Source organism: Scyliorhinus canicula, chromosome 13 (genome assembly GCF_902713615.1).
Source record: "Scyliorhinus canicula chromosome 13, sScyCan1.1, whole genome shotgun sequence".
NCBI classification, from domain to species: Eukaryota; Metazoa; Chordata; class Chondrichthyes; order Carcharhiniformes; family Scyliorhinidae; genus Scyliorhinus; species Scyliorhinus canicula.
Window position 1 is genome coordinate 92,387,376 of NC_052158.1, and position 144,179 is coordinate 92,531,554.

At 45.5% G+C, this 144,179-nt stretch overlaps 2 protein-coding genes across 3 annotated transcripts; one reads left to right on the top strand and one right to left on the bottom strand.

Annotated features, from left to right (window-relative positions):
• The first annotated feature begins 4,113 nt into the window (after positions 1-4,113).
• gfm1 (G elongation factor, mitochondrial 1) lies at positions 4,114-100,603 on the top strand. Of its 2 annotated transcripts, none has more exons than XM_038815142.1 (18): positions 4,114-4,268; positions 8,617-8,769; positions 13,664-13,796; positions 20,984-21,188; positions 32,167-32,283; positions 41,096-41,246; positions 42,682-42,836; positions 44,133-44,217; positions 45,955-46,092; positions 47,130-47,231; positions 51,748-51,804; positions 54,612-54,749; positions 82,201-82,283; positions 94,325-94,487; positions 95,600-95,744; positions 96,675-96,835; positions 97,949-98,002; positions 98,289-100,603. In XM_038815142.1, exons 1-18 carry the CDS (start codon positions 4,194-4,196, stop codon positions 98,418-98,420), a joined length of 2,247 nt encoding a protein of 748 aa, XP_038671070.1. In that variant the 5' UTR covers positions 4,114-4,193; the 3' UTR covers positions 98,421-100,603. The 2 variants fall into 2 exon arrangements, with proteins under 2 accessions (XP_038671070.1, XP_038671071.1); XM_038815143.1 differs by lacking the exon at positions 4,114-4,268 and adding an exon at positions 5,177-5,197.
• On the bottom strand, positions 83,705-90,349 carry lxn (latexin). Its single transcript, XM_038815144.1, has 6 exons — positions 89,918-90,349; positions 85,442-85,510; positions 85,071-85,239; positions 84,793-84,929; positions 84,637-84,699; positions 83,705-84,530 (listed from the first exon to the last, which is right to left on the bottom strand). Exons 1-6 carry the CDS (start codon positions 90,140-90,142, stop codon positions 84,051-84,053), a joined length of 1,143 nt encoding a protein of 380 aa, XP_038671072.1. The 5' UTR covers positions 90,143-90,349; the 3' UTR covers positions 83,705-84,050.
• Positions 100,604-144,179: the final 43,576 nt, after the last annotated feature.

The window sequence follows — 144,179 nt, forward strand, 5'->3', positions numbered from 1 at the left end:
CTCTTTTAAAGGATCGTCCCTTCAGTCTGAGTCTGTGCCCTTGGGTTCTAGTTTCTCCTACTAGTGGAAACATCCTCTCCATGGTCACCCTATTCAGGCCTCTCAGTCATCAGAAAGTTTCAATGAGATTCCCCCCCTCATCCTTCTAAAGTCCGAGTACAGACCCAGAGTCCTCAACCACTTCCCATATAACAAGTCCCTCATTCCGGGGATCATTCTTACCCACCTCCTCTGGACCCTCTCCAAGGCCAGCACATCCTTCCTTAGATATGGAGCCCAAAACTGCTCACAATATTCAAATTGGTATCTGATCGGAGCCTTATACAGCCACAGAAGTACATGCCTGTTCTTGTATTCTAGCCCTCTTGACATGAATGCTAACATTGCATTTGCCTTCCTAACTGCCAACTGAAATTGCATGTTTACTGATGCACGATCAATTGCACGAAAGACTCAGATTGGTACAACTGTGGCTTTATTACAGTCAGATGCATGGCCTCCTACTGCAGCTGGCAGAATGGCTGATCAGGAGGAGGTCATGCATATTTATACGGCTCCTTGTGGGCGGAGCTAGCCAGCAGGGGCTACCGGCGAACCTGTAGTGTAGGTCTTACCGTACATCCCCTAATACAGGTGCACACAGTTAACACAGTGGATCACCACATTTACCCCCTGTTAAAAATGAGTCCGGCAGTGGTGGCGTGGAACTATATACAGATTTGCGAATAATTTACAGAGGGGAGGGCAAAAGTATATGTCCATCTTGTAGTCTGGTGCCCGTCAGAGGTTAAGCCTGTCCGGTGGTTTGACGGTTCGCTGGGAGCGACGTAGCGGTGGTGGCGAAGTCGGTGCTGGCGTCAGCGACGTCGGTGCTGGCGGTGTTGGTGTTGGCCAGTAGTTGGATGACTCCGGGAGCGTGCTGAAGTCTTCCTCGTCCTGTAGCGTGGGTAGGGGAAGGAGGGAAGGACCTGGTGGGGCTAATGCTGGGAGTGCCGGGGGAGGGGAGGGTGGCGCATGGGTGGGGAAGTGTGTGTGAGTGGAACCTGAGGGAGCCAGGTCCCTGAGTGAGACAGTATCCTGGCGGCCGTCGGGGAACTCCACATAGGCATACTGGGGGTTGGCGTGGAGTAGGCGTACCATGTCCACCAAGGGGTCCGCCTTGTGGAGTCAGACATGCCTATGTAGAAGAACCGGTCCTGGAGCTGCGAGCCAAGTCGGGAGTGACACCCGGATGTGGACTTCCTGGGGAAGGTAAAAACACGTTCATGGGGTGTGTTATTTGTGGCGGTGCACAGTAGAGACCTGATGGAGTGCAGTGCATCCGGGAGGACCTGCTGCCAGCGAGCGGCTGGGAGGTTTCTGGACCGTGGGCAGGGGAAGGAGGGATGGACCTGTAGCTGGACGGCCCTCCAAACCGTCCCGTTCTCCCTCTCTACCTGCCCGTTTCCCCGGGGATTATAGCTGGTCGTCCTGCTAGAGGCGATACCCCTGCTGAGCAGGAACTGACGCAGCTCATTGCTCATGAATGAGGATCCCCCTGTCGCTGTGGATGTAGTCGGGGAAACCGAACAGAGTGAAGATGGAGTTGAGGGCCTTGGTGACGGTGGCGGATGTCATATCAGGGCATGGGATGGCGAAGGGGAACCTGGAGAATTCATTGACCACACTGAGGATATATGTGTTGCGGTCGGTGGAGGGGAGGGGAGGGAGGGGCCCTTTGAAATCTATGCTGAGGCGTTCAAAGGGGCGGGACACTTTCACCAGGCACGCACGGTCCGGCCGGTAGAAGTGCGGCTTGCACTCCGCACAGACCTGGCAGTCCCTGGTGACTGTCCGTACTTCCTCGATGGAGTAGGGCAGATTGTGAGCTTTGATGAGGTGGTACAGTCGTGTGACCCCCCGGGTGACAAAGGCTGTCGTGCAGGGCACGGAGTTGGTCTACTTGTGCGCTGGCACATGTACCTCAAGCGAGGGCGTCTGGGGGCTCGTTGACCTTGCCGGGGTGATACAAAATCTCGTAATTGTAGGTGGAGAGCTCGATTCTCCACCGCAAGATTTTATCATTTTTGATTGTGCCCCGCTGCGTGTTGTTGAACATGAAAGCTACTGACCGTTGGTCAGTGAGGAGAGTGAATCTCCTGCCGGCCAGGTAATGCCTCCAATGCCGCACCGCTTCAACAATAGCCTGGGCCTCCTTTTCAACAGACGAATGTTAAATTTCAGAGGCATGAAGGGTGCGGGGAAACAATGCCACGGATCTGCCTGCCTGGTTTAGAGTGGCGGCAAGGGCAACATCTGAAGCGTCGCTCTCTATTTGAAAGGGCAGTGTCTCGTCTACTGCGTGCATCCCGGCCTTGGCTATGTCTGCTCTAATACGGGCGAAGGCATGTTGTGCCTCGGCCGTGAGGGGAAATTGAGTGGACTATATAAGTGGGCGGGCCTTATCCGCGTAGTTTGGGACCCACTGGGCGTAGTAAGAGAAGAACCCAAGGCAGCATTTGAGGGCCTTGGGGCAGTGAGGGAGGGGAAGCTCCAAGAGGGGGCTCCAAGTAGTCTGTTTTGGACTACGTAGCCAAGGATGGCTAAGCGGTCTGTGCGGAACACGCACTTCTCCTTGTTGTAGGTGAGGTTGAGGAGAGTGTCGGTGTAGAGAAATTTGGCAAGGTTGGCGTCGTGGTCCTGCTGGTCGTGGCCGCAGATGGTGACATTATCTAAGTACAGAAACGTGGCCCGCAGTCCGTACCGGTCAACCATTCGGTCCATTTCTTGTTGAAACACCGAGACCCCGTTAGTGACTCCGAAGGGAACCCTAAGGAATTGATAGAGCCGACCGTCCACCTCGAAGGCAGTGGCTGCCAATCAAAATTGTCGTTCTCTGCTCCAGGATCTCGGCCTCGTGGTAAGTACTGGAGCCTCTCTTATCGTGTTGTTGGTTTGTTTGTGTTTTCCTCGCAGTATTGTCCGAATTTGTCCAGGACTGCCTGGAAGTCGCTCCTGCTTTGCCCTTTGGAGAACTTGAATGTTTTGAATATCTCTTCTGCTCTGGCACCGGCGATGGTGAGCAGAAGCTCTGTCTTTCCAGCACGGCCACGTCTTGTAGGTCTGCTGCTACCAGAAAGATCTCAAACCTTTGCCTGAATGCACGCCAGTTTGCGCGGAGATTGCCATGGCACTTGAGCCACTGTGGAACCGGAATCTCGATCATCTTGCCTGGGTGTTGTTGCTGGTTGTCACTGTTTGCTGAGTTGTAACTATATGGATTGAAACAGTCACTTGCTGGTACCATGTCTTGTTATGTTCTTGGCGTAGCATAAGCTGCTTGATGTTCACTTTGACAAAGGAAGGTACAGACGTGGAGTTACCTTCAACACGTTTATTAAACTATTTACAATTCTCCTACTCGGATTCGCCTCTACTGTTAATCCTTCTATAGCTACTCAGACTGACGAACCAGTCTGCTACAATCCACGTGGTGGGTGTGATGTTGAATCAACCCTGTGTCTGTACCCACTGAGAGTCTCCACTGGAAAGAGGAAGATCATGTGTGCTGCATCCTTTATGTATGGGTTGGTGTAATGCCCACCTGTGGTAGTGTCGCCTCTGTGTGTATTGTGAATGCCCATTGGTCGTGTCCTATCTTACTAACTTATTGGTTGAGTGTCTGTGTGTCATGTCTCTGGTGCTCCCTCTAGTCTCTAGCTAGTCTACGTGTACTTACATTAACCCCTTGTGTATCTACAGTGATGCATATCACCACACTCCGCCCAGAAGGGGGCGCACAATTTTGAGACAGAGAGGTACTCCGGCCGGCAGGGGGCGCACTGTGCCTAGGAAGGGAGGTTCTCAGACCGGCAGGGGGCACACTATGTGGAGACAGAGAGGTACTGCGGCCGGCAGGGGGCGCATTCTGCAGAGACAGGGAGGTACTCCGGCCGGCAGGGGGCGTACTGTGTGGAGACAGGGAGGTACTCAGGCCAGCAGGGGGTGCACTGTGCCGAGGAAGGGAGGTACCCCGGCCGGCAGGGGGCGCACTGTGCGAGGCAGGGAGGTACTCCGGCCAGCAGGGGGCGCACTGTGCGGCGACAGGGCCGGCAGCGGGCTGACTCTGATGTTGGGACCATCTTTCCGGTGCGGCCGCCAGTCTGACCTTTCCCAGCGCCAGGAGCCGGCGAGCGTGACAGGAAGCGGCTGCCATGTCTCTGCTCAAAGCGGCGCGGATACTGGCTCAGAAGCCGGTGCGGGACGCGGCGTCCCGCAGCCTCGGCCAGGTGGGATGGGCCGGTAGCTGCGTGCGGGGAAAGGGGCTGAACTCTGACTGATGTCCCGTCCACTCTGCCGGGAGCGGCCGGAGGGCCCCTCAGGGAGGGATTATTATTAACCTCCCTCCCCCAGCTCAGTCGCCACTGGGCCCTCCGCGCGGGTTCAATCCGCTTTCCTTTCCTACGTTTTGTCGGCCACTTCCTTTCTCTTCCCGGGGTATTGGCGAGTGGCCTGGACGTGGTTTCACAGGCGGAGCGTGTCCTCTGCTGAATTGCCCAAGTGGCTGTGATCGGCAGGAACTGAAGTTTCAAAAGATGATTTGGTCTTGGGGCAATTTCAAAGTTGGTGTTGAACATGTGCAGCATTTACATCTGGGGTTCATTCATTACTAATCAGGACAACCATAACCGTGTATATTTTATTAAACACGCTCACAACCTGTCCATTTACTTTCATGATTTACACCCAAATATTTTCGGGTCTCTTTACTCTTGCATTTTGTTTTGAGTTATCCCCTCTATTGTTACCTCCATGTTCTTTCTATCAAAATGAATAATTTCACATTTCTTTGCATTGAATTACATCTTCCACCTGTCTGCTCATTCCACCAACATGTCTGACTCTTTTTGAAGTTTGGCTTTATCCTCGCAGTTCGCACTGGTTCCAAGTTCTGTATCACGCACAGACTTTGAAATTATGCCCTGTCCACCAAGATCAAGGTCATTAATATATATTAGAGAAGATGGCTGGTTTGTTACAGGGTTACCTTGTGTTGGAGCGATTGGGAAGCAAGGGATGTTAATATCACTAGCATGGCCAGAATGTGTTGCCCATGCCTAATTGTGCTTTAACTGAGTGGCTTGTGAAGCCCTGTCATGAGGCATTTAAGTGTCAATCATGCTGCTGAGAGTCTGGAGTCACATGTAGACTACGTTGGGTAAGGATGACAGATTTCCTCTGAAAATGGTTGGAAGCGAGATAGGTTTATATCTATAATCATTTGACCATCACTGTTATCTAGCATTTTCATATTTCAGATTTATTTAAAAAAGCAAATTACAGCAGTTGTTGGAATCTGAAACCAAAGAGAAAATGCTGGAAAATCCCAGCAGGTCTGTAGGGAGAGAAAGTGCTGACTTTTCGAGTCCAGGTGACCCTTTGCAAAGTTCAGCTGATTTAAAGTGAAAAGTCTGACATCAGAAGTTTGGTGACATGTTAATACAGACTTTACAGCAATAGTGTTCTGTTAGCTGGATACTTGAGAGATAGTCTGGAATCTTGAATACCTGTTGCATTCTAAGGCATTCAATCTTTCTGAAAGGAGAGATTGAAATCCTGTAAGTGGATCCTTGGTGAAGGCATCTGCGAGAAATGAAATGAAATGAAAATCGCTTATTGTCACGAGTAGGCTTCAATGAAGTTACTGTGAAAAGCCCCTAGTCGCCACATTCCGGCACCTGTCCGGGGAGGCTGGTACAGGAATAGAACCGTGCTGCTGGCCTGCTTTAAAAGCCAGCGATTTAGCCGAGTGAGCTAAACCAGCAAAAGCGTTTGGGAGAAGAATCTGAGGTGTGTTTTTTTTTTAGAATAGAGTTTGGAAACACTTGTGTGGAAGTCAGAGGTCCAGTAAGACCAATTGGTTGACAGTGTGACATTTGATGAGAAATCCTCAGAGGTTACATTGGGGGACATGTGCCACTTAGTTTGAGTGTGACCGCATTCTGCCTATCGGCTTATATGGATTGTGCTAGAACAATAGAGTATAAAACGTAATTTGCAACTTGTGTTATTCTTATAAATCTTTGTACATCCGTAAAGATATAGGTGGGGTGAAGGAGTGTATCTTTTCATGTTTCATAAATATTTAATTTTTTGGTTTAAAGTTAATCTTCATCTATGACTAAACAAATAAGAATAAAAGTTAGGGTCTATTGAACCTGCGTTCCATTCTGGGACCTGACTGTCCAGTAGCAGCATCAATTGTAACAATAACCCGTTGCCATATAGCATGGGTTTCCTCCGGGTGCTCCGGTTTCCTCGCACAAGTCCTGAAAGAAGTACTTGTTAGATGAATTGGACATTCTGAATTCTCCCTCTGTGTACCCGAACAGGCGCTGGAGTGTGGCGACTTGGAGCTTTTCACAGTAACTTAATTGCAGTGTTAATGTAAGCCTACTTGTGACAATAATAAAGATTACTATTATTATAAGCTTTACAATCCTAACACCTCACTCAGACTTGGAGACTCATTGGTATATAAAATTATGAGGGAAATAGGGTGGATAGAAAGGCACTTTTTCCATTAGTAGAGGGGACCAGTAACCAGGGAGCTTAGATTTAAGTCAGGGGTAAAAGGCTAAGAGGGGAGTTGAGGAGAAACCTTTCTCACCCAGAATGTGGTGGAACTCACTGTCTGCAAGAGTGGTTGAGTCAGAAACTTGAGTAACATTTAAGAAGTATTTGTATGTTTGTTTGCACTGTCACAACCTCCAGGGCTCCGGGCTAAGCGCTCTAGAATGGGATAAGTGTAGTCAGATCTGCGTTGACTGGCATGTTCACAGTGGGCTGAATGACGACCTCCTGTGCTGTAAAAATCGATGAATCCTTTCTGACCATACGTTTTAGAGTTTGAGATATGTTCACTGCAACTCAAACTTGGTGAGCACCAGTATTGTTCTTTTTTAGGAATGTATGAGCAGGGTGTAGCCCCTTGAGCCTATTTCCCCCATTCAATGACACTGGCTTTTGTGATCTAACTCCTCATATGACTATACCTTTAATTAGAAAAAAATGATCAATCTCTGATCTAAAGTTAACATTTGTCTAGCCTTTTTGTTTGCAGTAGACAGTTCCATATTTCTACCCTTTTCTGCATAGATGTTTCCTAATTTCACTCCTGAAAGGTCTGGCTCTATTTTCTATACTGTGCCTCCCAGTCCTCGATTCCCCAACCAAAGGAAATTGTTTATCTCTATCTATTCCCCTTAATATCCTCGAAACTTTGATCAAATCATCCTTTAACTTTCTAATGTCCAGGAAATAGAGCCCCAATTTGTGTTTTCTCTGCTCATCATTTAACCGTTGGACTCCAAGCATCATTCTGGTAAATCTGTGTTGCACACCTCCAACTCCCAAGATGGCCTTCCTCATATTTGATGCTCAGAATTGCTCATAGTAAATCTGATTAAATATAACAGCGTTATTATCCGCTGATTATCCTGATTTAACGAGTTCATAGAATAAATGTTGAATTCGAGATTTGTAGACAGCCTTTATTGTAAATGTATAAAAAGAAGGTGAGCAGAGCTGGATCGAGGTGCGGGGTGGGAAGTTTGGATTGGAAGGGTTACTTTGTCCTCACTATGATCGCTGAAGGCCCCATTTAACTTTTAACTTTCTTTTTGAGCACCCGTGCTTGAATCCTTCTTGGGCCAAGGCAGACTGTATGTTATTCTGATGATGACTGGATTTATCTGGTCGGGGTGGACTTTTCTCCTGATATCGGTTTCCCTCATTGGCTATTTTACCTGATGGGTGGAGTCTGGTAACTTGGATCCTTATTTCTCTCACTTCTTGCTCTTTTCCTGATTCTTTATGGGAGACCCTGGGTCCAAAGATTGAGGTATGAGTTTTAATTGGATGTGGAGCAACCAGCCCTCTATGAGTATTGTAGCCATATGATGGTTGTCTGTTCTGTCCTGGGTCATGATAGGGGTTGGATTGTGCTGTGGGGTATCAATTGTAATGTAATTCTTCCCACTCCCCAGCACTCATGGTTTTTTTTCCTCTCTTGTTTTTCTTTGAAGTGATGGGTACATAGCTCTGTCTTGTTGACAGTATCCTGTTTTGATGCAGAGAGGTCTTGTATCTGTGAAGGGAATGTTGGGGATGTTTGCAATGACTCCTGTTATGTGCCGTACTTGCTTTACTTTGATACTAATACCTTTTTTTCTTGTTCCTTGTTTTGCTGCGGTGTTTATAAAAATTTGAAAATTAAAAACAATATTTTGGGAAAAATCTCCATTTCTGTTTGTTGTATTTAGTTGTTATGCCATTAATTGGGTTTTAGTAAAATAATACTTCACATTTCTCTTTGCTTTCTCCATCCTAAAATAGGATTGCATATCTGGGGAACGGCTGTAGTGAATGTATTTTACCCCTAAGTCTTATTAACACATCATCAATAATGTTTTAATTTAGAAATTGGGCTTACATATTTCTTTTTGAATTTCAAGCCATGCTCCCAGCACACAAGGCAACAACAATTGAACAGAGAACCAAAGTAATTCAGGGAAGATGCAAAATCGTCTCTCGCTATTCAGTAACAATCAATATTTCTTCAATCTTTTCTTTCAGATTCTTATAAACATCTGTCGACAATGTTCATCTGAAATCTTGCCCAACAAAATGATTCGGAATATAGGAATCTCTGCACACATTGACTCTGGGAAAACCACACTGACTGAAAGAGTTCTGTACTACACAGGAAGAATAGCAGAAATGCATGAGGTACTGTGAATTTTATTTTGAAGTGTTCCAATACATAAAATATTTTTAACCTGATGAATAACCAAGTTCCAGACAGTTCGAATAGAAAGTTGAAACTATTTTGGCATGACGGTTGAGCAGAGTACGTAAAGATACCTTTGGCATGAAATTCCACCAGAAAAACAATTAGACGTTTCACATCTTTTACCAGACTAATTCTTGTGAATCAATTAAGTCTGTTTCTTCAATTACAAAGCCGTAAATAAACTCTCACGTTTGCTGCCCTCCCTATCTGTGACCTAATTTTAAAGCCTGGCAGGTATGACAAGTTTTTTGATTTCCAAATGAGTATGAAATAATCCTGGAACCTCACTTGGGGTTGTGCAAATAAATAATTGTATGGAGTATATTTTCCTTTTGATCAAAAGCATCAGGCTGGTGCTAAAGTGATCTCTGAAAAAATGGTATCCTGCAATTTGTTAATTTGTCTTGTGATGAATAATATTCACTCAATTATTACAAAATCAAATGTCTCTATTTTTACCATTGAACTTTATAATAATGCTTGGCATTAATATTTTTGTTAGGCTAACCACTTTGTTAGTTTTTAGCTTAAACCCTATTGGGTTTATTTAAACAACCGCACCCATACCTACTGTCACAGCTTCCAAAGTCAGATCGGCCTTCTTGAAAGTGAACCCTTGGAAAGCAACCTGACATGGTCCCTGGTCATGAACTTAGATCCTGCGCGGACCAACTGGCGGGTGCATTCGCGGACATCTTCAACCTCTCCCTATTCCGTTCCGAAGTTCCCATCTGCGTCAAGAAGACCACATCACAACGGTGCCAAAGAAGAACCAGGCAACGTGCCCTAACGACTACCGTCCGGTGGCCGTGACATCTATCATTATGAATTGCTTTGAGAGATTGATCATGAGACACATCGTGATCTAACTCCATACTCCAGAATGCCTAGATCCACTGCAATTCGCATACTGCCACAACCGGTCCACAGCGGATGCCATCTCCTTGGTCCTACACTCAACCCTGGGGCATCTCGACAACAAGGACTCCTATGTCAGACTTCTGTTTATTGACTTCAACTCCGCCTTCAACACCATAATCCCAGCCAAGCTCATATCAAAACTCCAAAACCTAAGACTTGGTCCTCCCTTTGCAACAGGATCCTCGACTTCCTGACCCATAGACTACAATCAGTAAGGATAAACAACAACACCTCCTCTATGATAGTCCTCAATACCGGGCCCCTGTAAAGCTGCGTACTAGCCCTTAGCCCTTAGAACCTAATGGTGTGGTGTAACGACAACGAACTCCCTCAAAGTCAGCAAAACTAAAAAACTGGTCATTGACTTCAGGAAGCAAAGTATCGTACACACCCCTGTCTGCGTCAATGATGCCGAGGTGGAGATAGTAGACAACTTCAAATTCCTAGGTGTGCACATCACCAACAATGTGTCCTCATCCACCCATGTCAACGCTAAGACCAAGAAACCACAACAGCGCCTTTACTTCCTCAGGAAACTAAGGAATTCTGGCAGGTCCCACACTGACTCTTAACAATTTTTACAGATGCACCATAGAAAGCAGCCTATCTGGCTGCATCGCTGCCTGGTTTGGGAACTGCCTGGCCCAAGACTGTAAGAAACTACAGAGAGTCGTGAACACAGCCCAGTCCATCACACAAACCTGCCTCCCATCCATTGACTCTGTCTACAAGTTCCACTGCCTTGGGCAGGATAATCGAAGACCCCTCCCACCGGATTATTCTGTCTTCCAACTTCTTCCACCGGGCACGAGATACGAAAGTCTAAGAAAAGGCACTAACAGGTTCAAAAACAGCTTATTGCCTGCTGTTACCAGACTCCTGAATGACCCTCTTATGGACTGAACTGATCTCTTCCAAATCTTTTCTACTCAGTAGTACCACACTCCATATGCTCAACCGATGCCTGTACCAATGTATTTACATTGTGTATTTTTAAAAATTCATTTACAGGATGTGGGCGTAGCTGGTTAGGTCAGCATCTATTGCCCATTCCTAGTTGCCCTTCAGAAGGTGGTGGTGCGTTGCCTTCTTTTTTTCTCTTTTTAAAAAATAAATTTAGAGTACCCAATTCATTTTTTCCAATTAAGGGGCAATTTAACGTGGCCAATCCATCTACCCTGCACATCTTTTGAGTTGTGTGTTGAACCTGGGACCTCGGTGCCGTGAAGCAACAGTGCTAACCACTGCGCCACCGTATTGTCATGTAAGTTGCCTTCTTGAACCGCTGCAGTCCTTGAGGTGTAGGTCCATCCACTGTGCTGTTAGGGAGGGAGTTCCAGGATTTTGTCCCAGCGGCAGCAAAGGAACGACAATATATTTCCAAGTCAGGGTGATGAGTGATTTGGAGGGGAGCCTCCAGGTGGTGGGGTTCCCAGATCTCTGCTGCCCTTCTAAATGGTAGTGGTTGTAGGTATGGAATGTGTTGTCTAAGGAACCTTGGTGAGTTACTGCAGTGCATCTTGTGGATGGTATACTCAGCTGCCTCTGTTTGTCAGTGGTGGAGGCTTTGAATGTTTGTGGAAGGGGGAGCAATCAAGCGGGCTGCTTTGTCCTGGATGGTGTCTAGCTTTTTTAATGTGGTTGGAACTGCCCTCATCAGGGCAAGTAGAGAATATTCTATTACACTCCTAACTTGTGCCTTGTACATGATGGACAGGCTTTGGGGGTCGGGAGATGAATTACTTGCCGTAGGTTCCCAGCCGTTGACCTGCCCTGGTAGCCACAGTATTAATGTGGCGAATCCAGTTCAGTTTCTGATCAATGGTAACTCCTAGGATGTTGATTGTGGGGGATTCAGCGATGGTAATGCCATTGAATGTCAAGGGGCGGTGGTTAGATCCTCTCTTGTAGGAGGTAGTCATTGCCTGGCACTTGTGTGGCATGAATGTAACTTGCCACTTATCAGCGCAAGCCTGGACATTGTCCAGGTCTTGCTGCATTTGGACATGGACTGCTTCATTATTTGAGGTGTCGCGAATGGTGCTGCACATTGTGCAGTCATTCGCAAATGACCCCACTTCTGCCCTTATGATGGTAGGTAAGTCATTGATGAAGCAGCTGAAGATTGTTGGACCTAGGACACTACCCTGAGGAACGCCTGCTGTGATGTCCTGGAGCTGAGATGATCGACCTCCAACCACCACAACCATCTTCCTTTGTGCCAGGTATGATCTGACCAGAGGAGAGATTTCCCCCCGAATTCCCATTGATTCCAGTTTAGCTAGGGCTCCTTGATGCCATACTCTGTCAAATGCTGCCTTGATGTCAAGGGCAGTCACTCACCTATGGCATTGAGCTCTGTTGTCCATGTTTGAACCAAGGCTGTAATGAGGCCAGGAACTGAGTGACCCTGGCGGAATACAAACTGAGCATCTGTGAGCAGGTTATTGCTGAGTAAGTGCCGCTTGATAGCATTGTTGATGACTCCTTCCATCACTTTGCTGATGATGGAGAGTAGACTGATAAGGCAGCAATTGGCTGGGTTGGATTTATCCTGTTCCTTGTGTACAGGACACACCTGAGCAATTTTCCACATTGCCGGGTAGATGCCAGTGTTGTAGCTGTACTGGAACAGCTTGGCTAGGCGTGTTCAGTACGATTGCCTGAATATTTTCAGGACCCATAGCCTTTGCAGCGTCCAGTATATTTATACATGTCCTATGTTTGTTCGTGTATGGACAAACACCATTAGCATTTCAGAAATGACCTTTCATCCCTTTTTTTTAATTTGGGAAAAGATCATCAACCTGAAACTTTAACTGTGTGTGTCTCTTTGAAAATGTTTCCTGCTTGCTGAGTATTTCCCACATTTTCTGTTTGTGTTGATGGTAATTCAAGTTGATGGTAATTCAAAGTTAACTTTTAAAGAGTTTTTCTTTGTGATAAGGAGGCTTGATCGGGCCACTACTTATGATTAAGAAGTTCAAAAGGTGCTGTGAGAGTCCCACATGTACCATTCCGTTATGACATTTTCCTTTTAATGGCCCGAGGGAGTAACGCTGTTGTATTGGCTTTATTCAGATTTGTTGCTGTTTGCACAATGACAGTCACCGGATAATAGTGCACTTCCTAAATAGCTAAGAAAACTCTCTGACATAGCATGATCAGTAATGGAGTATTTTCCCACTCTCGCATGAGCTCCAGCAAGTACCTCACGTAACAATAAAGTTGACACAGCAGCACTTTAATTTTCACTTTTTTGAACTGTTATTTAATTAAATCTGAAAGAAGTCTAACCCTGACATAGCAAGGTTTGTGAGTAGCTTTATTTTCCTTCTTGGAGTTTTTACAATCCTGGGTAATTGCTTTAAAAAAAAATATCAACAGAGAATGACAATTTCTCACAGGCAGCAGTAAAAATACATGTAGCTCCATATTTGTCTTCTGGGATAGAAATCTCTACTACATAACTACTTAATGCCTGGCTGCACCTGTGACACTCTTGGTCAGGAGAGAACTCTATATATGCTTGCGCGTGTGAACAGTTCCCCTGCACACCGGTAAATTATGATTGCATTGATGATGTGCAAGAGAGCACCTACTTCCTTTGAACATTTAATGAGCTGTGCTTCATTTTGGAAAGTATCCTTGGAAAAAAAACAATCAATCTTTTCAATGCTTGATAAACCTTTGCCAAAGTCCAAAATGGTACTCCAGGAAACCTCTCCCCACCGCATTGGAGTGTCTGATTGAAACCAAAACCATAATCAACTTGTGTAAGATCCAACTTTCTGGATTACAGATGCAGGCAAAGTCCAAGATTCAATTCAGAATTAAGGTATTTAAAAAATAATCTTTAATTCACTAACTTTTCTGTGTTAAAGGGATTCTGTTGCTTCTATTTTGCAGGTGAAAGGAAAAGATGGTGTGGGTGCCATAATGGATTCCATGGAACTGGAGCGACAGCGAGGAATCACAATCCAGTCTGCAGCTACATACACAGTATGGAAGAAAAGGAATATCAATATAATTGATACACCAGGTGATGTGTGAGATGAGGATTGATTGGTTGGAGCAGGTTTGAATAAATTAGAAGGAGGAAGAATGAAAGTAGAAATTAAATGATATGAGAAAACAATTGTGAAAAAGAAAGTAAAAACGGGCGAGAGATTATGCAGTGATTGCTCTGGTGCGTTCTGGAGTATATTCCCCCCTCCTTCCCCCACCCCCAACAAAAACATGTTTTGTGCTTTGGGCTTCAAAGGAAGGTATAGCCTTTCAGTCTAATAGAAAAATCAACTTGCTCGCTATTATACACTGGAAAATGTTGCTTAAAATTTCTTCCATTGCTCCTCTACTGAAGTCAGCGATAAAGGGACGCAATGCTTCCCTCAAATGACATTATTCGTATGAGAGCTTCAGCGTTGGTGTGCATCAATTTCCACATGTGTATTATGACTGTTTCCCTGGTAAGGTTCCCTAAATTAGTTGCCCCGGGTGAGATCCATCAATTTTTTTTACTGTCCGGGTGTGATACCAACAAATTGTTTTCCCCGGGTGAGGAGGGATGAACTGACTCCCATTCTTTATTTGAACCTTCGCTGGTAACAGCAACATTGATCTAAAAAGGATCCCTCCTTTTGTGGATACCTTTTCCCAATATTTATGTTTTAAGAGGAGGGAATTTAATCAGGATTTCTTGAATTAAAGAAAAAGTGAGTATTAGCTATTAAAGGCAAGAAAATGCTGAAACACATTCAAGTACATTCATACAGATTGGAAATGAGAATTATTGTGATCCCAGACCAGACCCTAACAGTGGCTAGGATATTGGACCGAAACCCCAATATTTTAGTTTATTTGAAAGAATGAATCATTCCAGGCGAAATTGCATGAAGAAATAGGGCTTAGTTATTTTTAAAACAAAACGTTATTGTGACTACAACATCAAATTTTGTTAGCTTCAAATAACCCAAAAAGTGCAGCTTATAGTTTACTCCTTAAAAACTACGACTCAATTTCCCATTAAACAGCAAGAAAAGAAATATACAGCTCTCAATCTATCTTATTGTGAGAAAATTGTGGAGTCCGCATCAGGTCGATCAGAATTCACTCTACCCCACAAATCTCTCCTCCAACCTCCTCTCTAATGCTTTCAAAAATGTCTCTCCAAGCTGAAAATGAATTATCTCTGCAGGCTGCAAAGTATATTAACTCCCCAGGGACTTCCCAGTCAACTCCCAGTCCAATAGCCTTGACTGAAAAACACATCCCTTGGTCAATTTCGCCTTATGACTGCTAAAAACACCCAGATCCTGCAAAACAGAATTATATTTTAAAAACATGACCATGGCAGTCAAACACACTCTAACCCCAGGCTTTTAACCCTTAAATTGTCCAATACTGAGAACCCAATATTCTTAAAGTCTTCCAGTCGTCACAGAATTTCGTCCAAAGTAAGAAAGAAAAAGAAAGGCATGCAAAACATTATTTGACTCATGGGGGAGTAGATGACTGAGCATAGTGGCCACTCTGATTTGAGATTACAATAGCATTGACCTCAGTAGGCGAATAGTCAGTGACAAAATTCCAGTAGCACTGACTTCAGGTGAACAGTCAGTTTAGAGATTCCAATGTTCTGCAGTTTGGTGGAGAAGCTTCCCTTTTTCCCTGTTGTCTTTGCTGACTTGGCTCACTTTAATCAGAGAGAAAGAGATGGAGATATACCTGCAAAAAGCTTTTTCAGGGGTGCCGTTGGCTGGATTTTTGCTTCTGCCACACTCTCTGATACCTTGAGCACTAGTTTACACACACACACATGGCAGTTTTTCACTTGGCTTTTATTCCCGTCTTGAAATATTCCTGAAGGCAAAATTCACAATTCCATCTGGCCCGTACTCATAGGATATTTCTTGATGAGATGATATTCATCTCCAATTATATCCCATTGTTTCCACTGGAGCTGGCAATTACTTTCCAGATTCAAAGTATCTTGTCTCCAGGGGCGGCGCGTGGCGCAATGGTTAGCACTGGGGCCACCGCGCTGAGGACCCGGGTTAGAATCCTGGCGCTGGGTCACTGTCCGTCTGGAGTTTGCACATTCTCCCTGTGCCTGCATGTGTTTCACCCCCACAACCCAAAGACCTGTAGGTTAGGTGGATTGGCCACGCTAAATTGCCCCTTAATTGGGAAGAAAAATAATTGGGTACTCTAAATTTATAAAAAAAGAAGTAACTTGTCTGGAAACGGTGGGATTTCAGCCACTGACTGACTGACTGAACATCCTCTGCCATCTTTGGCTTGTATATCCATTTTAAACAGTTCCATATTTCTGGAGGTAATTCAGTGTTTTTCCTTTATTAGGACAGCTGACAGCATACAACTCTAGTCAGCACCACTTCTTTCAACCCCATCACTGCCTCTAAATTATGAGATTTTTATGACATCCAGTACTGGATGAGCAGAAATTTCCTCTAATTGTATCATGGGAAAACCAAAGCCACTGTGATCATTCCCCATGACAAACTCCGTTCCCTAGCCACTCATCCCATTCCACTCCCTGCCAACTACCTGAGGCAGAATCAGACTGTTGCACAACCTTGGTGTATTATTGATCCTGAGATGAGCTTCTGACCACACATCTGTGCTATCAGTAAGACTGCCCATTTCCACCTTGTTCATGTTGTCTGGCTCTGCTCTTGGAGCAGTCCATCTGCTGAAACCTTTCTACCTCTGCACCAGCCTTATCCAAGCTTTTCTCTTGTGGGGTGGGAGGGGGGGCAATTGGATTTTTTTTCTCACTCAATAGGCTGGTGAGGAAAGTTTGGAAAAGTAATATTTGACATTGGAATAAACAGAAGAAAATACAGAAGAAAACTCAAGTGTTGTGAAAGAAAATAAATCCGAGTAGATGCTAAGCAATGCTGAAACATTAATTTGCTAAATTAAACACTGTACCTCGGTACAAGTGACAATAAACATATCCAATCCAATCCAAAACTAATAATGAAAATGACCCAGAATTGCATATGTGTCTCCCCAGCCCATTCACTCACTCAAAGGTGTTTTGGTGGGTTGGTGAGCAAGAGAGACATGTGACGAGGAGTAAGGCGCACGGTCTCATTCACACACACAATGCTGTCATTGCGCCACCCAAGCCACCCCCCCAACTCACACTCTCTCTCACACACACACACATACACAAACTCTCACTGCCCCTTACGAGCCCACAAACACGCACTTGCTTCCCCCCCCACACATAAACACGCACTCACTGCCTCCCATGCACATACACAATCACTCACTGCCCCCCCCCCCCACACACACACACACACACTCACTGACCCCCACATACACACTCACTGACCCCCACATACACAAATATGCACTCTGCCACCCCACACACACCAACACGCACTGACTGCCACCTTCTTGGGAAGTCACTTAGGTTTATAAATTACTACAGTACAGGAGGAGGCTTACCATGTCTGCTCCGACCCTCTGAAAGAGCACCCAATCTATACTCACGCCCCAGCCCTATCCCACTAACCCTATCCAAACTCACTAAGGGGCAATTTTATTATAGCCAATCCACCTAACCTGTACACCTTTCGATTGTGGGAGGAAACTGGAGCACCCAGAGGAAACCCACACAGACACAGGGAGAACTTACAAACTCAATAAACAGTCACCCAAGTAATTGAACCCGGGTCCCTGGCATTGTAGGCAACAGTGATAACCACTATGCCACCGTGCCGACCAGTCGAGGATTACTTGCTTCTGGATTCTGCAGTGGCTGAATAGTCCAATCCTGGATCCGCAGACTCTGCCACAGGTTTGGCAGATAGTGTTTGATGAGGTGGGTGGATGGCAAGCTCTGGATTCTCTGCGATGCTCGAGGTGATTGGCGTCTTTGCGGATGCTTTTCCAGTCTCCATTCTAAGACAAGCAATTCCCACATGTCGATGGGGTGTTCCATTTGTATAGGGAGGCTTTTAGACTGTCCTTGTAGAATTTCCTCTTGTCTAGTGATCGGTCCCCATTGCTGAGTTTGGAGTAGAGCATTTGTTTTGGGCAATGTGGCCATCCCATCGCAGCTGGTCATGTATGACCAGTGCCTCTATACTGGGGATATTGGCCTGGGAGAGGACACTCATGTTGGTATGCCTCTCCTGTCAGTGGATTTACAAGATTTTACACAGGCAACTTTGGTGATATCTCTCCAGGGATTTGAGGTGTCTGCTGTATATTGTCTATGTTCCTGATGCAAACAGGAGGGTGGGAAACACAGCTGCTCTGTAGACCATGAGCTTGATGCTGGGTTTGAGATCTTTGTCTTCGGGTATCTGAAGACTGCACTGGCGTATTGGAGTCGAACTCGGATTTCATCATCAATGTCTTCTCGTGTCGAGAGGAGGCTCCCGAGGTATGGGACATGATTCACATTGCCCAGGGGCTCACCATGGATCTTAATTGTCGGGGAGCAGTTTTGTGAGGCAGGAGCAGGCTGCGAGAAGATCTTTGTTTTCTGGATGTTTAGTCTATGGCCCATTCTCTCATGTACCTCAAGTGAATGTGTCGCCGATGGTTTGTAGCTTGGCCTCTTGAGTGTGCGCGCACACTTTTTTTTAAGAGTACCCAGTTTTTTTTCCAATTAAGAGGCAATTCAGCATGGTCAGTCCACCTAGCCTGCATATCTTTGGGTTGTAGGAATGAGACCCACGTAAACACGGAGAAAATGTGTAAACTCCACATGGGCAGTGATCCAGAGCCGGGATTGAACCTGGGTCCTCAGCGCGTGAGGCAACGGTGCTAACCACTGGGCCACCTTGCGCCCTGAGTGTGCGCGCACACAGGCGTCATTTGCGTACTTCAGCTTGGTGAAGTTGGGGTGGTGTTGGTTCTGGCCTGGAGGCGTTGAAGGCTGTACAGTTTCCCGTTTGTCCGGTAGGTTAGCTCCATTCCAGCGGGGCGCTTCAGAGTGATGGGGTAGAGCGTTGCTGCAAGAAAGATGGAGAAGAGATTTGGTGTGATGACTCAACCCTGTTTGATCCCTGTTTGCACATGTATTGGTCTGTGGTGGTTCCATTGGTGTGGATCACGGCACGCATGCCATCGGAGCAGGCAGAGAATGATGACGTATTTCTACAGGCAGCTGAATTTGAAGAGGACGTTCCGCAATCCCTCACGGTTGACAAAGTCAAAGGCCTTTGCGAGATTGAAGAAGGCCATGTGCAGAGGTTGATGCTGCTGTCTGCACTTTTCCTGGATTTGTCGTGCACTGAAGATCATTTCTATTGAGCCTCTTGATGGATGGAAGCTGCACTGAGACTCGGTGAGGAGCTCTACAGCCACTGGGAGGAGGCGGTTGAGGAATATTCTTGCAATGACATTTCCCCTGATGGAAAGTAGGGAAATCCCTTTGTAATTTCCACAGTCAGCCTTGTCTCCTTTCTTGAAGATGGTCACAATCGAGGCATCTCTGAGATCACCCAGCATGCTCCCTTCCAGAGCTGGGGTTGCGCTGTGATGGTGGTGGGGTAGAGTGTTGCAGGATGGCATCCCCCTCTTTGCATGCTTGTTGTCCCCAACCCGTCCATGCATGCTCGCTCCCCTTGCTGCAATAGATAATTCAAACGTTCCGGGCAAATGACTGCACTTGTCTTGTCCAATCATAGGCTGTTTCCTCCCTGCATTAGCTGATCATTGGCTCACCCGAGAGCCCATCAACAACTGAAAGTATGGAGAAACAATTGGAGGATCAGACTCTCAGCATTTTTCAAAATTGTCTCCATGAGATCTTCAACAGCCTGTGTCCAAAAACGTGATAGGCCACATGAAGGTGCCTCAGGGGCTGCATCCGGCCAGAGGTTGACGAGCCTGCTCTCGACTTTACAATTGCCGTGCACACCTGACTAATCTTTCACATTGTACACAGAGTTTCATTCATCCGTCCTAAACTGGCTCTCAGTTCAGGAACACCTTGATTTTAAAATTCTCACTCTTTTCAAACTCCTCCATGACCTCACCCTTTCCTATCTCTCTGATCCCTTCTGGCTACACAATGCTGCAAGGCACCTTCTATTCCTGGCTTCATGAACATCCTCGATTTGAATTACTGTTGGTGGCAGTGCTCTGTTATTTCACCTCTAAATCTCTACCTCTGCCTCCTCTTTTAAGATGCATCTTAAAGCTTAGTTATTTGACAACTTTTGGTCATCTATCTTAATATCTCTGTTTAAGGTTATTTTATAATGTCCCTGTGAAGCATCTCGCATATTTCATTGTTTGATATGCTAAAAACGCCATCGTTATTTTACTATAGCAGTGTTTTACAGGCGAGATTAATTTAATTCTCTCAAATCCACGTACGTATCATTCCAACAAATATCATTGGAGATAGGAACCCATTTTGTTTTCTACCTAGGAGTTGAAGAGAAATTATGCAGTTCAGCCTAAGTCTTTTATTTGAGACAAATTAATTCACTATAGGTTAGAGATTGAATTTGGGACCTACCTTGGTGGAAGGAAGGACAACATGCTGTGTATTTACATATAGAGGTTTCAAGGCAGTGTTAAAAGTCTTTTAAAAATACTGGTAGTAAGTCATTATTGAAGTATCTGCACAAAGAATTGGTTTCTTGTAGACATTTTTACCTCTTGCTATTCATTGAACATTGGAGATTGAAGCAAATCAGCAGTAAATTCTATTTATGTAGCACCTTTTGACATGGCGAAAGAAGCCAAGAAGCATTCTTGGGCGTTATTAAACAAAATTTGGCACAGAGCCACAGCAGGAGATGTTAGGAAAGATGACCAAAATCTTGTCCAAAGAAATAGGTTTAATGGAGCGTTTTCGTGGTGGAGTGAGAAATGGGGAGTGAATCCAGAGTAGAGGGTCTTGGGGTTGAAGGCCACTCAACAGTGGAATAAAATCATGGCTGCACACGAGACCAGAATTGGGGGAGCAGTGAGATCAGGTTGTAGGGCTGTAGGTGCTTACAGTGATGGAGATGGGAAACATGTAGGGATTTGATCACACATTGCTTCAGAAATTGAGTTTGCATTTCTATATTTCTAAATCTTTCTAGAAATTATTAATTTACTTGCATTTTTAATTTTGTCCTTGACAGCACAGAATGCCAAAGAAGTGTGCTCGAGCCATTCTTGTACCATAGCAAGTCAGATATTCATGTTCATTAATCACACTTTGTTTTGCTGCTTTTACAGGTCATGTTGATTTTACGATAGAGGTCGAGCGTGCACTAAGAGTCTTGGATGGAGCAGTTCTGGTTTTGTGTTCTGTCGGGGGAGTTCAGTGCCAGACAATGACTGTAAACAGACAGATGAAGCGTTACAATGTTCCATTTTTAACGTTCATAAATAAGCTGGACCGGTTGGGAGCTAATCCTAATCGAGCTCTTCAACAAATAAGGTTTGTTCTATAATGTGAGAAACTTTAACAAACTGGCTATTTTAATTTGTTATAATCTGATATTTCACATGAATGCTAGTATTTTCAATTTTCTGCCACTTGCTCCGACATTCGGAGTCAGGCCAATATTTAAATTGGGGAATAGGTGTGTTGGGGAGTATGCGGGGCAGGGGGGGAAGATGACTTGCAGTTTAGTGTGGCATTTGATGCACACGGTCAGGCAGCAGGCTTGAACACTCTGTTCATCATAATTTGCCTGATACAGAGATGTACAGTCAACTAAGTTTGTGCTTTATGGAGATGATATATATATCCCTTGCACAGACTTAGAAACTGGCCATTTAGGGGGTCATAGCCAAGCTACTGGCACCCACAGAACTGTAAGCGTAAGGGAATAAAACAGTGAATAAGAGACAATGGGTAGATGGACACCCATTATTTAGTTAACATGGCATATTCATGTTTGAACACAGTGCAGGGAATTTGTACCATCTACAAGATAGATGTAGGGAGACAAGATACAATCTACAGGGAATTTGTACCATCTCCACACTGGCAACAGTGTGTACTATATACAAGATGGACTGTGACAACTCAACAAGGCTTCTTCAACAGCACCTTCCAAACCCGTGATCTCTACCATCTAGAAAGACCAGGACAGCAGGCACATGGGAGCACTGCCACCTGTAAGTTCCCATCCAAGCCATACCCTATCCTGACTTGGAACTTTATTGCAATTCCTTCGCCGTCATGGGGACAAAATCCTGGAACCAGCTTTCTAACAGCAGTGCTTGTACCTACACCACATGGAATTCAGCGGTCCAAAAGGCAGCTTACGACTACCTTCTGAGGACAATAAGAAATCAACAATAAATGATGCCCGTACCCATGAAAGAATAAAGAACAAGGGGTAGGATATGGTTTTGAAACTGCAGTTTTGCATAAATGAATCACCAGGTTGTGAAGGAAGTGCTGAGTATAAGCTAGCTGTATTTCCCACGACAAAGACCAGATGATCCACAAAGATACTAATATGTGACACCATATCAAAGTAAGACTTAACTTCTTTTGTTGCTGGGGTGGTGACGTGAAATAGTTTGTAGCATTTATGACATTGCCTTCAATAAATCGCAAGATTGAAATGAGGCAACCCATCTGAACGCACCCTTGTGATGAGGTATTTGGACAGTGGCAAGGAAATAGCAAAGATTCACTAAATAGCATCACAAATGATACATTCTGATGAGCTTTTGTTAATGTCATATCAACTTGAGGTGCTGCCTTTAATGTTATGTGAACCTGTACAGTATTAAGTTCTTCTGCTCTTCCATAGAATTGAGCCTGCTTTCCACTTACTGCATAATTCTGCTGCTGTTTTTTTGCATCACCTCGCAGCTTATTCCTGATCATATAACTGTTCATTTGCAGTTTCTTTTGGTAGTTCAACACCACTCCCTCTTGGCCTATATCCAAATAATTGGTACACACAGTGAACTATCCCAGAATAGAACCCGAAGGGACAGCAACCACTTATAAAAGACTGTCTGTTACACACTCTGTTTTCTCCCTTCTGACCAATTTTGAATCCAGTTTGCTCGCCTCGCATGTTTCCGTTCATCATCCACTTCTCTAGCAATCTTTCACTTTGTCAGAGGATTTATTAAAGTCCATGAGTGTTTCATTGACTGCGGTTCCCACATCTTCTATATCTGTTATCTACAGAAAGAATTCCGTAAGGTTTGTCAAGCCAAATTGTTCTTTTGAAATTTGTGCTGGCTACTTACCACTATTTTCCCTTTATCCAGATTCGTGGTAACCTCATCCTTAAGTGTAGACTAAACGTTCTCCATGCCACAGATGTTAAACTAACGATTATTCAATTAGCTCCATCTCCTTTTTAAAAATGGGCGCTAGATTTGGCTCTTTGAAGGCCTCTGACACCCATCCACACTGGAGGAGCCCTGAAATATTATTTTACGCCCTCTATCACAACTTAATCCCTCAGCGCTTCAGGATGTATCCTGTCGCGCTCGCACTTTATCTTCCATTCATTTACAAGAATGTACATTTTCCCTCTTTTCCATTGAAATATCAGTCATCTCATAATCAGCAACTTCAAAGTTCATTTAATCTCCAATATCATTCTCTTTGATATAGATCAATGCAATTTTTTTGATAATCCTCTATAAAGTGACAATCCTCTTCTCTTCGGGGTTTGGGGGTGGGTGGGGGATGCGGGGGAGAGAAATCTGATCTCACTTTTAATGAGGAAGGAGTCCTGCAAACGTTTTGAGAATTCCATTTCCTTTTCTCCATTTACTCACTCTTTGTCCCAATTGATATGGGTCACTCCCAGAATAATGTTATTTTCTTTCTACTTATTTCTCTCATCAGCCTGCAGATTTCATCTTCGATTTCCTTTCCACAATTTGGAGATGTGAATACACCTCCACAATACAACAGTTCTTTTTATTATTTTTGAACTCCAACCTTGGTGGCTCTTGTATCCTTTCCTTGTCCACATCAATCATCACTGGAGCATTTCATGTTTCTTAAAACAATATTGCCACTCCATTTCCTTCATCTTTTCTATTGGTCCTAAACAATGTTCTCTCAAGTGGATAGCACTGTGGCTTCACAGCGCCAGGGTCCCAGGTTCGATTCCCTGCTGGGTCACTGTCTGTGCGGAGTCTGCATGTTCTCCCCGTGTCTGCATGGGTTTCCTCCGGGTACTCCGGTTTCCTCCCACAGTCCAAAAGATGTAAATTTAGGTGGATTGGCCATTATAAATTGCCCTTAGTGACCAAAATAAAGGTTAGATGGGGTTATTGGGTTACGGGGATAGGATGGAAGTGAGGGCTTAAGTGGGTCGGTGCAGACTCGATTGGCCGAATGGCCTCCTTCAGCACTCTATGTTCTATATGTTTATTTTCCATATTTGTCCAGTTTGCAACCAAATTGCTGTTGATGCTGTTCATCTAAATTACTACCACTAGGTGGCAGGTTGAGACTTAACAAAAGGTGCTGGTGACATCATAAGGCTATGCAATACTTTACAGAGCTGAAAGTTGTATGGCCAGTTAATTATTAGCAGGGCATAATTTGATAGGTCTGTAGTACTTGATAAACTTTACTCTAAGGGGTCTTGTCTATGAGAGGCTTGTCAATAGAATACACTTTCATTGTTTCTTTTGCCTTTCTTTGAAGGACGTAAGACTCAATTCCACAGGTTGTGTTAAATAACTTCACATTTATGCACTATGATAGCGTCTGTCATTGGGCTGTTTGAACCTCTGGATTGTTGCAGTTAAGCCTTGTCCTTCCAGCAGAATTTGCTAGCAAGCAGTCAGAAGCAGACATTCTGATCCTATTTCTTTTATTTTTCTTCTGCCTCTTTTGGGACCCCCTTCCTTCAGAATTGTAGTAATCCACGGGAGGCAGGAGTTCCGTCACCACACCAATATTTATTTACAATAACGATATTACAGGAGCAGCTACAAACAGTGCTGCTAGACTGCTCACAAAGCCTACACAGGTGATTATATGGGCCTCCTCAATGAGCTACCATTGAGGGAGCTCATACTCCAATTGGCCAACCAATAAAGCCAATTGGAGTACATTACACCCCTCCCCCCCCCCCCAAGGTCCGAGGAATTCCTGCCAGCTAGCATTCCTCTGAGCTTCTTCCTGCTCCTCATGTCTGGGTCTGTCACCTCTATGTCGTCCGCCGGGTCGTTCTCCGAAGTGGGCGGGGTGTACCTTATAGGTGCCCGTCTTTTCCTTGACGACCTCCTTGGAAGTTGTTCTTCCTCCACCTCGGGGAGAGGTGTCGCGGCGGCCTCGTCGAGTGTGTCCATCTTCGACTCTGATGAATGGATGACGGGGTCTGGAGGAATTGCTCGGGGCTGGGGTGTGGGTATCCTTTCCGTCTGGGCTATCCCAGCTTGAGGTGGTCCTGCTTCGCCTGCCTCCAGGTGTGGTTTCGCTGCCCTTATTCTAGGTGTTTCTTCAGCACCTTACCTCCTATTGAAACCTCATAGGATATGGGCCCTGTTTGGGACTCTACCGTGCCGTTGACCCACGTTGGTCCATTCCCATAATTCTTGACCCAAACCGGTGCCCCCACCTGGAAATGTCTCTGCTGCCGACTATTATCATGCCCCCTGCGTTGGGCCTCCTGTTGTTTCTTCACTTTCCCCATTAAATTTGGGAAAAGGAGACTCAGCCTCGTTCGCAGCCGCCTTCCCATTAAGAGTTCAGCTGGCGGTATGCCCGTTGTGTAATGCGGTGTGGTCCTGTAATCAAACAGCCAGCGGGAGAGCTTTGTGTCTATTGACGCTGCTGGCTGCTTCTTGAGTCCCGCTTTAAGTGTCTGGACTGCTCTCTCTGCCAGGCCGTTGGTCGCTGGATGGTAAGGGGCCGTTTTGATGTGACGGACTCCATTTTCCTTCAGGAATTTTCCAAATTCCCCACTTCTGAATGCCGTTCTGTTGTCCGACACCAATACCTCCGGAAGTCCATGTGTTGCAAACGAGGCCCTGAGCTTTTCAATTATCGATGCTGTGCTTGCCGTGTTTACCCGGTGGACGTCCAACCATTTGGAGTGCACGTCCACTATCACCAAAAACATTGAGCCCATGAAAGGGCTGGCGTGGTCAATATGCAGGCGGGTCCACGGTCTGCCTGGCCATTCCCACGGGTGCAATGGCGCCGCTGGTGGCACTCTTTGCCCATGTTGGCACTCCTGGCACCGACGTACCAAGGCTGCTATGTCTGTGTCCAAACCTGGCCACCAAACGTAGCTTCGAGCTAGCATCTTCATTTTAGACACTCCTGGGTGTCCGTGATATAACTCAGTTAAGATTGCCTGACGGCCCTGAGCTGGGACGATTACCTGGGCTCCCCATAATAGGATACCGTCTTCTACGGTTATTTGGTCCCTTCTGCTCCAGTATGGGTGCATCTGGGGCTCCACTGGTCTTTCCAGTTCCCCTGTTAGCAGTAAATGCTTCACCTTGGCTAAAACTGGGTCTTTTTGCGTCGACAACCGAATATGTTGTGCGTCTACTGGTAGGGTGTCCAAAAAATTTAGAGTCATTGCTGTCTCCTCTAATTTTGGTATTTGCGGCGGAATATCCGGGAGGGGAAGTCTGCTCAAAGCATCTGCAAGTGCTACTCGCGTCCCCGGTCTGTGCTCCAGAACGTATCTATATGCCGCCAGTAGCAACGCCCAAATTTGGATTCTAGCTGATGCAATCGGGGGTATTGACTTGTCTTCTTTTAATAACGCCAATAACGGCTTATGGTCCGTCACTATGGTGAATTTCCGCCCGTACAGATACTGGTGAAATTTTTTTACTGCGAATATCACCGCCAGTCCTTCCTTCTCGATTTGGGCGTACTTCCTCTCAGCCATCGCCAAGGTCCTCGAAGCATAGGCTATTGGCTGTTCTTCCCCATTCCTTCCTCTATGGGCTAAGACAGCTCCTACCCTGTAGGGGGATACATCACAAGTGAGCACCAACTCCTTCCTTGGGTCATAATGCTCTAGGACATTTTCGGATGACAGCTGTTCCTTAATGTCCCTAAATGCTCGGTTTTGGCGGGTGGATCATTTCCATTCTTGCCCCTTTTTTAGTAGCTGGTGGAGGGGTTCTAGGATGGATGCCCTATTTTCAATAAATTTTCCATAATAGGTTACCAACCCTAGAAATGATCGTAACTCCTGGACTGTGGTGGGAGCTGGGCTTCTTTTATTGCCCTTACTCTGTCTTCTAATTGATGTAAGCCTGACTCGTCTACTTTATATCCCAGGTACGTCACTTGTGGGGCCAGAAAAACAAATTTTTCCCTTTTTAGCCGTACGCCTGCCTTTGCAAAATACCTGAGCACTTCCCCCAGGTTCCTTAAGTGTTCCCTGTTTGTCCTACCCGTGATTAAGACATCGTCCAAATAAATCGCCACCTGCGGTAGTCCCTGCAGAATATTTTCCATCGTACGCTGGAATATAGCGCAGGCTGATGACACTCCAAAAGGTAGCCTAGTATAACGAAAAAGGCCCTTCAGCGTGTTGATCGTAGCAAAACTTCTGGGAGCCCTTGTCCAGTTTTAACTGCAGGTAGGCGTGGCTCATGTCTAGTTTCGTGAACAAAAGCCCACCTGCCAATTTGGCATATAGGTCATCTATTTTCGGGATTGGGTATTTGTCCAGCAGTGCGTATTTGTTTACTGTCTGTTTGAAATCTCCATAGAGACCTATCAAGCCGTCTGGCTTCAAAATTGGTACCACCGGCGCTGCCCATTCCGAAAATTGTACTGGTCTGATAATGCTGTCGCGCCGTAACCTTTCTATTTCGTCATCTACTTTCTTCCTTAATGCAAAAGATACCGGCCTGGCCTTACAAAATTTCGGAAGGGCTTCTGGGTCCACGTGCAAAGTTGCTTTGGCGCCTATGATTTCCCCCAAACCTTCCTAGAGGACCTCCGGGTATTTTTGGACTACTCCACTCAACTGCCCGCTTCCACTCTGGAAAATTTTCATCCAATCTAATTTTAGGTCTTTCAGCCAGTTCCGTCCAATTAAGCTCGGTCCGGAGCCCTCTACTATTGTCAACGGTAATCTGAGCAATTGTTTCTCATATTCCACAGGTACATGAGTCGTGCCTAGAACTTCCAGGGATTCCCCCGTGTAGGTTTTAAGTTTCGTCGATGTTTTTGTTAGGGTTAGTGGCTGGAGTCCATCTTTGATTTTTCTAAATGCTGCCACTCCCATTACTGATACGGCTGCACCCGTGTCTATTTCCATTATTGTCGGCCGCCCGTTCACCCGTGGGGTAATCCTAATGGGTTCTGCTTTCTTCGTTGTAATACTATATAATTGTTCCCCTTCGGAGGAGGATGGGGCGTCTAGGTGGTGTACTTCCCTGCGTCCCCACCTACCATTCCTCTTTTGCACACCTCCTTCTAGGGTTTCTGTCGTTGTTACCCCACTCTGTCTGGTGCCAGAAACGGTCCTTCTCTGTTGGGGGAGCCTCAGCCGGTACTTCCCTCTGTCTCCAGTTAGTCCTGGCAGACTTGGGGGCAGTTCTGGGGTTTTCCTTTTTCCCTCTATTCCTCAGGTTTTTCCTGAGAGCGGCTATCTGGTAGCAGGACCCGTTGTGGTAGTCCCTCTCACAGGTATCTACCTCCATTGGCGTGCCCTGTAGTTCCTGCGCCCCACTTGCTGCCTTTTCTAGGGACAGTGCGATCTGTAACGCCTGCCTGCAGTCGAGCTCCGTTTCCGCCAACAGGCGTTTCTGTATTGTGAGGTTGTTTATACCACACACTAACCGGTCCCGAAGCATTTCATTTAGCGTCGGGCCGAACTCACATTTTTCCGCCAGCCTTTTCAGGCGGGTCAAGAAATTCGTGACTGACTCCCTGTCTTCCCGCTTCGCTGTGTAGAATCTGTACCTACGCAAAATGAGGGGTGGTTTTGGGTCGTAGTGCTCTTTCACCAATTCCGTTACTTCTTGGAAAGTTTTTGTGTCCGGCGCATCGGGATAAGTCAGACTACGTATAATGGCGAAAGCGGAGGGTCCGCACGCCGACAGCAGGATAAGCCGTCTCCTTTCGTCCGTCAGTATATCATTTGCCCAGAAGAAGTAACACATTCTCTCCACATACTGGGACCAGTCCTCAATAGCCGGGTCGAATGCCTCTAACCTCCCAAAAAACGGCATTTTTAAAATGGCAAGGCTTACCCTCCGAGTGCGGCAGCTGGTCTCTGCAAAATTCGTAGTTTACCTCGTCGCCACTGTAGTAATCCACGGGAGGCAGTAGTTCTGTCACCACACCAATATTTATTTACAATAACGATATTACAGGAGCAGCTACAAACAGTGCTGCTAGCAGTCCAGTCAACTTAAGACTGCTCACAAAGCCTACACAGGCGATTATAGGGGCCCCCTCAATGAGCTATCATTGAGGGAGCTCATACTCCAATTGGCCAACCAATAAAGCCAATTGGAGTTCATTACAAGAATACCATTAAGTCATTGCTTATTTCATCTCGAACCCAGGATCAGTTTGTATGGAGACAGTGTGCTGCCAAATCATGAGGGCTATCAAACATTTATAGACCCTTTTTGAACAGTATTTCTGAAAATCCGGTGTCTGCATTGGCAACCAAATGGACTTCCTGTGCTTTGCTTTTGCTATTCAATTTTCACTTAATGTTACTGTTTGAAACTGTTGCAAGAAATAAGAATTACTGAACATCGAAAATGCATACGTAGAAAATAGAAGCAGGTGGAGGCCATTCAGCCCTTCGAGCCTGCTCCGTCAATCATTATGATCATGGCTGATCATCAAGTTCAATACCCTGATCCTGCCTTTCCCCCCATGTGTTTTGATCCCTTTAGCCCCAAGAGCTATATCTAATTCCTTCCTGAAACTAGTTTTGACCTCAACTATTTTCTGTGGTAGCGCATTCCACAGATTCACCATTCTCTGGGTGAAGACATTTCTGCTCAACTCAGTCTTAAAAGGTTACTTATACTTTTGATGACCCCGAGTTCTGGACACCCCCATCATCAGAAACATTCTTTCTCAATCTACCCTGTCTAATCCTCTTAACATTTTGTAAGTTTATGTGAGATCCCTTCTCGCTCTTCTAAACTACAGTGAATATAATCCTAATCGACATAAACTCAAAATTATTCACAATGAATGGGCAAACTGACCATGGTACAAAAAGCCATTCAAAGTGGAGAGAATGTAAAGGAATGCTGTAGCAATGGATGAAATTGTAGTCAGGCGAATAGATGCTGTTCACTCCAGCTGTCTCTGAGAATTCTGATAGTTTTGTTGGCTGCAGAGAGTCAGGGCCAGAGACATCTCATTGCAGTTAGAGTGGGAAGGGAGGACCCAATTGTTGTGGTCTACATAAGAACAATTAAATTCTAAATGAAACTTGAAAGTAATATACTCGTCCAAAACAAAAATCTTAAACTTATTCATTGTTAATTATGTAGGTCTAAGGTTAAAAAGTGGTCTAATGGCTGTAAATGAACAGTGGGAAACCTAAATGACTCCCAATTTTATTCTAAAATACATTCCAATTTAAACAACACTGAGTGAGAAAGATTCGCCCTTGGTCTGCGAGGCAAGTTAAGATAGTATTAAATTAAAAGAAGAGGTTTATAATGTTGCAAAAGATAACAGTGCGCCTGGAGATTTGGGAGAATTTTAGACCCAGCAAAAGGCAACCAAGAAGCTGAAAAAGAGTGAAACTGACCAGGATTGGTTAATTGATAGGAAGCAGAGTGTTTGGATAGACAAGTTGTTTTAAATTGGCAAACTAATTAATCGAGCGCCATAATGAATAGAGCTATTTAACATCCAAATATCAACTTGGGTGAAGAGACTGAAAGCAATGTATCAAAGTTTGTTTAATACAAAGTGAGGTTGGAATCAAGCTGAGGAGACAGAAACTTCAAAGGGATATAAACAATTGAATGGACAACACGGTGACAGATGGAGTGCAGTGTGGGGAAGTTATACACTTAATAATAAAAGAAAAGTAAATTTAAATGTTTCATGTTCAGTGAGGTTTGGGTGTACTCGTGTAAGGAGAACACAAAAGGCTAGTATGCACATACAGTAAGCAACTAAAATAACATGTTGGCCTTGATTGCAAGAGGACTGGGGCACAAGGACCCATAACGTCCTGGTTCCCCAGCGTCACACTTTGGAAGTACCTCAATGATCCACTGGGAAGTTCCTCTGGGAAGTTTCCACTTAGAAAGTGAAAATCGTTTATTGTCACAAGTAGGCTTCAAAGACGTTACTGTGAAAAGCCCCGAGTCGCCACATTCTGGCGCCTGTTCGGGGAGGCTGGTAGGGGAATTGAACCGTGATGCTAGCCTCCCTTGGTCTGCTTTAAAAGCCAGCTCTTCAGCCCTGTGCTGAACCAGCCCCTTAAGGGTTTATCAGATAAGTGTCTAGAAGTCTAACCTCCCCCGAACAATTACGCTGGATTGGGAATAATCTGACAGAAACTATTTAAATCACTAATCTCAGATAGTTCTGTCAGATTTACACTGAAAGAGTTGGAAGAAAAAAAATAATTTCTAACTCCAGAGCAAATAATTAAACCCCACACACACAATCACCCAGCGGATCCCCCACACCAACTCCAACCCGACAAACCCTCCCCCCCCAATTCTCCCAACGTGACTGATAGCCACTCGACCTCCACTCCCTCGCTGTAAAAAGCGAGCTTTCTCCTCTGCGAACCAGTTACTCCTCACTAGCCAGGGGCATGCTTTACTGCTCCAGTCTCACCTAGCCTGAGAGGATTGATGGTTGGGCAAAACAAGAGACTTCAGAATTTCAGCGAGGGCAAATCGGTCCAGAGTGGCAATCCGCTGGAGATGCCACTCTGAGGAAGTTACACGTCAAGGAATCTTTGCTGCAAATCTACTGGGTTTTATTGAGGCACCTTGAATATTGCACAGTTTTGGTCTCCATATTTAAGAAAGGATATGCATGCCTTGGAGACTGTGCAGAAAAAGTTGACTAGATTGGTTCCTCTGATGATGCACCAAGTAAATTGGACCTCCTCTCTGGATTTTAGTAAAATGAGAGGTCTCATTGAAACATACAAAATTTTAAATGGGCTTGACACGATAAACACTGAAGTTGTTTCTCCTGGCCAGGAAATCTAAAGCACAGGGCCACAGCCTCGGCATTAAGAATCAATCATTTAGGACTGAGATGATAAATTTCATCACTTAGGTTTGTGAATCTTTGTAATCCTCTCCTCCAGAGTGTTGTGAATGCACCAACATTGAGTTTATTCAAGGCTGAAATAAATAGATTTTTGACCTGTAAGTGAAGTTGAGGCAGAAAATCAGCCATGGTTACTGAATGGGAAAGCAAACTTGGGGGCAATATGTTTTCCTGCTCCTCCAATAAACTTATTTTTGAATTGCAGATCAAAACTCAACCATAATACAGCATTTATTCAAATTCCGATTGGCCTGGAAGGAAATCTTAAGGGAATTATTGACCTCATAGAGGAGCGTGCAGTTTACTTTGATGGACCATTTGGGTAAGAATATTTTTTTAAAATATTCTGACAAACTGACGGTTTAGATATATTTTACACATGTAACCTCTGGTGATGTGTATGTGAAATAGTTGTGAGAGTAAATCTAACCCTACAAAACTAAAGAAATGGAAGTAAAAATATTTAGTTTGTAAAATAAAATTCTGCAGCCTTCTTGACTCCATAGGTTAAATGGTGCAGTTGTTTAAACCTCTGTATTTGGTTTGGTTTCTGTTCCTTGAAGAAGAAGCTCGAATGAAGATTGAATTGAGTGTCCAAAATTAAGTGATTTGAGCTTGGCTAACGGACTCCTGCAGTCTAACCGTTAACTTGTATATGTTTGCCATGCCCATTTTGCGATTCTATTGTATGCTCTATTTTAAAAAGCAAGGGTCCCATAAATCTAACTGCCTTTCTGCTCCAATTTGAAATTATACCATCTATCACCGATTTTGGGTTGAGTATTTATCCTCCTGGGTTCCACTTCAAAATTCCTCGCATGCACAAATCTTGAATCTATTATATGCCGTTTACTCCTTCTACTCAATATCTAGTCATCTGTCTACATGATGTGCGGTAATGGTGAAACTCCTTTATATGTGAACAAGCTAATGTGATCTTGGATGTACCACATCAGCCATTTCCCCTACATTCTGAAAGATTGACTGATGGACTTTGTAGTGTGCAAGGTTAAATATAAATCAATTTATCTATTTTTTGTATGTAAATGAACAATGTAATGATTAGCGTTTTGAAACGTACTTCGTGTTGAAAAATGGTGCCTCACAATTCCTGTCATCTCGCTTATTAAATTTAGTTAATTTTATAATTGGAGCTTCCTTACAAAATCTTGCAAACTGATCCAGACTCTGGCTTTCCTGTAAAGTTAAAGAATAAGAAAGCACAAGTTTGTCTTCCCACAGCACTCCCATATTGAAGAGCTGGTGAAGTGAACTGCCAATGAAGAATTCTAGGAATTAATTACAGTCAGGCAACCTCACATTAAGTATACATAAAGGCAACTCCTACCAATATATATCAGTGTTCTTCAAACTCGGGGGCGCGATCTGCGTGCGGGTGTCATAGGGTCGCGGAGCCGTCCTTCGCGGCGCTACCGATTGCGCAAATCCCCGTGCAGCAGCCGGCTTTTAATAATGGTGGCTGCAAGCGGCCTTTAAAATGGCCGCGAACATGTAAAAAAGTTTGGCCGTATTGCACATGCATGCACGATCATCGGCGCGCATGCGTAAAACTATGCGCATGCGTGACGATGATCGGATGTGCATGCGCAGTGCGGCTGCTATTTTATTAAACTGTCGCAGCTTTTTGGTTTACAAGTTCAGGGGGATTTTATTCAGTTATTTTATTCATTTAATTTTGTTTACCAGTTCGGGGGGGGTTTTATTCATTTCATTCATTTATTTTATTCATTTAATTTTTATTTCATTTATTTTATTCATTTTATTTTATTTTTTACAAGTTCGGGGGGTTTTGTTTGATAAAATTTTACAGGAAAAAATTTGGACAGATGGAGACTCCATACTTTCCGACACCGGAAGGCTTCACCTTCATCCATTGGAGGGTACGAGGTCCAAAGGAACCCAAAACTATTTCCTCCATTTTTATCAGCAGCAAACAAGGTAAGAGAAAATGGTGGATCGCTCAGGTCGGCCGGCGTGGGCCGCTCAGGTCGGCCGGGTTGGGTCCCGAAGGTTGGCCGGTTGGTAAAAATGGGTCCCCGGAAAAGAAGTTTGAAGAATACTGCTATATATTGTGATGAAACTCAATTACTTACATTAATTTGAAGTTCGGAGATCGGGAATTTCTTTTTTTTAATATAAATTAAGTGTCCCAATTCTTTTTTTCCAATTAAGGGACAATTTAGCGTGGCCAATCCACCTACTCTGCACACCTTTGGGTTGTGGGGGTGAGACCCACGCAGACACGGGGAGAATGTGCAAACTCCACACGATCGGTGATCCAGGGCCGGGATCGAACCCGGGTTCTCGGCGCCGTGAGGCAGCAGTGCTAACCAATGCACCCAAAGATTGGGAATTTCAATTCCCCATGAACCTTGGGCCTCTTGCACATGCTCTGACTGGGAAATGGCACTCAGTTTGAGTTCTACATTTTGAGGCCAGGGGCCTACATAGAAGAAAAAAACAGAACAGTGGGAAAAACAAGTCATTTGACCTGATGCCAAGAGCCATTACCTTGAGGGGAGCCAGACATGGAAGGTGGACAGTCAGAAGGTCCCAAACCAGGAAGAGGAACTCGGAGAGGCCCTAAAAGGCAGTCCCAGTTAAGGGATGATGATAGGACAGGAAGAGGTCCTGTTAAGTGAAATTAAAGAAACGGGCAGAGTAATGGACTCCAAATTCCAGAAAGAGCTTCGGGGAGCAGATTTTAAGCGAGATGGGCCCGAGGAGCCCTGAAACTCTTTGAAGGGAGCCGAAGGTTGGTGACTCCATGCTGCTGGCCATTGGGATAAAACTATCTATTTGAAGCAGTGGTGTTTTGCCTGGCATAGCAAAAGACCTGAAATTGTATTTGGAAGGTGAAGCTCGGATATCCTGGGGAAAATAATCTTGGAAGGTGAGATCAAAACCCTGTGAGGTGGATCATTGAAGGTGTCCGAGTGGGAGTGATTTTTGAAGAAAATTCTAGAGCGAGATCTTGAAATGTGGAGATTAGAAATAGTGGTGAGAAAGACAAAGTTTTAGTGAGGTTGGTTGGCTCGCACTGTGACAAGAGTCTGGGTGGGTTGTTGAGAAATCCATGGAACCTGTTTTCTTTTATCTGACTATGGTTTGCATGATAATTCACGTGTATGTCATTAGTGCCCTGAATGCTGGAGTTATAGAATAGGTATGAAAATTGATTTTGCCTTTCTGAACTTGTATAGTAGAGTTTATTTTTGTTTGTTCAATATGTCTGTGATCTTGTGCCTTTAATCACTCGGTAAGCATCTTGAAACTCGAATGTTACCTACTAGAAACAAAGTGTTTGTGGTCTCGAACTGGATCTTCTCCCACATCCAGGATCATAATGATATAGTGCTTTGAGGGAATTGGGCAGCACGGTAGCACAGTGGTTAGCACTGTTGTTTCACAGCATCAGAGTCCCAGGTTCGATTTCTGGTTTGGGTCACTGTCTGTGTGGAGTCTGCACGTTTTCCCTGTGTCTGCGTGGGTTTCCTTCGGGTGCTCCGGTTTCCTCCCATAAATCCCGAAAGACGTGCTGATAGGTGAATTGGATATTCTAAATTCTCCCTTAGTGTACCCATCCAGGCGCCGGAATGTGGCAACTCTGGGCTTTTTACAGTAACTTCATTGCAGTGTTAATATAAGCCTACTTGTGACAATAAAGATTATTATAAAGATTATTATAATTGCAACAATTACCTACTCCCAAACCTTTTGCGATATAAGTTTCAATGGCTAACTAATTATCTTTTGCAAGAGCATGTGAAGGCACCCAGTCATCTTACTGTCTCAACACCTCCAGCTTTTTTTTTAGTTTATTAAATAAAGACACTAAATTTTTTAAATTAAATCACAAACGTTTGAATCGTAACTTTGTGTTGAGGTCATGTCCTAACTAAACCAAGGATTAATTCTATCCAAATAATGGAAATGGAAAATCTCAAAAAGTATGAATCTTTCCTTCCTTTATTCGTTCTCCCAAAGTTTATTATGTCACATTTTTCCACGATATATTTCACTCAATGAAAGGCCCAAGGTTGGACCGGTCGAGGTCAATGACAGGGAGGGTGCCAGCAGTGGCGAAGGAAATAAAGGGGTACATGGAGCAGATGGGTGGGGTAGGCCCATGCAGGTTCGGTCGGCTAAGAGTGAAGGAGTTTTCTTTCTTTTCCCATGTGCACAAAGTATACTCCCGGATCGATTAAAAAAAAATCTTGAACAGGGCTTTACTGGTGGGGCTGGTTGATACCGAGTATTCGGCGATTGCCGAATGCCCCACATTCGGTGGATTTACGGGTGAGCAAGGATGGTGGTCATCGCCCGCAATGGAGATTGGACTTTGGACTGTTAACGGATGAGGGGGGGTGCGGGCGTGTGAGGGAGTCTATCCAGAACTATCTGGAAATAAATGACACGGGAGAAGTTTCGGCAGCAACGGTTTGGAAAGCGCTGAAGGCAGTGGTGAGGGGAGAGCTAATTTTGAAATGGGCCCATAGAGAGAAGGTGGAGTGAGCAGAGATAGATAGGTTGGTTGGAGAAATACTCCAGGTAGACAGGAGATATTCGGAGCCCCCGGAGGCAGGGTTATTGAAGGACCGGCAGAAGCTACAGATGGAGTTTGGTCTGTTGTCTGGCGGTGGAGCAGTTGAGGAAGGCGCGGGGGGGCGATATACGAGTGTGGAGAGAAGGCCAGTAGGATGCTAGCACACCAGCTAAGGCAAAGGGAGGCGGCCAGGGAGATAGGCAGCGTGAAGGACAGGGGGGGGGAAACATGGCCTTCCACCCAGCAAGGGTGAACGGGGTGTTTAAGGAGTTTTGTAGTCAGCTATATGAGTCTGATCCCCCAGCTCGGGTGGAGGGGATGAGGCAGTTTTTGGGAGGGTTGGCTTCCGAAGGTGGAGGAAGGGTTGGTGGAGGGGTTGGGAGCCCCGATCGAGTTTGAAGAAATAGCAGAGGGGCTGGAGGCCATGCAGTCGGCTAAGGCCCCAGAATCGGACACCTACCCAGTGGAATTTTACAAAACGTTCTCTGAGATGCTGGGCCCGCTGCTGGCGAGGGCATTTAATGAGGCAACGGAACGGAGTGTGCTTCCTCCAACAATGTCACAGGCCTCAATCTCATTGATCCTGAAGCGGGAGAAGGACCCTGAGCTATGTGGGTCATACAGGCCAATCTCATTATTGAATGTTGATCCAAACTGTTGGCTAAAATCTTGGCCTCAGGGATAGATGATTGTGACCTGGAGGTGATAGGGGAAGACCAGTCAGGGTTTATTATGGGCAGGCAGCTAACGGCCAACGTTAGAAGGCTCTTAAATGTGATCGTGATGCCCTCAGAGGGAAGGGAGGTGGAGGTAGTGGTCGCGATGGACACAGATAAGGCCTTCAACTGGGTGGAGTGGATCTATTTGTGGGAGGCGTTCGGGTGATTCGGTGGCACCCGTGGCGAGTATACGAACGAATCGGCTGCCGTCGGGCTATTTTAAACTGCACTGAGGGACAAGGTAAGGATGTCCCCTCTCCCCGCTGTATTTGCTTTGGCCATAGAGCCACTGGCGATGGCGCTAAGAGCATCAAGGGACTGCAAGGGTTGGTCCCGGGTTGGGGGGTGGGTGGGGGGGGAGTTGGTGATGGATAGAGCACAGGCCGCGATTCTCCGCAACCACAATGGGTGGGAGAATAGCGGGAGGCCCGCTCCCGCACCTCCCGCTATTCCCCCCCCCCCCCCCCCAAAATGGCGTGTCCGGTTTTCCGACACGCCACTCGGAGAAACGCGGGCCGCTATTTTTCATGGCGGCCCGCGATTCTCCGACCCGGATGGGCCAAGCGGCCTGCCGTTCCCGACCTGTTCACGACGGCGCCAACCACACCTGGTCGCTGCCGTCATGAACATGGCGCTCCAGGTAAGTGTGGGGCCTAGGGGGGGGCGGATCGGGGATCGAGCACCACGACCGTGCTCGGGAGGAGACTGGCCCGCGATCGGTGCCCACCGATCGTCGGGCCGGCGTCTCAAGGGGATGCACTTGTTCCCCTCCGCCACCCCGCAAGATCAAGCCGCTACGTCTTGTGGGGCGGCTGAGGGGAAAGACGGCAACCACGCATGTGCGGGTTTGAGCTGTCCAACCGGCGCATGCGCGGCTGACGTCATTAGGCTCCGCCGCGGCGTCATTCTTGGCGCGCCGGGCCTTGATGCCAGGGACAAGGCCCGGCCGCCGAGTTTCCCGGTACGGCCCGCCTATCCCCCCGGGTAGGGGAGAATAGGGGGCCGGGAGTAGCTTCCGACGCCGTCGTGAACCTCTCCAGGTTTCACGATGGTGTCGGGCCTTGCGGAGAATTCCGCCCACAGTGTCTCACTATACACTGACTACCTGCCCCTGCATATTTCCGACCTTATTCCAGTGCCTCCCCATCTTTATCTCAAAGGGATCGGTATGGGAGCGAGTAGAGGCGACATCATGTAAGGACTCAAGTCTGGGTCACCTGCAGACATGGGAAACACAGCTAGAGGAGTTAAAGTCCAAATGGGAAGATGAGCTGGAGGGGAGATAGAGGCGGGTCTGTGGGCGGATGCTTTGAGCAGAGTCAGCACGTCCTCATCATGTGCCAGGCTTAGCCTGATACAATTAAAGGTGGTTCACCGGGCACACATGACGGTGGCCCGGATGAGCAAGTTTTTTGGGATAAAGGACAAGTGTGGGAGGTGTGCAGGAGGGCCTGCAAATCATGTCCATATGTTTTAGGCGTGTCCGAAGCTGAGGGGATTCTGGCAGGGATTTGCAGAGGTCATGTCCCTGGTTCTAAAAACATGGGTGGTGCTGAGTCCAGAGGTGCTGTTTTTGGAGTGTCGGAAAATCCGGGAGTCCAGGGGGCAAGAGAGGCCGACGTCTTGGCCTTTGCCTCCTTGGTAGCCCGGAGACGGATATTGCTAGCTTGGAGGGATTCAAAGCCCCCAAAATCAGAGATCTGGGTTATCGATTTCTGGGAGATGCCACTGTTTACATCCCTCCATTTTAAAGTTATGAGTTATTACCTTCTGTCTTTAGATAACATCCCCTGCAATGCTTATGTTTCATGTCATATCTAGTTTTACCACACTTCACCAGACATCTTTTGAAAATCCATGCATATGATATTCACTGCATTTGTTTTATCAACACTCCATTTTTTCCTGCATTGCATTTGTAAGACAAGGCTTGTTCTTTTACATGGCCATTTGTGAGTATTAATTTTGTCCCATTATATGACCTGTAGATATTTACACACTACTGATATTGGACAGAGTGGTATTTAGTCACCCAGTGCGTCCTCCTGAAACGCTGGTATTATATCTTTAACCCTCAATCCTCAAGTATAACATCCATAGCCAAGATCATTTGAAAGATTGTGGTGTTCGGAAATAGAGATAGTTTGAATAATTTCTATTTGTAGTGTGGGTGTTAGAAATGAGGTATAAGTTTAGGTTTAAGCGTAATTCGTGTTTCAGTGTTTGTGAGAAAGGGTTACAACTTTAGCATCATGTTAAACATGGTGCCTGCATGCCCATGGCTTTTTGTTTCACTTTAAATTGCATTTTGATTAAGGGTTACAATAGGAAAGCAAATTGAGGCTTTAAAAGAAAAATTAAGCTGTTGCTTATCAACCAGAGGCCCACACTGAAAAACTGAAGCACTTGGGGTTCAGTTTGGAACCAGGTAACCCAGAAATAAGAAGCCTTCCACAGAGGCTTCCAGTAGGGGCAGAAAGCAAGTCCCAGATGTTAAACAACAGAAATTTGCAGAAACGAGAGAATGAAAAGAGGAATGTCCCAGGACGACTCCAGTCAAAGCAACAAAGAGGGCAGCACAGAGGGTAGCATAGTGGTTAACACAGTTGCTTCACAGGTCCGGGGTCCCAGGTTTGATTGCTGGCTTGAGTCACTGTCTGTGCGGAGTCTGCACGTTCTTCCCGTGTGTGCGTGGGTTTCCTCCGGGTGCTCCGGTTTCCTCCCACAGTCCAAAGATATGCAGGTTAGGTGGATTGGCCATGCAAAATTGTCCTTGGTGTCCAAGAAAGGTGGGGTAGGGGTGTGCTTGGGTAGGGTGCTCTTTCCAAGGGCAGGTGCAGACTCGATGGGCTGAATGGCCTCCTTCAGCACTAAATTCTCTGATTCTATAAAGAACTGGAATCTGAAAAAGGTATTGTTCACTGAAGTTAAAGGAGTAGAGGGGGCTCTCAGTTAAACAGAGAGCTGCCAGGTTCAGATCTGAAAATGTAGTCTAGCAAGAAGCCAAACATCCGAAGTAATTTGAAGGTTGACGACACCTTAATGCAGCCTGTGAAGCAGTCGTGTTCTGTTGGCATGGCTGGGTAACTGATAGATTATGTGAAAGTTAGAATGCACATGGTGAGCCTGGGCAGAGGAATACTGAAAGGAGAGGTTGCAAGCCCTGGATGTGATCCTTGGCGAAGGCATCTGAGGAGATTCCAAAGTGCGACCTTCAAGAGTGCTTATTGGAAACTCAGGTGTGGAAGCCAGAATTCCAATTAGACCAGTTGGCTTAAAGTATGACAGTCATCTGGAGGTGGGGGGGGGGGGGGGGGGGGGGGGGGTTAATGAGAAACCCGCAGAAGCTGTATTGGGTGGTATCTGTCACTTGGTTTCAGAGTGTGGCGAGTCTGACCACAATTCTCCCATTGGACTGCGCACTTATTGGAGTATAAGATTAATTGTAACTTGTGTTATCCGTACAAATCTGTGTATATCTGTGAAGATATGACTGTGATGAAGATTGTACAGTATTATAGACAATCTTTAATAAATATTTTATTCTTTTGTTAAAAGTTAATTAGCAGTCCTGTGACCCTGTTCACCCACGTCTCTAAACAGAAAATAAAAGTTACAATCTACCAAGCTGCGATTGTAACAGTGGTCAGAGTCTTGTGAGTTTTTTGAACAGTACTGATCTAACAGATTTACATATTTTTTTAAACTATTTGCTTAAACTTAAGTAGACCATTTTTTAGGTGATTATGTTCAGCCTGTCCACTCAACCTTTCGAACTGATAATGATAGATAGAGAGAGTACTTTAAAGGATTTGCTACTTAAATGATTATCTTTTTCATTTGCTTAGTCAGAATGTAAAATATGATGACATTCCTGCTGAGCTCCGTGCGGAAGCTGCAGATAGACGCCAGGAGCTGGTTGAGTGCGTCTCCAATGTGGATGAACTGCTGGGTGAAATGTTTCTGGAAGAGAAAGTCCCTACAGTTGCTGACTTAAAGGTGAGTTTTTTTTGTTGAAAAAGACAGAATTCCGGGAATGCAAACTTCAGTTTCTTGAAGGTTTCCCATGGCAGGTTGATGGCAAAAGTGAAGTCGTATGGGGTTCAGGGTGTACTAGCTAGATGGATAAAGAACTGGCTGGGCAACAGGAGACAGAGAGTAGTGGTGGAAGGGAGTGCCTCAAAATGGAGAATGGTGACTAGTGGTGTTCCACAGGGATCCGTGCTCGGACCACTGTTGTTTGTGATCTACATAAATGACCTGGAGGAAGGTATAGGTGGTCTAATTAGCAAGTTGGCAGATGATACTAAGTTTGGTGGAGTTGCAGATAGCGAGGAGGACTGTCAGAGGATACAACAAAATATAGATAGATTGGAGAGTTGGGCAGAGAAATGGCAGATGGAGTTCAATCCAGGCAAATGTGAGGTGATGCATTTTGGAAGATCAAATTCAAGAGCGGACTATATGGTCAATGGAAGGGTCCTGGGGAAAATTGATGTACAGAGAGATCTGGGAGTTCAGGTCCATTGTACCATGAAGGCGGCAACGCAGGTTGATAGAGTGGTCAAGAAGGCATACAGCATGCTTGCCTTCATCTGACGGGGTATTGAGTACAAGAGTAGGCAGGTCATGTTACAGTTGTATAGGACTTTGGTTAGGCCACATTTGGAATACTACGTGCAGTTCTGGTCGCCACATTACCAGAAGGATGTGGATGCTTTGGAGAGGGTGCAGAGGAGGTTCACCAGGATGTTGCCTGGTATGGAGGATGCTAGCTATGAAGAAAGGTTGAGTAGATTAGGATTGTTTTCGTTGGAAAGACGGAGGTTGAGGGGGGACCTGATTGAGGTATACAAAATTATGAGAGGTATGGACAGGGTTGATAGCAACAAGCTTTTTCCAAGAGTGGGGGTGTCAGTTGCAAGTGGTCACGATTTCAAGGTGAGAGGGGGAAAGTTTAAGGGAGATGTGCGTGGAAAGTTTTTTACGCAGAGGGTGGTGGGTGCCTGGAACGCTTTACCAGCGGAGGTGGTAGAGGCAGGCACGATAGCATCATTTAAGAGGCATCTAGACAGCTATATGAACGGGCGGCAACAGAGGGAAGTAGACCTTGGAAAATAGAAGACAGGTTTAGATAAAGGATCTGGATCGGCACAGGCTGGGAGGGCCGAAGGGCCTGTTCCTGTGCTGTAATTTTCTTTGTTCTTTGTTTCAAATTTCTGGTACTGCATTAGTATTTAAGAAGGAAATTGGGCAATGTCTCTGGTAAAGGACTTCACTTTCAACACGTTTAGCTGTTTTATTTAATTGAGCCTTTTATATCTTGCAGTTTGTTAGAAAAAATATGGAACTAATGTCGGGAAAATGTTATCCACAGATGGCTGTATTTTTTGATCTGAATACTATTTTTTAAATTTCCCCCACCCATTTGTAGGCTGCTATTAGGAGAACAACTATAAGCAGGTTATTCTCACCTGTATTAGTGGGAAGTGCTCTGAAAAATAAAGGTGTGCAACCACTCCTGGATGCTGTTGTCGACTATCTACCAGATCCTAGTGAAGTACCGAATTATGCCATTACTAATCAAGAGTGAGTGCTTTATATTCATTATTTATTGATTGTAAGTTTACTGTGCAGCATGCTCTTGTAACATCTGAATCAATAATCATGTTTTATTTGATATTTGTCCTTATCAAGTAGTAAAGGAAGATATCAACAGATATTAAATATCAGAGCGATCACATTGATGTCCTGCTTTATAATTCTATTCTTCCAGCAAGCAGTAAGAAGTATAGAAAGCGTGGTTACCTCTGACCTTCAAACTTGGATTCCTACTTAAGAATTTTGATTTCTTGTTGGGCTTCTTTATGTGTGTGATGGATAGTGGCTTATTTCTCTGATACCATTAATGAGCTTTAAAGAGAGCTTGAGGGCTACTTTGAAAATGAAGTAAAATATTTTAATGACAACCTGCATGTGTATGGCACCTTTAACATAGAAAAATATCCCAAAATGCTTCATGGGGTGATAATCAAAAAATGGACCCTGAACCTAAGTGGGAGATTTGCAAGTGATGGCCAAAGAATCATAGAATTTACAGTGCAGAAGGAGGCCATTCGGCCCATCGAGTCTGCACTGGCTCTCTGGAAAGAAGACCATACTTATGCCCACACCTCCACCCTATCCCAGTAACCCCACCCAACCTTTTTTTGGACAATAGGGACAATTTGTCTGGCCAATCCACCTAACCTGAATATCTTTTGGACTGTGGGAGGAAACGGAGCACCCGGAGGAAACAAACGCAGACACAGGGAGAATGTGCGGACTCCACTCAGACACCGACCTGAGCCGGGAATCGAATATTGGACCCAGGAGCTGTGAAGCAACAATGCTCCCCACAGGCCCTTAGCTTGGCCAAAAAGGAGGATTTTGAAGTTTTTCTTCAGAAAGCGAAGAGAATCTAAGTGAGGAGTTTGAGAGTGGATTTCTAAATGTAGGACTTAGACAGCTGAAGGCATGGCTTCTAGTGGTGAAAGGAAGTTTTGGGGGGGGGGGCACAGTAGGCCAGAGTCAGGGGAACAGAAGGTGGTTGGTTGTACAGCCGGTGGAGGCAACTGAAATGGGGAGCAGAGGCCATGGAGGAATTTAAACACAGATTAAAATCTTAATTTAGAAAATTAAGTACTAAAACCAATGTTGGTCAATGTGGGCAGCAACAAAGGCTTAGTAGCAAGACTTGCATACGAACATCCAAATCAATTGATCGGGGATAGAATGTGGTCAGCGGAGTTTTGGATGCACTGATGTTTATATAAATATACTCAATAGTAAGTATGAGGTCCTAATGACATATTATTTAAGATTTAAGTGATTTGTTTCCTTCAGGAATTCTGAGGACAGAGTTAAAGTTCAGATGGACCCCAAAAGAGACCCTTCTCAACCATTTGTTGGCTTGGCCTTTAAGCTGGAGGTATTTCTGTAATTTATAGTTGATTCATTTATGTATCCAAATCCAGAAGTGTTAGAAGATTGGCGCTCCTTATGAATTACTCCTCAGCCTAAAAGGGGTCAAAAGCATTTTTGAAAAATCATATAAATTAAACATACGCTGTTAACCATAATTGACAATAATGATACATATATTGAAGAAGACATTTACCGCGATACCTTGTGAGTTCGCCCAAAGAATTCCAAGCATGTTCCAGTTCTTGAGCTTGAGGATTTTTCAAAGCTGATGAAACCTCATCAAATTCTGATGTATCTTTGCTAACAACAAATCCAGTCCTGCTTTGTGAGAATCCATATGTTCTAGAGATTTATCTCATCCAATTAACTGTTGTCCCATATCAATAAATACAGTTTCAACAAGGATAACTCTCCAAACTTTGTTCTAGCTTCACCTTGACTGAAATATCAGTTAAATCATTCAACTGGGGACTGTTGCAGAACAATTACAGAACAAAGGTGACCGACAGCGATTTTATCGCTTGGCCACATTCCTTACGTGGCTGCGTCCTTGGAGGAGTTCATATCCCAGCTATTGAATTATAACTTCTTGAATTGATGTCAAAACATATATCTGGGGGCACATTTAACTGCCATAAAAATGTCCGTTTGCATGAAACGTTGAAAGATATATGGCAGCTCTCAAAGACAAGCAAACAAAGGAACCTGCACTGAATCCCTTATCCACTAAATGTCTGGTAGAAATTTAAATTTCCATTCCTGAACATTGCTAAAACGCCATTTATCCAAAATAAAGCCAACACGTATTACATTTTTATTCTTCAACAAATACTCAACGGGCAAAACTAACAGGCAAAAATTAAAGTTTACCGGTAATATAAATAAAATTAATATTAAAAGAACTTTCTCCTTCCAGAAGGAGCTCAGGTTTCCTGGTCCTGGAGGGTTGTCCTTTTCACTGGATTCTGGTTAAAGTAGGGAAAAGTACCAGTTGTTTAAAGGGAAAGATAAGTTTGATTTGTAGTATTACCTGTCTTTTGAAAGTGATTGCTAACTTTGCTCGAGTTTACCCATCTCCTGTCATGATGTCAGATGAAACCTTGGAGTCCATTTTTTTGCGAACTAGTGTAAGTCAGTTGTGTGTGAAATGTCGCCAGAATAGTAAGCTGATACCACCATTCAGTTTTCTGTGTTCAGCCACTCTTCATAATTATCCACATCTCCAAGTACAGATTTAAATGGGTGAAGGATCACATGTGATGACAGTGCAAAATGTAATTAACTGCAACCCAAGTTCAAGGATTGCAGTCAATTAAAGTGAGGAAAATGGGTTGGAAGTTGCACAAGTCAGGAAAGATTTATGCCATCAATTACGAGGAATGCTTAAGTAGAACTTGAATTTTCTGAAGTTTAGAAATGTGAAAGGAACGAGATTTTAACTCCAAATCCATCTATTTTAGAGTTAAGCATGAGCCCATTGTGAGAGAAATTGCTGAACCATCACAAAGATTATAATTCAATTTTCATTATTTCTGAAGCTGAAATTGTAACCTAAGCATTTCATGTAATATTGGACTGACCTAAACTTGAATGAAAAATGATATTTGACTCGATCTTTAATAACGATAACATAATTTGACCTTTCTGATAATCACACTACTACAGTTTGTTTTATTGAGGAGTGAACCTCGTGCAAAGATGTGCTGGTATCAGTGTAATTAGTTTTCCTTTAACTTCTCAGGCAGGCCGATTTGGGCAGTTAACATATATTCGAGTTTATCAGGGTATGCTGAAAAGGAGTGAAAACATCTACAACACGCGAACTGGCAAGAAGATTAGAGTGCAGCGTTTAGTCCGAATGCATGCCGATCAGATGGAGGTATGTATTCTAACCTAATATATTTTATGTTCTGTCCACTTCCTGTCCATTCTGCAGTGAAATTTGTGGACAGCTCTTTTTGCACCCATGGTTTGTCTAGTCGTTCATATCAATTATTTTTGATACAAATAATGATAGAAATGCGGGGGGGGGGGGTGGGCGCGGTATTCTCCGTCCCCCACAGACACGTATTCTGGCACGGCGCACACTCGCTGGCAGCAGAATCCTCCGTCCCGGCAGCTGTCCAATGGTGTTTCGCATTGTGGACACCCTCACTGTGTCAGGAAATCCACGGGCGTGAGTGCACTGCCGACGAAGCGGAGGATCTCGCTAACGGAGAATTCTGCCCAGGATCTCTTATTGAGAAAGGTGACTAAAACTTAATGCAGTGTTTGATCTTGGGATTTAGCCTGATGGAATTAGATGGTGTAACATTTTATGAAGTCGGGTGATTTTTGTTTTTGAGTAAGAACTCCTTTATAATGGTAGATTATATTTGGTTTTAATGCTCAACATCCATCTTGTAACTATGTAAACTGAAGTTGGCCAATCGATCCTCATATGTTCAGTGTAGTACGTGCAGATATTGCTATTTGGTTACCTCCAAATCGATGAAGGCAAGAAAAGACCTATACAATCATTCTTTAAAGTTGTTTGATACTATTTCTGCATGCAGTTGGTAACATTTCTTAGTCTCTTTACACATTATTGAATTAGGAGAAACCCAACAAAGTTAATGCTAGGTAGAACCGCTTCATTTTTGTCACAACTGATATTTCCAACCATGCAGCATTTTCTCAGTGCGACATAGTATTCAGTGAAATTATATGCCTATGCCCATGATGGAGCTTAAATACAACCTTCCAAATTAGCGCCGAAAGTGCTGCCACTGAGCCAAAATTTGGTGATTCTGAAGATTTTGATTGAAGTGGATGGATAAGCATTTCACCTAGCTTTATTTGAGAGAAAGGGAATAAGGTGACCAATTTTTGAGAAACTATTTCAACTTGCGTGATATTTTTCTTTGTCTTCCACAGGATGTTGAAGATGTTTATTCTGGTGATATTTGTGCTTTGTTTGGCATTGATTGTGCCAGTGGTGATACATTTACTGCAAGAACAAGCTGCAGCCTTTCAATGGTAGGGAAGAAACGTGTAACAAAATCTTCAAGCATTCAGTTTCTCCCACAGTGATCAAATAACTTCCTCCTCCCCAAAAGAATCACTCATTTTTGAAACCCCATTACAACCAAGCAACGTGGGAAAATTAAGTGTCCCTGTAAAAGTGTTGGAGTATAAGCCATCTGTGAGATCAAATATCTGTCATCATGGATTTCTCGGTCACCGAATCTAAATCACCCACAGGAGTCCTATTGGCTGACATAGATCAGTACCTGCCGATATTTCCAAATGGGAGTAAATCGCACATTCAGGTTGTTCTCATCCAACATGAGCGCCACACTGTTCTCTGTATATTCTACCTCCCTTTTCTCCAATAACTCCCTGATAATGATTGTCTGTCACTCAGCAATCTCCTCCCCTGTTTCTCTAAGTGTCCTTCCTTGATGAGTCATTTGTTTTGAGTCGTTTTAGTTCATTTAGGAAGTAACCTCATTCATGTGGATTGAACTTTAGGAGGATATGTTGGTCATGTCTTTTTCCTTCGTGAATACTTAGTAATATTTTGGCGTATTTTCAGGTTTGCAATCCTCATCCTCAGTTTCTACTCTGCCGTTCATTATGATCATGGCTGATCATGCCTGTTCGCACCCCCTGCCCCATATCCTTTAACCCCAAGAGCTTTTCTAACTCCTTGAAAACACAATGTGTTGGCCTCAGCTGCTTTCTGTGGTAGTGAATTCCACAGGCTCATCACTCGCTGAATGAAGAAATCTTTCCTCATTTCAGTCCGAAATGGTTTACCCCGTATCCTCAGCCAGTGACCCTGGTTCTGGATTACCCCACCATCGGGAACATTCTTCCTGCACCAACCCTGTCTCGCCCTGTTAGAATTCTATAGGTTTCTGTTGACTAGTTGTGGTCTCACCGAGCCCTGTATAATTGCAGCAAGACATCACTGCTCCTGTACTCAAAACCTCTAACCATGAAAGCCAACATGCCTTCTTTACCGCCTGCTGCAACCTCATACTTACTTTCAATGACTGGTGTACAAGGTTTCAAAAAGGTTTTTATACAACTGACCCTGCCTGCAGCTGGTGCTGGACGGGATTTACTTTGCAGTTCAAATCGGCTGTGCGGAGAGAAAGGTCTTTACTCTGGACCTTCAGAAAGAATCCATCATGTAAGAGAGAGAAATCTGAGCTGTGACCCTCCAGCTTCTGTTCAAAACGAAACTAAAAGTAAAATACAGTCCACTGAGGAAGGAGCATTCCAGAACAGTCAGCACCAATCAAAATTGAATATCAGCTAAGGCCCAGCATTGTAAAATAGCTCATTGGCCGCCAGTCAAGTCCATCAAGAGGTGTCATCACTGATGTCAGACCAAACAGCACATCCTACTGGAGTGGCCCCTTTCAAAATTAAAGGGACAGTTCATCTTAAAGGCATAGGCCCCATTAATTGTTCAGGTACAAAAATTGAAATAGCCAAAAGCACAGAAATTAAAAGGAAAAACAAGGGAGAGACGAGGATTAGCATGAGGAACCTTACAGCATCTTTGCATCCTCCTCACAGCTCATCCTCCCATCCAGTTTTGTGTCATCTGCAAATTTGGAGATATTAGTTAGTTCCCTCATCTAAATCATTAATGTGTGTTGTGAATAGCTGGGTTCTTAGCACTGTTCCCTGCTTATCCCACTAGTCACTGCCTGCCATTTGGAAAAAGACCCATTTATGCCTACTCTTTATTACCTGTCTGCCAACCAGTTATCTATCCATCTCAATACATTACCCCAATACTATTCACTTTAATTTTACACATCTTATGTGGGACTTTATCCAAAGCCTTCTGAAAATCCAAATAAACCACATCCACTACTCCCCCTTGTCAACTCTACTAGTTACATCCACCAAGAATCCCAGTAGCTTTTGTAAATTTATGATAGAGACTATCCGATTCTGCCACTGTTTTCCAAGTGTTCTGCTACGGGGAGAATGCTGGTAGGTGAAGTTGAAATGCCCATCAGCCATGATTGAATGGCGGAGTGGACTCGATGGGCCGAATGGCCTTACTTCCACTCCTATGTCTTATGGTCTTAAATCTTTTATAATGTACTCTAGCATTTTCACTACTGCAGACAGCAGGCTGAATTCCCTGTTTTCTCTCTACCTCCCTTTTTGAACAGTGGGGCTACATTAGCTATACTCCATCTGTAGTAAATGTTCCAGAGTCTATAGAATCTTAGAAGTTGCCCACCAATGAATCCACTATTTCTTAGGCCACTCTGGGATGTAAATTATCAGGCCCTGGGGATTTATTGGCCTTCAGTCACATCAATTTCCCCAACACTGTTCCCCCACTAATGCTGCTTTCCTTCAGTTCCTCCCTCTCACTAACCCCTGTGTTCCCCAACATTTCTGGTAGGTTATTTGTGTCCTCCTTTGTGAAGACAGAACCAAAGTATGTATTTAGTTGGTCAGCCATTTCTGGGTTTTACTGCAACTGACATACATTTGCCGTCAATCTTTTTCTCTTCACATACCTATAGAAGCTTTTACTGTGAGTTACTATGTTTTCCTTAAGCTTCCTCTCGTACTCTATTTTCCCCTTTTTAATCCTTTGTCCTCATTTACTGAATTCTCAACTGCTCCCAATCCTCAGGTCTGCTGCTTTTTCTGGCCAATTTATATGCCCCTTGGATCTGATACTATCTCTAATTTCCTTGTAAACCATGATTTAGCCACCGTTCTTATTTATTTTTGCACCAGACAGGAATTGTTGCAGTTCCCCATGCATTCTTTGAATGTTTGCCATTGCATATCCACCGGCATCCCTCTACTTATAACAATAATCTTTATTGGTATCACAAGTAGGCTTACATTAACGCTGCTTTAATTAATGTTTCAATCTTGTCTGTGCTGTTTATGGTTTTCTGATTATCTGTGACTCATTTTTTATTGTTGTAGTATTGAAAGAATTTCTACTGTGCTACGAGAATTCACATATATACACTTTGTGGTAGAATTTCTTTCATGTCTGCCGAACGTTGCTTTTTCCGAGTGTAAGTGGGTCAGGCTCCCTCTACTACTCGCCTGTTTGACCTTGTGCCTCTGATCTATCTTTCTGGGATCTGGCACCCTTCTTGCACCCTCCCCTACCTGTCCAGTTTATAATGATTTTCAATTGCTGCCTCAGTATCTTTGTTCCTTTATGGCTTTGGTTCAGCCCTTCCTCTGCCATTGGAGGTGGGCAAAGATGATTTTTTTTGCCCTTATTGGTGTATAAGCAATATATCTCAAAAGCTAACGAATGAATTTCATTCAAACTTGGTGTGCAGGTGGGCAGCACAGTGGTGCTGTGGTTAGCACTGCTGCCTCACGGCACCGAGGAACTGGGTTCAATCCCAGCCCTGGGTCACTGTCCGTGTGCAGTTTGTACATTTTCCCCATGTCTGCGTGGGTCTCAGCCCCGCAACCCAAAAAGATGTGCAAGCTTGGTGAATTGGCCACGTTAAATTGCCCCTTAATTGGTAAAAAATAATTAGTTTGCAGATAGGGTAGGGCCCAACTGAGAGCTGATTAATTTTTAGCAAAGATGCAGATCTGGTTCCTGGAATTTCTTTAAAAGATTCAGATCCATTTGTTAAAAATGGGAGATGAGGCAAATTGATTTTTTTGTTTTAGAATATTGTGGGCTGTTTGATTTAGAATGTTGTTGATTGTTTTAGAATGTTGTGGATATCCTTGGCTACTATGGCGCAAATTAACACAGCTGTCAAAAGATGAACAGAGTTTTGAGAGCAGGTTGTTGGATGTGGATTGGCCTGAGCCTCCTCAGTGAGATGGAAGCTCTTAGTAAAGCAATTTCTTTTTTCAGTTTTATAGTTCTAAAGCATTAACCAGGCAGGGAAAGGCTTCAAGGAAGTACTGTATAATTGAAAAAACGTTGAATTAACACAGCGTGGCAAAAGTTTACTGAGTACCTTCTTCACTTGATTGTTAAATAAGCAAGTGGTTGTACATCAATCCAGTTTTGACTGAAAGCTTCATTTGGGGAAATTGGAAAACTTGCTTTACAGAAATGTAAATTTGTAGTCTTTTAGTATCAAACAATTTGTACACATTTAATTGAAATTTATAGTTACACCTAATACGTAATGATCACCATATGGATAATTGCTCACGTTGTTGGGTGATAAAATCTGACAACAATAAGAAATGTGTCTTCCCACAGCTGTTCAATCTTCGAACTGGAAGAAAATTATTTTTACTGTCAGAGCCCAATACTGTATTGCGAAGTGCATTTTATATTTTTTCTGACCTTGAAACTTGTACATTTTAGGAAGGAAGGGGCTGTGGGAGTAAAACCAAGTTTGATATTTATAAGTCATGGTATTTTGAAATGTCATCTCTTATGGGCAAATAATAAAAATATTCAATGTAATTGCAGCAATGTAATCAAGTACACAAATATAAGAATCTCAGATGTGAAATAGTTTATATTGATATAATTGTTCTATTTTTAAATTCAATACAGGAATCTATTCATGTCCCTGAGCCGGTGATATCAGTAGCAATAAAACCTGTCGACAAGGTATGTAACTTTGGGGAGGCAATTATACAATTTAGGTTTTGTGCTCTTCAATATTTTTAGCAGTGCTCTTGGGCATAAATTTGGAAAATCAGGTTTCAGTCTCTGCCTTGCATATTTTTTGAAAGTTGCGAGACTCTTTCCTCGCCCTATGTGCCTTTGCTGAGGAATGCATTTTTCAAAGGAATGGCGATGTACCTTAAATTGTTGCAGGAAAAACATAAGCGTGCAGAATCTGTATCTAAATGAGCATTTGGTTGCCTGAAGAATTTGAAGGCAGGTTTTGGTGCCAAACTAATTTGAAATTCGAGCTGTGATGTAAAAATCACAGGAAAATATAATATGGATTTGGGTCCTGTTTTATTGAGCAATGAGTTGAAGAACTCCAGTGATATATTTATTGATGTTTTCACTCTTTTGGGTAACTTATCCATAGAATCCCTACAGGGCAGAAGGAGGCCATTCAGTCCATCGAGTGCACTGACCCTCCGAAAGAGCACCCTAATAGGCCCACTCCTCCGCTCTATCCGTAACCCTACCTAACCTTGCCCATCTTTGGACTTGGAAGAAACTGGAGCACTCGGAGACAATGGGAGAAAGTGCAAACACACAGGCCGGAATCGGATCTAGGTGCCTGACGCTGTATGGCAGCAGAGCTAACCACTGTACCGCCCATCAGCTATGTATGTGAACATGTACATACTTGTTTCAAATATTTCAGTCGCTCAAAGTTGTTTTGTATCAAAAAGATAATTATCATTAGATGTTGGACATGTTCACAACAGGATTTTCTTTTTTTTTTATAAAATGTTTTTAGTCTCCATTTTCACATTTTCCTTCAAAATTTACACCCCCACCCACAGACAGTAAACGGTAACAAATACAAAATCAATCCCCCTAACAATAACAACGATCCCATCTTCCCACCACACCAAACAACGATCCACCTGTCCATAGATGGATCCAATAAAACAAACCCTCCCACGGTGGAAACAAAAAACAAAGGAGAAAAAGAAAAAGGAGTCCGGGACCGCCCATGGTCACCATAGAGTCCGCTCGCCCCCCCCACAAACACACACACACGCAACGCCATCCAACCTCTGAAAGAGTACCGTACATGATACCCAAGAGTTGTAAAACCCCCCCCCCCCCAACTCCTCCCGTCCACTACCTCTTGTAAAACTCCTCCCCCCAACCTTGGTTCCTTCCTCCCAACTTTCGACCCTGGCTAGATGACTCGGACCCTGTTCTGCCAGGCTCCGATGGCTGCAGCCCCTCCCCCCACCTCACCCCCGTTCACTGGCCGGCTTAAACCGGCCAGCGTGGAGGCCCCCGCCCAGGTCCCTTTCCCCCTTGCCCGGCCCTAGGAAAGCCCAGAAATCCCCTTTTAACACACAAACCCCGCATATCCACCTACACCCAAAAGAGCCCTCACTTCGAGTGAAAGTCCCATCACTTCCCTTATCCAAATATATACAACATTGGCTCCTTTAGCCCATACACCCACACGCAGTGAAACAAAAAAGAAAATACAATCATGAGGTTACATCGGCACATGGCCATTTCTCAGTTCTGCCACAGTCCTTCTGCCTTCGCAAACTTTTCCGCTGTTCCAAAATAAAAGTACTTGAGCTTGTAAGTCACCCTCAGCTTCGCTGGATATACAATGCTGCACTGCACCTTGCTAATGAACAGTGCCCTCTTCAGCCGATTGAAAGCAGCCCGCTTCCGCTTGGCCCAGCACAGGACCTTCTCCTTCACACTGTACCTACGGAAGCACGGAGTCACTACCCTTGGCGGCTCATTCGCCTTTGTTACAGGCCTCCCTGACCGATGAGCCCGATCCAGTTCATACCGGGACGGATCCTCCCCCTCCCACAATAGTTTAGCCAGCATTGCGGCAAAATACTCAGTCGGCCTCGGCCCTTCCACTCCTTCGGGTAGCCCCACAATCCTCAAATTCTGTCGCCTGGATCTGTTTTCCAGGTCTTCCATTTTTCCTCACAGATCCTTGTTAATCTCCATCCCCTTCCGCATCTCTTTCCCCATCGAGGTAAGTTGATCACCGTGCTGCAATAATGTCGTCTCCACTTCCTTCAGTGCTTCCCCTTGCTCCCGCACCTCCGTCACTGCGCTCGCCACCCGCCGTCATCACCGGGGAAATCGCCTCCTCCACCAGCACATTCAAAACCTCCCTCATCTCCTTCCTCATTGTCTCCATGTATTTTGTAAACTGCCTTGCGAATTCCGCAGCCATCACCTTAGTTATTTCTTCAGCCGTAAGCAATGCGGCCTCCCCTGGTGCTCCAGCCTCCATTTTCCTTGGTGACCCCGTGGTGACCTTTCCACTCCCCGACGGGCCTTCAGCTGTTTTTTTTACGGCCGTTTTTTTGCTCACCCTCGACATTTTCCTTTATTCTGTCTTCACTGTGCCTACTCCCTGCTTTTGCCACCTCCTTGGACCCTGAGACTGGGCTTAAAGCCCCGAAAATGCCGTTCCCGAACGGGAGCCCTTAATTGCGCGGCTGCCTCCCGCCCGCCGTCACCGGAAGTCCCCCTCACAACAGGATTTTCATTGGTTTTTTTGACTTTAGGAAGTTACATAAAATTCATCGATACTTTCTTAAGTTCATGAACTCAAACACTCGGATATTTTGGTGCATCTCTCTAGTGGGAATTGGAGCATCTCATTTTGTTTTCCAAATGTAGCAGATATGTTGAAACTACAAATGTACTGTTTAGACCAAGAAAAGTATTTTTTGAATGTAATCTGATAAGGAAAACACTTAGTGTCTTATATTCTGTTTCAGAACGATCTGGATAAATTTTCCAAAGGAATTGGCAGATTTACACGAGAGGACCCCACGTTTAGGGTTGCTTACGACACTGAAAGCAGAGAAACCGTTGTATCTGGAATGGGAGAATTACACTTAGAAATTTATGCACAGGTATTTCACCCATTGTAACTTGATTTTAAATTGAGGGTTTGAATTTAATGCAGTTCATTAAGTTTTTTCTGAACATTAAGTTTCAGTGGGTGTATATAACATGTATTTCCAGTGTTACAATAACTCTCAAATTCAATTAATTCAAGTATTGATAAAACATTCAAATGGCAGGAAGGACAATTCAATCTCTGTGATAAGGTGAGGGAAAACTCAGGATTAAAACAACATTTAATGTACAAAATTCCCAATAACTGCATGTGCCATGAATAGTTTATTTTCTGTAGTCCTGTTAAAACTTTGTTAATGCCATCCCTTCTGTGAGCAATACAACTTTTAAGGCAGGGTTTCCCAAACCTTTCAAGCCACAAAACCCCAAGAGACCACCCGACAGTATTTTGGGAACCCGAAACATTCTGATAATGTTAATGCCCCTTTTCTTGCCGTGAAATAGGTGCAAACACACAACTCAAACATGAGCTAGTCTTTTCTAGCTGTATCTATGCATATATTTGGAAGAGGCACACAGTCACAAGTACATTCACCAGCTACATGGCTCCTTCACATTAATCCCTGGTCAGGCCACCTTCTCGTAACCCCTTAACATTAACCCATGAAAGCACTACCCACTTTAGCAGTTGTTAATAATCAAAAAGGTCTCTTTGTTAAAGAAATGAAGCCTTTTTGTCATTTTTAATGTGAGGAATGATGCTGGAAAGCTGATACTCATATCGGACTCACGCATCTCTCACTTATACGAATACACGCATTCACCTCGCTCACGCACAAATGTGTCTCTCTCTTTTCTCTCTCACTCTCTCTCTGATTCACCGCTCTCTAGCCTCTCTCACACATACCACTCCAACTCCCACACTCACCCGTTTGTCTCTCACACTCACCCGTTTGTCTCTCACACTCACTCCTTTGTCTCTCACACTCGCCCCTTTGTCTCTCACACTTGCCGTTTGTCTCTCACACTCGCCCCTTTGTCTCTCACACTCGCCCCTTTGTCTCTCACACTCGCCCCTTTGACTCTCACACTCGCCCCTTTGTCTCTCACACTCGCCCCTTTGACTCTCACACTCGCCCCTTTGTCTCTCACACTCGCCCCTTTGTCTCTCACACTCGCCCCTTTGTCTCTCACACTCGCCCCTTTGTCTCTCACACTCGCCCCTTTGTCTCTCACACTCGCCCCTTTGTCTCTCACACTCGCCCCTTTGTCTCTCACACTCGCCCCTTTGTCTCTCACACTCGCCCCTTTGTCTCTCACACTCGCCCCTTTGTCTCTCACACTCGCCCCTTTGTCTCTCACACTCGCCCCTTTGTCTCTCACACTCGCCCCTTTGTCTCTCACACTCGCCCCTTTGTCTCTCACACTCGCCCCTTTGTCTCTCACACTCGCCCCTTTGTCTCTCACACTCGCCCCTTTGTCTCTCACACTCGCCCCTATGTCTCTCAGACGCGCCCCTATGTCTCTCAGACGCGCCCCTATGTCTCTCACACGCGCCCCTATGTCTCTCACACGCGCCCCTATGTCTCACACGCGCCCCTATGTCTCACACGCGCCCCCTATGTCTCACACGCGCCCCTATGTCTCACACGCGCCCCTATGTCTCACACGCGCCCCTATGTCTCACACGCACCCCTATGTCTCACACGCGCCCCTATGTCTCACACGCGCCCCTATGTCTCACACGCGCCCCTATGTCTCACACGCGCCCCTATGTCTCACACGCGCCCCTATGTCTCACACGCGCCCCTATGTCTCACACGTGCCCCTATGTCTCACACGCGCCCCTATGTGTCTCACGCGCCCCTATGTCTCACGCGCCCCTATGTCTCACGCGCCCCTATGTCTCACACGCGCCCCTATGTCTCTCACGCGCCCCTATGTCTCTCACGCGCCCCTATGTCTCACACGCGCCCCTATGTCTCACACGCGCCCCTATGTCTCACACGCGCCCCTATGTCTCACACGCGCCCCTATGTCTCACACGCGCCCCTATGTCTCACACGCCCCCCTATGTCTCACACGCCCCCCTATGTCTCACACGCCCCCCTATGTCTCACACGCCCCCCTATGTCTCACACGCCCCCCTATGTCTCACACGCCCCCCTATGTCTCACACGCCCCCCTATGTCTCACACGCCCCCCTATGTCTCACACGCCCCCCTATGTCTCACACGCCCCCCTATGTCTCACACGCCCCCCTATGTCTCACACGCGCCCCTATGTCTCACACGCGCCCCTATGTCTCACACGCGCCCCTATGTCTCACACGCGCCCCTATGTCTCACACGCGCCCCTATGTCTCACACGCGCCCCTATGTCTCACACGCGCCCCTATGTCTCACACGCGCCCCTATGTCTCACACGCGCCCCTATGTCTCACACGCGCCCCTATGTCTCACACGCGCCCCTATGTCTCACACGCGCCCCTATGTCTCACACGCGCCCCTATGTCTCACACGCGCCCCTATGTCTCACACGCCCCCCTATGTCTCACACGCGCCCCTATGTCTCACACGCGCCCCTATGTCTCACACGCGCCCCTATGTCTCACACGCGCCCCTATGTCTCACACGCGCCTCTATGTCTCACACGCGCCCCTATGTCTCACACGCGCCCCTATGTCTCACACGCGTGCCCTCCCTCTCGCAGACGCGTGCCCCTCTCTCTCACACAGCCCTCCCTCTCTGTAACTCACCCCCCTCTCTCACTCACCCCCCTCTCTCACTCACCCCCCTCTCTCACTCACCCCCCCTCTCTCACTCACCCCCCTCTCTCACTCACCCCCCTCTCTCACTCACCCCCCTCTCTCACTCACCCCCCTCTCTCTCAATCACCCCTCTCTCGGTCACTCACTCGCCCCCCGCTATCTCTCTCGCCCCCCGCTCTCTCTCTCGCCCCTCTCTCTCTCTCGCCCCTCTCTCTCTCTCTCTCGCCCCTCTCTCTCACACACCCCTCTCTCTCTCACACACCTCTCTCTCTCTCACACACCTCTCTCTCTCTCACACACCTCTCTCTCTCTCTCTCACACACACCCCTCTCTCTCACACACATCCCTCTCTCTCACACGCGTGCCCCCCTCTCACGCACGAGCCCCTCATTCTCACATATGCGCCCCTCACTCTCTCACACGTGCTCTTCCCTCTCTCACACGTGCTCTTCCCTCTCACACACGCGCTCATCCCTCTCTCACACACGCCCCTCCCTCTCACACGCATGCCCCTCCCTCTCACACGCATGCCCCTCCCTCTCACACACGCGCACCCCTCCCTCTCACACACGCGTGCCCCTTCCTCTCACACACACGCGCCCCTCCCTCTCATGCGCGCCCCTCCCTCTCATGCGCGCCCCTCCCTCTCTCATGCGCGCCCCTCCCTCTCTCATGCGCGCCCCTCCCTCTCTCATGCGCGCCCCTCCCTCTGTCATGCGCGCCCCTCCCTCTCTCATGCGCGCCCCTCCCTCTCTCATGCGCGCCCCTCCCTCTGTCATGCGCGCCCCTCCCTCTCTCATGCGCGCCCCTCCCTCTCTCATGCGCGCCCCTCCCTCTTTCATGCGCGCCCCTCCCTCTCTCATGCGCGCCCCTCCCTCTCTCATGCGCGCCCCTCCCTCTCTCATGCGCGCCCCTCCCTCTCTCATGCGCGCCCCTCCCTCTCTCATGCGCGCCCCTCCCTCTCTCATGCGCGCCCCTCCCTCTCTCATGCGCGCCCCTCCCTCTCGCAGACGCGCCCCTCCCTCTCGCAGACGCGCGCCCCTCCCTCTCGCAGACGCGCGCCCCTCCCTCTCGCAGACGCGCGCCCCTCCCTCTCGCAGACGCGCGCCCCTCCCTCTCGCAGACGCGCGCCCCTCCCTCTCGCAGGCGCGCGCCCCTCCCTCTCGCAGACGCGCGCCCCTCCCTCTCGCAGACGCGCGCCCCTCCCTCTCGCAGACGCGCGCCCCTCCCTCTCGCAGACGCGCGCCCCTCCCTCTCGCAGACGCGCGCCCCTCCCTCTCGCAGACGCGTGCCCCTCCCTCTCGCAGACGCGTGCCCCTCCCTCTCGCAGACGCGTGCCCCTCCCTCTCGCAGACGCGTGCCCCTCCCTCTCGCAGACGCGTGCCCCTCCCTCTCGCAGACGCGTGCCCCTCCCTCTCGCAGACGCGTGCCCCTCCCTCTCGCAGACGCGTGCCCCTCCCTCTCGCAGACGCGTGCCCCTCCCTCTCGCAGACGCGTGCCCCTCCCTCTCGCAGACCGCGCGCCCCTCCCTCTCGCAGACGCGCGCCCCTCCCTCTCGCAGACGCGCGCCCCTCCCTCTCGCAGACGCGCGCCCCTCCCTCTCGCAGACGCGCGCCCCTCCCTCTCGCAGACGCGCGCCCCTCCCTCTCGCAGACGCGCGCCCCTCCCTCTCGCAGACGCGCGCCCCTCCCTCTCCGCAGACGCGCGCCCCTCCCTCTCGCAGACGCGCGCCCCTCCCTCTCGCAGACGCGCGCCCCTCCCTCTCGCAGACGCTCGCCCCTCCCTCTCGCAGACGCGCGCCCCTCCCTCTCGCAGACGCGCGCCCCTCCCTCTTGCAGACGCGCGCCCCTCCCTCTCGCAGACGCGCGCCCCTCCCTCTCGCAGACGCGCGCCCCTCCCTCTCGCAGACGCGCGCACCCTCCCTCTCGCAGACGCGCGCCCCTCCCCTCTCGCAGACGCGCGCCCCTCCCTCTCGCAGACGCGCGCCCCTCCCTCTCGCAGACGCGCGCCCCTCCCACTCGCAGACGCGCGCCCCTCCCTCGCGCAGACGCGCGCCCCTCCCTCGCGCAGACGCGCGCCCCTCCCTCGCGCAGACGCGCGCCCCTCCCTCTCGCAGACGCGCGCCCCTCCCTCTCGCAGACGCGCGCCCCTCCCTCTCGCAGACGCGCGCCCCTCCCCTCTCGCAGACGCGCGCCCCTCCCTCTCGCAAGACGCGCGCCCCTCCCTCTCGCAGACGCGCGCCCCTCCCTCTCGCAGACGCGCGCCCCTCCCACTCGCAGACGCGCGCCCCTCCCTCGCGCAGACGCGCGCCCCTCCCTCGCGCAGACGCGCGCCCCTCCCTCGCGCAGACGCGTGCCCCTCCCTCGCGCAGACGCGTGCCCCTCCCTCTCTCAAACGGACACGCCATCCTCTCACACGCGGCCTCTCCCTATCTCATGCGGCCCCTCTCCCTCGCGCGCGCCCCTCTCCCTCGCGTGCGCCCCATCCCCCCTCCCTCGCGCGCGCCCCATCCCCCCTCCCTCGCGCGCGCCCCATCCCCCCTCCCTCGCGTGCGCCCCATCCCCCCTCCCTCTTGCGCACCTCTCCCTTGCGCGTGCCCCCTCTTATCGTCTCTTATGGTCACCCTCTCGCATGCCCTCCCTCTCTCATGCTCATACTCATGCTCATACTCATGCTCATACACACTCATTCACTCTCTCACTCACACACTCACTCACTCACTCACCCTCTCACTCACTCACTCACTCACCCACTCACTCACTCACCCTCTCACTCACTCACCCTCTCACTCACTCACTCACCCTCTCACTCACTCACTCACCCTCTCACTCACTCACCCTCTCACTCACTCACCCTCTCACTCACTCACTCACTCACTCACTCACTCACCCTCTCACTCACTCACTCACCCTCTCACTCACTCACTCACCCTCTCACTCACTCACCCTCTCACTCACTCACTCACCCTCTCACTCACTCACTCACCCTCTCACTCACTCACCCTCTCACTCACTCACCCTCTCACTCACTCACTCACACTCACTCTCACTCACTCACTCACTCACTCACTCACTCTCACTCACTCACTCTCACTCACTCACTCACTCACTCACTCACTCACTCACTCACTCACTCACTCACTCACTCACTCACTCACTCACTCACTCACTCACTCACTCACTCACTCACTCACCCACCCACCCACCCACCCACCCACCCACCCACCCACCCACCCACCCACCCACCCACTCACTCACTCATCCTCTCATTCACTCACCCTCTCATTCACTCATCCTCTCACTCACTCATCCTCTCATTCACTCACCCTCTCATTCACTCATCCTCTCACTCACTCATCCTCTCACTCACTCATCCTCTCACTCACTCATCCTCTCACTCACTCATCCTCTCACTCACTCATCCTCACACACATACTCATCCTCACACACACATACTCATCCTCACACACACACACTCATCCTCTCACACACACACACACACACACTCTCATCGTCTCACATCCACTCATCCTCTCACATACACGCACACTCATCCTCTCACACACACATACACGCACTCTCATCCTCTCACACACACACACACGCACTCATCCTCTCACACAAGCGTCTGCGCGCTTGCTCCTTTTCGGAGGCGCTGCCACTGCCTGCCAGCCGCGCCGAAGTGTCTCCTCACCAGCGCCACCATTTCTTGCTGCTGGCTCCCATCTCAGGATCAATCTTCAGTGTTGGCCATGGGCGTTTCTACCCAGCAACAGCGAGATGGAATTCATCAAATGGGTCAATCAGAGAGATGCTTTGCTCTGATTGGCCTATCTCAATGCCGTAGTTATATTGTTAAATTGTTTGGTTGCTCCTTTTGGACTTGTTTGCTGGTCACGTGGCGGCCGCCAGCTCTGCGGACTGTTTGGGAATCCCCGTATTAAGGCATACATATTAGAATAGTGATGGCAGGACTGTAAAATCCAGTGCATAAATTACCCTGGCCTATTGATTTTTATGGCTGCTAATATATGTTGTGCCTTGGGGACTTGTATGATTTATCTTGCCACCTTGTTTAAAACATTTATCTTGTTAAAAACATCACTCTGCCTCCGAAACGAGTCACCCTGACCAAAGCCGCTTTCATTAACAGTCACGGACAGTTCAAGTCTTCTCTGCCCAAGTATAAAACAAGCCAAGTACAACCTTCATACTTGAGAAATAATTCTGAGCTGATTTTATGGACCGGAAAATATTTTTACTTTAAGTGATTCATTTAACTCAACAAATGGTAGTGAGTTGGACAAAATTATTAATGTATTAGATCATAGAATTTACAGTGCTGAAGAAGGCCATTCGGCCCATCGAGTCTGCACTGGCTCTTGGAAAGAGCACCCTACCCAAGATCCACACCTCCACCCTATCCCCATAACCCAGTAACCCCACCCAACACTAAGGGCAATTTTGGACGCTAAGGGCAATTTACCATGGCCAATCCACCTAACCTGCACATCTTTGGACTGTGGGAGGAAACCGGAGCACCCGGAGGAAACCCACGCACACACTGGGAGGATGTGCAGACTCCGCACAGACAGTGACCCAAGCCGGAATCGAACCGGGGACCCTGGAGCTGTGAAGCAATTGTGCTATCCACAGTGCTACCGTGCTTCCCTTATTAAAATTGAAATGTTATTTCTTTTTGTTTCTGACATTGAATTTTCTTGAATAGATGTAAATCAATTCTGTATCTACGTGGCTGATTTTAGAACAAAACCTGGTATCTTCTACTTTTTCATCAAAAGTATTTTTGCACTGCCCTGAAATTCAACAGTGATTTTTAAAAAAATACTGATGCACAGATGTGTTCGCAACCAGCTTTATGCTCAGCTTCATTATTTTTGTTTATCTATTAAACTTACTTGAGATAGTCACTGTTGTGTAGCATCAGATTGGCCGCAACAAATAACATTTGTATGGTGCGTTTAAAGTAAAAAATTTGTCCAAAGCATTTCTTATCGGACAGAAAGAAAGAAAAGCTCAGGAGCTGAAAGGGCAGCCAAAAAGGTACATTTCAAGTTTCTCTTCCCCCCCCCCCCCCCCCCCCCCCCCCCCCCCCCCACACTCAAGACAAGAAGGGAAGTAGCAAAACTGAGAATTTTAGGGTGGGACCAATATAGGTCAAAGCTCTCAGTGAGCATGAATCCTTGCGGGAGAGAAAAGGGTGCTGCAAGTAATAATGACAGAAAATAACAGTAATAAGACGCATGATCTGAATTGTATATTGTGTCTAACATGTGCTTCTCCACTCTTTCAGTGGATGAACTGGAAAACATTTCAGATGAGGCCAGGTATAAATAGTTGACCAGTTTTAACTTCCAGATAGCAAGGGATATTTGATAAAGAAAAAAAGGAAGCGTATGGTAGGTACAGAGCACTAAAAATGGGGGAGGCCCTTCGGGAGTATAGATTGTGTAGGGGTGCTTAAAAAAGAAATTAGGAGGGCAAAGAGGGGCCACAAAATATCAATGGCAGATAGGATTAAGGAAAACTCCACGGTATTTTGTAAGTACATTCAGAGGATACCAGGGAAAGAGTGGGGCCTATTAGGGACCAAAGGGACAATGGAGCCAGAGGGCACAGGCAAGATCTTAAATGAATATTTTTCATCTATATTCAGTGAGGACAAAGACATCGTCGCTGGAGATTTCAGATGGGATGGTGAAGTTCGAGAGAATTTTAATATTAATAAGGATGACGTATTAAATGTTTTAGCGGGTGTAAAGATGAATAATTCCCCAGGTGGACAAGTCCATGGATCCCTGAAGGTGGCAGCACAAGTAATTGGGTGGTGAAGAAGGCAAATGGGATGCTTGCCTTCATCTACTGGGGCATAGAATATAGGAGCAGGGAAGTTTTGGTACAACTTTCTAAAACATTGGTTAGGCCACAGATAGAATATAGTGTGCAGATCTGGTTGCCACACCATCGGAGGGACGTGATTGCACTGGAGAGGTGCAGAGGTTATTCACCAATGCTGCCTGGGAGGAAAGTTTCAGTTATGAGGAGAGGCTTGATTTGTTTTCCCTGGAGCAGAGGAGGCTGAAGGGGTATCTGGTAGATGTGTACAAAATAATGAGGGGCAATAGCAGGGTAAATTGTATGAATCTTTTCAATGGTGGAAGTGTCCCTCAGACCAGAGAGCTTCAGTTTAAGCTGAGGAGTAAGTGTTTTAGAGGGGACTTGAAACATTTTTGCACCCAGATGGGTAGCGGGAATATGGAACGTGCTGCCTGAGAGGGTAGTGAAGGCAGGTACTCTGGCAACATTTAAGAAGCATGTAAACGAGCACTCAAATCGCTGCGGCATGGCAGGCTACGAACCAAGTGCTGATAAATGGGATTAGTATAGATTGGTATTTTATGGTCGGCATAGATGAGCCTGTTTCTGTGCTGCATAACTCTATGAACATTCTGAGAGTTGTAATCAATATTTGCTGCATTTAACTTCAAACAACTTTTTATACATAAGAAAATTAAGCAACTATGTTTCCTTGCCTCCTCCTGCATTAATAAGATACCTGATACTTGAATCCAGGGTTTTTGAAAGTGCAGGTCACAACCTGCAAGTGGGTCACGGGTGGGTGTCAGGAGGGTCGCTGAGCGATTAGCGGTGTTCCCATAGTGGTCCATATAGCGGAGAAGTGGCCAACGGCCCCTGGCTACATTTTTATTGAGTAAGTGTTGAATAAGAATTTTATTGAATAAGTTTTGAATAAGAAGGAAATGAGGCTGTGTACAGTCTTCCGACCAGAAGTGGCAGCAGTGAGCAGATCAGGAGCCATGCACGTACACTTGATGTCAAGCGCCCTGTATATACATGCTTTTGGTGCCAAATCACAGAGGAGGGCTTCTTCCATTTTCCAGTTGTTGGCAAGCAAGGCATGAAAACAGTGACGATGAATCATTTTCTTCGAAGTAAGAGATGGCCAGAGACACAAATGGGAAATCGTTGCATTTTAATTTAATCAGAGGATTGGTGGAGAACCATTGCTGAAAATATGATGGCTGTGTTGTAAAAAGTAGGAATTAATCTGTTTCAGGGATGTTTTCCCAAAAGTAGAATGCAAATGAAATAGTGGAGAAAAATGGAGTGATCAACTGCATTGAATGCTGCGGAATATTTGAGGAGGAATAGGAGTCACACTGGGTGCTACCAGCGACAGAGTAATGCTGTCTTTGAGCAACAGGTCCGGCAAAAACAGGATTATGTGGACTAAAACAAGAGACTTTGAGAATGGCCTAAAAAGTGGCAAGAAACAATTCATTCAAGGATATCGGGAGAAAAAGAGCTTATACATTTGAACATCTCATGCTTTCACTTCAACATAGTAGAGTTTTGTGATCAAATGAACAGGCTGCTAACTATGGTTTATATAAGTTGTTAATGTAAAGGTCCTGTTGAATTTGAGTAATATGAATAACTCTGTTCTTTTATATGGTTTCAAACAGTTTCCATTTCCCCAGAAGTTTTGGTTTCCACACTCCGTTTCAGTCTGAGCTTCCTTAGAAACTGGGATGGACCATTTCCTTTCTTAATTTCCCATTTCAATTAAGGTCTGTCTCAAAATGAAGCTTTGAAACAATTTTGTTTCAATAAATAACAGAGATTTTGGAGGTTTTTTGTTAAAAGTAAGTTTATTGGTCTCAACAGAGATCGTGACAAGAATCATTCCTCAACAAAGTTCAGATGAACAAGAAGGGAATAAATTGGTTAAAAAAAGCTTCAGAGATTTCTAACTGATGGCCCAATTTAAGTGTGAGCGAATTCATCCAGAGCATTTTGCTGTAATAGGGCAGTATAATTGCCAATCTTTTTGAGGAAAAAATATCTCTAGGGAAGCCTTGTCATAGTTTTTATTGACAAAGTGAAAAGTTACTTGTAGTGCATAGTTTTGTGTTTGTATATAAAAGCAAAGATATGGAGGTAGGTACTTTGTTACTTGACATCAAGTTTCTAAATGGACAATATAATAAGCTGAAGTTAGGGCCTGCTGCTGTGTCCTTTGCTTGTCCTGCAATTTAGATTTCTCATAGGGCTGTTATGTTCTATGAATGAATTCTATGAACATTACAGCGCAGTACGGGCCCTTCGGCCCTCGATGTTGCGCCAACCTGTGAAACCATCTGAAGCCTATCTGACCTACACTATTCCATTTTCATCCATATGTCTATCCAGTGACCACTTAAATGCCCTTAAAGTTGGCGAGTCTACTACTGTTGCAGGCAGGGCGTTCCACACCCCTACTACTCTCTGAGTAAAGAAACTGCCTCTGACTCTGACATCTGTCCTATATCTACCACCCCTCAATTTAAAGCTGTGTCCCCCTCGTGTTTGTCATCCCCATCGGAGGAAAAAGACTCTCACTGTCCACCCTATCTAGCCCTCTGACTATCTTATATGTCTCTATTAAGTCACCTCTCAACCTTCTTCTCTCTAACGAAAACAGCTTCAAGTCCCTGAGCCTTTCCTCGTAAGACCTTCCCTCCATACCAGGCAACATCCTAGTAAATCTCCTCTGAACCCTTTCCAAAGCTTCCACATCCTTCCTATAATGTGGTGACCAGAACTGCACGCAGTACTCCAGGAGTAATTAAATGTGTGTTAACTGGAATTCTAGCAGTTTCAATGTAGAGAAGGCAAGTTGGCTTGCCATGCCTATGCTGATGTTCCATTCCCCACCAAAAACTATTTTGTGTAATCCTTTTAGCCTGAATCTTTTTGATGTTTTCTTTTTCCAACATTTTCCCCGTGTCTGCGTGGGTTTCCTCCAGGTGCTCTGGTTTCCTCCCACAAGTCCCTAAAACGTGCTGTTAGGTAATTTGGACATACTGATTTCTGCCTCTGTGGATCTCTGTGGCGACTAGGGGTTTTTAACCCAGGTATTAGACTAGCTTTTAATCTTTCTTCCATTTCCTGGGTAACTATTCAGCAGGTATGTACTGCATAGCAGTTCAAAGTCTCGCTCCCCAAGTCGGTGACATTCCTGGAGAGCCGGGGAATTGCTCATCGGAAGTTGAAATATCCCAAGCAATTCCCAAGGAGGTCCATGATTCAGGACTTCCACAGGGTCCCACCATGCGTCTTTAATACCTCCAGAAACCGGAATATTTGGCCCTTTGTTTTTGAAAGCCTATTAAATAATAACAAGTTGCAATGATACAAATTAACAATTACAAGGCTCTTCACCTTCCATGGCTATACATACCGTATTTTCCTCTGCCCATCCTTCTGGGTTTTGCTTTAGATGCCCTTTCCACAGCTTTGTCCCATAGGATCATCCAAACTGTAAAACCTGGTGTTTTATAAAAACCTACTTGTGCAGGTTAGGCTGCCGCACTGCTACTGGTGTTAGTGGGAAAGCTATGAGAAAGCTGCAAATTCCAGGAACTGAACCATTTTCTTTCTTTTTTTTGAGGCTTGTGCCTTAAAATTCCAACATTTCTTGTTACAAAGTAAGGCTCACTGCAAATTGGGCGCCTTAGCTTTTGCAGCTGATTTTGTGAAATACACTCCAACATTCAGGTCGACCACGGGGACTTGCGATATCAATTTTCTGTTATCAAGGCGCAATTGAAGCAGAGTGGTGAAATGAAAAATGAATCTTCTTCAAACTTAATAATGTGTCTCAGTCCCAATGTCAGGTGTACTTAATGCACATTGGAGAAATTCCAAAGCCATCATTATAGTCGGTCAGGGACTTATTTGTTCTGTAGGCAGGTTTATTCTGTGGACCAAGGCCCTGCAGGAATCAGTACTAGAAACTAAGAGCACTAAAGCTGATACTTTTTTAAATTAAATGTGCTCTCTCAGTTGAGCTTTAACAGCTCAGTGGATAACAAAAATCATATCTAAACTCCTTTTTTGAAGAGCCTTTGTTCTTCCAAAAAACATAAGCAAGCACTTGTTGTATTAGAGCAAATCTTAACTGAGCAAAGAAGCTTGTTAAAGCTTAAGCTGTTGCCATAGTGATATAGTTGGCTGTGCAATTCCCAAGATGGCAACAGAACACTGGTTGGTGCACAACAGCCCACACCACTTCTTTTTTTTTAACAGACAATTTTATTGAGGTATTTTTGTCATTGTAAATAGTAACAATATACATTAGTGTGCAGATACCAATTACAAAAAACAATAGTGCAAATAACAGTACCACTCTCGCAGATAAACCTGTCTATTCTTCCCCCCTACTCTACACTATTCTACACCCCCCGCTGACGATCAGTTCCCCGCGAAGAAGTCGATGAATGGTTGCCACCTCCGGGCGAACCCCGACAGTGATCTTCGTAAGGCGAACTTGATTTTTTTCAAGCCGAGAAACTTTGCCATGTCCGACAGCCATACTTCGGTCCTTGGGGGCTTTGAGTCCCTCCAGGCCAACAGTATTCGTCGCCGGGCTATCAGGGAAGCAAAGGCCACCACGTCGGCCTCTATCCCCTCCTGTACTCCCGGGTCTTCTGACACCCCAAAAATCGCCACCTCTGGACTCATCGCCACCCTTGTTTTCAGTACCCGGGATGACATCCGCAAATCCCTGCCAGTATCCCCTGAGTTTTGGACACGCCCAGAACATGTGGACATGGTTTTCTGGTCCTCCCCCACATCTAGCACACTTGTCCTTCAGCCCAAAGAATTTGCACATCCGGGCCACTGTCACGTGGGCCCGGTGAACCACCTTGAACTGAATCAGGCCGAGCCTGGCACATGTTGTGGTTGCATTTACCCTCCTCAGAGCGTCTGCCCATACGCCTCCCTCCAACTCCCCACCAAGCTCCTCCTCCCACTTAAGTTTCAGTTCCTCGGTCCCTGTGTCCTCCGCTCCCATAAGCTCCTTATAAATATCCGAGACTCTCCCCTCTCCTACCTCACCCCTGGAAATTACCCTGTCCTGGATCCCCCTTGGTGGAAGGCGTGGAAAGGACGGGACCTGTCTACGTACGAAATCCCGCACCTGCAAGTACCGAAAGTCATTCCTCCTCGCCAGCCCGAACTTCTCCTCCAGCGCCCTCATGTTCGCGAAGCTCCCTTCCAGGAACAAGCCGCCCATCCTTCCCGCCCTCCGCCACGCTCGAATCTTCCGCCATCCATCTTCCCCGGGACAAATCGGTGGTTGTCACATATTGGGGACCAGACCACTTCCCCCGCGTGCTTCCTCCATTGGCTCCAAATCCGCAAAGTCGCCACCACTCTAGGGCTGGTGGAGTATCTGGCCGGCGGGAGCGGCAGGGGAGTTGTGACCAGGGCTGCCAAGCTGGTGCCCCTGCATGAAGCAGCCTCCACCCGCTCCCAAACCGACCCTCTACCACCATCCATTTCCTTATCATGGCTATGTTAGCCGCCCAGTAGTAGTTCCTGAGGTTCGGCAATGCCAGCCCCCCCTCGCTACGGTTCCGTTCCAGCATCCCCCTCTTTACCTGCGGGGACCTCCCCGCCCAAACAAATCCCAGGATGATTTTATTGATTCTTTTAAAGGACCGCAGAATGAAAATAGGGAGACACTGAAAAATAAACAGGAATCTCGGGAGGATCGTCATCTTCACCACCTGTACTCTCCCCGCTAGTGACAGCGGGAGCGCATCCCACCTCCGAAACTCACTCCTCATTTGCTCCACCAGCCTGGACAAGTTCAACTTATGCATCTTACCCCAGTCGCGTGCCACTTGTATCCCTAGATACCTAAAACTTTCCCCAACCAGCCTAAATGGTAGCTCCCTCAGCCTATTCTCCTGACCCCTCGCCTGCACCACAAACATCTCGCTTTTTGCCATGTTCAACTTGTAGACCGAAAACCGGCCAAACTCCCTGTGGATTTCCATAATCCCATCCATCCCTGCCGCTGGATCTGACACATACAAAAGCAGGTCATCCGCGTAGAGCGAGACCTTGTGTTCTATCCCCCCCCCCCCCATCCCCTTGCCGCTCTCAGAGCAATTGCCAACGGTTCTATGGCCAACGCAAACAGCAGTGGAGAGAGGGGGCATCCCTGTCTTGTCCCGCGGTGTAGTCTAAAATACTCAGACGTCGTCCTGTTCGTCCTTACACTAGCCTCCGGGGCCTGATATAGCAGTTTAACCCAGTCCACAAAGCCTTCTCCAAACCCAAACCGTCCCAACATCTCCCAAAAATAGTCACACTCCACCCAGTCAAAAGCCTTTTCGGCATCCATTGCCACCACTACTTCCACCTCTCTGCCCTCCGGGGGCATCATAATCACATTGAGTAGCCTTCTTAGATTGGCTACCAGTTGCCTGTCCTTAACAAACCCCGTTTGGTCCTCCACAATCACGTCCGGTACGCAGTCTTCGATTCTGGACTCCAGGATCTTGGCCAGCAGTTTAGCGTCTATATTAATCAGGGAGATTGGCCTATAGGACCCGCTCCTTGTCCACGAACCTATGAAACCTGACCACCATTCCCCGGGGCCCCCCGGCTGCCTCGCCTGCACTCTGTGTGCCCTGTCCAGCTCTAACGGACACGGGAAGAAATCATCCCCCACCAGCTTCTGCAGCATGTCTGCCACATATGCCGTGGCATCCACTCCCTCGGCCCCCTCCGGGAGCCCAATGATTCTCAGATTCTGCCATCGAGACCTGTTTTCAAGGTCCATCAGCCTTTTTTTAAAAAAATTATTTTTATTGAAATTTTTACAAAATAAAATACAAAATATAAACATCTTAGCTCTATTAACATACAACCGCGATAACACCCCATGAACAATACCCCCCCAGCTTCAGTAGCAACTTCAAACAAAAAGAAAAAACAACAACAAGGAAAAACAAACAAACAAGAGGGAGATAGCACCCTCCACAAACCCATGTGCACAGTTCTCCCTCCCCCCAATCCTTACCCCCCCCGGGCTGCTGCTGCTGTCGGCCTATTTCCCTACCGTTCCGCCAGGAAGTCCAGAAACGGCTGCCACCGCCTGAAAAACTCTTGTACTGATCCCCTCAGGGCAAATTTCACCCTCTCCAATTTAATGAACCCCGCCATATCCGAGATCCAGGCCTCCATGCTTGGGGGCCTCGCATCCTTCCATTGGAGCAAGATCCTCCGCCGGGCTACTAGGGACGCAAAGGCCAGGACCCCGGCCTCTATCACCTCCTGCACTCCCGGCTCCACTGCCACCCCAAAAATTGCGAGTCCCCAGCCTGGCTCGACCCTTGTCCATCAGCCTTGATTGCTGCTCTTTCAACTTACTAAATTCCACATCCGCTACCATTTGGAAATCTGCCTGCTCTTCCACTGTCTTCTCCAGTGCCTGGACCACCTTATCCTGAGCATCCAGCCTCTGGTCCAGTCGCTCCACCGCTTTATGAACATTGAACGATACAGCGCAGTACAGGCCCTTCGGCCCTCGATGTTGCACCGACATGGAAAAAAAAACTAAAGCCCATCTAACCTACACTATGCCCTTATCATCCATATGCTTATCCAATAAACTTTTAAATGCCCTCAATGTTGGCGAGTTCACTACTGTTGCAGGTAGGGCATTCCACGGCCTCACCACTCTTTGCGTAAAAAACCCACCTCTGACCTCTGTCCTATATCTATTACCCCTCAATTTAAGGCTATGTCCCCTCGTGCTAGCCACCCCCATCCGCGGGAGAAGGCTCTCGCTGTCCACCCTATCTAACCCTCTGATCATTTCGTATGCCTCTATTAAGTCACCTCTTAACCTTCTTCTCTCTAACGAAAACAACCTCAAGTCCATCAGCCTTTCCTCATAAGATTTTCCCTCCATACCAGGCAACATCCTGGTAAATCTCCTCTGCACCCGTTCCAAAGCTTTCACGTCCTTCCTATAATGAGGCGACCAGAACTGTACGCAATACTCCAAATGCGGCCGTACTAGAGTTTTGTACAACTGCAACATGACCTCATGGCTCCGGAACTCAATCCCTCTACCAATAAAGGCCAACACACCATAGGCCTTCTTCACAACCCTATCAACCTGGGTGGCAACTTTCAGGGATCTATGTACATGGACACCGAGATCCCTCTGCTCATCCACACTACCAAGAATTTTACCATTAGCCAAATATTCCGCATTCCTGTTATTCTTTCCAAAGTGAATCACCTCACACTTCTCCACATTAAACTCCATTTGCCACCTCTCAGCCCAGCTCTGCAGCTTATCTATGTCCCTCTGTAACCTGCAACATCCTTCCGCACTGTCTACAACTCCACCGACTTTAGTGTCGTCTGCAAATTTACTCACCCATCCTTCTGCGCCCTCCTCTAGGTCATTTATAAAAATGACAAACAGCAACGGCCCCAGAACAGATCCTTGTGGTACGCCACTCGTAACTGAACTCCATTCTGAACATTTCCCATCAACTACCACTCTCTGTCTTCTTTCAACTAGCCAATTTCTGATCCACGTCTCTAAATCACCCTCAATCCCCAGCCTCCGTATTTTCTGCAATAGCCGACCGTGGGGAACCTTATCAAACGCTTTACTGAAATCCATATACACCACATCAACTGCTCTACCCTCGTCTACCTGTTCAGTCACCTTCTCAAAGAACTCGATAAGGTTTGTGAGGCATGACCTACCCTTCACAAAACCATGCTGACTATCCCTAATCATATTATTCCTATCTAGATGATTATAAATCGTATCTTTTATAATCCTCTCCAAGACCTTACCCACCACAGACGTTAGGCTCACCGGCCTATAGTTACCGGGGTTATCTCTACTCCCCTTCTTGAACAAAGGGACCACATTTGCTATCCTCCAGTCCTCTGGCACTATTCCTGTAGCCAATGATGACCTAAAAATCAAAGCCAAAGGCTCAGCAATCTCTTCCCTGGCTTCCCAGAGAATCCTAGGATAAATCCCATCCGGCCCCGGGGACTTATCTATTTTCACCTTGTCCAGAATTGCCAACACTTCTTCCCTACACACCTCAATGCCATCTATTCTAATAGCCTGGGTCTCAGCATTCTCCTCCACAATATTATCTTTTTCTTGAGTGAATACTGACGAAAAGTATTCATTTAGTATCTTGCTTATCTCCTCAGCCTCCACACACAACTTCCCACCACTGTCCTTGACTGGCCCTACTCTTACCCTAGTCATTCTTTATTCCTGACATACCTATAGAAAGCTTTTGGGTTTTCCTTGATCCTACCTGCCAAAGACTTCTCATGTCCCCTCCTTGCTCGTCTCAGCTCTCTCTTTAGATCCTTCCTCGCTTCTTTGTAACTATCAAGCGCCCCAACTGAAACTTCATGCCTCATCTTCACATAGGCCTCCTTCTTCCTCTTAACAAGAGATTCCACTTCTTTGGTAAACCACAGTTCCCTCGCTCGACCTCTTCCTCCCTGCCTGACTGGTACGTACTTATCAAGAACATGCAATAGCTGTTCCTTGAAAAAGCTCCACATATCCAGTGTGCCCAACCCTTGCAGCCTACTTCTCCAACCAACACATCCTAAGTCATGTCTAATGGCATCATAATTGCCCTTCCCCCAGCTATAACTCTTGCCCTGCGGGGTATACTTATCCCTTTCCATCACTAACGTAAAGGTCACCGAATTGTGGTCACTGTTTCCAAAGTGCTCACCTACCTCCAGATCTAACACCTGGCCTGGTTCATTACCCAAAACCAAATCCAATGTGGCCTCGCCTCTTGTTGGCCTGTCAACATATTGTGTCAGGAAACCCTCCTGCACACATTGTACAAAAAACGACCCATCTAATGTACTCGAACTATATCTTTTCCAGTCAATATTTGGAAAGTTAAAGTCTCCCATAACAACTACCCTGTTGGACTTCCGGTTGCGGCTATGACCAGCTAAGTCGCACGTTTGGCTGCTCCTGCGAGGAAGGTGTTTTCGGGCCGATTGGAGGGCCCCTTACGGCGCTGGAACGACGATTCCCGGTGGGGGAAGGTTCCCAGAGGAGAACCCTGCAAAACTTATGGTCGTCACCCGAAGTGGGGCAGAAAAAAAAGCGGCAGCAGCTCCCCGAAAAAAGCGGGGGAAGAAACCCAAATGGCGGCCGGCGGCGCACCCGAGGACTGGAGGAAATGGGCGGAGGAGCAGCAGGCCGTTCTCCTGCGCTTCTTCACGGAGCTGAAAGTGGAGCTGCTGGAGTTGATGAACGCGACGACCACCAGGCTGATGGGAGCCCAGGCGACCCAAGAGGCGTCAATTCGGGAGCTGCAGCAGGAGATGGCTGTGAGGGAGGAGGAGGCCACGGTCCTCGTGGGAAAGGTGGAGGTGCACGAGGCACTCCACCTGAAATGGCAAAACCGACTGGAGGAGATGGATACCCGCATGAGGCGGAAAAACCTGAGGATCCTGGGCCTGGCAGAAGGGCTGGAGGGGTCGGACCTCCCGAGGTATGTGGCAGAAATGCTGGGCTCACTGATGGGGGCAGGGGCCGTCCCTTCGCCCCTGGAACTGGAGGAGGCCTACAGAGTAATGGCCAGGAAGCCAAGAGCAAACGAACCCCCGAGGGCGGTGCTGGTTCGGTTCCAGCGACTCAGTGACCGGGAGAGGGTGCTGAGGTGGGCCAAGAGAGAGAGGAGCAGCAAATGGGAGAACTCGACGGTGAGGATCTACCAGGACTGGGGTGCGGAGGTGGCAAAGCGGCGGGCCCGGTTCAACCGGACGAAGGCGGTGCTGCATGCCAAGAGAATCAGATTCGGGATGCTGCAGCCAGCGCGCTTGTGGGTGACCTATAAGGACCAGCACCACTATTTCGAGTCCCCGGAGGAGGCGTGGGCCTTTGTCCAGGAAGAAAAGCTGGACTCGAACTAGAACCAGGGGATACTTGGCGGTCGTTGCCGCTCTGGTACTTTAAGCTGGACACGTGGCTTTCTTTTGGTTGGATTTTCACTTGGCTGTATTTTTGGACCCCTTTTTTTCTCTCTACCAGGTTTTTTTTCTTTTTTCTGTTATTTATAATGTTATGTTGGGGGGGGCGGGGTGGGGGGGGAGTGCCGGGGGGGGGAGTGCCGGGGGTATGTGTTTCTTGTGGGGTTTTTTTTATCGGTGTGGGATCGGGGACGGGGGTGGAACTGAAGATGGAGGGGTGGGGAGTGGCAGGGCGAAAGCGCGGGCTTTCCTCTGGTTTCCCGCGCGCGGGGCAGAGGAGGGAGGAGGGTGGGAGGAAGGGGCGTGGTCAGCAATGGCTCCCTTTCCCGCGCTGGAGCGGGGTCAAGGAGGGGTGGTAAGGGGGGGGATGTCCCCCATGCCGGGAGGAGTCGGATTGTGGCAGGGGCAGCCGGGTCAGCGTAAACCAGCTGACTTACGGAAGTACTATGGAGGGTGCATCGCGGCTAGGAAGGGTCCTAGCCTGGGGGGGGGGGGGGGGGGAGGGGGGTGGGAGGGGGAAGGGGGGGGCTACCGGGTTGCTGCTGAAAAGGCCAGGGAGGAGAAGTTGAGGACCGGAGGGGTGGGGGGAGGGCGCCATCGCCATGGGGAGCGGGTCAGAAGGGGAGGGCTGACTCGGGGCGAGCAGGTGACAGGATATGGCTAGTCAGCAGGGGAGAGGGTCGGGCTGCCCTTCGACCCGGCTGATCACTTGGAATGTGAGGGGGCTGAATGGGCCGGTCAAGAGAACGAGAGTAATCTCGCATTTGAAGGGACTGAAGGCGGATGTAGCAATGCTACAAGAGACCCATTTGAAGGTGGCGGACCAGGTCCGCCTGAGAAGGGGGTGGGTGGGACAGGTGTTCCACTCAGGACTGGACGCAAAGAACCGGGGGGTGGCGATCCTGGTAGGGAAGAGGGTGTCGTTCGTGGCGGCGGAGGTGGTGGCGGATAAAGAGGGTAGATATGTCATGGTGAAGGGTAGGCTACAGGGGGAGAAAGTGGTGATGGTTAATGTGTATGCCCCGAATTGGGACGACGCTGGCTTCGTGAGGCGCCTACTGGGCCTCATTCCGGACCTGGAGGCAGGGGGCCTGATCATGGGGGGGGACTTCAACACAGTGCTGGACCCCGTGCTGGACAGATCGAGTTCAAGGACGAGTAGGAGGCCGGCAGCGGCAGAAGTGTTAAAGGGGTTTATGGAGCAGATGGGAGGGGTAGATCCCTGGAGGTTTGGGAGGCCGAGGGCGAGGGAGTATTCCTTTTTCTCCCATGTCCACAGAGTCTATTCTAGAATTGACTTTTTTGTATTGAGCAGGGGACTGATCCCGAAAGTACGGGAAGTGGAGTACTCGGCCATAGCGGTCTCAGACCATGCGCCATACTGGGTAGATTTGGAAATGGGGGAGGCGCGAGACCAGCGTCCGCTGTGGCGCCTGGATGTGGGGTTGCTGGTGGATGCGGAGGTGTATAAGAGGGTCCGGAAGAGCATTGAAAGATATCTGGACACTAATGACACGGGGGAGGTGCAGGTGGGGATGGTCTGGGAGGCCCTGAAGGCGGTGATCCGGGGGGAGCTGATCTCCATACGGGCACATAGGGAAAGGAGGGAGAGACAGGAGAGGGAGAGGCTGGTGGGGGAGCTTTTGGACGTGGATAGGAGATATGCGGAGGCACCAGAGGAGGGGCTGTTGGGGGAACGGCGCAGTTTGCAGGCTAAGTTCGACCTGTTGACCACCAGAAAGGCAGAGACACAGTGGAGAAGGGCGCAGGGCGCGATTTATGAATATGGGGAGAAGGCGAGTAGGATGTTGGCGCATCAGCTCCGCAAGCGGGATGCGGCTAGAGAAATTGGGGGAGTGAGGGAGAGGGGTGGGAACGTAGTGCAGAAGGGGCCAGAAGTAAATGGGGTCTTCAGAGACTTCTATAAGGAGCTGTATCGGTCAGAGCCGCCGACGAGGGGAGGGGGGATGGAGGGCTTCTTGAACAAATTGAGGTTCCCCAAGGTCCAAGAGGAGCTGGTAGAGGGGCTGGGGGCGCCGATAGGGTTAGAAGAGCTAGTCAAGGGGATTGGGCATATGCAGACGGGGAAGGCGCCGGGGCCAGACGGGTTCCCGGTGGAATTTTACAAAAAATATGCGGATTTGGTGGGCCCTGTGCTGGTACGAGCCTTCAACGAGGCATGGGAGGGGGGGGCTCTGCCCCCGACAATGTCGCAGGCACTGATCTCTCTGATCTTGAAGCGGGACAAGGACCCCGTGCAATGTGGACGCCAAGTTGCTGGCAAAGATCCTGGCTACCAGGATAGAGGATTGTGTGCCAGGGGTTATACACGAGGACCAGACGGGTTTTGTGAAAGGGCGGCAGCTTAATACGAACGTGCGGAGACTGCTAAACGTCATCATGATGCCGGCAGTGGAGGGTGAGGCGGAGATAGTGGTGGCATTGGACGCGGAGAAAGCATTTGATAGGGTGGAGTGGAAGTACCTGTGGGAGACGCTGGAACGGTTTGGATTTGGGGAGGGATTTATTAAATGGGTGAAGCTGCTCTATTCGGCCCCGACGGCAAGTGTAGTGACGAATGGTAGGAGATCGGAGTATTTTGGGCTCCACCGGGGGACCAGACGGGGGTGCCCCTTGTCCCCCCCTGCTCTTCGCACTGGCAATTGAACCGTTGGCGATGGCACTGAGGGGCTCAGGGGGGTGGAGAGGGCTGACAAGGGGCGGGGAGGAGCACCGGGTATCGCTATACGCGGACGACCTGCTGCTATACGTGGCAGACCCAGAAGGGGGAATGCCGGAGGTGATGGAACTGCTAGCAGAATTTGGGGACTTTTCGGGGTACAAGCTAAACTTGGGCAAGAGTGAGGTATTTGTGATACACCCAGGGGACCAGGAAGAGGGAATCGGGAGACTCCCGTTTAAGAGAGCAGGAAAGAGTTTTAGATATTTAGGGGTGCAGGTGGCAAGGAACTGGGGGACTCTCCACAAGCTGAACTTCTCCAGGCTGGTGGAACAGATGGAGGAGGAATTTAAAAGGTGGGACGTGGTGCCGCTGTCGCTGGCGGGCAGAGTGCAGTCCGTTAAAATGACGGTCCTCCCGAGGTTTTTGTTTTTATTTCAGTGCTTGCCCATCTTCCTCCCTAGGGCCTTCTTCAAAAGGTGACGAGTAGCATCATGAGCTACGTGTGGACGCACGGCACCCCAAGGGTGAGGAGGGTCTTCTTGGAGCGGAGTAGGGATAGTGGAGGGCTGGCATTACCCAATCTTTCGGGGTATTACTGGGCGGCAAATGTATCGATGGTGCGCAAGTGGATGATGGAAGGGGAGGGGGCAGCTTGGAAACGAATGGAGAGGGCGTCCTGTGGCAACATAAGCCTGGGGGCCCTAGTAACGGCGCCATGGCCGCTCCCTCCCACGAGGAACACCACGAGCCCGGTGGTGGCGGCCACCCTCAAGATCTGGGGGCAGTGGAGGCGACACAGGGGGGAAGTGGGAGGTCTGATGGAGGCACCGTTAAGAGGGAACCATAGATTCATCCCGGGGAACATGGACGGGGGATTTCAGAGCTGGCACAGGGTGGGCATCAGGCAGCTGAAGGATCTGTTTGTAGATGGGAGGTTTGCGAGCCTGAGAGAGCTGGAGGAGAAATTCGGGCTCCCCCCGGGAAACATGTTTAGACATTTGCAGGTGAAGACATTTGCTAGACGCCAGGTGGAAGGGTTTCCCTTGCTCCCCAGTAGGGGGGCGAGTGATAGGGTGCTCTCGGGGGTCTGGGTCGGAGGGGGGAGGATATCGGACATCTACAAAGTAATGCAGGAGGAGGAGGAGGCATCAGTAGAGGAGCTGAAAGCCAAGTGGGAGGGGGAGCTGGGAGAACAGATAGAGGATGGGACATGGGCTGATGCCCTGGAGAGGGTTAATTCTTCCTCCTCGTGTGCGAGGCTTAGCCTCATTCAATTTAAGGTGCTACATAGAGCCCATATGACAGGGACAAGGATGAGTCGGTTCTTTGGGGGTGAGGACAGATGTGTCAGGTGTTCGGGAAGTCCAGCGAACCATGTCCATATGTTTTGGGCATGTCCGGCACTGGAGGAGTTCTGGAAGGGAGTGGCAAGGACGGTGTCGAGGGTGGTGGGATCCAGGGTCAAACCAGGATGGGGACTAGCGATCTTTGGGGTTGGGGTGGAGCCGGGGGTACAGGAGGCGAGAGAGGCCGGAGTACTGGCCTTTGCGTCCCTAGTTGCTCGAAGAAGGATACTAATACAGTGGAAGGACGCGAGGCCTCCAAGCGTGGAAACTTGGATTAATGACATGGCAAGCTTTATTCAGTTGGAAAGGGTCAAATTCGCCCTGAGAGGGTCGGTACAAGGGTTCTTCAGGCGGTGGCAGCCTTTCCTCAACTTTTTGGCTCAGAGATAGGGTACAGAGGTCGCAGCAGCAGCAACCCGGGGGAGGGGGGGGAGGAGGGGGAGGGGGGGGAGGAGGGGGAGGAGGGGGAGGAGGGGGAGGGGGGGGAGGAGGGGGAGGGGGGGGAGGAGGGGGAGGGGGGGGAGGAGGGGGAGGGGGGAGGAGGGGGAGGGGGGAGGAGGGGGAGGGGGGGGAGGAGGGGGAGGGGGAGGGGGGGGGAGGGGGAGGGGGGGGGAGGAGGGGGAGGGGGGGGAGGAGGGGGAGGGAGAGGGGGGGGAGGAGGGGGAGGGGGAGGGGGAGGGAGGAGGGGGAGGGAGGAGGGGGGGAGGGAGGGGGGGGGAGGGGAGGGGAGGGGGAGGGGAGGGGGGGGGAGGGGGAGGGGAGAGGAGGGGGGGGAGGGGGAGGGGAGGGGGAGGGGAGGGGAGGGGGAGGGGGGGTGGCAACAACGGTTGTGGTGGGTTATTTACGGTTGAAATGCGGGCAAGTTTGCTCGCAGTTCATGTTTGATGTTGATTGTTGCTTTGTTTGTTTTTGGGGGAGGGGGGAGGGGGGGAGGGACAACGCGCGCGCGAGTTCGGGCGGGGGGGGATATTTGTTAAGAGGGAATATTTTGTAATATTTTATAGTTAGTTGGGGTAAATATCTTCATGTAAAAAATTCTTTCAATAAAAATTATTTAAAAAAAAAAAACTAAAAAAACAACTACCCTGTTACTTTCGCTCTTTTCCAGAATCATCTTCGCCATCCTTTCCTCTACATCCCTAGAACTATTAGGTGGCCTATAGAAAACTCCCAACAGGGTGCCCTCTCCTTTCCTGTTTCTAACCTCAGCCCATACTACCTCAGAAGAAGAGTCCCCATCTAGCATCCTTTCCGCCACCGTAATACTGTCCTTGACTAGCAGCGCCACACCTCCCCCTCTTTTGCCCCCTTCTCTGAGCTTACTAAAACACCTAAACCCCGGAACCTGCAACAACCATTCCTGTCCCTGCTCTATCCATGTCTCTGAAATGGCCACAACGTCGAAGTCCCAGGTACCCACCCATGCTGCCAGTTCCCCTACCTTATTTCGTATACTCCTGGCATTGAAGTAGACACACTTCAAACCACCTACCTGAACACTGGCACCCTCCTGCGAAGTCAAATCTGTGCTCCTGACCTCTATACTCTCAATCTCCCGTACCCCAAAACTACAATCCAGGTTCCCATGCCCCTGCTGAATTAGTTTAAACCCCCCCAAAGAGCACTAACAAATCTCCCCCCCAGGATATTGGTGCCCCTCAGGTTCAGATGTAGACCATCCTGTCTATAGAGGTCCCACCTTCCCCAGAAAGAGCCCCAGTTATCCAGAAATCTGAATCCCTCCCGCCTGCACCATCCCTGTAGCCACGTGTTTAATTGCTCTCTCTCCCTATTCCTCATCTCACTATCACGTGGAGCGGTTCCAAATTATCCCGCTTCAGTGCTGCAAAGCTCTCTTTCATGACCTGCAGCATGTTGTCCAGTGCTGTCTGGACCTTCCTTTCCGTGGGCCGTTCATCGGCCATCTTACCTCCCACTTGAGCTTCCACACCACCTTTGTTCAGCCCCTTCTTCGCCTGTTTTCGCTCCCTTCTGCTCCTTAAGTCCATACAACTCTGTATGGATTCAGATCTAGAGTGCTATTGATTTTCACTCCAGCGCTCAAAAGTTCAAAGAAGTCGGGGAAAAGGGTCTTACTCCCTCATAGCCGCCACCGGAAGTCAGCCCACACCACTTCTGATTTGCAAGTGATTTGTATCAATGCTTCTGCATTGCTTCACTTGATTGTAAATTCATATGTGTTGTGTTGTTTATGGTGGTCTATAACTTCATCTTTGGAAGGTGCCAATAATAGGATGTATATTTGGCAAACCTCTTCCATTATTATCTCTGTTACTAATTGTTACATTGCTAAGAATTAACTCGACTCCTGTAAATAGGAATCTTGACAAACTGTGACAATGTGCTGAATGGGTCAGTTTGCTGTGACTAGGTATTGCTAACTAGCATATAGTTCAAGCATAAAGTTTTAATTCTGAACATCAATGGAAAGCATCTATTTGTTTTGCAGGACACTTCCAAGCAGGTTTGCTGTTGGTTTGTTGTGAGCGCAACTCTGCCCTACTGGTTGAGAAAATTAGCTGAGGCTTATTAACCTTGGCTGTACACATCTCAACGTGTAAAATATTTTAAAAGCTGCTTTTATGCTGGCGAAGGGGGGGGGGGTTCAGCGATGATACCTCTTAAAACTGAATACAGTAGTTAGCATGACACTAGAGTAGTTTTACATGAGTTATTTTATTAAGGATTGAGATGAATTATAGGACTGAGTAATCATTATTAACTATTAAACATGTATTTTTAGGACGTAGCAGTAATAAGTAATCAAATGGGATTTAGGATAGCTAACTTCACCAAAAGGACATTACTTCTGACATCTTGGGTGGGATTCTCCCACCCCCTGCCGGGTCAGAGAATCCTTGGGGGGCGGCGTGAATCCCACCCCGCTGCTCCGACGCCGGCTGCCGTATTCTCCGGTGCCGGTTTTCAAGTGGGGGCGGGGATCACGCCACGCCAGTTGGGGGCCATTGCCCCCCTCCCCGCGGCAATTGTCCGGGCCCCGATGGGCTGAGCGGCTGTCAGTTTCTGGTCAGTCCCACCGGCGTAAAATTGACATGGTCCCACACGGCGGGACCTGGCTGGTCCCACATTGATTTTTGAACTTTGTGTAAGTACTGTGTTCTGGTCTTTGTTCGGCAGAACAGGTCTTGGCAGATATCCAGTCTGTTCTCCATGTACACGTAACAAGCTTGATTAAATAAGCCATCTTGTCCAGATTGTCGTGTTTTTTCTTCTCTGTACTGAGTTGAGCCACAGGGAATAACTCCACATGGAAGCTGACTCAATACACAGCTCTTGAAACCGCTCCGACATCACTGGTACGACTCTGAAAGAATGGCATCTCATGAACCTTTCAAATTGAGCTGTTGAATCTACTCCCACGTATTATCTGTCTGAAGTCATGTAAGTTTGGGAACCAATTTATGAACCGGTATCCCAAACTTGCAGTTAAAACAGCATCAGAATGGGGCAGCACGGTGGCACAGTGGTTAGCATTGTTGCCTACGGCGCTGAGGACCCAGGTTCGAATCCCGACCCTGGGTCACTGTCCGTGTGGAGTTTGCACATTCTCCCCGTGTCTGCATGGGTTTCACCCCCACAACCCAAAGATGTGCAGGATAGGTAGATTGGCCACACTAAATTGCCCCTTAATTGGAAAAATAATTGGGTACTCTAAATTTTTTTTTTTTAAAACAGCATCAGAAAAAAGAGGCTATCAAGTACTCATGGTAGTCCCTTTGTGTTGCCTTAAGGGAACCCACAAATGGTGTTTAATAATTTTATCTTCTGTTCTATGTTCAGAGACTAGCAAGAGAATACAATTGTCCTTGTGTAACGGGAAAACCTAAAGTTGCCTTCAGAGAAACCATCTCTACCAATGTTCCGTGAGTAGTTTCATAAACTGTCATTTTACTGGATTTATTTTTCATTAATTATTTTGGCATATAAATTGTATTTCATTTTTGGCATAATTGAAGTTCAAGAGATTGATGTCCACATCTTACATGAGTTCCACATTCAGCGCTTAACATTTTTACTTGAAGTTCTGTTAAATTGAGAGAAATTTTACGTTTTATAATCAAAATCTTCCTGAGGCACTAAAAAGCTGTGGAACTTAACAGGAGCAGGCATTCAACCCTCAACCAGAACTGCTATTAAACAAGCATATCTCTTAATACCTCCAGCTGACAAAAAACTATTAAAACATATGGCAAATTATTAATTGATCTGGAATGAACTGATTTTTAGGAGAGTTCCCCACACCTGTATCACCCTTTGCACAAAGAAACGTTTCTAACCTCTCCTGAAAAGCCTGGTTCTGATTTTAAGGTTATATCCACTTTGCTGGATTCCCCCCACCAGTGGAAAAAGTTTCCATCAACCCTGTCAAGTTATTTCAAAATTCTAAAAGCCTCAATAAGATTACTCCTTAGCAATGTTTCTTCCAGTGATTATAGATCTAGAGTCTGTAATCCCTTCTCCTCATCTAAACCTTGGAGTCCTGCTAACATTCAAGTGAATCTGTGCTGCACTCCTTCCAAGGCCAGCATATCCTTTCTTAGGTCATCGTCCAGGATTCTGCAAAGTACTCCATATGTAATTTAACCAGGGTTTTGTATAGCTACAGCAAAACGTCTTTCTCTTTATATTCCAGCTCTTCAGTTATAAAATTCCAGAATTCAATTTGCGTTGTCCCATATTTGCATATTGATATTTAAAAATCATAATTGTGATTTGTTCCATTGGAGGGAAAAATTGATCTTGATATTGGGAAATATGGAGATTAAACATATCAGTGACATTTTACTTTGCAAAAATTTCCATTAAGTGACAGTGCAATGGTACTGTGCATTTGAATACCAATACATAATGCCACAGATAGAAAGATGCAAGTTTGATGTTGCCACACTGATGAGTTGTAGCTAAGCTGTGTGTGAGGATGTGCTGAATGAAGATTGCAATACATCGAGCAGGTAATCCATGAATAATGCTGAAGTAACCAAAAATAAAGGAAATCCATTTGTTACATTGGATTAATAAGAACGAGCATTCAACTTAGCATGTGGATTTAATTGATTAACTAAAGATTGAATTATAAAATTGAATCATTCGAAAACAAAAATTGGAAGATATGAATATTGAATGGGGGGAAATGTTTTGAGGTAACAGGGTACTGAGTACCAGGTTTGGATATCTTGATTCACTGAAAATTATATATCCTCATACAAAGAATGGTGGAACCCTATCAAAGTTAGATAATTCAATCTTCCAGTTTGTGTACAGTTTAAAAAAAATCTGCTCAGTGTTTTTCAGTAAATATTCTTTATTAATAACAGTGATGGAGTGAACTGTTGAGATTAACAGTGGTTTTACTAATCTGACATTAAGGTAGTTTACTGGCTTGAATGCAGGTTCAATATCTTGTGCCATTTAAATATGTTTTTTATGTCAACAGTGGAAAATACAATTAAAAATTTTGAAGACAACATTTGAGCAGCATTCATTTTAGTTACAAGTATGAATTCAATTAATTTGGATGCAGTGTTAGTAATATCTCCTTTTTCACATTGTCATACTTTATATGCCACAAGTACAAATGGAAAACCGTAATTTTGAATAAATGTAACTCATCCCACTTGAGTGGTTATCATTCAGTTCATGAGAAAACCTTCCATTGCTGACCCTCCAAATCGCTTTGATTCTGACTCTTCGAATCTCTCGGATCCCGACCCTTCAAAACCCTTTTCAAATCTCTCTGTTCCCGACCCTTCGGATCTCTCTGTTCCCGACCCTTCGGATCTCTCTGCTTCCGGCCCTTTGGATCTCTCTGCTTCCGACCCTTCGGTTCTCTCTGATCCCGACCCTTCGGATCTTTCTGATCCCGACCCTTCGGATCTTTCTGATCCCGACCCTTCGGATCTTTCTGATCTCGACCCTTCGGATCTTTCTGATCCCGACCCTTCGGATCTTTCTGATCCCGACCCTTCGGATTGCTCTGATCCCGACCTTCCAAATCTCTCCAATCTTGACTCTTCAGGAAAACTTTCATATGGGGGAGTCGAGCAAAAGTATTTCACAGTCAGGGGGTGTTTGGGGTGCCACATCACCCACATAGAGCAAGTGAGTATTTCCTGTTCAGGCCAGAGAAAATACATGTAATTAATGTGCTAGCAGTGATCATTGAAAGGGATTTCGGTGATCTCTACAGAGATAATCAATTTTTATTCATTAATTTACCTGGGTTGGCAACTCATGGAGAAGAATTATGTAGACAAACTGAAGAAATGTGTCTGGCCTTCGCTGGAAAAGAGTTGTTTAGTTACTAAAACATTCGATGGAAATGCCACAATACATATATTCAAAGGCAAGAAAATATTTATTTTAATTTCTTACCAATTGGTTAACTTTCTGGATTTGAACCATGTTATACTTCATGACTTCAGTTGATTTTTTCCAGATTATATAACTGGCACTGACTTTTGCCAAGAGCCAGATTGGCAGCATTTTAGGATCTACAAATCCAAAATTGTCTAATATGCAGGAAGAAAATGAAACCAGTGGTTGGGAAAAAACTTGGAAATCAGATCAAGTATTCTTCAATATTTTTGAATCTCAAAAATCAGCTTGATAACCAATGAAACGGTTAAGTGACTGGGTGACTGAAACCATACCTGGGATATTGTAACCAACCAAAGGGTACTTCTGTTCCTGTAAATTGAGATAAAATCTATTATCTTTCTCTAAGCTGTCCTTCATCTCATCTTTCAGATTGCACTTTAGCGCTGTGCCTGGATTTTTTTTCTTATGGAAGAATACATTCGCTGTACAGATGGCAATTACCTGTGATGAGAAACAATTCTTGTCATCTTGAGTTAGTTCTTTCAGGAGAACTTGTATTAACTGGATTGTTTTTATTTATCTGAGGCAACTACTTATTTTAGTTCAGTTACTAAACTGTGTTATAAATAAATTTGTTAAATTTATTTGCGAGTCATTTAGACAATAAATGTAAGACATACCATATTTTTGCTATTCTACTTACATTTGAAGGGTTTTCTTGATTTTTCACTTCAAATTCTAGGTAGTACTTGCGTCCTATATTCAAAATCATCTGGTGAGAAAAATAATTCATTTGGTTGGGTTTATGTTAAATCAAACTTGATACTAACAGAAATGTACACAATTCAATTTGCATTAACCAACAAATATTTGAGGGCACAATGGTTCGGGGAGCCTTGCTGGAAATGATGGGTCAGGCATCCATTTCGTTGCTTAAAAAGGATAAGGATCCAGTGGAATGTGGGTCATCTAGGCCCATGTCTCTGTTGAATGTGGATGCCAAGGTCACTGGAGAAGGTGTTGGCATTGTGGTTGGAGGAGCGCCTTCCGAAGGTGATTGGGGAGGATCAGACGGGGTTTGTTCAGGGTAGTCAGTTGTCGTTGATTGTGCGGCGACTGCTGAGTGTGGTGCTTTCTCCAGCAGAAGAAAGGGAGTTGGAGGTGGTGGCGGCATTGGTTGTGGAGAGGCGTTTGATCGGGTGGAGTGGAGCCATCTCTTTGCAGTGTTGGAGAAGTTTGGGATTGGGCCTAAGTTTGTGCCATGAGTGAAATTGTTGTATAAGTATCAGATGGCGTGTGTGCGAACAAATGGTATGAATTCAGGGTACTTTCTGCTGCATCAGAGAATGAGGCAGGGATGCCTCATGTCCCCCCTTCTGTTGCGCTGGTGAGGGAGCCCTTGGCCATTGCACTAGGGTGCTCGGATTTATGGAAGGGGATAGTGAGGGGGCGGAGGTGGAGCACAAGGTGTCTCTGTATGCGGATGATCTGCTGTTATATATTTTGGACCCAAGCACTTCGGTGGGGGACATAATGGGTCTGCTTAGGAGATTTGGGGCATTTTTGGGACTTTGCTAAAACAATTTTTCTGACCTTTCCGATAGTGCCTGACTGCTCATCGTAGGAGGCTGTGCTGTTGGTAATGAGTTGGAGGGTGGGATCTTCTTGGCAAATTATGGGAGGATTTTGGAGGAGGATAAGATGCCCATGGAGGGGGTTAAGGCCAAGTGGGAAGAGGAGTTGGGGATGGCGGTGGAGGAGGGCTGTGGTATGAGGCGCTGAAGAGAGTGAATGCCTCACCCTCTTATGCGAGGCTAGGGTTGCTACAGTTGAAGATGGTGCACAGGATGCATTTGACAAACTTGGCTGTTTGAGGGGGTAGAGGATACTTGCGAACGATGTGGGAAGCGCTTGGCTAATCATGTTATGCTCCTGCCCGAAGTTGGAGAAATTTTGAGGGTTGTTTTTCGGCACCACGTCGGTAATCCTGCATGTGGATTTGGAGCCGGGTGCCCTGGGCCCATATTTGGGTGTCAGACCTGCCAGAGTTGCGGACTGGAGTAAGGAGGTGGATGTTTTAGTCTTCACCTAGTTGATCGCTCGTCAGTGGGTTCTTTTAAGGTTGAGGTCAGCTTCTCCACCCTGTGCCTCCACGTGGCTGGACGATCTAACGGAATTCTTCCATCGGTGAAATTTGCCCTAAAGGAGGTGGGGGGGGGGACAATTGAGGGATTTCTCAAGAGATGGGATTTGTTTATTTTGTATTTTGGAGAGCTAGTTACCGTCAATTGTTGGGGAGGAGGGGGTGTTGTAGGGGATGTAATGTTTTTGTCTTGTTTTGCTTTGTATTAAATGTTAAAATGCTAAACGTTTGAAGAAAAATACTTTTCAAAAAAAAAATTGCATTGATCAAAACATTTTTGTGCACTTGGAAATCTGTGTAAAAATTAGAATTACAGCTATAGATTATGGCTATGATGTATTGGGGATTGCAGTCAAAATGTTGTGTTGAACTCTGCACAAAGTACTTTAAATTGGATGTACAGGTAGAATTGGTGAAAAAATCGATCACTCAAGTTCAAGGTACATTTTTCAAAATACTCCAGTTGAAGTTCCTCCAAGATTTTATTGTGGTGGTTCAGCATCTGCATGTTGTCCATCATGGTTTATATTCATGGGTACAAAAATGATTTGTTCAAAACAAAATTTTTCCAAGTGCCTCAACTGAATATTGGAAATATGTAAAACCAGTGTGTTGAGGTAACATTCCAATCCATGACATCAATGATATTGCAAACCAACCAAGCTTTTCCTTTCATGATTTATCCTCCCATACACCCTTTAATACAATGTACTGAATGCCGATTGGTTGTTAAGCCTTTTAAGATGAGAGAAGAAGGGTATCAACTGAAAGACTGGACGTTTCAGAATCTGAGGCTTTTGAAGGAAATAGAATTACTCAAAAACTCCATAACAGCATGCATTGTATTCCATTATTGGAATTAAGCAGCCCAAGGCACTTCACATGAGCATTACAAAGCAAAATGGTAACACTTTGATATTGGGGCTGATGGTACAAGGTTTGGCCAGCGAGTTAGATTTTTAACAGTGTTTTAATGGAGGAGAGAGCCTTTTAGAGTGGGAGCTCCAGAACTTAGGGTCTTGACAGCTGAAGGCACAGCCACAAATGATTAAGATCAGGAATGCTCATGAGATGTATAATCCAGTTGATTCATTACTGTGAAATATGGAACCTTTTATGATTTAAACCCTACAATGACAATCAGCAGCAACTACAAGTTTTAAAATGTGAGCAAATCAAATCACTCAGTTGTGTGAAAATCCTCTAGCTACATTTTACACTTCTCAGCTAAACAATGCTTACTACTATAAATTAGGCTTATGACATGTATAGGCACTTAAAATTATAACATTTGAAGTGAAATGACAAGGCATGCTTGTGCAATATCATTTCTATATTAGAAATGCCTTTAAAGATTATGTTGGAGGCCTGTGCCTATGTGAGAAGCCCTGAATCTCTAGTTCAAGGAGGATACCAAAACTAGCATCTAAAAATACAAAATTGGGTATCTGACGCTGACCCAAATGCATCTTATTGATGGTGAAATTGGCAGTAAGATCCATACTCTTTTGTTTTTTAATAATTTTTATTGGAATTTTTTACAGAAAGTATAAAAATATAACAAGAAGTAATAATATGCAACAAACTGCCCCATAGCACCCGCAACTCCCTCCAAACCGTAACAACCGTAAGGTCCTACTCCAAAGATCATGAGGGATTGAAATTGTCAGAATTGTCTGGTAAAGGTGGTAGAAGGGATCAGCAGTGCAGAGAGAGCAAGCTCTGGAAGTCTGAGTATCAGACTAGGAAACTGAAGAGAATCATAGTGAATTTTTGAGAGTTTTGGCATGCCTTAATCTGGTCTCAGGAGAAGCGGAAGAGCCCTGAAGATCCTGGGAAGTTTTGTGGAATGAAAAACTGAAGGGGCGTGGTCTGTTATTTTTGAGTTGGAAATATACTACTGTTCCTTCTTTGCGCTGGCTTAAATCCTGGAACTGAGAGACTACTTGGAACACACAGTACAGTGGTTCAAGGCAGTGGCTTAGCATCCCCTCCTCAAGGGAAAAATAGGAATGACAAATACCAGTCTTGTCAGTGCACATCCTATGAATTAATAAAAAATATAATCTGTTCCAATTTCCTGGTTCCAGTTGATCACATGAATGGTTGCCTATTAGTTTGAAGAACAAGGGAGAACTGACTAATTGATACTTGTATGACTTGCTGAAAGGCTGTTAGTAAAATTTGTGCAATGTTTGAGCTGGAAAAATGGATAAATACTTCAACCTTTGGTCTCATTATATAGACTTCTAAAATGGGACATTAAACACTTAAGTGTTTAAAGATTGAAAATATGTGAGAAAGTTCTTAGTTGCTAAGTGCCATGGATTGAATACAAAATTGTTTTTGTACTGGTAAATAGCGCAGCCCACTGACCTTTGCAGGATTGAAGAGTTTTGGGTTTCCCTTAGTTACTAGTATCAGCAAAATTTTTCATATGAGCCTTGATTCTTTTCAAACTGATTTTGTTTATTATTGTTTAGAATGGAATAACTTGAAGTGGTTGGAATTTAAAAGCATTATTCTGCTCCAAATCCTCCATCTATCCTTCGTAAACGCATTGAAACTATCAGGTTTAATGTCAAACTGAAAATTGTGTCAGATCAAGTCACTGATATAAACTAGTGGGCATATTGTAAGTTTGTTTTGCTGAAAAATGATTTTTGGAAATCGGTTATGGTCTTCTGCTGAGTTCCCACGTTATTGAAATCAATGTACCTAGTTTCTTGCATTCAGGTTCCAAGTCAGCAACTTTTCCAATAAACAAAGGCATTTGCCATTTCCCTGTTCATGTGCTTTGCATTTTAATTCTGTCCTTCCAGTTTTAACTGGAACATGTTGTATGAAACATTTAAATAATACTTGTATTTTTAATGTGGCAGCAGCACATTTAAATTTGTTTCCTATTTATTTTTTATTGCATATATCAAGAAACAATGTATTATGGATACTAAATTGTACTCTTACAATTATACATTCAGAAAGCAAATGATTTAAATATGTTACTAGTACTGTTTGTATTTTAAAAAATCTTACCTCAGTATAGGCTTTCTTCAGTTTATGTAGTTCATAAATTCTGTTTGGGGATCCATAACGATAGTTTAAATAATGGACGGCCACACTTGCAGCTTGTTGAGAAATGCGGGCTTTTGTAGGAATTTCAACAGCAGTAACTGGAAGGTCTAAACGATTGGTTATTATTTTTGGCATTCCATATAATAATGGTAAGAAACAAACGATAGAGCAAAGAAATAAGTACATGTTTGAGCAAAGCCAGTTGTGAACTAAACTCAGTTGTGAACTGAGCTCTTACTGTGTGGAAGATATAGCTTCAGCAGTTGCGTCACAGCAGCACCCTCGCAACCTTAATGGTTATATATTAAAGTAATAAAATGCTTATTTCTCATGGACTTTGTTACGGTCTCCAACTTCAACTTCCAACACACTTGCATTTCTGCCTTTAATCTGGACTTAACTTTACTGCATTTGATTAATATACTCTGGAATGTAATGCTGACTTCATTCTGTTAATCTTGCTTGCAATAAAAAAAATTCCCCTCACACTTGAACTTGAGCCAAAGTTCATGTTCAGACTTTAAATGTTTTTGAAGTGCTTTTCCCCATTTAATTCATCAGCAGTGAGAGCAAGGAATATAATTTTGTGATCATGTTAATTTTCTCAACCTTTTGCTTTATTAATTACACGGATGAGTGTAATTTTGTTGCAATTTAACTTCCCCTCATTGACCTTTTGTAATACATTTTCAGTATCGTGATTAAAGTGGACCATTTTAAAGTGGTCAAAAATTAAACTAATGCAGTGTCCCTGTCTAGTATTACTATTTTGTGCTAGTTTAGAAATCCAAATCTAATTTCAGAAATCATTTGACTTAATCTTAAACTTTACATTTATTGGAATGTTTAGCTTTGTGTGGGTCAGTTTGACTGCTGGCTGCATCCTTGTGGGGTATTGTGCTTCAAATCAGTGAGCGATCGGCACCCACACAGAAGAATTAAATTTTATTTAATCACTGAATATTGATCAAGAAATTTGCTGTTGACTATAGTAAAATTTGTGTTCTCATTCTTTAAATTGCTCACCAGATAAATTAAAATATACACACGAGTTATTAAGATTTTCAGAAACTATATTGTTGGACTTAATACCATGATATGCCTCTAGTTATGCAGTAGAGCGCTATGCTTTTGATTTGGAGTTTTGAATTTGATTAGTCACATTGGGACTTGAATTCAGATATTTGCTTATCTGATCCAGCTGCATTGCTAAGAAATAAATAGGAAAAGACTATCTAGGACTTATTGTGGAAATTAGCTAGTTTACATTAAAATGGGAATTTCCAGCCTTTATCCTAACCTTGATTCTAAATCAACCATGATGTAATAGAGATCTTTGTTTTTAGTTGTTGTTCCCTCTTGAACAATTTGCATTTCTTTTTCCTGTTCTTTAACTGGCTTGCGTGGAGTGTTGGATATAGTCTTATCAGAGAAAGGGAATTTATTTTAATAAGACATCAGGTTAGCATGAAAGTGTGAACAATTGCCTCGGTTGGAAACCACCCATGCTAAACTTTTTGTTGATTATGATTGACAGAAATTAATATTGGAAGACATTTCCTGATATTCTCACTGCATTTTTCCCCAAAAGTCAACCAGGCTTTCATTTTATTGCTTCTAACTGATAGTGGAAAATATTTTAGAAGTTACACTGGTTACTCAAATCTCTGAGCCCTGTCAAACCATTAGCTGTGATGTTATTGAATGGCGGTTCAAGCTCGAGGAGAAGAATAGTCTTCTTGAGTTATCTGTCCAAAGACTAGTCCATACCAAGCACTGCAATCTCCACCATGGGTAGTGGGGCAAGGAGGCAGGTCCTGAAATAATCCCAGTTGGAAATGGGGATTGAATTCAGTGCTACTAGAAGCAATCTGATTCTCTCCCACCATTCATCAACTGAGCCAACTGACCCAAAGATTCTGAGTTGCTGTGGCAACATACACTTTTTACATGCATGTTGTAGTCTGGAGCTTATGCATAGTGATGGAGGCTGCAATTTCTTTCCATCACAAGGCTGACCAGGATTCTATCCTGCTGTTATTACTGGCCATTGGCATATATAGGAGAATTTACAAGTTGATACTCAACCTGTTTGGCCACATTATGACGCATCTTCCTTGGCCATCAAGTCCTGGAATGGGGACTTGAACCTGGAGCTTCTGGCTCAGAAGCAGGGAAGTTACCCACTGCACCACAAAACCTCCACCGAATGGTGGTCTCTATTACACCCATTTAAGAAGCCAGTATTTTGTGACAGCTCTGTAGAAATATTGGGTTTACAGGAGGGGGTATACTATAAAAATCACGCTATTTTAAAGTGGTTAACTATGATAAAAATAAATGTTTTTAAAACAGCATTGTTACAGTGGAGCCATTCCATTGGATGCTTCTCTGGAATTAATTTCCAAGCACCATCTCTACTTTTAAATACATTTATATATGGCTGCCTCACACTCACAGGATCTGACTGCAGCATAAAAGCAAACCGAGATATGCTTCATCTTAAAGATCAAATAATTCCACTGTATAATCTACAATCAAAAACAACTCCAATATTTGTGCTAATGAGCCCTGTGTGGCTATGGGTACCCATTTTGCCCGTCTCTTTATGGGGTATGTGGGACATTGCTTGTTCCAGTCTTATTCCGACCCCCTCCCACAACTTTTTTTATCCGTACATTAATGACTGTTTCGGGGCCGCTTTGTGTTATCGTCTGGACATGGACAAATTGATCAATTTTGCTTCCAATTTCCACCCCTTTATCACCTTCATGTGGTCCATCTCAGACACATCCATTCCTTGACCTATCTATCTCCATTTCTGGAGATACACTATCCACTAGTATCCATTCCAAGCCACCTCGACTACAGCTCTTCATAGAACAGCACAGAACAGGCCCTTCGGCCCTCGATGTTGTTCACATTCCTCCTACCCATTCTCTCAGTTCCTTTCCCTTGGCCACATATGTTCCGATTATGTCACTTTGATATGTCTTCATTCTTTCTTAATCGTGGTTTCCCACCCACTGTGGTTGACAGGGCTCTCAACTGTGTCTGCCCATCCCATCTCCTGCACCTCTTCCCTCGCCCCTTCCCCTGACTCGCAGAACCAGGATAGGGTTCCCCTTGTCCTCACTTTTCACCTCACCAGTTTCCGTATTAACGCATCATCCTCTGCCAGTTCCGCCAACTACAGCATGATGACACCACCAAACACATCTTCCTTCACTCCCCCTCTCAGCATTCTGTAGGGACCTTTCCTTCCGGGATGCCCTGGCCCACTCCCCCATCATGCCGAACACCTCACTCCCTTCCAATGGTACATTCCCATGCAATCATAGAAGGTGTAACACCTGCCCCTTAACCTCCTCCCTGCTCACTGTTCAAGGGCCTAAACACTCTTTTGAGGTGAAATAGCGCTTCATGTTCATCTCCTTCAGTCTTGTCTATTGCATTTGCTGCTCCTAATGTGGTATACTCTACGTTGGAAAGACTAAACACAGAATGGGTAGCCGCTTTGTAAGAGCATCAGGCCATCCACAAGCAGGATCTCAACCTTCCTGTCATTTGCCATTTGAACACACCATCCTGCTCTCACGTCCACATGTACATCCTTGGCCTGCTGCAATGTTCCAGTGAAGCCCAATGGAAATTGGAGGAACAGCACCTCATCTTCTGATTAGGCACGTTACAGCCTTTTTCCAGTTCTCTCTAGCTCTGGCGAAGAGTTATCCAGACTCGAAACGTTAGTTCTGTTTCTCTCCACCGATGCTGTCAGACTTGCTCAAATTTTCCAACATTTTATGCTTTTGTTCCATTATTTGCACCTATCTCATAAAACCCAACAAAGCAGTCTGCTTGATTAGCACCAATCCACTACCTTTTACATTCATTCCCTCCACCACCAATGCACAGTGGCAGCAGTGTATAACATGTACAAGATGCACTGCAGCAACTCACCAAGACTCTTTAGATGGCATCTTCCAAGCCCATGACCTCTCATACCTAGAAGAACAAGAGCAGCAATGCGTGGGAACACCATGACCATCTCCAAGCCACATACCATGCTGACTTGGAACTAATATTGCACTTCACTCCACTGGGACAAAGTCCTGGAACAAGCTTTAACACTACCTACACCACATGAACTGCAGCTTCAAGAAGGCGGCTAACCACCACCACCACATCTCGAGGGCAATTAGTGTTGAGCAATAAATGTTGGCTTGGCCAGTGATGCCTACATCCCGTGATTGAATGAACAATAGAATGTGTTACATCTTTTTTAAATGAAAAGAGAAGCATAGTTTTACTTGTACAGATTATGTACCAAATTATTTTTCAAGTTAAGTTTTTTGTTTATTTTTCCAGCTTTGAATTTACTCACAAGAAGCAGTCTGGTGGGGCAGGCCAGTACGGCAAAGTTATCGGCGTGTTAGAACCTCTGGACCCTGAAAACTACACCAAGTTAGAATTTGCTGATAGAACTATTGGAACAAATATACCAAAGCAGTTTATACCAGCAATTGAGAAGGTAATGGATCTGATTATCTCCTCAGCTCACTTCCTTCTGCATCTTAGACTGGCTTCTGCTTGCCTCTCGCAATTACCAAATACCCTAAATTGTTGTGCTGGGAAACCTTGCTTCTAATAGGGGAATTAAAAATTTTTGGAAATGTTATAATTTTTTCAAGAGAAATTGTATCAGAATAATTGCTAGCCATATGATATTGTCACCAAACTAAATTTATGAAGTTTGCCAATAACATATAGAGGCAGCCTGTCAACTGCATCATACTTAATAGGAAAATGGAGACTATATCTAAATCTGGGACAGAACTCATGAAAGTTATGGCAATAATTATATAAGCAGCATGGTGGCACATTGGTTAGCACTGATGTCTCACAGTGCCAAGGACCCAGGTTCAGATCCAGCCTTGGGTGAGTGTATGGAGTTTGCACCCGCCCCCGTGTCTGTGTGGCTTTCTCTGGGTGCTCTGGTTTCCTCCCACAGTCCAAAGATGTGCACGTTAGGTGTATTGGCCACGCTAAAATTGCTCCTTAGTGTCCAGGGATGTGCAGGTTAGGTGGAGCTACGGGGAAAGGGTGGGGGAGTGTCAGAGATAGGGTGCTCTTTTAGAGGGTCGTTGCAGACTTGATGCGCTAAATGGCCTCCTTCTGCATTGTAAGAATTCTACGGTACTAAGCTGGGTTAAACCAAAACAATAAACCATATTCAGTTTTAATTTAGCCTTGGTGTGGCTGTAATCTAGAGATAAGCTTAGGGGACATGGTTGTGCAATCAATTGTCAACCTCTTTTCCTGACTAAGTGATCAAATCCACCCAGGCAGATCGAATGAGAATCACCTCCACAGTAATAAAGGTGTTGCGTGTAATTAATGTGAATATTGGCAAGATATATAATGAAAACACAGACCAAACCTTTTTGTTTATTACTAAATGGGCATTTTGTTCAGACCACAAGGATGTGACTTATGAGGGAAATTTAAAAAAAATTCAAACTGGTAGAGATGGACTTGGTCCTCCTCAAAGGGTTGTTACATCAATGGCACATTATGGAGGGAACATGACTCTTCAGCTAATGAGACCAGAGTGAGCTAAAGTGCTATATATTGTTTTGGCAGGGATTTCTTGAAGCTTGTGAAAAGGGTCCTCTTACAGCTCATAAGGTTTCTGGAATGCGGTTTGTACTGGAAGATGGTGCCCATCACATGGTGGATTCCAACGAAATCTCTTTCATCAGAGCTGGAGAGGGTGCTGTCAGACAAGGTGTGTGAAGCTAATAGAAACCCAAACTGCTAATAATAAATGATCTCTATCTTCTGAGTGGGAGTTCTTTTTTCAAATTTACTGATGTTTCTGAAAAACAGGTACCAGTTGACACAAAAATGCAAATTATTTTCTTTCAGCAAACACCAGTTTAGTTTTATAGATTTTCGGCCTTGACTGTATGTCTTTAAGTCTGTAAATGGATAATTCACATTCCAATTCCAAAACTATGCATTGGAAATTCTATTAAGCGAATAGCACAAATTACTTCTCTAAATTATTTTCTCAATGAGAACTATACGTGCATCTATAGATGGAAATTCTTTGCAAGAAAAATGCAATTATGTTGCAGACATAATTTAGATGTACTTTCCCATGTTTTTCATTTTACTTTCACTCCAATTCCATGTTGTAATGTACTTGTACAAGCCTTTACAGTGTCGTACCTCCTGTGCTTCAGTTTTAATAATAACAACAGAATATTTAATAGTGTCATTGGATGCTGCCTGAGCCTTTATGGAAATCAGAAGTCTTGACTGCACGTGAATTCTTCAGCATTTATTTTTATCAAACAGCCAGCATATTCTCTGTGCTTAGCTAATCTGATCAGCTAATGTCTAAACATAATGGGAATACAATTATTTTGCAGGTGAATCAATCCAGGTAAGTGTTATAAACATATCTAATGCAAACTTTCATATACATTTTCGAGAATAGATGGAATATGTGAACATATAAAATTGACAGGCAGGCATAGAGCAGCTGGCCCATCAAATTTACCTGGAACTCATGATGTCAAGAGCATCTGGACTAGAACTTTCCCAGTTGCCTGAAAGTGTGTTAAGATGCTGGGAAAAACAAAATTCCCCTGCCTTTATGATTGTTATCTGTGAAATAATTGCTTGCTTTCTGTTTGTTTCTATTGCTCAGCTATGGAGAAGACCAGTGTGGTTATTCTGGAGCCCATTATGTCAGTGGAGGTTGTAGCACCAATTGAGTTTCAGGGAACTGTAATTGCTGGAGTTAATCGTCGACATGGTGTTATCACTGGCCAGGATGGAGCAGAGGGATACTTTACACTTTATGCCGATGTATGTATGATCCATTGCCTGATTTTATTTCATGGAAAATTGCTGAAAGCACTATTGAATAACCAATGCCACATTTTGCTTTATGTCGATATTTATGTTTCATTAAACTATTCGCTGTACATTTGTGATTTTGTGACTACAAACCTATTTCAAGAAAATTATGGTTCAGTAAAATATACTACCTTTGGAGAATGTCGTGAAATTTAGAATAATGTGGAATGAAACATTGCTTTTTGCAATGGTAATATTGGGATTCCCTGATCATGTGACACTTTTGGCCCTTAAAAATATTGGCGCCCTCCTTTCCAGAACAAAAAATTATTTAAAAGTGACGTCCTGTAAACTTTAGGCTTTTTTAATCACACTTGAAAGATTTTCTTTTTTCATTGCATGCTTGTTTTTATTTCTATCTAAGGGAAATTTACTTTTTTGAGTCATAATTGAACATGGCAGCATAGAATCATTTTAGGTATATTTAATTTTACAGAAATCTAATGGTGTTACATAAAGAGCTACAAAGCATGTGAAGTCTTTGTTCAGTAATACGTTCTAGTGGGAATATTATCTTGGTATTGTTAGTAGAATGCAACTTAATTCAACTCCTAAGATTCTAGTGTTAAGTTCTATAATCTACACAGGATGTCTTTATGATCATGCTATCAAAAATATCGGTTAAGTAGCCAAAGCTTACTTCATCTTCAGAATTGTTCATTTCTACAGTTTGAGAGGTTTATTTTAGTTGTTTTGTCAAGTTATACAATAGCGCATCCTCAGCCGAATGTGAGGTAACAGCTAGACATGAAGGGCTAGCTACTGTCAATATTGTCAACATACAAGAGAAAAGCAAATTACTGCGGATGCTGGAATCTGAAACGAAAGGGAAAATGCTGGAAAATCTCAGCAAGTCTGGCAGCATCTGTAGGGAGAGAAAAGAGCTAACGTTTCGAGTCCGATGACTCTGTCAAAGCCCCAAAGTTTTGACAAAGAATCATCGGACTCGAAACATTAGCTCTTTTCTCTCCCTACAGATGCTGCCAGACTTGCTGAGATTTTCCAGCATTTTCCCTTTCTAGTCAACATACAAGACTTGAAAATGTTTTACTTGTTTTACAGGTCCCACTAAATGACATGTTTGGATATGCTACAGAACTGCGATCTTGCACAGAGGTATATCATCAAGCATTTAAACATGCCTTCTTTACATGGCTTTCAGTTTCATCTCTTGCTCCCTTGAGGCTACTAATTCTTCAAATAAATGCTTGTAACATTTGTTCATGATGAGTACGGTTTTTCTTTACTCTTCATTTGTAATTAATATCGTGAAAAATAAGTACTGATCAAGTTTTGAATTGATTGAACTGATTATAATTACTATAAGTAAAGAGGTGAACATTTTCAAAGGATTGTTTGAACAAAGGTAAGCTTCATTATAACTTTTTTTACTTTTTTCCAGGGTAAAGGTGAATACACTATGGACTACAGCAGATACCAGCCATGCCTGCCCATTGTACAGGAAGAGCTGGTCAATAAATACCTAGAGGCAACTGGTCAACTACCAGTTAAAAAGGGAAAAGCCAAGAACTAAAAGCTATTGATTTTTCAAAAATGTTGACGTCACTTTGCACAGCTGGATAACTATTTCAGGAACATAAATTCACAGCTGTTGGAAGTGTTTTGTTGGTGACACCTATCTATCGGAATTCCTTAATATTATTCATTTGATAAGACTTGTAGCAAATGCGACATCTCATGAACTGACCTTTATCAAACCATTGTCTAATTTTGAAGGAGATGGATTTATCAGAAGGTTGCACACTGACATTTATTTCTCCACATTGTAACTCTGAAAGCAGCAACTGATTTTTTTATTATCACAGGTGGAAATTAGCTGATGCCTTTTTGAAAAGGGTATGTTATCTGTGACTTTAAGAATTGTTGATTAACTGAAAGAATTGCCAGTGATTTTTATTTTCTTTCTTGGGATGAGCCATTCCTGTTCCCATTAATCCCCACCCTATACTTTTCCTGCTCCAGCCATCATATTTTGCAATTTGAAATTTAGATCCAAAGCATAAACTATCCTCCAATTATAATTTATATTTTAGAGTACAGAAACTGTCAGTTACATTTCACTTGGAACCAGCAATTTTTTGAGAACTCTGATCACTTTTAAATGTATATTGCTGTTAATTTAAAGAAGTACTACATTCATGAAAAAAAGTTTGAGAACTGAACTATTTCTGAGAAGGGGAAGAACCATGTTTTCATTACATTGACCTCATGCCAGTTAGGCATGCATGTGTTATTTATTTATTCAGATTATACCATATTCTTTTAATCTATCAAAAAAGGTTCCTCAAAAGGTATTTCATAAAGACTCTGCTCTTTTAAAAATGCTGTTATATAAAAATGGGAAATTTTTATCTGGTGTTGTGAGTTCAAGCTTCTCAAAATTTGTGTCTCTGTTTTTGAAAACTGGGAAAATATTTATTAAATATAGATTTTTTTAATCTTTTGAATTTACTGAAAGCAGAGATCCAATGATGAAACTAAAAGGAAGAATGATGCAGATGGTGAACTTTGTTGAATGAAAAGTTTCTTTTGTTTGTGATTATTCCCTTTGGTTATCAAAAGGTCTTTTGTTTCTTTTTTCCCCTCTATGTGTTATGTCCACACGAGCTGTGAAATGCACACGTGGCCCAGTTTCCAACCTTCTGCTACTGCTATGCTGTGCCTGCTGCTTGGAAATACATGAAAGTGGATCTCCGGCACCTAGTTTTTAAATGTTTCTATCACTCACTATGGCAATGCTTCCCAAACTATTTTCCAGGACAGCCCCATTTTGACACTTGACTTTAGATGCCCACAATAGGAAAACAGCAATAAACCAGTACTGTAACAGTCAGTACATGAATCTCTCACATTATAAATCACCAATGCATCATATAAATACAAACTTCTGTGTTTTAAAAGTGCTTTGTAAAAATATTTTTTTTATCTGAGCCAGTCCTTGTCATGGACCTTGGCCAGGAAGCAAATTAAGTTCAGGCTGAGGGCCTTAAGGTGGCTGATTTTGGATCCCTGGCCATCTTCAGTGTTGGAGTGATGGTGTTGGGCTCAGATAGGTTGCAGCTCAGCAATAGAAACGTTGCTGCTAGATTTATGGTCGAGGCCAAGCTTTGAGACTTAGGTGAAGTGGTCACAGGTAGAGAGGGACCAAGCGGCAGGTCCGTGCACTGCCTGGATCTCTGTGCTGAAGGAGGGGGAACTCAGCCTTGGCCTCACATAAGCACGATATGTTCAATCACTTTGAAGTAAAGTAGCATTGTGATTGGCTTTGGGATTATATCTTTCTGAAAGCATACACTCACCTTGAATTCTTGCGAATTCCATGGAAAATTGAACACCATCTGCTCTTGCCACATCATGGGAATTGTTGCACCCACCCTGTATTCCCCAGGCTGCAACTGGGCTTTTAACAAAGAAGAAAACATTAATGTGGCATATTGGTGCATCAGGGCATACTGCATTATGCCTTGATGGCTTCAAGTAAATTGTCCATTCTGTCATATCTAGAGGGGTATTTTAGTCTCTATTTGTACAGTTGAATTCCACAAGAGAGAAGGAAAAAGACCAAAACTGTTTTTTAGGGTAAAATGGCAAGAAAACTAAAACAAAAACATTTTCTTAATTTTTCTGTTGAAGCTTTGTGTCTGTTCTAAAATATTTGAAGCTCAGCATATTAAACACTGCTTTATTTGAACCACAGCTTGGTTTTATTGGATTATCATGTTAGTTTCTCTTGTATTTACAGCATTCTTTTAGCAGTTCAAAAATGAATATTTTGTCTGCTTGTGCCAAAACTATGTTCTCAGCAGGTACTTTATATTTCTCATATTAAAACTTAAATATTTCTGTAAAAAACTTCATATTGTTCCTGTGGAACGTCAAAATGTAACACCGATGGCAGAGGTTTTTGTTCAGATTCAGCTCGAAAGAAAAGCAGGGGAGAAGTTGGGAGGAAAATGGAAGCACTGCACAGAGATAAAACAATTGTATTTGATCAAATACAATTCATCTATTTTTGTTAGTTTTAATTTTCTGTAATAGTCCACTTTCACGCAGTGGTAGTACCCAGCTTTACAATGGTAACTCTCACAAGGATTTTGATTGCTGTTGGGCTAAGGCCACCGTGAACAATTGGAGAGCAAATTAATTCCAATCTGGATTATATTCATTAATGTCAGCCTTGAATCAGCTGTAGTACTCTTTCCTCGGAGTCAGAAGATTGTGTTCAAGCCTCAATCACGAGACTAGAGTACATACTCCATACTGACGCTTTAGTGCAGTATTGAGGGAGTTGGGTGGCACAGTTGCACAGTGGTTAACACTATTGCTTCACAGCGTCAGGGTCCCGGGTTCAATTCTCGCTTGGGTCACTGCCTATGCAGAGTCTGCACGTTCTCCCCGTGTCTGCGTGGGTTTCTTCAGGTGCTCTGGTTTCCTCCTACAAGTCCCGAATGACATACTTGTTAGGTGTATTGGTCATTCTGAATTCTCCCTCAGTGTACCCGAACAGGCGCCGGAGTGTTAACGACTGGACAATTTTCACAGTAACTTCATTGCCGTGTTTATGTAAGTCTACTTGTGACAATAATAAAGATTATTATTATTATGCATTATTGGAAGTGCTGTCTTTTGGGTGAGGTATTAAATGGAGACTCTGTCTCGAATGTAAATGAACCGTGATACTTTTCAATGAAGAGCAAAGGAGAGCTGCCAGGAAAACAACCATTTGATGTAGTGTCTGTTGATAGGTAGTTCCCTGAGGGGGAAAACTCTGGTAGCAGAGATGAAAAACGGGAGATGAACATTTTGCATTGCGACAAGTGACATCACCAGGTCAAGTAGCATCTGTGAAGAGGGAAACAGAGTTAATGTTTCAGCCCTATTGTACTACCTGTGACTTCTAAATGAATGAAAAATTATTCATTGGTTCAGCACACTTTAATGTGACATGGTCTGTTTTCAGACCCCTTATCTCCAAGTGATCCTTTGCCTATCACATTGAAATTCTGTTAGATCATGTGTAAGAAATTGATTTCTATAAATGAGCGGAAACTCAGAATATTTGCAAGTGTGATTTAAAATTGTGTTCTGTTATATTCCAAAAAAGTAAATTTGTAAAACTCTATAATTTACTATAAAATATAGTTCTGGATAATCCTGCAATATATTTAGGGTACTGTGGTAAGGAATGGAATGTTTTCATTAATTTCATGATTAAATTGTGTCATTTCATTGTTGAAATTCGTACCAGCTCGAAGTATTTCATCTACCTCGAGTACTTTCAATGGATTGAGTTGCTGACTAAGTACTCCAAGAACAAACCTAAATTGATGTAATCGCTTATCAAGCCTTCAGGCTATCTCGAGATGTTTTACAGTAAGGCCTTGACAGTAATCTTTGTATCCTCATTGACTACGGGTGAAGTTCCAGAGGACTGCAAAGTAGCCAATGTTTAAGAAGGGCAGCAGGGATAATCCAGGAAATTATAGGCCGATGAGCTTTATGTCAGTGGTAGGATAATTATTGGAAAAGATACTTAGAGACAGGATTTACTCACATTTGGAAACAAATGGACTAATTAGTGATGGACAGCATGGTTTTGTGAAGGGGCGGTCGTACCTCACTAATTTGATTGAGTTTTTCGAGGAAGTGACAAAGATGATAGACGAGGGTAAGGCAGTAGATGTTGTATACATGGACTTCAGTAAAGCCATTGACAGGTACCTCATGGTAGACTGGTACAAAATGTGAAGTCACAGGGGGTCAGGAGAGCTGGCAAGTTGGATACAGAACTGGCTTGGGCACATAATACAGGGTAGCAGTAGAAGGGTGCTTTTCTGAATGGAAGGCTGTGACTAGCGGCATTCCACAGTGATCGTTTGGAGGACCTTAGTTGTTCATAATGTATATACATGATTTGGAAGAAAACGTAGCTGGTCTGATTAGGAAATTCGCAGACGATACAAAAATTGGTGGAGTTGCGGATAGTGAAGAGGATTGTCAGATGCAGCAAGATATAAACTGGTTGGAGTCTTGGGCAGAGAAATGGCAGAAGGAGTTTAATCCGGACAAGTGTGAGGTAATGCACATTGGAAGGTCCAATGCATGTAGGAATTACACAGTAAATGGTAGAACTCTTGCGAGTATTGACAGGCAGAGATATGTGGGCGTGCATTTACACCGATCACAAAGTGGCAACGCATGTGGATAAGGTGGTCAAGAAGGCATACGGCATGCTGGCCTTCATCGGTCGAGGCATTGGATATAATTGGCAAGTCATGTTGCAGCTGTACAAGACCTTGGTTAGGTCTCATTTGGAATATTGTGTACAATTCTGGGCGCCACACTACCAGAAGGATGTGGATACTTTGGAGAGGGTACTGGGATGTTGCCTGGTATGGAGGGCATTAGCTCTGAGGAGAGGTTAGATAAACTCTGTCTAATTTCTTTGGAAAGAGGTCAACAAAATTATGAGTGGCATGGACAGAGTGGATAGTCATGCTGTTTCCTAGGATAGGAGAGTCAAGTATTAGGGGACATAGGTTTAAATTGTGTGGGGAAAAGTTTAGAACAGATGTGCGAGGCAAGTTTTTTTTCACAGAGGGTGGTAAATACATGGACTGCGCTGCCTGGGAGGTGGTGGGAGCAGGTACGATAGCTGCATTTAAGGGACATCTAGATAAATATATGAATAGGGTGGGAATGGAAGGATACGGACTCCGTAAGTGCATACGGGTTTAGTTTAGGCAGGTGCCATGGTCGCCGCAGGCTTGGAGGACCGAAGGACCTGTTCCTGTGCATTTTTATAGAACATAGAACACTACAGCGCAGTACGGGCCCTTCGGCCCTCGATGTTGCGCCGACCTGTGAAACCATCTGAAGCCTATCTGACCTACACTATTCCATTTTCATCCATATGTCTATCCAGTGACCACTTAAATGCCCTTAAAGTTGGCGAGTCTACTACTATTGCAGGCAGGGCGTTCCACACCCCTACTACTCTCTGAGTAAAGAAACTGCCTCTGACATCTGTCCTATATCTATCACCCCTCAATTTAAAGCTATGTCCCCTCGTGTTGGTCATCACCATCCGAGGAAAAAGACTCTCACTGTCCACCCTATCTAACCCTCTGACTATCTTATATGTCTCTATTAAGTCACCTCTCAGCCTTTTCCTCTCTAATGAAAACAACCTCAATTCCCTGAGCCTTTCCTCGTAAGACCTTCCCTCCATACGAGGCAACATCCTAGTAAATCTCCTCTGAACCCTTTCCAAAGCTTCCACTTCCATTCTATAATGTGGTGACCAGAACTGCACTCAGTACTCCAGGTGCGGCCGCACCAGAGTTATGTACAGCTGCAGCATGACCTTGTGGTTCCGAAACTCAATCCCCCTGCTTATAAAGGCTAGCACACCATATGCCTTCTTAACAGCCCTATTAACCTGGGTGGCAACTTTCAGGGATTTATGTACCTTGATGCCGAGATCTCTCTGTTCATCTACACTACCAAGAATCTTGCCATTAGCCCAGTACTCTGCATTCCTCTTACTCCTTCCAAAGTGAACCACCTCACACTTTTCCGCATTAAACTCCATCTGCCACCTCTCAGCCCAGCTCTGCAGCTTATCTATGTCCCTCTGTATCCTATAACATCATTCAGCACTATCCACAACTCCACCGACCTTCGTGTCATCTGCAAATTTACTAACCCATCCTTCTACACCCTCTTCCAGGTCATTTATAAAAATGACAAACAGCAGTGGCCCCAAAACAGATCCTTGCGGTACACCACTAGTAACTGAACTCCAGGATGAACATTTGCCATCAACCACCACCCTCTGTCTTCTTTCAGCTAGCCAATTACTGATCCAAACCGCTAAATCACCTTCAATTCCATATTTCCTTATTTTCTGCAATAGCCTACCGTGGGGAACCTTATCAAACGCCTTACTGAAATCCATATACACCACATCAACAGCTTTACCCTGATCCACCTGTTTGGTCACCTTCTCAAAAAACTCAATAAGGTTTGTGAGACATGACCTACCCTTCACAAAACCGTGTTGAGTATCGCTAATCAACTTGTTCTTTTCAAGATGATTATAAACCCTATCTCTTATAACCTTTTCCAACATTTTACCCACAACCGAAGTAAGGCTCACAGGTCTATAATTACCAGGGTTGTCTCTACTCCCCTTCTTGAACAAGGGGACAACATTTGCTATCCTCCAGTCTTCCGGCACTATTCCTGTCGACAAAGACGACATAAAGATCAAGGACAAAGGCTCTGCAATCTCCTCCCTGGCTTCCCAGAGAATCCTAGGATAAATCCCATCTGGCCCAGGGGACTTATCTATTTTGACATTTTCTAAAATTGCTAACACCTCCTCCTTTTGAACCTCAATTCCATCTAGCCTGGTCGACTGAACCTGAGTGTTCTCCTCGACAACATTGTCTTTCTCCAGTGTAAACACTGATGAAAAATATCCATTTAATGCTTCCCCTATCTCCTCTGATTCCACACACAACTTTCCACTACTATCCTTGATTGGCCCTAATCTTACTCTAGTCATTCTTTTGTTCCTGATATACCTATAAAAAGCCTTAGGGTTTTCCTTGATCCTATCCGCCAACGACTTTTCGTGTCCTCTCCTCGCTCTTCTTAACTCTCCCTTTAGGTCCTTCCTGGCTAACTTGTAACTCTCACGTGCCCTAACTGAGCCTTCATGTCTCATCCTAACATAAGCCTTCTTCTTCCTCTTGACAAGTGCTTCAACTTCCTTAGTAAACCACGGTTCCCTTGCTCGACAACTTCCTCCCTGCCTGACAGGTACATACTTATCAAGGACACGCAGTAGCTGTTCCTTGAAAAAGCTCCACATTTCGATTGTACCCATCCCCTGCAGTTTCCTTCCCCATCCTATACATCCTAAATCTTGCCGAATAGCATCATAATTGCCTTTCCCCCAGCTATAATTCTTGCCTTGCGGTATATACCTATCCCTGCCCATTGCTAAAGTAAACATAACCGAGTTGTGATCACTATCACCAAAGTGCTCACCTACATCTAAATCTAACACCTGGCCGGGTTCATTACCCAGTACCAAATCCAATGTGGCCTCGCCCCTTGTTGGCCCGTCTACATACTGTGTCAGAAAACCCTCCTGCACATACTGCACAAAAACTGACCCATCTATAGTACTCGAACTATAGTATTTCCAGTCAATATTTGGAAAGTTAAAGTCCCCCATAACAACTACCCTGTTACTCTCGCTCCTGTCAAGAATCATCTTTTGTTTTCTGTACAGCTAATAAATTGCATTTTGAGGAGCAGGCATTGATATGTCGGCAGATGTGGCTGTTGATGTGTTAAATGAGTTGGTTTAACATTGACTGCAACTGGATGCAGTGAGACTAGAAACAGGTTTCCGACACAGGAGATGGTCCAACACTGTTTAATGAACGCGCTGATTGCTGTACATGATCTGCTGTGGGTTGACACTCTATTAATCTAAACTGATAACCTGACTGGCTTGACCAAACTAGCTCTCTGTCACGTGGAGATGGTGCTTACTGCCTTGTGCACTCTAACTATCTTTGTAGCTGTCTCCTGTGAGAAGAGGGAGAGTCTAGATGCCTTGTGTGTTTTATAGTGGTAGTGTCCTGTCTGGTGATTGGTTGTTCTGTGCCGTGTGTGTTCATTGGTTATCCTGTGTCAGTCACTGCCTGTCTGCATCTCATTATATACATGAGTGGATATTATGACATCTCCCCTTTTTGAAATAAATTTTGGAATGTGGCTGTATATACATGTATGACTATACAAGTGGTGAGTGAATGAACATATGTACATGGGAAGGTGTCTAGCGTGCAGGTACAGAGCAAACTGAACAGAATTTACAGGATTCAAGTCTATAGATTCAGTCTTTGTGGTTGGTGACAAATTCTTGTCGACGGCCTCAGAGGTGGAGGGGGGACGCCGGCACCTGGACAGGTGGGATTGCTGCTAGATCGGTGGCCCAGGGTACGAGATGTCCTGAGGCGGCATGATGACATGCGGAGAAGTGCGGTCAGGAGGTGGGCAGGCAACTTTGCGCAGCGCCCTCCTATTGCACCATGGAATGGAGCCATCAGCCATTTGGACAACGAAAGACCTGGGGGCAGCCTGTCTGACAACAACAGCTGGGGCTGACCAGCCTCCCTCAGGACGCGAGCAACATCTTATGGAGCCAGCGCAGGCAGATCAATAGAATGAGCATCATACGTGATCGTCTGCTAGTCCCTGGATCGCTGCACTTTCTGCAGCACCATGAGGTGGTCACGGTCTTGAACGTGGATGGCTGGAACAGTCGTTCGCAGGTTGCGGTTCATGAGCAGCTGCACCGGAGACAAACCAGTCAACAGATGGGTTGCCCTGTATGCCAACAGCGCCAGGTTAAAATCAGATGCTGAGTCTGCAGCCTTGCAAAGCAGCCGCTTGACAATATGGACCCCTTCTCTGCCTTCCCGTTTGCGGGTAATGGGGACTGGATGTGATGTGCCTGAAGTGATAGGATCGTGCAAAGTCGGGCCACTCTTGGCTGTAGAAACATGGACCGTTGTCACTCATTACTGTGAGTGGTATCCTGTGCCTGGCAAACGTTTCTTTGCAGGCTTTGATGACTGACTTGGACATGAGGTCTCACAGTTTCACTACTTCCGGGTAGCTGTAGAAGTAGTCGATTAAAAGCACGTAATCACACCCATTTGCGTGAAAGAAGTCTATCCCCACCTTGGACCACGGAAAGGTCACGATCTCGTGCTGTTGTAGTGTTTCCTTGGGCTGAGATGGTTGGATGTTGTGCAGTTGAGGACCATGTTGGCAATGTCCTGGCTGTTGCCAGGCCAGTAAACTGCCTGCCGAGCTCTGCGTCGACATTTCTCGACCCCAAGGTGACCCCATGGATCTGTCTGAGCACCATGGTTTGCATGCTTTGGAGAATGACAATTCTATCCAGTTTCAGAAGGATCCCCTCAACAACCGTTAACTCGTCCTTAACGTTGAAGAATTGGGGGTACTGGCCCTTTTGCCAGCCATGGGCGAGGTGTTGCATCACACACTGCAGTAGAGGATCTTTGGCAGTTTCTTCGTATATTTGGATAACTCGTTCATCAGTGGCTGGGAGTTTGCTGGCACACAACTGTACCTGTACCTCAATGTGGTGAATGAAGTCACCCTGTTCACATGGCGTGGTGACAGATCGGGATAGGGCAAGTTCTCGTGTAGACGAGTTCAAAGTCATATCGGCGGAGACAAAGAAGAATTCGCTGCAGCCGAGGTGTCATATTTACATCCTTCTGGATTATGTGGACTAAGGGCCTGTGGTCTGTTTCCATCGTGAACTTTGGCAGACGGTATACGTAGTCATGAAACTTGACTATTCCTGTCAGGAGACCCAAACACCCTTTTTCGATCTGGGCATACCGCTGTTCGGTGGGAGTCATGGCCCTGGATGCATATGCCACTGGAGCCCAGGACGAGGAGTCGTTTCTGGAGGAACACCGCACCAATGCCGTCCTGGCTTGCGCTGTGGATATTTTGGTGTCCTTGGCCGGGTCAAAGAACGGCAGTACCAATACAGTAAGTACATGATCTGCTGTGGGGTGACACACTATTAATCTAAACTGATAACCTCTGACTGGCTTGACCAAACTAGCTCTCTGTCACGTGGAGACGGTGCTTACTGCCTTGTGCACTCTAACTATCTCTGTAGCTGTATCCTGTGATAAGAGGGAGAGTCTAGATGCCTTGTGTGTTTTATAATGGTAGTGTCCTGTCTGGTGATTGGTTGTTTTGTGTCGTGTGTGCTCATTGGTTATCCTGAAATGAAATGAAAATCGCTTATTGTCACAAGTAGGCTTCAATGAAGTTACTTTGAAAAGCCCCTAGTCGCCACATTCCGGCCCCTGTCCGGGGAGGCTGGTACGGAAATCGAACCGTGCTGCTGGCCTGCTTGGTCTGCTTTAAAAGCCAGCGATTTAGCCCAGTGAGCTAAACCAGCCCTGTGTGTCAGTCACTGCCTGTCTGCATCTCAGTATATCCATGAGTGGATATTATGACAGCTGTCAGTGTGTACACAATGAGTACAACAAATAAATAAGAGAGGAAACAGTATAAATACCAATAACTATTTGGTGAGGGGAGTCTTTGGGGAAATATGATTTGAATATTGGGATAACTAATATTCAGCAGGGGCAGACAGGGTGTTAGTGTAAAGCCACATCCAAGGATAATATACTCAACCACGCAGTGTTGCTTCTGTACTGCAGTGAATATTAGAATCCTTTATGCTTGTAATGTCGTCCAGTTAAAATTAGTGAATAGCAAACACTTTTTTCCAAAGCTTAGATCCATTTTATTGTGTGCCACTTAAGTGATTAAGTTAATCTACATTAAAATCTTAGCATAAATATAAACATGAAAGGATCACAATGGTTAACAATCTAAAAACCTGATACAAGCATTCTTTATCATCCAGTCATACCTCATATATCAACTGGTTCTGATGAAGTTCATGCTTTATTTTGTTCTGATGCCACTAAAATTGCCCAGTATAAATTCACAAGACCTATCTGCTAGCTCACTTTTTTACTGCTGGTTTTAAGGACGTTCGCTAAGCCCCCAGCACCACTTTTATTTAATTTTCAGAGCCAAACTATATAGTATTAAAGGGCCAGATTTTGATGTATAAATAATTGAGTTAATGGTGCCGATAATTGATAATCAGACAGCCAGTTCTGCCTCATATGCCTCATATGAAATCAGAAAGTTGCTGTTCAAATAACCCTGCTTCTCCAGCAGCTTTGCTATATTGATATTTTACTAAAAACACATGAAATAGTGCGAAGTTGCTTTACTTGCAAGATATATAACCACTAAACTTGGCAGTAAAAGTTAGGGCTTTTATTCAGTGATGAATCAGAATTATTTTCGAACAATATTTCTGTCATTGAACAGTAACTTTTAGAAATCCGGAGTTTTATTCCTTCAGATTCTAATTATTGGATTTTTTTTAATCGACTTTTTTTATGTGTTACTCATCTCTCATCCTATTTGTCTTTTTGTACCTGATTTTGACATTGAATTTCATAGTCTGACACTTCCTGGATCAGACTGCACCACTTACCTAGTTATTTTCAATGTTCACATAGGTCACAGACCCCTTCCCCTATTGGAAGTGCTGCATTCTTTCAGCTGTTTAATTTACAGTAAGTCCCTGTGCAAAATCCCAAAGTTGTTTGCCATTAGCAAAATCTGGCCTCATATTTTAACAATAGAATAGTTTGTCATGATTTCATATACTTTATTGTTGTGCTCATTTTAGTTTAAGCTTCAGAGAAATTCTATTCTCATAAGTCTCCCTTGGTTTTTAATGAAAATCTGGCCTCATATTTTAACAACAGAATAGTTTGTCATGATTTCATATACTTTGCTGTTGTGCTCATTTTAGTTTAAGCTTCAGAGAAATTCTATTCTCATAAGTCTCCCTTGGTTATAAATGAGGATCATACTGCCATGATCTGAAATTGTCAAATATATGATTTGAAATGCTCGACTTGGGAAGATAACATTGAGTAACTCGAGTCTCGCTCACAGGAATGATGATCTTTTAGTTGTCGGTCACATGGCCTCATTGTTTTATTTAGGGCAAGAAATTGTACAACTATTTTCTCTACCTTCATTGCAATTAGATGAGAATCAGAGATTTTAATGTGCACTGAGCGATTTTTTTTAATGTTCACTTACTGTACTTGCAATTTTAGGACACTACTTTAGATCATTTGGTGATGAAGCAGAGGACAGCAAAATTAGCAATAAAAATATTCTCCCTTGTACCATTTAGCTGGTAAATTGTTCCAGATGTCAAGGTCCATAGATACTTATCCTTCACTTAGGTTTTCATTGATAGTGTCTAATGCAGCCATGTAGAGTGCTTCACATTTCTTATTTATTTTTGTAGGATGTGGGCATTGATGGCAAGGTAGGCATTTACTGCCCATCGCAAATTCCTTTGCAGTCTGTCTGGGTTCCCTTGTACACCAGGTCACTGAAATCAAACGTGCAGGTACATCGAGCAGTTAAGAAGGCAAATTGCATGTTGCCATTCATTGCAAGAGGACTTGAATACACGAGCAAGGATGCCTTATTACTGCTGCTGTACAAGGCCTTGGTGGGGCCACACTTAAGAGTATTATTTGCAGTTTTGGGGCACGATCCCATAGCATGATTAGCCAGGTGTTTCCCTGCGTTTGGAGCGCTATTGGTTAGATCGGGGGCCTCAGCAGGGAACGCGCAGCCGAGGCCGCACTTCATCCTGAGATTCTGCACTGAGGAGCTCCGCGCGCCAGAACCCGGAGCAGGGCGAAATTGGGACATCGTTTTTAAATGGGGTCCTGATCTCTTGACCCCTCCGATGCAACCCCCACCCCAAAAGCCCCGCTTCACCGGGAAGGGGGTCCTCAGCGTGCAAATGTAGGGCACCGCCAGGTCCGATCCCTGTCATGTGAGAAATGCCATCTGGCAGTGCCAGATTGGCGCCCAGATGCAGTGCCAGGGTACATCCTCCTGCCCAGAAGGCAAGCACCTGGGGGCCTCCAATCCCCTGGGAGTGCTGTTCCATCTGGTCCCAGTTTGTAGAGACCCGCACTGATTGGTACTTGCTCAAGGTCTCCAAGACGTGATGTGGAGTTGCCGGCGTTGGACTGGGGTGGGCACATGAAGTCTTACAACACCAGGTTAAAGTCCAACACGTTTGTTTTGAATCACTAGCTTTCGGAGAGCAGCTCCTTCCTCAGGTGAATGAAGTGGGTTCCAGAAACCTTTTTTTTTAGTTATTATCATAGAATTCATAGAAATTACAGTGCAGAAGGAGGCCATTCGGCCCATCGAGTCTGCACCAGCTCCTGGAAAGAGCACCCTACCCAAGGTCAACACCTCCACCCTATCCCCATAACCCAGTAACCCCACCCAACACTAAGGGCAATTTTGGACACGAAGGGGCAATTTAGCATTGCCAATCCACCTAACCTGCACATCGTTGGACTGTGGGAGGAAACCGGAGCACCCGGAGGAAACCCACGCACACACGGGGAGGATGCGCAGACTCCGCACAGACAGTGACCCAAGCCGGAATCGAACCTGGGACCCTGAGCTGTGAAGTGTTTTCTTTAGAGTACCCAATTCATGTTTTCCAATTAGGGGGCAATTTAGCATGGCCAATGCACCTAGCCTGCACATATTTGGGTTGTGGGGGCGGAACCCATGCAAACACGGGGAGAATGTGCAAACTCCACATGGACTGTGACCCAGAACCGGGATTGAACCTGGGACCTCGGCGCCGTGAGGCAGCAGGCTAACCCACTGCGCCACCATGCTGCCCTCCAGAAACACATATAGATAAAGTTAATGATGCAAGACGATAACTTGCAATGTGAGTCTTTGCAGGTAATTAAGTCTTTACAGGCCCAGACGGAGCGACTGGAGAGAGAGATAATCACAGGTTAAAGAGGTGTGAATTGTCTCAAGCCAGGACAGTTAGTAGGATTTTGCAACCCCAGGCCAGATGGTGGGGGGTGAATGTAATGCAACATGAATCCAAGCTCCATGCTTGGGCTGTACTCGTGTGTGGAGCTTGGCTATCACTGCATCTGCTCGGCGAATCTGCATTGTCGCGCATCCTGAAGGCCGCCTTGGAGAATGCTTACCCGAAGATCAGAGGCTGAAAGCCCTTGACTGCTGAAGTGTTCCATGACTGGAAGGGAACATTCCTGCCTGGCAATTGTCGAGCGACCTGAAAAGACTTAATTACCAGCAAAGAATCGTATTCAAAGTATCGTCTTGCATCATTGACTTTGTCAAAACATGTGTTTCTGGAACCCACCTCTTTATTAACCTGATGAAGGAGCTGCCCTCCAAAAGCTAGAGATTCGAAACAAACCTGTTGGACTTTAACCTGGTGTTGTAAGACTTCTTCCTGTGTCCAAGGCAAGAGGGTTAGATCCCACGCCTTGGTTAGATCTTGGGAATGCATATTAGAGTGAAACTAGCTGCCTCACGCTAAAATGCAGATTTGCCAGAAAGTGAACCCACCCACAATGGGTGGGATTCGCATTACATCTCGTGAGATCATGTTAGATATCGCGAGGCCTGGTGAGCCAGGTCTATCCGGAAGAGGGATCTCTCCGCATCTACTGGCCACACTGCCTTTCGTGGTTGGTAGATCTCGCCCTTGGCCTCCTTATTGAAGAAAGGATATACTTGCCATAGAGGGAGAACAGTGAAAGTTCCCCAGATTGATTTCTGGGATGGCAGGATTATCATGAGGAGCGAATGAGCCGATATTCATGAGAATTTGGAAGAATGAGAGGGAATCTAATCATAGCTGATCTGCTTGTGTTCAGTTCCATATTCTCCATCTACCCTAATAATCTTTGAGTCCCTTGCCCAATAAGAATCTATCTACCTTTGCCTTTAAAATATTGTGATCCCGCTTCCACTGTCTCAATCTTGTAAACCTCCTCTGAACTGCCTCCAAAGCATTTGCAACCTTCCTTAAATAAGGAGACTCAAACTGCACACACTAGTCAAGCTGTGGTCTCACCAATACCCTGTATAGCTTAAGTATAACATACTTAATTTTCTATTTAATTCCCCTCATAATAAAGGATAGCTTTCCATTAGCCTTCTTGATAATATGCTGCACTTGTTTTGTGACTCATGCACAAGAGTCCCTAAATCACTTTACGCCAGAATTCTGCAGTCATTCTCCATTTACATACTCTTGCTTTTTTATTCTTCCTGCCGAAATAAAGAATTTCACTTTCCCACATTATACTTCATCTGCCAGATTTTTGTCCACTCACTCAACCTATATATATCCATTTGCAACCCTCATATGTCTTCTTCACAACATGCTTTCCTACCTAAATTTAGCTACCATGTTTTTTCTTCCCCAAACCTCCCCCCCCCCACCCCCTCCCCCCCCACCTTCTAAGTCATTGATGTAAATTGTAAAATGTTGTTAAAGTTTTGTTAAAGGGAAATCATGTTTCACCAATTTATTGGAGTTCTTTGAAAGAGTAATGCGAGCTGTGTATAAAGGGGAGCCTTGAGACATGCTGCACTTGAATTTCCAAAAGGCATTGGTATGATTGGCAAGATGTGATGAGTGGAGTGAAACAGAGATTTGTGCTAGAGCCAAATCATGCTTGACAAATCTGCTGGAATTCTTCGAAAATGCAACTGGTATAGCTTACCAGGGAAACCGGTGGATGTGGTTTATTTAGATTTACAGAAGGCAAGGTCTCGCATAGCATATTACTATGTAAAGTTAAAGCGCATGGGATTGTGGGTAGTGTCTTGAGATGGATAGAAAGCTGGTTCACAGACAGGAAGCATAAAGTTGGAATAAATGCGTCTTTTCTGGGCAGTGACCAGTGGGGTACCGCTAGGGCCCCAAATGTTCACATTATATATTAATGATTGATGAAGGAATTAAATATAGTATCTCCAAATTTACAGATGATACAAAGTTGGGTGGGAGGGTGAGCTATGAGAAGAATGCAGAGATGCTTCAGTGGGATTTGGACAGGCTGAGTGAATGAGCCTATGCGTAGCAGATGCAGTATAAATCTGAGGTTATCCGCCTCAGTGGCAAAAATAGGAAGCCGTGGTATTTGAAAGGGTGTAAATTAAGAGGAGTGGATACTAAGCGAGACCTTGTTGTCCTCGTGCATCAGTCGCTGAAAGTAAGCGAGCAGGTACAGCAGGCAGTAAGGAAGGCAAATAGTATGTTGGCTTTCATAGCGTGAGGGTTTGCGTATAGGAATAGAATGTTTCACTGCAATTGTACAGGGCATTGGTGAGCCCACACCTGGAGTACTGTGTGCAGTTTTGGTGTCCTTGTCTGAGGAAGGATGTTCTTGCTGTGGAGCGAGTGCAACAAAGGTTTACCAGGCTGATTTCTGGGATGGCGGGTCTGTCATATGAGGAGCGACTAAGTCGGTTAGGATTATGTTTATTGGAGCTTACAAGAGTGAGAGGGATTCTCATAGAAACTTGTAAAATTCTAACAGGATTAAACAGGGTAGACTCAAAGAATGTTCCTGATGGTGGGGGAGTTCAGAGCTAGGGGCCATAGTTTGAGGATAAGAGGTAAAACCTTTAAGACTGAGGTGAGGAGACATTTCCTCACTCAGAGTGGTGAATCAGTGGAATTCACTACCACAGAAAGTAGTTGAGGCCAAAACGTTGAGTAATTTCAAGAAAGAATGAGATATAGCTCTTGGGGCTAAAGGAATATGGGTATTACTGCCAACCTTATTTTTCTCCTTTAGGGGCAGCACGGTGGCTCAGTAGGTTAGCACTGCAGTCTCACGGCGCTGAGGTCCCAGGTTCGATCCCGGCTCTGGGTCACTGTCCGTGTGGAGTTTGCACATTCTCCCCGTGTTTGCGTGGGTTTCGCCCCCACAACCCAAAGATGTGCAAGGTAGGTGGATTGAACACGCTAAATTGCCCCTTAATTGGAAAAAATTAATTGGGTACTCTAAATTTAAAAAAAAAAAATTTAAAAAATTTTCTCCTTTATATGTCGATTAAAATTATGCCATCAAAACCCTTCATAACTTTAATGGGCCACATACAGCAACCGTAACCATGCTACAAATTCCAGCCCCACTGACCTACTTTCTCGTGAACTGAGCCTGAGCAGTCTTACCCGATGGTTCTAGACTCTCATTTTTAATATCGTCCTTTCATCTTTGTGAATGTTCAGCAGTGTCAGAATTTGTTTTGTAATATGCAGTACCACAAGTGTGGACTACACAAAGTTCTTTACAATAAACGTAGCTTGCCTGCTTTTAATTCTATTCTTCTAGAAATAAACCAATTTTGTTTGCTTTTTGCAGCCTTGTTAACTTGCATTGCCACTTTTAATGATGTGTGAACTCTGCAATTCCTTTGCTCCTCTACCCCATTTCAACTCTGAGTTGATATCATGAAAAGACTCAGACTCTGTTGCCTTGGAGTTGGGATAGTGTGAGATACACTGCTGAGCATATACCACATTATATACACATTTCTGAACCCTGGATACTTATTTCTAGTTCTTTCCTGTGATTATTTTGTAATTAAAAATCAACAATATTGTGTGCATGCACATGCGTATGTGATCAAATAATTTAGATTAGTTATAAAAACATTCATGCCTGAATCAGGCCACTAACTACTTGAGCTTTGCTCATCCAAACTCGAATAATTTAAAGCAATTATAGTGGAATACCCAGCTATTGGGTGCTATCAGTAATGATCTTCAATTAGATACGGACTAGGGCTGGGGATGTGGTGTCAGAGCCAGGGAATATAAAGGAGGCGTTTAGGGAGTACTACCAGGGACTTCATGAGGCAGACCCGGGGGGGAGAGGAGGAGGACAGGGGGAGGTTTCTGGACGAGCTGGAATTTCCCCAGGTGGAGGAAGCTAATAGGTAGGCACTGGAGGAGCCCCTGGGGCTGAGGGAGGTGCTGTATAGTATCAGGAGTATGAAGTCGGGGAAGGCCCCTGCGCAGATGGGTACCCGACGGAATTTTATAAGGAATTTGCAACGGACCTGGCACCACATCTGTTGGGGGCGTTTAAATGAAGCACTGGAGAAGGGGAAGTTGCCGGAGGTGATGACGCAGGCAGTCATCACACTAATCCCGAAAAGGGGGAAGGACCCGGTGGAATGTGGGTCATATAGGCCCATATCACTATTGAACACACATGTGAAAGTATTGGCTAATTTGTTGATGGGGAGGATGGAGGATTGTGTCCCGGGGTGGTGGAAGAAGATTAAACAGTCTTCATGAAGGGCAGGCATCTCGCGAGTAATATAAGGTGACTGTTGAATGTGGTGATGAATCCGTCCGGGGCTCTGGTACCGGAGGTGTGGTGTCCATGGACGCGGGGAAGGCATTTGATCGGGTAGAGTGGCGATACATGTACAAGGTTTTGGGAAGGTTTGGGACGGGATTTGTGGTATGGTTACGGTTGCTGTATGTGGCACAGGTGAGGACGAATAATATGAGCTCACAAAGCTTTGACAGCGCTACGAGTCAGGGGTGCCTGCTGTCACTGCTGCTGTTTGCGTTGTCCATAGAGCCATTGGCGATGGCTCTCAGGGGGTTGGTAGAGTGGTGAGGGATTATGAGGGGACAGAGGGAGCATCGGGTGTCGCTCTATGCCGATGACCTCTTGCTGTATGTTTTGGATCCATTGGAGAGTATGGGAACGATTATGGGCCTGCTGGGAAGATTTGGAGGCTTCTCAGGGGACAAGCTGAATGTAGGGAAAAGCGAGGTATTCCCAGTGAATGAGCTGGCACAGCAGGTTAATTTAGGGGGGATGCCAATTACGGTAGTGAAGGATAGGTTTATATATTTGGGGATTCAGGTAGCGAGGGAATGGACGGGCCTCCATAGGTGGAACTTAACAAAACTGGTGGAGGAGGCTAGGGAGGATCTTAAGAGGTGGGATACATTGCACTTAATGTTGGCAGGGAGAGTCCAAGAGGTGAAAATGAATATTCTGCCGAGGTTCCTGTTTACGTATCAAGCTCTCCCGATCTTTATACCAAAGCCCTTTTCTCGGTAAGTGGACATGATCATCTTGGACTTTGTTTGGTCGGGAGAGGGGAGGACCCTGCTACAGAGGCAGAGGCAGCAGGGGGGTTGGCATTGCTGAACCTGCTTATTACTGGGCGGCGAATGTAGACCAGGTGTGGCGATGGTGGGAAGGAGATGGGGTAGAGTGGGTTAGGATAGAGGAGGAATCTTGTAAGGGGTCTAGTTTGAGGGCTATGGTGACAGCACCGTTGCCAATGGCTCTGAGTAGGTATTCAGGGAGCCCGGTTGTGCAGTCCACGGTGAATATACGGAATCTGTTGAGGAGGCATTTTAGGGTGGATTGGATGTCGGCGTTAACTTTGAGCCGGTGGGGGGGGGGGGGGGGGGGGGTGGATAGTGTATACAGGAGGTGGAGGGAAGTGGGGGTGGGCAAGGTGAGGGATTGTATTTGGAGGAAGGGTTCGCCAGTCTGGAGGAGCTAAGGAAGAGGGTAGAGCTGCCGTGGGGGAGTGGGTTCAGGTATCTGCAGGTTATGGACTTTGTGGGAAAGGTCTGGAGGGGTCTGAAAGGTCCCTAGGTTGCCTGGATATACCCTGCTGGAGAGACTGCTGCTTCCGGATGTGGAAAGGGAGGGAAGAATTGGGGATATATACAAATGGCTGGGGGAGCAGGGAGGGCGGCAGGTGGTGAAGATCAAGGAGAAATGGGAAGCGGAGTTGGGATGGGAGATCAATTGGGGAGCATGGAGTGAGGCACTGCGTAGGGTGAAGGGGACCTCCTCTTGTGCAAGGATTAGCCTGATACAGTTTAAGGTGGTGCACAGGATGCATATGACTCGGGCGAGAATGAGTGGGTTCTTTCAAGGGGTAGCAGAGGATAGTGAGAGGTGTGGGCGGAGGCAAGCGAATCATGCGCACATGTTTTGGGGTTGCGAAAAATTGGGAAGATTCTGGGCTGGAGTGTTTGTGGTCTTAGCCAAGGGAGTGGAGGAGGGGGAGGTGGACCCAGACCCTTTGGTGGTGATATTTGGGGTTTCAGAGAAGCCGGAGCTCATGGTGAAGAGGAAGGCCGATGTCTTGGCCTTCGCCTCCCCGATTGCATGGCGGCATATTTTGCTGGAATGGCGGTCGGCATCGCCACCAAGGGTAGCGGCTTGGTTGGGTGAATTGCACGATTTCTTGCGATTAGAGAAGATAAAGTATGAATTAAGGGGCTCTTCAGGGGGGGTTTGAGGAAAGGTGGGGGATGTTTGTGACCGTGTTTGAGGGGCTGTTCATCGTGGGGGAAGAGGGGTGAAAAAGGGGAAAAATCTGTACAGGCTGTATAGTTGATTGTTGGGAAGTATGTATCCCGGGGTGTTTATTCGCTGTAACCCGTTTTGATACAAGTTTGTAACAGAATACATTAAAAAAAAAAGTAATGATCTTCAATTTCATCTCAACAGTCAAGGAATTTGTATTTTCAAAGTTTGATGATTCTCGGGCAGATCCTGAGTGGCGGGGGGAGGATCCAGTTATGGACCAATAACATTTTGTTTAAAGCAGACAATGTTTGACATTCAAGACGTCTACTAAGTGAACACAACCATAAGATTCCATAGGTTTGGAACAAACAAAAATAACCTTTCCTACACAAGTTTACAAAGATAAAACAATTTACAATGTCTATCTTTTACACGAACATTTAGGGTCATGTGAGGTACTTGTGAATTAACAGACAAATTGTGTTTGAGCACACCACACTACTAAATAAATGACAGATGCAACCAAACCCAGGGCAGCATGGTAGCACAGTGGTTCGCTCTGTTGCTTCACAGCTCCCAGGGCCCCAGGGTTCGATTCCCGGCTTAGGTCACTGACTGTGCGGAGTCTGCACGTTCTCCCCGTGTTTGTGTGGGTTTCCTCCGGGCGCTCCCGTTTCCTCCCACAAGTCCCGGAAGACTTGCTGTTAGGTGATTTGGACATTCTGAATTCTCCCTCTGTGTACCCGAACAACCGCCGGAATGTGGTGAATTGGGGCTTTTCACAGTAACTTCATCGCAGTGTTAATGTAAGCCTACTTGTGACAATAAACCCAATTTCATGGATTTTTCAACATCCCGCTCAGATGTTTGTCACCTTGTGAACCAACCAATCTCACTGAAACTTTGTCTTTCTCATGAGAGTTTCCAATCCTCACGTTTGAAGATTTTGCTCGGGAATTATACCCATAGGTCACTCCCAATCGGACAGCTTCAACAATTACCCAATTCACAGGGTTTCAATCTCGCCTTCTGCGACTCATTTTCCCCTGGATTTCCGAGAACACTTAAAAATTCCCTCAGAAGCACAATTTCGCATCTACACCCATGCCAAACAGAACTCCACAGCTCTCACAGTATGCAGCACTGAGTCACCAACCTTCAGCTGCCTTCTCGGATCTTGGGGGCTTCTTGCGTGTCCACTTCAGTTAAAGTTTGCTCCCTGCAACTCTTTCTTGAATTTGGAGCCTCTTTCACTTCTTCCTTTTAACTTAACAGGACCTCGTTCTCTTCCCTGACTTTGTCCATTACCTGGGACATCTGTTTGGGGCCTCTCCTCTGTCCTGCTTTTTGGGATACTCACTCAACAATGGTGCTTTTTCTCCTTCTGTGCAGTTGCACAGAGCAGGTCCTCAGCCTGAAGAACATAAAATACCCAACTGCGCCTGCACAAAAGGCCCGAGTCTCGTCAGGAATTGGTGTTCTCGACTTCCAAACCCAGCAAGGTAGGCATAAGTTTCATCACAAAGGTGATTTAAAAGTGGAGAAGAAATAGAGCAGTTATCTTAAAGAAGTGAAGCCTTCTTGATATTGTGGTGATACTATTAATTTACTTCTACAGCAGATGGTATCTGTCCCACTGACTCAATTCATGTAAAAAAAAAGTATGAATTTATATTAATTCCTTGTTCCTACAGGGTCCATCAAATAGTCTAAAAGGTTCTCTGTCAGTACCTGCATGGTAAAATGAGATATTAAAACGGCACTGATCAATAGTTGCACTGTACATTTAACGCTGTGGCTTACTCAGCATTTGTTCATGTCTGGATTTTAATCTGATCTAGTCATTTTTCTTGATGTTCTTGATTAGAATGGTACATGTACTTGTTTTTGAAAACATTTTATTGAAGGCATTTTTAAATATTTACCAACACAAAATCGCCCCACTGGCAAACTTGATCATTTCCAGCTGCAGAAATTCTGCCAAGTCGCTCGTATACACCCCGGCCTTCGGCGAGTCCAAGTACCGCCAGCCTCAGCCTCATTACAAAATCCGTCTCCGGGCTATCAGGGAGGCAAAGGGCAAAACATCGGCCTCCCTCCCTGAGGTTGAGGCCAAAACATTGGCCTCTCTAACCACCTGCACTCCCAGATCCTCTGATACTCCAAATATCGTCACCAGCTGACCTAGAGCTATCTCTGCCCCCACTCATTGCCATAACCTCTGAAAATCCCTTCCAGAATCCCCTCAGCTTCGGGTTAGCCCAGAACATATAAACAGGGTTCCCTGGCCCTCTTGCACACCGCCCACACCTATCCTCCACTCCGAGAAGAATCGACTCATCCTCAACACCGTAATGTGGGCTCTGTGCAACTGAATAAGGCTTAGCTTGCACACGACGAGGACGCATCCACCCTCCATAAAGCTTCCCTCCAGCCCTCCAGCCCCTAGCTCCTCCTCCCACTTACATTTAATCTCCTCCATGGGGGCACTCCCTCTCCATCAACGCCCCACTAAGTCTGCCACTCTGCCCTCCTCAATTACTCCCTAAAGCACTCGGAATGGCAGTCTTGGAAACAACGGCACCTCCTCGCCTGTCCCCATGCATTGATTGGAAATACCTCGATTTTCCCCATATTCAACTTGTACCCCGATAAGCGGCCAAAGTCCCACAGCATTCCCATGATCCTATTGATGCACCCAACTGGGTCCGGAATATACAAAAGGAGGTCGTCTTCATACAATGAAACCTGATGCTCAACCCCACCCCGCTTGGTCCCTATCCACCCCCTCAAATTGCTAAGCCCTATTGCCAATGTCTCAATCACTAAGGCAAAGAGCAGCGGGGAGAGCAGACACCCCTGCCTTGTCCCCCAGTGCAACCCAAAATAACCCAAGCTGACCTTGTTTGTTTGAACACCTGCCTTAGGTGCCTTATACAACAGGCAAATCCAAACCACAAATTCCTGTCCAAACCCAACACCTCAAACAACTGCTCCCATTCGACATGGTCGAGCGCCTTCTCTGCATCCATTGCTACAACCACTTCAACCTCCCGCCCCTCCGAGGTCATCATAGTAACATTAAACAACCTCCAAACATTCGCCGACAACTGCCATGCCCTCACGAATCCCATCTTGATACAACTTGTATCTCCCCTATCACCTCCGGCACACACTCAGGTCCTCCCCTATCACCTCCGGCACACACTCACCTCCGCGTCGCCAACACTTTGCATCTATATTCGGCAGCGACGTTGGACGATATGACACACACTGCTACGGGTCCTTATCCTTTTTTATAATAAATAAAATCAAGGCCTGAGAAAGCATGGGGGGGGGGGGGGGGGAAGAAAGTTTTCCCCCCCACCCCTCTCCACTCATTAAACACACCAGGATGGGCCCCAACGCCATCACAAACTTTTTATAAAGCTCGGCCGGGAACCCACCCAGGCCCAGAGCCTTCCCTACCTGCATCAACTCCACGCAGTCCATTATCTCCCTCAGTCCGATCGGGGCACCCAGCCCTTCCAACTTCCCCTCCTCAACCCTAAGGAACCCCCCATTCCTACTACTCCCTCCAAAGCCCGAACCCCTACTTCACTCCTGTTAGCTCGCCAATCAACTAGCATGGTGGCCCCTACTCAAGGCCTCGGCCTACTCCCTCTTCCCCCAATTGCCCTTCACCCACAACTCAGTAAAACACGGTAAAAAAGAGAAAATAGTCCAAAAAAAAAACACATTCACCCACTCTGCAACTTTGACCATTAAATACATCCATCCGTCCACATTGACCCCCTTCAAGCAGTATCACAATCCATAGGTTTGGACTGCTTGAGCAATTCTTGAGATCCTCCACATTCTCCATCAACCTCTTTTGGCTCTCCACCCAAAGTGCCATCTCGACCTCCAGCAAGACCAACCGTCCCGTGGTGAACCACTGTGCACCTGTATTTGGGGATGTACAGTAGGACCTGCACTACAGGTTCACCGGTAGCCCCTGCCGGCTAGCTCCGCCCACAAGGAGCCGTATAAATATGCGTGTCCTCCTCCTGATCAGCCATTCTGCCAGCTGCAGTAGGAGGCCACGCACCTGACTGCAATAAAGCCACAGTTGTGCCAATCTGAGTCTTTCGTGCAATTGATCGTGCATCATCCCTGCTGTTCACCCACTGACCATTCCCCGCACGTCCAAATTTGCTCCACTCTCTTGATTTCCGCCCTCAGTGGCATCACCACCTTTGTCAGTTCCTCCTGAGGCCTCCAGCCTCTGCTGCTGGAACTTTGCCTTCAGGAATTCTACCAGTTGCTCAGTAGACCATTGGGCACGCAACCCCTCACCAGCACTCTTGCCATATTTTCTTGTGTCGCACCTTGAATGCCCTCTCGCTCAAATTGCTGCCTCCTACTCCTCACACTTATGGTCGAGTGAGTCATAAATTGGACTCACCCAATGAGCACCTTTCACCAGCTAGACACCCCTTTGTTTGGGTGAAAAAGGACCATAGAGTTCCACCTCAGACGGGAGCCACCAGATGTGCGACATGGCCGCCACCATAAGTCAGTATATATACTTATAAATGCCAATCATTCTTTATGACCCTTAATGACTTATCTATCAATTGTGAAGTTATTTTTGTTACAAATATAAAAATCACCTTTACCATTTTTAATTTCTTCACAGAACATCCACGGGAAACAATTTTTTTTGTACAGTAATTATGTTCTTTCAAGAGCTTTATCACCTTCCCAAATCTTAGTATCCGATCCTGCAGTGAAAAACTTTGTTGTTTCAAATGCTAGTTTTATCACACAAGGAAGGTCTCGCTTGCTACCAACAACATGAGAATCGCAGAATCTTTAAATGTCAAACAAATTAACTTCATTTCTCATCAAAGCAATGTGCAACATATTGAATAAAGTCAATTTCAAGTTAGACGAACAAAAATTGGAGTATTCCACCACTCAGTTAACCCAATTGGAAAATTGATTGTATACACAAAACAAAGTTTAAAAAAAGAAGCTATCTGGTATTGTGTACATTTTATTAACTTTCGCAAAATATCTTCCTCAATCAATGGATAAGTTTTTTCTCCAACAATCATAGAGTCTGGAATAGAATAAGCTCACAGCAGAACCAGGGTCGGGATTCTCCCCTACCCGGCGGGGTGGAGGGTCCTGGCGTGTTGGAGTGGCTTGAACCACTCCGGCGTCGGGCCGCCCCAAAGGTGCGGAATTCTCCGCACCTTTAGGGGCCAAGCCCTCACATTGAGGGGCTAGGCCCACGCTGGAGTGGTTCCCACTCAGCCGGCTGGCGTGAACGGCCTTTGGTGCCAAGCCAGCCGGGGCCGAAAGGGCTTCGTTGGCTGGTGTAAGTCCGCGCATGCTAACATCATACCGGCGCATGCGTAGGGGAGGGGGGTCGCTTTCGCCTCCGCCATGGTGAAGACCATGGTGAAGGCGGAAGAAAAAGAGTGCCCCCACGGCACAGGCCTACCCGCCGATCGGTGGGCCCCGATTGCGGGCCAGGCCACCGTGGGGCACCCCCTGGGGTCAGATTGCCCCGCGTCCCCCCAGGACCCCGGCGCCCGCCTGCGCCGCCAATCCCACCGGTCAGGTAGGTGGTTTAATCCATGCCAGCGCGAGAGCCCTGTCAGCGGCGGGACTTCGGCCCATCGCGGCCGAAGCGGCGCAGGGGGCCTGCCGATCGGCGCGGTGCGATTCCCGACCCCCCCGATTCTCGGGGGGGTGGTGAATTCGGGACACGGCGGGGGCAGGACTGACGCCGGCCCCGGGCGATTCACCGACCCGGCGGGGGGCCGGTGAATCCCGCCCCAGATATTTAAGGTGCATATTATATTGAAGCATAGTGAGTACTTTACAGATTTATGAAAGTATATTTGTTATTTGGTTAAAAGATCATTTTACTTTTGGGAACTCTTCATTTTTAGAAAGCCATTTGATCAATTTTGTAGTCCAAAACGTATCCCATGCTGTGTTGCCCAAACTATAATTTTAACAAGTTTCACCGGTAATGGCATGCTTTTTTTGATGCCACCAGGGGGCTGCCAGACTCAGAGAATTGTTGCAGCACAGAAGAAGGCTGTTTGGTCCATCGTGTCTGTGCTAGCTCTCTGAATGGGCGTTTCACAGAGTGCCACTCCTCCACTTCTCCTTGGACCCTGCACATTCTTTCTGTTCAGATAATAATCCAATTCCCTCTTGAATATCTCGGTTGAACCTATCCCACCAGACAGCACCTTTCAGATCTTAACCACGAGCTGCATGAAAAGTTTTTGCATGCTTCCATTGCTTCTTTTGCCAATTACTTTAAATCTGTGCCCTCTCATTCTCTACTCTTCAATCAGTGGGGACAGTTTCCCCCTAGGTCCAGACCCCTTTCTATTTTGAATACCTCTATCAAAACTCCTCTCTTGGATGGATGAGTTGAAAGAGTTGACCTTCTGTAAATTTTGCTTTGTATCCTGTGTTAGAAAACAGTAAAGATAAATGAAGATTCCCATTTCGGTTTCCCATCCAGTCGCTCCTGCTTAAGGATGCTGATCAGGTTGAGATTAATTTAGCTGAGTTCTTATGGTCTTATCAATAGCTGGCACTCATTGTCCAAGTTTCTGTGTGATGAGTGACTGACCCGACTACACAAGTGAGATATGTGTGAAAATGTACAGCAGCGTCTAAGAGGCAATATATCTCGGGTATGCACTTTATTAGTTTTTTGCCAGCATCAGTAAAGAGTGAAGTGTGTAATAAACTTATGTAGATGTTATATAAAAATGTTCCTTTATTGAGCAACGCAATGCAGCTTTGATATTCAGTATGGTTCGCCTATTGGTAAAGGAACCTAAACTGAAAGCTATAGTGTTGATAAATAATATAATCCAAAATGTTGATCTGCCCCATGTGTTATTCCTCGTGTCTTAATAAAGCTCGTAGTCTCAAATGTGGAGAAGATGCTTTATTGTGAATTCGTTCTCTCTTCAGAGCTTAACCTACGGCTACCTCAAATGCTACTTGCTGGTGTGTCTGTGTCCTGCTATCAGTTCTGCCTTCTGTGAAGTGTGTCCTCACTTCCTGTCCCGGTGTATTTGTATGGCTCTCCCGTGCTCCCTCTAGTGTTTGCTCAGTTGTATTGCATCTAGTTAACTTGTGATCACCACATCCCCCTTTTTCTCTTTACATATTTTCTGTACATCGTTAAAGAAAATTGTACATCCTGTCCCGGTGTATTTATAGCTCTCCCTCTAGTGTTTGCTCAGTTGTATTGTATCTAGTCAATCTACGATCACCACATCCCCCTTTTTCTCTTTACATATTTTCTGTACATCGTTAAAGAAAATTGTACAAAACAGTTACTCATGATATGCGTATCTATACAAGTGATGGTGCTATTGCATATTTTACAAAGCCAATGTATTTATGTGTCCAATCTTAATAAAAACATTTATGAGTCCAAACTTGATGAATTTGTTCAGAGCTTTTTTTCTCTTTTTTTTTTTGTTGTTGATGACGTGGTGATATTGATATTGCAAGTCCGTTGTGAATGTTGTTGGTGTTCCTTGTTATTTTAAGTACCCAATGCGTCATCCCGAGGTGTTTGCATGGTCACATCACTGATGTTGACTGGCATGGACTTTTTTCTGTGCTTGTGGTATTGATTTATTATCTCATCCGCCTTGGATGCTGGTGTGCTTGCTTGTTCTGGAGCAGATGTGAGTTTGTGCGATTCGTTGTCATCCCATGACATGTTTGTAGTCTTGTCATCGTTTTGCAGTGTGCTGTGGCATTGTCCTTCATGTGCCGAGTAGTACCATTGTGTACAAGTCGTTGTTTCATTGCTGTTGTTTCTGTCGTTCCTGTCTTTGTTGTTTTCGTTGCCGTTCTTGTTGCTCTTCTTGTCGTTTCTGTCTTTGGTGTTGTCGCTATCTTTGTTCCTGACTTTGTTGTTTTCGTTGCCGTTCTTGTTGTTTCTGTCTCTGTCGTTGTCGCTATCTTTGTGCCTGACTTTGTTGTTTGTCTTGTCGCGCTTCATGTTGCTTTTGTTCTTGCTGTTGTTGTTCTCATTTCTGCTGTGCTTCTTGCTCTTGTTGTTGGTCTTGTCGCGCTTCATGTTGCTTTTGTTCTTGCTGTTGTTGTTCTCGTTTCTGCTGTGCTTCTTTTGACTTTTGTTTTTCTTGTTATACTCTATGAGTGTCCCGTGTGGATAATTTGAGTCATTGAGCATTTCGTCTCGAGAGTGGTGCGAATGATCTGATGTTGCATCGGTGCTGGTGACATCAATCATTTGTGGAGGATTTGATTCCTCATCTTTGCTTTCTTGGTGCTCCTCTTCTGGAGTCAAATTCTTCTCGATTTCATTTGACGTGGTGTCTCTGGACTCTTGGCGCTCCTCTTCTGGAGTCCAAATCTGCATGATTTCACTTGACGTGGTCTCTCTGGACTCTTGGTGCTCCGCTTCTGGAGTTAAAATCTTCATGATTTCTGTTGATGTTGTCTCTCTGGACTCCAGGTGCTCATCTTCTGGAGTCAAAATCTGCATGTTTTCTTTCGGCGTTGTCTCTCTGGACTGTTGGGTGGCCCGACTCTGTGCTTCTGTACAGCCAAGCTGAGAACTGTCAGTCTCGCTGTGATCCTGTACGTCGAGTGTGATCACCTTGTCACTGTTTTCGCTCTGTGCTTCTGTACAGACAAGCTGAGAACTGTCAGTCTCGCTGTGATCCTGTACGTCGAGTGTGATCACCTTGTCACTGTTTTCGCATGCAGTGGGTAGAGGTACATTGTCTTCTTCTTGTTCATGTGAGCTTGTTAGACTTTCATAGTCTGCTTGTGGTTGCTCAGATACGGCGGGTTGACCTTCATGGTCTTGTTCATGCATGGTGTCAGTGGTTAGATGTACGTTGTCTTCTTCTTGTTCATGTGAGCTTGGTAGACTTTCATAGTCTGCTTGCGGTTGCTCAGATACAGCGGGTTTACCTTCATGGTCGTGTTCATGCATGGTGTTCGCCAGGGAGTGTTTGCTTGCATCCCTGTTGGAGTCTTTCATCACTCGCACTGTGGAGCCTGTCATCGCTCGCTCTGTGGAGTCTTTCTGTGCTCTCTGTGTGGCGTTGTCTTTGTCTTGGGTATTGCTGTCATCCAATGTATCGACGAGCTGCCATGGCATCATGGTGTTGGATTCATCTACCACGAGTAGATTCGTGTTGAGCTTTGCAACGGTGTCGCTGATGCTGTGATCAGCATATCCAAATAACTCAGCCATCTCTGAGTAGTATTCTTTGAAACCCAAATCATCTTGGTTGGCTTCTTCTACCACGAGTTGGTTCGTGTTGAACTTTGCGACCGTGTCGCTGATGCTGTGATTAGCATATCCGACTGACTCAGCTATGTCTGAGTAGTATTCTTCGAAAACCAAATCATCTTGGTTGGATTCTTCTACCACGAGTTGATTCGTGTTGAACTTTGCGACCGTGTCGCTGATGCTGTGATAAGCATATCTGACTGACTCAGCCATGTCTGAGTAGTATTCTTTGAAAACCAAATCATCTTGGTTGGATTCATCTACCACGAGTTGGTTCGTGTTGTACTTTGCGACCGTGTCGCTGATGCTGTGATAAGCATATCCGACTGACTCAGCCATGTCTGAGAGGTAATCTTCGAAAAACAAATCATCTTTTGTTGTTTCGGAATTCTTTTTGTTCTCTTCACTTTGGGTGGTGCAGACTGCTTTTTCCAGGGTGTTGTGCGAGTTATTTTTAACTGCTGGTTTAAGTTCAGGCGTTTTTCTGTATTCTGAGGCAAGAAAATTTGCTTTTACCACTTTAAGTGTCTTGTTTTCAATTTTCGGGCATTTCCCTTTTAAGTAGGCGTGGTCGGGACGCTCAGACGTCATGACGTCACGCGTAGGAATGAATTGCGCACGCGCAAATTGGCCTTCCTCCTTCACTGTGCGGTTTTGTGTCCATTGCGCATGCGCGGCTTGCGCATGCGCATAACGATCCGCGACCAAAACTTTTTGAGACTGCGCATGCGCGGCTTGCGCATGCGCATAACGATCGGCAACGCGACCTTTTTTTAACTGCGCATGCGCGGCTTCCGGTTCCGGCGCATGCGCAGACACAATTTGTAGTTTTTTGCTTGCCCGAGACTGCAAAATGTGCTCCGACGCCATTTTATCGCGGATTTCAGCGTTTTTTCTTCCTAAAAATTGTAAGTTACCTTTTCTTTCCGATCTGGACTGGATTTCAGCGTTTTGGCTTTGCGAAAAATTCATGTTATTTCTTCTTTTTGATCTGTACTTTTCATTCGCGATATCTTGTTCTTTTCGTGATTTTTTAAGTTTTGCATCACTCAGTCTCTGTGCAGTTTGGCCTCTGAGCATGCCTTGCTGTTCAAATTCCTTACAGTACTCTTCAAATTTGTTTAGTATTGTTTGTAAGCTGTTTCTGTCTTCACCTTTTGAGTATTTAAATCCATTATAAACTTTCCTAGCTTCATGTCCTTCGATGAGGATTGCTATTTTAATTTCGTCTGAGGCTGCTGCTGCATCATTTGCTATGATACCGAAATCGAACCATTGTTTAAACCTTTCCCAGACACGTTTTACATTTCCAGTCGTGTCCAGCTGAAGTGGGAATCCAAGGCACATCCTCCCATCAGCGATGTCTTCCCAAGTCGAATGTCCAGTAGGAGATTTCCATGCCATTTTGTTCTTTCTGTGTCTGCCACTGAGTTGTCCTGTAGTAAGCGTCTGAAGCCACTCCTGGGTACCATGTGTTATTCCTCGTGTCTTAATAAAGCTCGTAGTCTCAAATGTGGAGAAGATGCTTTATTGTGAATTCGTTCTCTCTTCAGAGCTTAACCTACGGCTACCTCAAATGCTACTTGCTGGTGTGTCTGTGTCCTGCTATCAGTTCTGCCTTCTGTGAAGTGTGTCCTCACTTCCTGTCCCGGTGTATTTGTATGGCTCTCCCGTGCTCCCTCTAGTGTTTGCTCAGTTGTATTGCATCTAGTTAACTTGTGATCACCACACCCCATATAACTGCAACTGTAACTTTGCAGTTCCTGCCACCCTCTCAAGTTCTTATGACACAAACTCCAGCACATCCCGAAATCTGCTGCTCATATCCCATCTCCCTTCTCTTTCAACAAATGTATTCACTTCAGAATCAGTGCCTTTGCTTTCCAATCTCCTTCCCAATAGTCTTATGTAATACCTTTTGATTCCAATACACAGCCTTCCTGTCTCCTGACTCTGGTCTCCTTTGTGTACAACCCAATTATACACTGTACCAGGATCGCTAAACTCCATCAACATTGGTGAGGCTTAACACCATCCTGGACAAAGCCCATTTTATTGGCATCCCATCCACAAACACTCTCGCCACCATTTCCGCATAGTGGCAGCAGTGTGTACCATCTTCAAGATGGACATCGACAAGGTGGCACAGTGGCTAGCTCTGCTGCCTCAAAGCGCCAGAGACCCGGGTTCAATTCCGACCTCGGGAGACTGTCTATGTGGAGTTTGCACAATAGAATCATAGAATTTACAGTGCAGAAGGAGACCAATTGGCCCATCGAGTCTGCACCGGCTCTTGGAAAGAGGACCCTACTTAAGCCCATGCTTCCATCCTATTCCTGTAACCTAGTAAACCTACCTAACTTTTTCGGATACTAAGGGCAATTTAGCATGGCCAATCCACCTAACCTGCACATCTTTGGACTGTGGGAGGAAACCGGAGCACCCGGAGGAAACCCATGCAGACACGGTGAGAACATGCAGACTCCGCACAGACAGTGAACCAAGCCGAGAATCTAACCTGGGATCTTGGAGCTGTGAAGCAACTGTGCTAACCACTCTGCTACTGTACTGCCCTGAATGATAGAAGATAACTGATCTGAAACATTTGGTGGAATTTATTGTCCTCCCTGGTAGAGGATTTGGTGGGGAGGGTAATTAATGCCCACTTCAGGGCCTCATTCCATACCGCTGCTATTCAACCTGTTGGGGTTGTTAGCAGGCTCCTGGTGTGGGGGTGTTGGGGGGGGGGGTGTGAGTCTCTAATATAAAGGCACAGTGCCTGATCAGGGGTACCTGCTAAGAACTACCCACTCTCCCTGCTGCCATCCCTGCTCCCCGCCCTCTCCCTTCTTCCTGCCATCAACAAAGCCCACCGCTGTCCATTTGTGTGCTTGAATGGCATTTAACACTGTCACCCTTCCCTAAACGACAACTTGCAGCTCTCGGTGGATCTCCAGCCAACAGACGAGACCGCCATCACCGCCATTAAACCCAGCCTACTAACTCTGCTTCAGTCTCCATTTCATGCTGCCAGATCTGCGGAGTATTTCCAGCATTTTCTGTTTATTGCTATTGATTTAGTGTCTGAATAAGACAAGTGTAACTAAAAACAGAAACAGCAGGGACACTGAGCAAGTGATCAGCCCGTGTTTACGTGGATTTCCTCCGGATGCTCCGGTTTCCTCCCACAATCCAAAGATGTGGATTGACCCTGCTAAATTATTCCAAGGTGGAGTTACGTGGAATTGTTATGGGGATAGGGTGGGGAATTGTGTCTGGGTGAGTGGTCTCTCTCAGAGCGTTGGCGCAGACTCGTTCGGCCAAATGGCCTCCTTCTGCACTTTTGGAGTACTATGAATTTCAGGAATTGACCAATGCTCCTTCGACACGACCTTCCAGAACAAACCCATTACTATCTAAAAGGACAAAGGCAGCAGCAGACATATAGGAACACCACCATCTGCAAGTTTCCCTCCAAGCCAATCAATCTTTCACTCTCTGGAATTCCCTCCATAACGTGGGTGTACCTACTCCATAGGGACTGCAGCAGTTCAAGAAGGCAGCTCACCACCACCTTCTCGAGGGCAATTAGAGATGAGCTATATTATTTCTTATGTCCGAATAAAGCTCGTAGTCTTCCAGATGAAGTAAATGCTTTATTGAGTAAGTTTATTGTCTCTCCAGAGCTTATACTAGATGTTACATGAGAGCTGTCTGTCTGTGTCCTGCCATTTGCTGCCGTTCCTGTGAACAGTGAGATCCTGGATCCTGTCCATCTATTTTATACCTCTCTAGTGCTTCCTCTAGTGATTACTTAGTTGTAGTGTATTTACATTAACCCCTTGTATGCATGCAGATATGCAGATCACTACATGAGCAGTAATTTCTGGCCTAGCCAGCGATGCTCACCTCCCAAGATTGAATTTTAAAAACTGATTGTCAGCCATAAGGCCCCTGTAATTGTTGTTCTCTCCCTAAACCACTCTTATTTGCTATCTCTCTCTGCCTAACTTTAAGAATCTCCTTTTCAAGCATTTATTCAATGACCTTTGCTATTTCCCTGTGTTTTCATCAATGCCCCCCCATCCCCATCCACCTGGCCTCAACCACCAGAAGAGCAAAGGGGGAACTAAAAGAACCCTGGGCAGCAGGGTAGCATGGTGGTTAGCATAAATGCTTCACAGCTCCAGGGTCCCAGGTTCGATTCCCGGCTGGGTCACTGTCTGTGTGGAGTCTGCATGTCCTCCCCCTGTGTGCGTGGGTTTCCTCCGGGTGCTCCGGTTTCCTCCCACAGTCCAAAGATGTGCGGGTTAGGTGGATTGGCCATGCTAAATTGCCCGTAGTGTCCTAATAAAAGTAAGATTAAGGGGGGGGGTTGTTGGGTTACGGGTATAGGGTGGATACGTGGGTTTGAGTGGGGTGATCATGGCTCGGCACAACATTGAGGGCCGAAGGGCCTGTTCTGTGCTGTACTGTTCTATGTTCTATGTTCAATTGAAAAAAAATCAATTCTGAGCATTTTGCAGAACGGTGATTGATGTCTTTTACGTTTGGCCAAACTTGTTGCAAAGGGTAGTCGCCTCAAGGTAGATATTTATATTCTGGCTGCCCTAGTTTGAAATCTAAATCACCGAGGAGAGAGTGTTACAACAAATTGCATCACCTCATCCTCTGTGGTATGGTGCAAACCGATGTACTAATTTGTCATATTCTAACTTCTTGCACATTAAACTTTGTCCATGCTCATGAATGCTTCCTTCTGAAATGATGTCAAACTTCTTTCTGTTTTTTTTAATATCTTTTATGATCCTGCTTGTAGATTATCGTGATTCTTATGTCTGGTGGATGAGATATCTGGATAAGTGCAGTAAATGTTGGCTTTTTCGCAGATTAGCAGGACAAATATGAGTTTAGTGTGCATTCATGGGGTAATTCTCAGTGAATTGGGTTTCCGGTCATTACTTTCACATGTTGGGTACTGGAACAACATTCTGGCAAGTCTTTCTGGACTATGAACACTGCTATCAATGGAAACAAACATGACATAATTTATTTCTAATTTTGTATTTCTGAATGAACGGAATTATGACGAAGCAAAGATTAATCATTGCATGATATTTCTCTTTGTCCATAGCATTGCCCTTTTAAAGTCAGACAATGCTGTTTTGGAAAAGCAATGCAAAAATAAGTCTTGTATTTATTTCCTTCAAGTCAACATTTATCTTGTATCAGGTGTAGTCATTGCGAAAGGATATATATTTATGAATTTAATTTCAATACTCATGTTCAATGAATTGCAATAGCAGATTTCATGAATACAAATTATACCTTTCCCACTTTATTGTACAAAATACTCTGCTAATTCAAGGATACAAGTGACTTAACATTGCAGTCGCTGGGCTATGTTGGTTTCCCCAAACGTAGCACTAGTATTTATTTCACACTACGTGTGCACATTTTTAATTTTGTTAATTTTAAATATAGTTATTGTCACATTCAGATTTCAGCAGCGTATGTTTAATTTGAATGGTTAGTTCCTTTTTGTATTGATGACGGAGGATCTGACATAGCACATTTCTCGATTGCTAACTTGACTCTCAAATTATCTGTTTGCTTTAATAATGTCTGTCTATGCCCATAGTTTCTCCCCAAGTGAAATGAAATGAAAATCGCTTTTTGTCACGAGTAGGCTTCAATGAAGTTACTGCGAAAAGCCCCTAGTCGCCACATTCCGGCGCCTGTCCGGGGAGGCTGGTACGGGAATCGAATCGTGCTGCTGGCTTGCTTGGTCTGCTTTAAAAGCCAGCGGTTTAGCCCTGTGAGCTAAACCAGCCCCAGTTAAGTACAGACTTTAACAGGGAATCTGACTCAGTTTGTAATATTATTGCCTGGGTTGTGAAGAAATATTTTGAGAATGTTGGATCTGTCATGGCTCATGGTAATATCGTTTTGATGTTCTTAATGTGGGCCTGAATTTTCAGGATGATGGGTGTTCAGCCATCCTCCAGCAGGCCCAATGCCATTTCCCACTTTAACAAGCTTCTGCCCATTGCTGGGAGGAAGTGTCTTCCGTGCTCAATGGGCACCATGGAGGTTGGAGTATATTACTGCCCTTTCTAATTACATTTTATTTTAATGTTTTAAGTTTTCTTCGAGATTATTTTTATTTTGATGCGTTATCTCATGAAAGGGCTGTCTTTTGGATTTGTCCCTTAATTTGTTGACTGTGTTTACTTGTGCTAAGATAGTACAAGGAGGAATTCTCGCCTTGTTGGCAGGAAGGGGAGCTGCCTGGAACCAGAGGAGAGGTAAATGACTAGGATGCCAAGGCAGTGAGGGTAGAGAAGGCATGGAGGGTCACCGGAGGGGTGGTGGTGATCGAGGTCCCGGGGGATAAGCCGGGGAACAGGGATGTTCAGGCACACCGGAACCTAAGGGGGGGGGGGGGGATGGGCGCCCCAGGTCAGAAGGGGGTTTCTGATTAAGGCGTCCCCACCACCCTCATCCAAGATCAAACTATTCATTTTCGGGTTTGGACCCTGAACTGTCATCCACCCGTCAGCCTAAAATTTGAAGCTTGGGAGGAAAAGTTAATTGGTCTGAGGCCCTGCCCGCCTTGGCTTAAAATCGCGATCAGATCGGGTTGGGCGGGATCCCAGAGAAAATCTAGTCCATGCAATTTCACACTATCCGCGCCCAACCTCAGAATCCGTCGGGTTGGGATCTTAAAATTCTGGCCCAATGTAGTTTGTTTGCAAATTGCGAGTTAAGTTGAAAAAATAGAAGAGAAAATATATAAATTCAATGCTTCAATCAATTCCTTTAGTAATTTTGTAGATTTAAAAAGAGGCAGTGCATGGGCTAACAGGAACAAGAGTAGGTCACTCAGTTCCTTGAGTGAGCTTTGCCATTCAGTTTGATCATTGCCAATCTGCATCTCAGTTCTGTTTATCTTTGCTCCACATTCCCTGATACCATTCGCTGACCAGATTCTCCCTATCTCAGTCTTGTAAGGTCTAATTATCCTGAACACTAATTTTGAGATTGTGTCCCCTTGGTTACCCACAAGAGAAAAATGGTTTTCTGCATTTACCTTAACAAATAGGTTTTGCATTTTAAGCACCTCAGTTAGATCACCGTTAGTCTCGAGGGAATATTCTGTTTCAAAATCATTCTCCAATGTCCTCAAAGCACAAGTCAGTCCCATGGATTCTATTTCAACCAAACAAACAACAGCAATTAGGCTTGATTCTCCTGCTTCAAACAGGATATTTTGATGAAGATTCAGTCCAGCCCCTGGCTATCAATTTAGCACAGCAAAAGTTACAACCTTTACTCCCCGTGATTCAGCTGGTCAAGGAAATTGGTAGGGAAAATACGGTCCAAGGACAGAATTTTGCTGCAGGATTTGAGGCCTGAAGTTGGGACCAACGGGTGTGCAAGCCCACACTTGCAGGCAGCAGTCTTTCTGGAGTTGATCTCCTAATTGACCATGAACACCTCAACATGAAGGCACCCTTGGAGAAGTTGGAAGTTTAAATGCAGAGAGACCAAGTAGATAGGCCTCTCCAGATGGTCCTTTGGAGCAGCAGCATTTTGCCAGACAGTTGGGAAAATCATAGGGCCTTTAATTATTTCACTTGGCTGTCCATCTTTCAGCCCACCACCTGGGTATGGAATATCATGAATCAAGACTCAATTCCTGATCGACACGAAATGAGATTATATCAACTAGTATAGTTGTAAAGGCACTTGACACCTGTAGGTTATCAAGGGAAAAACACAGACCAAATTCCTGCTCCTAGTCACTGTCATGGAACATTGTTGCTTGTGTGCATGGATTTTAGCCAAGGACAGGATCAGGCATCAGGCTTAACTGTGATACCTTCAAAATCAAGCATCTGTTGATGGGCTGTCTGGGATTGCCCATAAATGATTGCAGTCGTGCAGGGTTTTTCAAACGCAGGGTCGTGACCCATAGGTCGGTCATGGGCTGGTGTCAGGAGGGTTGCGGAGCGGTTAGTTGTAGCATTCCCGATCACTGGAAGAAGTCCCCAATGGCAGTGACCTGTTGTTAAGATTGCTGGCCGCGGGCAGTACCTGATTGGTTGTATCGTTTGAGGGGGTGGGCGGCACGAGGCTGGGCTGTGCTGTGCGCTGGTCACCACACGGGCGTGCAGGGAGGAGGAACAGGGCTGACCCAGCTTGGAGCTCCAGTTCTCGTCTGCCGCCACAGATCGGCAGTATGCGACCTGCGGCTCAGTTGTCAAGCTGTTTAATGGTCGGCACAACATCCGCTTGTACTCCCACAATGTGAAGTATTGGTTGGGAAGTGGTCAGCAGTCTGTGACTGGTGTGGATGCAGCTACTGGACACTGAGAGGGAAGCCAGGCCAGGTTTGTTAGCCAGGAATACCAATCAAACAAGGCCAGTCAATACGGCTGACACATGTCAACACTGGAAGAAACCTACACAGTCACTTTGTAACACTACTCTTTGGAAACCAGGAAGTAAATGCTTTTGGTGAGAATGGAGAGGGAAATGACTTGGATGTTTGGATAGTGCAATGCAGTGGAACTAATAAGAAATATTGTAACAATTGTGTTTTTGACAAGTTACTTCATCTCCTCTAAAGTCATAGTATGTAAGATAAAAACAAGATTCTACTTTATTCTATTCTTGTTTAAACCAAAGATTGTGTGTAATGTAAGGATGCACATGTACAACTGAAATTGTTTTAATTTTCCACGTAAAAAGTCATAAACTTAGAAAAATCGGGTATTGGAAATAAAGTTTCAAATAAAAATAAGAATGCCAGTTCCAAACGGCCTTTAAATATGAAGGATGGAGTCTTGTCGCCAGAGGCAGAGAGAAGGTCGCGTGCCCTGGATGTCGATGCTTTGGGCGCGAAATCATAGAGGTTCCTCCATTTTGTAGCTACCATCAAGCAAGCAATAGGACTATGCAGAACTGAAGATGGATTATTTTGTAATAAGGACGAGAGGGCCAGAGACACAAACAGGCCAGGATCTCTCAATTTAATCTGCTGGAGAGAGTTCCTCAGAAGAGTCCATGGTAGGACAAGGCAGTGCTGGTGTGAGCTGTATCCGCTGCTCCAGGGCCTCTGGTGAACAAACAATTTTGAAAAATCTGAAGTCGGGAACAAAGTCGGGAAAGATGACTTCCTGAGGTCTGGCTTTAATTATACCAATGCAAATCAGAATGCAAAGCCCATGTGTGTTATATGCAGCGATGTACTGGCAAATGAAAGTTTAAAACCCACAAATCTTCAACGGCATTTGAAGACGGCATGATGAGTTCTTGATTTTCTCTTGATTTTTTTCAAAGCATGCCACTGAAGCCCTTAGCATAAATATAACATTGAATGATAAAGCAAGTGAGATCATAAGGACCAAACAGGCTCATCTGCCGTATTAAAGGTGAGCAATAATGGTGTGTCGTGAAGGTCGGCCAGCATGGGTTGCGAAAGTCAGGCGGCGTGGGTCACGTACGTCTGGCGGTTGGTAAAAGTGGGTCCCAGGAAAAAAAGTTTGAAAAACACTGGTGCAGTGACTGTGTACAATAATATTAATCCCTGAACAATAATAACAGTAACCCCTCCAAAATAATACTAAACCCTTCAAAATGCCACTAATCCTGCATAATTTTAAATCCTGCAAAATGCTACATTAAAAAAATTAATTTATTTTCTTTCCAATTTAGGGGCAATTTTAGCGTGGCCAATCGTCCTACCTACACATCTTTTGGGTTGTGGGGATGAGACCCACGCAGGCACGGAGAGAATGCGCAAACTCCACACGGACAGTCACCCAGGACCAGGACCAAACCTGGGACCTCTGCGCCTTTAGACAGCAGTGCTAACCACTGCGCCACATACCGCCCCCTGCAAAATGCTACTAACCTTATTTAAAAATACTGTGCCTTACTGAAAATTGAATGGGTATGAAGAGTCATGTGATGGATAACAGTTCACAAGAAGTGAAAGGAGAACTCAAAGTACAAGTTATAGCTGAATTGGGAAATGTGCTCACTTTTCCTGACCTGGTTAAATAATTATATCATTTTTTATGCTGCATCCGGGACATGTACACAATACTTCTGCTTATTGCCTTTTCAACTACCTACCACCATTCCGTCTTGGTGGGAGGCGGGTGTTTTTCTCTCCCACTGTTGTAGAAGGGTATATCCACCTCTTCCTGGCTGCAGCCTCACTGACATTTTGATTGTCACTGATATGACTGGTACTATTTGCGACCAAGTGCAATTAATTAGAAGACCATCTCGAGGTGACAAATTGATTACTGGAGTTAGGTGCCATAGCGGTAGATTTGGCCAGTATAATTCAGAAATACATAGACAAGAAGCAAGAAGTATTTTGCTTTTGCTCTAATACTCTTGAGATTTTGATTGGATCAAAGATGGTATTTGGTTCATCTTTGAGAACATACTTGTTAAAAGTCTCCAAAAGCTGCATTGGATTTTGAATGGATTTCATAGAACATAGAACATTACAGCGCAGTACAGGACCTTCGGCCCTCGATGTTGCGCCGACCTGTGAAACCCCTCTAAAGCCCATCTACACTATTCTCTTATCGTCCATATGCCTATCCAATGACCATTTGGATGTGTTTAGTGTTGGCGAGTCCCCTACTGTTGCAGGCAGGGCATTCCACACCCTTACTACTCTCTGAGTAAAGAACCTAACTCTGACATCTGTCCTATATCTATCTCCCCTCAATTTAAAGCTATGTCCCCTCGTGCTAGACATCACCATCCGAGGAAAAAGGCTCTCACTGTCCACCCTATCTAATCCTCTGATCATCTTGTATGCCTCAATTAAGTCACCTCTTAACCTTCTCTCTAACAAAAACAGCCTCAAGTCCCTCAGCCTTTCCTCATAAGATCTTCCCTCCATACCAGGCAACATACTGGTAAATCTCTTCTGCACCCTTTCCAATGCTTCCACATCCTTCCTATAATGCGGCGACCAGAACTGCACGCAATACTCCAAATGCGGCCGCACCAGACTTATGTACAACTGCAACATGACCTCATGGCTCCGAAACTCAATTCCTCTACCAATAAAAGCTAACATACCGTACGCCTTCTTAACAACCCTCTCAACCTGGGTGGCAACTTTCAGGGATCTATGTACATGGACACCGAGATCTCTCTGCTCATCCACACTACCAAGAATCTTACCATTAGCCCAGTACTCTGTCTTCCTGTTATTCCTTCCAAAATGAATCACCTCACATTTTTCTGCATTAAACTCCATTTGCCACCTGTCAGCCCAGCTCTACAGCTTATCTATGTCCCTCTGTAACTTGTAACATCCTTCTGCACTGTCCACAACTCCACCGACTTTAGTGTCATCTGCAAATTTACTCACCCATCCTTCTGCGCCCTCCTTCAGGTCATTTATAAAAATGACAAAAAGCAGTGGCCCCAAAACAAATCCTTGTGGTACACCACTAGTAACTGGACACCAGTCTGAACATTTCCCATCAACCACCACCCTTTGTCTATTTCCAGATAGCCAATTTCTGATCCAAACTGCTAAATCACCCTGAATCCCATTCCTCTGTATTTTCTGCAATAGCCTACCGTGGGGAACCTTATAAAACGCTTTACTGAAATCCATATACACCACATCAACTGCTTTACCCTCATCCACCTGTTTGGTCACCTTCTCAAAGAACTCAATAAGATTTGTGAGGCACGACCTACCCTTCACAAAACCATGTTGACTCTCTAATCAAATTATTCCTTTCCAGATGATTATACATCCTAACTCTTATAAACCTTTCCAAGACTTTGCCCACAGCAGAAGTAAGGCTCACTGGTCTATAGTTACCGGGGTTGTCTCTACTCCCCTTCTTGAACAAGGGGACAACATTTGCTATCCTCCAGTCTTCTGGCACTATTCCTGAAGACAAAGATGACTTAAAGATCAAAACCAAAGGCTCAGCAATCTCCTCCCTAGCTTCCCAGAGAATCCTAGGATAAATCCTATCCGGCCCAGGGGACTTATCTATTTTAACACTTTCCAGAATCGCTAACACCTCCTCCTTATGTACCTCAAGCCCTTCTAGTCTAGTAGCCTGTATCTCAGTATTCTCCTCGACAACATTGCCTTTTTCCTGTGTGAATACTGGTGAAAAATACTCATTTAGCACCTCTCCTATCTCCTTGGACTCCACGCACAATTTCCCACTACTGTCCTTGACTGGCCCTACTCTTACCCCAGTCATTCTTTTATTCCTGACATATCTATAGAAAGCTTTAGGGTTATCCTTGATCCTACCTGCCAAAGACTTCTCATGTCTCCTCCTGGCTCCTCTTAGCTCTCTCTTTAGATCCTTCCCAGCTAACTTGTAACTCTCAAGCGCCCTAACTGAACCATCACGTCTCATCATTACATAAGCCTCCTTCTTCCTCTTGGCAAGTGTTTCAACTGCTTTAGTAAACCATGGTTCCCTCGCTCGACCACTTCCTCCCTGCCTGACAGGTACATACTTATCAAGGACAGGCAGTAGCTGTTCCTTGAACGTGCTCCACATTTCCACTGTGCCCATCCCCTGCAGTTTTCCTCTCCAGCCGATGCATCCTAAGTCTTGCCTCATCGCATCATAATTGCCTTTCCCCCAGATATGACTCTTGCCTTGCGGTATATACCTATCCCTTTCCATCACTAAAGTAAACGTAATCGAATTGTGGTCACTATCACCAAAGTGCTCACCTACCTCCAAATCTAACACCTGTCCTGGTTCATTACCCAGTACCAAATCCAATACGGCCTCGCCTCTCGTTGGCCTATCTACATACTGCGTCAGGAAACCCCCCTGCACTCACTGGACACTGACAAGTTCCAGGGCAAAATAACAACAGAAGTACTATGGGCAAGAGTAGATGCAGTGAACAGTTTGGGTCATTTGTTTGCTGCTGACTGCAAAATTCAAACCAATATTGTCAGGGAAGGGAAAAAAGGGAGTTGGTGATAAAAGATGTAACAAAATTGTAATGATGAAACAAATTTATAAGTAGCCAAGTATATTACCTCCAGGTGAGTTCTCACAGGGCTGAGATACTTCAATGTTTTAGACAATTTTATAAAATACAATGTAACACAGCTAAGGAACAAGGTTAATTTCCTGGCAATAGTTTATTCAGTATTGACTCATTCAAAGTTTATCTTTTTGACTGTAGAAAGCTTTTTTTGCTTCAATCCATCGAACTGTTTTTCTTCCATATTTTAAGAAAAACATTGGCAATGAAACAATCATCTGATAGCAGAACAATATAGGTCAGGGCATGATTGATGTCTGGTTGCCAGACAATTGAATCATGAGTTGTCCTGGATATCTAATCTCGCACTAACCATTGTGAGAAGTTGCTAAGTGTTCCAGGCAGATCTTTACTACTGAATAATTTTTTTTGTCAAATTCAATTCACATGTTGATCGAGAGAACGGTGACCTCAAGTGCACCTGACAGACTGGAAACACGTTCGGCGCTATTTATAGAACCTGATGTCTGGGCACAAATACTGCAGCAGTCAAAACAAATAACCCAGGGCAGTGGGCCTGTGCCATGGTGGTCAATTCTGTGTTAAGCATTGCCTGCTGTAGCTCAGGAGCCCCACTCTGGCATGGCAGTCTCTGCCACATTTGAAGGTGCAAGATTCACTGGCCTGTTTTCTCTGGGCCCTCTTCATGGCCAGCTGAGCTTTCCATTTCTCTCACTTTTTTCAATGTCCATCCAAACAGTCGGCACCCAGAGGTCTCAGCCATCTGGGACTGTTGTCCACAATGCAGGTGTCCTTGTAGCCCAGGTACAAACACCTCGGAGGTCATGACTCAGTGGCCAGTTCACCATACAGTTTGTCCCTGCTTATTCTTTTTTTCATTCTTGAATAGAGACACAGGTTCCTTATTGTTCGTTAAGAGAGATGTTTTCCAAACATTTTCCTTCCTTGCTGGAGGAGAGGATCATTCAGTCTCAGTCACACTCTTTGAGCTTTTATTACTTGCCCTGGACAGTTGCCACAGGTTAATGAATCTGCGATGGTCTGTGCAATCACGGTGTGGCTCAGCAATTATTCCCCATTCTACTTCATTGCTTGACTTGGGTCCTTTCTAAAGGTGAAGGTTATATGGCCATGTTTTCTGGATTTCTTGATGTTGAGAGAAGTGATTGTGGCGATATGCCTGTGGGCTATATCATAGATGGATGGTGTGCAATCTCCAACCAGCAGGTGGTGGTGCAGGCACACCATGCGGTCTCGAGACCAAGATCATGTGACGCGTGACTCCCATATCAGGGAGACACATCCAGCCATCTTCAGGAAAAGATTGAGAGGATAATAAGACATACAAGTGAATGCTTGGTGCGATTCCGGAGGAGTAATAAACAGATGCTATGATAACAAATTGCTATCTTACCACACAAGACTCAATAAAGGTTCTGGTTTGGACAAGTAGAGATATTTGGTCGATTCCTTCGCAAGGCATAAAAGACCAAATGCAACAGTGATCAATAGCTTTCTTTCTGTGAAGATGTTGATGATAGCAATCTGTCGCTTGCTGAAGTTCTTTGAAGAATCCAGGTTACTCACAATCAGTTGAAGTGCTGAGTCAGGAATTGTTGAGGGAAAGATTATACAGCTATTCGATTATAGTGTATTTCACCCTCTCATGAGAGACCCAATGAAGACACTTGGGAGTTAAAACTGGTCTTTATTTACAAGTATAGCGAAGGCTCTTGGCATTCCAATTAGGACACCAAAAATAGCCCAGATTCAAAAATGGTACAGACAGTTATACTTCAAAATTCGATTACAAGAAAAGAGCATATACCAACCATTTGTTACTAGTTATCTGTGTCCAATCATAATTATCGATTCCATCATGCATAGTATATGAGAAAAATTAGCCAATCATATTAAAGGTCCACATGCTTAAGTAACTATCCAATCATTAGAAAGGCACGTACGTTATCTTGCAATTAGTGATATAGGTGGTCTGATATCTGGGGTGTAGCTATTAAGTCATCTCCCTATTTCTATCAGCAGACTTACTGTGCCTTGTTAAAGACTGTAGTGTAGACATTGAATTGTAACATATGCAGTTTCTCTGCCTGAAAACCGGATTATCAGATAAACAGAGCTGGATTCTCCGTTTCTGAGACTATAAAATTCCCCCCAAGGTTTAGCAGTCACTCCTTTCTTGTTGGAAACGTATAGAAAATTTTCCTGAAAAAAAAACAGCACGGTAGCATTTGTGGATAGCACAATTGCTTCACAGCTCCAGGGTCCCAAGTTCGATTTCGACTTGGGTCACTGTCTGTGTGGAGTCTGCACATCCTCCCCGTGACTGCGTGGGTTTCCTCCGGGTACTCCGGTTTCCTCCCACAGTCCAAAGATGTGCAGGTTGGGTGGATTGGCCATGAAAAATTGTCCAAAGTTCTATGATTAACCTAGGACAAAAGTTAGGCGCAACATCGTGGGCCGAAGGGCCTGTTCTGTGCTGTATTTCTCTATAAAGTGTTGACGCTGACTCAGAATTTGTGGAAATCCACGACAGCAAAATAGCACCACACCTGGAACGAATCCGCTACCGTCAAGGATCAAGCATCGGCGCCACAGAGAACACAATCAGCGGCACGGTGGCACAGTGGGTAGCACTGTTGCTTCACAGCTCCAGGGTCAATTTGGACATTCTGAATTCTCCCTCTGTGTACAGGCGCCGGAATGTGACTTCATTGCAGTGTTAATGTAAGCCGACTCGTGACAATACAGATTATTAAAAAATTTGATTCTAATGAGAAACAGTGCCAGTTTCACGATTGACACTCAGGAGGCTGGCATGCTGCAGCCGCATAGACACACTTTCCTCTCCATCCCAGTCAACAAGATGGCAGCGAGGAGAGCAGCCCCAAGACTCACGTCTGCCGAGCTGGAGACCCTCCTGGATGCGGTGGAGGAGAGGAGGATGACCCTGTACCCTTGCCCGGGAAGGAGGCTGCCAGCCACCGCCATTCTCTGTGCCTGGACG

Excerpts from the sequence above, each read along its gene's own strand:
- gfm1 (XM_038815142.1), top strand. The coding sequence starts at position 4,194 with ATGTCTCTGCTCAAAGCGGCGCGGATACTGGCTCAGAAGCCGGTGCGG. Across the intron at positions 13,797-20,983 it reads CAATATAATTGATACACCAG|GTCATGTTGATTTTACGATA; the intron begins GTGATGTGTGAG and ends CTGCTTTTACAG. Across the intron at positions 41,247-42,681 it reads CTACAGTTGCTGACTTAAAG|GCTGCTATTAGGAGAACAAC; the intron begins GTGAGTTTTTTT and ends ACCCATTTGTAG.
- lxn (XM_038815144.1), bottom strand. The coding sequence starts at position 90,142 with ATGTACTTATTTCTTTGCTCTATCGTTTGTTTCTTACCATTATTATAT. Across the intron at positions 85,240-85,441 it reads ATCAAGAAAACCCTTCAAAT|GTAATTGCCATCTGTACAGC; the intron begins GTAAGTAGAATA and ends TTCTCATCACAG. Across the intron at positions 84,700-84,792 it reads TCCAGAAAGTTAACCAATTG|CGAAGGCCAGACACATTTCT; the intron begins GTAAGAAATTAA and ends ACTCTTTTCCAG.